This window comes from Suncus etruscus, chromosome 10 (assembly GCF_024139225.1).
Source record: "Suncus etruscus isolate mSunEtr1 chromosome 10, mSunEtr1.pri.cur, whole genome shotgun sequence".
Taxonomy (NCBI): Eukaryota; Metazoa; Chordata; class Mammalia; order Eulipotyphla; family Soricidae; genus Suncus; species Suncus etruscus.
In genome coordinates this window covers 99249207-99371102 of record NC_064857.1, presented here as the reverse complement: position 1 = coordinate 99371102, position 121896 = coordinate 99249207, and the positions used below count along the sequence as shown (strand labels likewise).

Here is a 121896-nt window from a genome sequence, read left to right as displayed (position 1 = left end):
GCATTCAGAAATCGCTTGGGGACCAGATGGGGGGGATCAAAATGTGGTCCGTCCTAGGCTAGCTCGGGCAAGGTGTGGTGTGTGTGTGGACAATCAAACATGGTTTGGATCAGGTGTGGACAATCAAGCATCCTCCCACCTACTACTGCTCTGGACCCTGGAAAAACAAGCCTTACCCCTTGTGATACTGCTCTGGCCCCACACCAAGAAATTTTAAAATAAAATAAAATTCAACGTTATCTTCACTAGCCTTCTAAGAGATCATAACCAATACTTATGGGTCCAGCTAGGAGTCTGCAGGAAGGACCTCAAGACAAGCAAGAATGAGATGTTCTTTGTGTGACAGAAACAGAAAAGGTATAATGATCAGTCAAATTTAGGATTTTTTCAGTTTGTCTTCTTATATTTCCTCCTCCTTTTTTGGGGGGTGTCATACCCGGCAATGCTCAGGGGTTACTCCTGGCTCTACGCTCAGAAATTGCTCCTGGAAGGCTCGGGGGACCATATGGGATGCTGGGATTTGAACCACTGTCCTTCTGCATGCAAGGCAAATGTCTTACCTCCATGCTATCTCTCTGGCCCCCCCTTCCTAATCTTCCTTGATGAGTTAGAGCAGTGGTCGGCAACCTTTTCTTTCCAACTGAGCCAAATCTCACCAAAACCACGATTGAAATTTATTTTGAGAGCCACACAGAGGCTAGGAGCAGAGTCCTGACTCCTGGAGCTGCCGCCCCGGCACACAGAAGAGCCAAATTAAAAGTGAAAAGAGCCACATGTGGCTCGCAAGCCACAGGCTGCCAACCACTGGGTTAAAATAACAAAACTTTAAAGGCTGGAAAAAAACGTTTTGTTTATTTATCTAATGTTTTGGGGTGGGGTCACACCCAGAGGTGCTCAGGCTCTGTACTTAGGAATCATTCTTGTCAGGCTCAGGACCATATGTGATTCTGGATAAGGTGTGGACAATCAAACATCCTCCCACTACACTACTGCTCTGGACCCTGGAAAAACAATGTTTTAAAAAAAAGGTCTAGATTGGAGGGGTCAGAGAGATAGCAGTGTAGGGAGTTTGCTTGCTTTCCATGTGGCAGACCCAGGACTGATCTGGGTTCGATTCCTGACATCCCATACAATCCCCTGAGCCTGCCAGAATTGATTTCTGAGTGCAGGAGTAACCCCCTGAGCACAGGGTGTGGCCCCAAAACAAAACAAAAACAAACAAAAGTCTTGTTTGGGTCAGAGGGATAGTATTGGTAGAGTGCTTGCCTTGCACATAGCCTAACCTGGTTAAATCTGTGGGAATTATGCTCCTAAGTCTACCAAGAATGATTCTTGGATGCAGAGCCAAATGTAATTCCTGAGCACAGACAAGTGTGGCCCAGAAACTAAAATAAGGTCTTGGTTACTACTGGCCATCCCCCTTAACTATGGACTGGAGTCCACAGTTCCGCCTACACAAATATTCTGTGCAGTGTCAGGTCTTGTCAAAATTTCCAAGAGCCAAAGTTCTGGCTTATAATTATAAGAAAGGATATAACTTTCTTTTCAATTACAAAAAGAAAAGTACAAGGAGAGGGGAAAAATACTGAGGATGACAATAATGAAATCTCAGAGGTTTTAAAAGTAGCTTATTGATAATAAACTACTCCAGGCCTAAGTGTCCTCTTCTAACTGGTATCAAATTCAGGGATCTTGTCAAACCAATTTGTCCAGATTCCAGGCCCTTTCTGAAAGAGAAAAACTTGAATTTTATCTGTTTAGTAACTTTTTTTTTTTTTTTTTTTTTTTTTTTTTTTTTTTTTGGTTTTTGGGCCACACCCGTTTGACGCTCAGGGGTTACTCCTGGCTATGTGCTCAGAAATCGCCCCTGGCTTGGGGGGGACCATATGGGACGCCGGGGGATCGAACCGCGGTCCTTCCTTGGCTAGCGCTTGCAAGGCAGACACCTTACCTCCAGCGCCACCTACCCGGCCCCTGTTTAGTAACTTTTTAAAATTAAGTTTTTGTTTGTAATGGCAAACAAAAACCAAGAAACTTTCATCATAACATCCAAATAAAACCTAACACTGAAGACCTTACAATAAATAAAAACAACTCAATGAATATTAGAGCAAATTTTAAGATTATTCCTATATGTTATTATGATTTTAGGATGGGAGATGTAGTTTTATAATGACAGGAAGTACAGAAGACAAAGACTAACAAATTGACCACAAAAAAATGAAAACATTAAAAACGAAAGATATCATAAATCATGTCAAAACACAAACAAAAATACTTGCATGGGCCTGGAGAGATAGCACAGCGGCGTTTGCCTTCAAGCAGCCGATCCAGGACCAAAGGTGGTTGTTTCGAATCCCAGTGTCCCATATGGTCCCCGTGCCTGCCAGGAGCTATTTCTGAGCGGACAGCCAGGAGTGACCCCTGAGCACCGCCGGGTGTGGCCCCCCGAAAAAACTTGCAAAACAAAAACCTTAAAGTATTAAATTTCAAATGTTTTGTAAATTTGGCAATGAATTGAGAAAATGCAAATCATAATAAAATGAATCCTTAATGAAAATAAGCCATGAACATTAAAACAAGTTGTCACTGGAATGGCTATAAAAATTTTATTATTATACTGGTGCTACCAAGGCCTATTTCTGGCTCATTGCTCAGGACTGGCTTCTGGTTGGTACTGCTGCAGGTGTTGGGAATTGGGGAGTGGGGGTTGACCACAAACACCTTACCTCCTATACTTTCTCTCAGCTCCATGAACCACTACTAATGTACAGTACAAGTGAGAATATGGGGTAACAAATGGCTAAGATGGAAGAGTAAATCAATATAAGCTTGATCTCACTAGTTAACCAAGTTAAGTATTCATAACCTATATCCAAGAATTGGTTAAGACGGGGAATCTCCAGGCAAGTGCCTGATATGCCCCTATTCAAACTAATAAATGTTAACAAGTTCAACTACTAAACACAAGGCAAATATGCTAATATAACAAGCTCAATTATTAAATGACATTGTTCTAAATGTCTCAGTCATAGGCCTGATTTTTATAGAAGCCTATGATTTCTGTATTTAACAGATGAGAAAACAGGCATACAGAGGGTGAAAAACTTATTAAAAGAAACACAAAGCAGGCCTGGACAGTACAGCAGGTAGGGTGCTTGCCATCCATGTAGTAGACCCAAGTTCGTTTTCCCCATAATCCAATATGGTCCCCGAGTCTGCCAGGGATGATTCCTGAGAGGGGAGAGGAGGGAGGGAGAGAGGGAGGAGGAGGAGGAGAGGGAGAGAAGAAGGGGGAAGGGGTAGGGGAAGAAGAGACAGAGACAGAGACAAAGCTGCACTAAGTTGCAAGATATAAGGGGCTAGGAGCCAAAGAATAAAAATCAAAGAAATGGATTTTACAATTAGTTTCCTAAAGGAACCAGTCCAGAATGTTTCCAGAAAAGAACCAGTTCCAGAAAGAACCTAGTCCTTGACTGATTTTGACAGAGATACTGATTTGGAATTCCAACTGTTAATTTGTTTTAAATAGTAGCCATAGGAAACTAATGCTATAACACATGAAGGCATAATACATTAATATTGTATTAAATATTAATATATTAATATCCCTATATATACAATAAGTCAAGATATTTCTAGAAATGCCCTTTCTAAACTGAAATTTATTATTATTATTTGGGTTTTTGGGTCCCACCTGGCAGTGCTCAGGAGCTACTGCTGGCTCTGCCCTCAGAAGTCGCTCCTAGGAGGCTCGGGGGAACCATATGGGATGCCAGTATTTAAACTGGGGCTCATCCTGTGTTGGCCGCATCCAAGACAAACGTTTGCCTTACAGCTGTGCTATCACTCTGGCCCCTTATTATTTTTGTTTTGGAGCCATTCTGAGGTGCTTGGGGTACATGTTATGCTGGGATCAAACCTGATCTCTCACATGAACCGCCAGCAGTGGGAGTTTCCATTCTTTGGGCTACCTTTTAGGGCCCTAACTAAAACATAGGCTACCCACTTCTTTTTTATTCTAAGGTGTTACTAGCCAAGTGCATAGGTGTTAGTCCCAGTGGTGCTCAGGGGCTCCTATGGGTCTTGAACGAAGTCCTTCTGCTTGTAAAACACACACTCCTCCCTTTGATCCCACTTACTGATCCAGGCCATCCATTCACTTCTGATTAAAATGAGAAGTGGGGAGCAGTACTAGTTATAAAGAATTAAGTACAGTCCTGCATTGTTAAATAGGAGACATATTCCGAGAGATTTCTCAGAATCCATGTTTCATCCCCAAACATCAATGTTTTGTGAAAGTAACATTAGCTGATTTTATAATGCTTATGGGCCCTAAAGAACAAAACAAGGGCCAGAGCAGTGGTGCAAGCAGTAGGGCACTTGCCTTGAAAGCGCTAACCTAAGACAAGCCAGGAGCGATTTCTGAGTGCATAGCCAAGAGTAAACCGTGAGCGTCACCGGGTGTGGTCCAAAAAAGCAAAAAAATACTCCCCAAATTAGATCAAGTATAATAAATTTAAATGTTGCTAAGAAGGGTGGTAAGCTTGAGAATAAGAGACTGCTGCCAAAATAAAATCCTATTCTATCACTAGCAGTAACAATTTGGAGACCATTACAAGCATCAGGTGGGTCTGATGTTAGTCAAAAACATTGTTATGGGGCCGGTGAGGTGGCACTAGAGGTAAGGTGTCTGCCTTGGGAGCGCTAGCCAAAGAAGGACCTCGGTTTGATCCCCCGGCGTCCCATATGGTCCCCCCAAGCCAGGGGCAATTTCTGAGCGCTTACCCAGGAGTAACCCCTGAGCATCAAACGGGTGTGGCCCGAAAAAAAAAAAAACACATTGTTATGCCTGGTATGACAATTAGCATATTGCATATATAATTTCTTTTTCTCTATACTGATTTTTTGAATCAGTAGGAATGTGTCTATCATAGCACAATTAAGCCTGTCAAAAATATCTTGTGGGAGCTGGAGAGATAACTCAAAGGACTGGAGTAATGCTTTCCATGCAGACTTGGGTTTGGTCCTTGGCACTGCATGGTGCCCAGCGCAGAGCTGGGAATAGCCTAAGTTCTGAATATGGCCCAAGTTCTCCTCTGCCAAATGTATTGCTCTAAGACTTGCCATTCTCACTTGATAAGTACAATATATTGGGTAGGAGAAATAACTCAGAGCTAGTACTCATACTTTTGTTTTGGGACCACTCCAGGCACTATTCAAAGCTTATTCCTGTCACTGCACTCAGGGATCACTAATGGCAAGCTCTGGAGACCATATGGGGGTGGGTGGAGGACAATTGAACCCAGGAAAAGTCCTACCCATTGTACTATCACTCTGGTTCCAAGTGTGCAGTACTTTGTATGTAGTAAGCCTGGAACTTGCCTTGCATACAGCCAATCTGGATTTGATCTCTAATCCTGCATTTGATTCCAAGTTCTACCTTAAGTGACCCTGAGCAGCCAGGAAAAAAACCCTAAATACTACTGGGTGTTGTCCACCCAGTTGTCCAGAAGAAAAAATTAGAACTACAGTATAAAATGTAATTTCTTTTCTTATTTTTTTTGGGTGGGGGGTCACACTGGCAGCACTAGGGCTACTTTTGCCTCTGCGCTCCAAAATCTCTCCTGGCAGGCACGATGGACCTTATAGGATGCTGGGATTCGAACCACTGTCTGTCCTGGATCAGCTGTGTGCAAGGCAAATGCTCTACTGCTATGCTCTCTCCAGCCCTGAAATGTAAATTTCTTTTTTATTTTTGGGTCACACCCGGCCCTGCTAAGGGGTTACTCCTGGCTCTGTGCTCAGAAATCACCCCTGCTGGCTTGGGAGACCATATGGGGATGGCAAGATTTGAACCACCATCCATCCTGGATCGGCTGCTTGCAAGGCAAACGCCCTACCACTGTGCTATCTCTCTGGCCCCAAAATGTAATTTTTTTTTTTGGTTTTTGGGTCACTCCTGGCTCTATGCTCAGAAATCACTCCTGGCAGGCTCAGGGGACCATATGGGATTCGAACCACTGACCTTATGATTACAAAACAAACACCCTACACCTCCATGCTCTCTCTCCAGACCCTCCCAAAATGTAATTTTTATACATATCAAGAACCCCCCAAATTCATGCTTTCTAGTGGCCCCAAATGAACCTACAATATCTTATCTATATTATATGCTTATATAGGTAGTCTTTGCCTTTCTGTAATATGCTTTTTCATATTTCCTAAGATGTTTTTCACTGAATGGAATAAACCCAGAGGAAACTTGCCTTTGTTACAAAAGGCAAGAAGAAAAATAGTATTCAGTGTCTCAAGTGAGTCATCCCAGGGAATCACACTCAGCACCAAATCAAAGGATTTGTTTTTGGGGGGCCAGAGTGATAGTACAGCGGGTAGGGTGTTTGCCTTGCACGCAGCCGCCCTGGGTTCAGTTCCCAGCATCCCATATGGTCCCCAAAACTGCCAGGAGTAATTTCTGAGAGCAGACCAAGAGGTAACCTCTTGAGTGTGGCCCAAATTTAAAAATAATTGTTTTGTTTTTGTCTTTGGGGGCACACAAATAACGTGATGTTATTCAGGCTACCATGCAGAATGAGCAATTGGAACTCAGATGACCAACATACAAAGGTTGCACTCAACTATTTGTTCTAATGGCCAGAGGTTTAAACTGTCTGTGCCTTTCAATTCTTTCTTGGTGACTCTTTTTGGGGGAGGGGACACACTTGGCAGTGTTCAATAGTTACTTACTCCTTCTACTCACTTTTTTTTTTTTGTGGTTTTTGGGTCACACCCGGCAGTGCTCAGGGGTTATTCCTGGCTCCAGGCTCAGAAATTGCTCCTGGCAGGCACGGGGGACCATATGGGGCGCCGGGATTCGAACCGATGACCTCCTGCATGAAAGGCAAACGCCTTACCTTCATGCTATCTCTCCGGCCCCTCTACTCACTTCTGGCAAGGCTTGGGGACCCATATGGGGTGCTGGGGAAATAAACCCAGGTCAGCTACATGCAAGGTATGTGTCTTTTTCATTGCACTCTCTAGCGGACCTAGCCTCATTTCAATTTGTATACCCACTATCAAGATGCATTCTAAAGTATTAGAGGCTGAAGAGTCAAAAACTATATATATATATATATATATATATATATATATATACACACACACATATATATATATTTATTTTTGGTTGTTTTTTTGGACCACATCTGGTGGCACTTAGGGATTACTTCTGGCTGTCAAAAATCACTATCAAGATGCATTCTAAAGTATTAGAGGCTGAAGAGTCAAAAACTATATATATATATATATATATATATATATATATATATACACACACACACATATATAAATATATATATATATTTATTTTTGGTTGTTTTTTTGGACCACATCTGGTGGCACTTAGGGATTACTTCTGGCTGTCAAAAATCACTCCTGGCAGGCTCAAGGGACCATATGGGATGCTGGGGATTGAACCAGGGTCCGTCCTGGGTCGGTAGTGTGCAAAGTAAACACCCTACCGCTGTGCTATCATGCTGGCCCTGTAATTTTATTAACTTAAATTAGATGTTATTTTTATCTACCATTGACAGTGTGGAGTAGGGCATGTTTACTCAATGAAATGGGCGGGCAAGTCAAGTAAACTGGGGGTGGGGAGTGGCCCAAGGAGATGGAACAGGTTCTAGTACATGCCATGTATTAAATTTCTAGCACTACATGGTCCTCTCAGCATCCCCAGGAGTGACCCGCAAACCAAATCAAACCAACAAATCAATCATGATATTCTAAAACTTCCATGTAAACTGGTATTTTGAACTTTGACATGGAAGACCTAGGTGATGTTAGTGGCCTCTGTTCTTTGTTTTGGGGTCACACCTGGCAGTGCTCAGGGGTTACTTCTGGCTCTCTGGGATTTGAATCACCATCCTTGCATGCAAGGCAAATACGATACCTCCATGCTATCTCTCCAGCCCCTGGTTCATTATGTTGATAAGGGGACAGGAGACAGTAAAAGGCCGAAGCATATGCTTTAAAGTAGATCGGATACCTAGCACTCTATCCCCACACTAACATGAGTACTAAGTGACTCCTGAGCACTTCCAGGTGTACAACACACCACCATCATCAGTCACCCCTTTAAGGTGTTATCTTACTGTGTTAATGAAAACTGCACTGTAAGCATATGATCCTATTTTATTTTATACATGAACCTAAATGTTCCTGTCTTGAAGGGTTGTATATTTGGCATGATTTGGTCAACACATTTGGGACTTAAGATAAAACCTCTTCACTACACTATTACACCCACCCTCACCTCCTGCCCAAATTCTACCTTTTTAGGAGTTTTTATAAATATGGAGATTACTTCCAGGAATCTGTGTGGGTGTTTCAACTATATACTCAGATAAAAAACAGTCTAATCAGATAAAGGAATATAAAACTATTTATTGACCACTGTTTACCAGTATTTACAATAAAGTAAACAATATACAGTTGGTTAACATTTTGATTACTATAAAGTTATTCTTTTTCCTGGCTTTTGCTGAACCAGTAAACCAAATACTGAAAAGATTGAGCCTACATATAAGAACAAACGAGGGCAAAGAAAAAACACAGGTCAAAAGTTTAGACAAGTATGTCCATCCATTTACCAACATCGAAACCAGTAGGTTTCTAAGAATAAAGTTTTTAGAAGTGTAATAGGGTTTTCAATGTTAAAAAAAAAACAACAAACAAACAAACCTATTTGTAAAGGAATGGCTCATAAAAGAAAACAATTAACTGTCTACTAAGTCTTGCTTGCTTAATAAAACAGGGATTTATTTAGTTTGCTCATTTGGGCAGAGAGGAAATTTTCCCAAGTTTAGGCCCTTCAAAACAATGAAATCCTAGAGACATGCATTTATTCATGATTGTAATATGTTGTTGCAATGTTGTTTGGTTAATGTTCGTAAAAGAAACAAAACCATTTACATATGTATCTTATGTATACAGACCCGCACAAAAAAATGAAAAAAACTCAAATGAACAACAACAAAAATCCAGATGGCCCTTAGGCAATGTATGAGTTAAACACAAATCCACAATGAATAATGACTATGGTAATTTCCCCCAATAATTAGTAAAGCTGTTCTCTAATGCAGAGAAAATAATACACCATGGCATCAATGTTCTTTTCTGATAAAGGAAGCAACTACAGAAAGCTTTATTTGTTCAAAGTAACCAGTGCTATTAGATGCAAACAAAAAACAAAACCCCAAAATACACACACAAAAACCTCCCAACCCCCCCAAACTACTTTAAAATGAACATATCAAACTTGATTTCCATTAGAACGTAGTCATTTCTTCACACTAGTAGATCAAAACCAAAACCCAAATTTTTATATATATATGTATATATATAAATATATATAAAAAGCAATGCGTACAATTATTGAGCTTCGTCTTCAGGACAAGAATGCCAAGTTAGTCTCTCTTCGTAAAAAGCAATTACAATTTGAGGACACTTCATATTTGCCTCTTTTGCCAGCACCAAGTCTGCCTCATCTGAATCCTTCCTGTTATGAGGGAGGAAAAAAATTAAATTGAAAAACTTTTTTATCATTTTATCTTTTTATTTATTGGTTGACTGGTTGGTTTTTGGACTCAGAAATCGCCCCTGGCAGGCTGGGGGACCATATGGGATGGGATGCTGGGAATCGAACTGGGTCCCTCCCGGGTTGGCCGCTATCTCTCCGGCCCCATTATTTTATCAACTGTGAAACATTCACCATTTTTTGGGGGGAGCTGGGGGTTGGAGGTGTATGCTCCTGGCTCTATGCTCAGGAATCACTCCTGGTGGACTCAGGAACCATATGTGATGCTGGTATCGAACCCCTGTCAGTTGCATGCAAGGAAAACACTCTACCCGCTGTACTATCGCTCCACCCTGGAACATTTGAAAAGATCCTAATAAATAAAAAGAATCCTAATAGTACCAAGAGATGGTTATATGGCCAGTGGCCATATGTACCCAAGCACTGCTTGGTGTGGTTCCCTTCCCCAAACTAACAAATCGTAACAGCAGATAGGGCACTTGCCTTGTACTGCTAACCAAGCTAACCCAAGTACTACCAGGTATAATTCCTGAGTGCAGCAGAGCTAAGATTATCACTGGGTATGGCCCCTTTCCAAAAACAAAAACCTTTTTTTCTCTTTTGGGCTACACCTGATAGTGCTCAGGGGTTACTACTGGCTCTGCACTCAGAGACTGCTCCTGGATCAGGGAACACATGGGATGCTGGGGATTGAACCTGCATGTATCATGGATCAGCTGTGTGCAAGGCAAGCGCCCTACTCCTGTGTACCAGTCTGGCCCCTCCAAAAGAACCTTTTTTTTGGCCACACCCGATTGACGCTCAGGGGTTACTCCTGGCTGGGGGGACAGAGGACGGACCATATGGGATGCCAGGGGATCGAACCACATCTGTCCTAGGCTAGTGCTTGCAAGGCAGACACCTTACCTCTAGCGACACCACTCTGGCCCCGGAAATAAACACCTCGTGATGGGCTTGCCATTATCTAATCCTGCAAAAACCTTATTCCCACTCTCACCTTCCCCCAAGAAAAAAGCTAAGACTTCTTAAATCATAATTAATCGTACTAGGCTGGAGTAGGTAGGGCCAGTATGTGGCCGACCCTGGTATCCCAATGGTCCTTCCAGGAGCAACCCCTGGCCACTGCCAGGTGTGACTTCTGATAGGCTCCAGGGACCAGATGGGATGCTGGGATTCAAACCACCATCCTTCTGCATGCAAGGCAAACTCCCCATACCTCCATGCTATCTCTCTGGCCCCCTCCCAATATTAATTTTACCCATTTATGATTAGCCCCTAAACACTGCTAGGCATGCTCCTATATCAACAAGTAAAAATATAATGATCACCAGCACTTACCATTTCATGAGAAACATCAGTTCCCCACTACTGTCTGTGGCACCAATTATTCTTTCAGGATCCAGACCTCTGGCAAAGCCTCTTGGTTTGTCAGCCTGTTTAAAAGAGGTTAAATGATTACATATATAAATACTTTCACACATTTTCCCATGGCATACAGTAGTGAAAATATTAGCTAAGAATAATTTCCAATTTGTTTCATGACATATACTTTTCTTGGTCTTTCGGTGGTGCCAGCAGGGGGTGTGGCGTGCCGATGACAATGAATTCGTGTGTGCAAAGTTCGCACTCAAGTCTTTTGAGTAATCTCACTGACTACAATGAGTGGAGAAATAGTGCAGGGATCAAGTCGCTTGCCTTGCAGGCAGGTCAACTTAAGTTTGACCATCAGCACACCCTGGTTTCCTGAGCATGAGGCTGGAGTAGGTCCCAAATACTGCAGGTTGTAGTAAGCAAAGGCCCCATAATGAAAAACAAAAAAAAACAAGACAAGACCAAACATACTGTGATCTTCATTAATCTTGCCAGCAGAAAACAAAACACAAAAAGATGTTTTATGTGATAAAATATGTAATATACAATATTCTAGATCATAAAACAACTCTTGATCCAAAATAATGGCAGTAGAGCCAGGAGACAGTACAGTGGTTATAATGCATGTCTAGCACACGCACCATCTGGGTTTGATTCCTGGCACCACATGGTTCCCAGAGCACTGCCAGATGGTGGCCTAGATATCCTGGCATTACAGGAACGGAGCAGCATGGCATCCTCAGGCCCTTGTATTCTCCGGGCCTCCTGAGCACAGCTTGAGTGAAAAACAAACAAACAAACAAACAAAAACAGAACAAAACAAAACAAAAAACTGGGAACACAGAAGAAACACCAAGCTTTTCATTTTTACATTTTTTTGTTTTGGGAGCCACACCTGGCAGTGTGCAGAGATTACTCTAGCAGGCTTGGGGAACCATATGAAATGCCAGGGATAGAATTCATGTTGGCCAGGTGCAAAAAAGATAAATGCCCTACCTGCTGTGCTATCGCTTTGGTCTCAACCTTTTAAAAATTTAAATCTTATATTTTTTGGTTTTGGGGAAACATATGGTAAGACCCAGGGCTTATTTCTGGCTTTGTGTCAAGAATCACGAGTCGCAGTGCTTGAGGGACAATAGGGATTGAACCTAGGTTGGCTGCAAGCAAGGCAAACTCCCTATCCACTAAGCTATCGCTCCAGCATCTAAATCCTTTTACTTTTGAATGCTATTCACTAAAGAAAAATTCTATTTACTACTAAAATTACTTCCACAGACAACTCAAACTACAGTATCTACAGAAGAAGAAAACCAGAATTGTGAATTTGAAACAGAAATAACTGGTATTATAATCAATTTGAACTACAAACCAACAGTAGAGTAAAGGACCCTGAGATCCCTTAGTTGAGTTGAGGTCTAGATCTTGCATTTATCCACAGCCCTTTTCGGGAGAAAACTTCAGTACCCTCCCAATCCCAAAATCTACTGTGAAGGAAATAAAAATGGTTTCCTCAATGCTCATGTAGGGCAGTGCGCCTCAAATAGTGGGGTGACCCCCCCCCCACCTCAGCAAACACTGTCATAACAAGCTAAGCCCCATGTTTATGTCTCTGTTACTATGTTACTGTGCTGCTTCAAACCCCGCTTCAAAAAGCTATGCCTTGCAAAACGTGCTCATTGTAGCAATTAATCCAGACATCACCTCTGATTAAAAAAATCAGCTCAAATTATTTTATATATTTTAGTCTTGCAGGTTAAAGTTTTTTTTTTTTTAAATAAAGATGCTATTTACGGTCGCGGGAGGCGCGAAAAATATTTTTTTCTTCCTAGGGGGGCATGACAGAAAATAATTGAGAAGCACTGATGTAGAGAAACTTGCTGAGTAGATCTCTCACTGCCCCTTTTTGTGAGCAATCCATGATTTTGGATCATATGTATGTAACTACCAAACATAATAGCGGGCCCGGAGAGATAGCACAGCGGCATTTGCCTTGCAAGCAGCCGATCCAGGACCAAAGGTGGTTGGTTCGAATCCCGGTGTCCCATATGGTCCCCCGTGCCTGCCAGGAGCTATTTCTGAGCAGACAGCCAGGAGTAACCCCTGAGCACCGCCGGGTGTGGCCCAAAAACAAAACAAAACAAAAAACCAAACATAATAGCAAGTGAATGCAGGAATAGAGCTGTTTTATGCTAAAGCAAAAAAAAAAAAAAATCAAAATGCCACCATTCTCCATTGATTTTCACAAAAATATGTATGTAATCACCTTTTGTTTTGGCGGAGATACAACAGAGCTCAGGGGATCCTTGTGCCTGGGGCTTTGGAATCTTTCAAACACAAAGCATACACCTACAGCTCTTCTGAGCTATCTTTGCAGCCCAGTTATTATTATTATTACTTTTTTTGGTTTTTGGGCCACACCCGGCGGTGCTCAGGGGTTACTCCTGGCAGGCACGGGGGACCATATTGGATACCGGGATTCGAACCAACCACCTTTGGTCCTGGATCGGCTGCTTGCAAGGCAAACGCCGCTGTGCTATCTCTGGGCCCACCAGTTGTTATTCTTTTTTTTTTTTTTTTTTTTTGGTTTTTGGGTCACACCCGGCGATGCTCAGGGGTTACTCCTGGCTATCTGCTCAGAAATAGCTCCTGGCAGGCACGGGCGACCATATGGGACACCGGGATTCGAACCAACCACCTTTGGTCCTGGATCGGCTGCTTGCAAGGCAAACGCCGCTGTGCTATCTCTCCGGGCCCACCAGTTGTTATTCTTAAAAAGATTTTTCGACTTTTAGACTACACTCAGGACCTCACATACAAGCATGCATTTCAACTCTTAATCAGATGTTTTTGTATTTCCATTTTTATTATAATTTGCTTAATTCATATAGTCCATTTTTTATAAACACTAAGTTCCTTGGACTCCTGAAAATAATTTTCTAGTGTTAAGAGGCTTTAAACCCAGGGCCAGTGCGATAGCACAGTGGTAGGGCGTTTGCCTAGCATGCAGCTGAACCAGGATGAACAGTGGTTCGAATCCCAGCATCTCATTTGGTCCCCCGCCCCCGTATCTGCCAGGAGCAATTTCTGAGTGCTGCTGGATATGGCCCATAAATAAAACCTCCGCAAACAAACAAAAAAACAAAAAACAAAAGAAGTTTAAAACCAAAAAGTTTGTGCACGTTATCAAGTAATCCTCTCTCCGAACCACATTTCCATTTTTACACCCTGAAATCACACTCCAATTTTTTACTGTGTAGCTTTGGGTTGGGCCCACCTGAGATTCAGGTTCACAAACCATCTGTCTCAGATATCTCGAAGTTCACAAACCATCTGTCTCAGATATCTCGAAGTACATAAAATGCAAGTTTAGGACACTCAAGGATTGCGGCCATCTATCATTCAAGAGCTTTGGTTAAGTATGGTTTTCAGCTTCATGATTTTTTTGGTTGCATGCAGTGGTGCTCAGGGTTCACTCCTAAACTGCACTGAAAAACCAAACCTGGCCGGCTTTGGGAACCTTACAGGATGCCAGGAGACATAACCCAGGTCGGCTATGTGCAAGGCAAGCACCCTACCCACTGTACTCTTTCTCCTGCCCCAAATACCAAGTAGCTCAACAGTGTTACATTTTGTTTTGTCTGCTAAATACTGTAACCAAGTTTGTAATCTGTTTCTCATCTGTAAAATTAGAGGTAATTTTTCTAATAAATGCCACCAAGACTTAATTGGCTACTTATAATATGTTGACATAAAGTTCGAATGATCAAATTTCAAATTAATAAATCATATTTTAATATTTAGTTCCCAAGTGGCGTGCTAGACCAGTAGGCAAAGCTAGCGTATGTTTTCAGTTAGAGGTAGAAACCCAAAGAAACATCAGTGAAGCAAAGACTGGATCAAACAAAGTATAAGGGCCAAGGATCAAGGACATATTAATTTTGCCCCCCCCCCCCAACTCTGGGAATGGAATTGTAGTCCTTGGGACCCCTAAGCAATGCTTTGCCCCCCCCATATATAACAAATACTTAAAAATGTATGTAGAGGTACTAGTTTTGAATCAGAAATCATCCAAGGATGAAATCAAATCTATTAATCTGTCCAAAGTGAATACTAGCCCAGAAATGTAGGTTTTAAAAAGCCTAATCTTTTTGTTCTATTAAACTGGGGGTGGGTGTAGGCTTTTATAGGCTAAGATGAATAACTTAAGCCATCAACCTTTTACAAAAAGCCATTCTGTTGGGCATTATTTTATACTTACAGCATCTCTTTTCTTCTTTGATTTGCTATCATCAGATTCACTGTCAGATAAAGATTTTCTTTTTGTACCATCTTTCTCTTTACCAGCTTTTTGGGAATTAAGAAATGCTTCAATCAACTCTGGACAATCTAAATTTTCTTCAGGTTCCCAAGTATTGTCAGCACTGTGTTCAGTTAAAAAAAAGTGTATTCAGTTAAACATTGTTCATCACTGTGATCCAAATCCATTTAATATGTATCTGGGGGTAAAGAGGAAAAGGCAAGCCTTCCATATTGCAGCTACTATTTCTTCCTTACCTCCCAAGGCTCAGTTTTTGAACCGTAGAGCGTCTACAAATAGACAATATGTCACCTTTGAGGGGAGCGGGGCCCACACCTGGCAACGCTCTGGTATTACCCCTTGCTTTGCTTCAGAAATCATTCCTGGCAGGCTCAGGAGACCATATCGGATGCCAGGGATTGAACCCGGGTCCGTCCCGGACTGGCTGCGAGCAAGGCAAATGCCTTACCAGTATGTTATCACTCCAGCCCCAATTTGTCATATTTACCTTCAAATTTAACTGAACCAGATTTGAACAGAATTATCATTCCCCCCCCCCCAGCTTAACAAAAAAAGTACACTTCCCATCTCAAATTACATCATTCCCATGGATGGAGATTCCTATGCAGGTTTCTGTTTTGTGCCATACTATACTGGCAATGCTCAGGAGTTACTGTGGGCAGTGTTCAGCAGGACCATATGAGATGCCAGAGATTGAACCTGGCTTGGCCACATGCAAAGCAAGTGCTCTACCTATTTGTTGTCCTACAGCTCTGGCCCTCCCTCCCATAGGCTTTAAAATACAATTGTGAAGGAGCTACTCAAATTTGAAAGATGATGCAGAGGGCTGTGTGTGTGTGTGTGTGGGGGGGGAGGGCACACCCTTGGATGATGCTCAGGGGTTATTCTTGTCTATATACTCAGAAATTGCTCCTGGCTTGAGGGACCTTATGGGACGCTGGGGGATCCAACCATGGTCTGTCCTGGGTCAGCCACATGCTAGTAGCCTCCATCTACTGTTATTTCCTTACACCCATCAATACTACTCATATGTACCAGTGACCTTAAAACATGAAAAAAGTTCCTTTAATGGAAGTAGAGGATAGGGCCCGGAGAGATAGCACAGCGGCGTTTGCCTTGCAAGCAGCCGATCCAGGACCAAAGGTGGTTGGTTCCAATCCCGGTGTCCCATATGGTCCCACGTGCCTGCCAGGAGCTATTTCTGAGCAGACAGCCAGGTGTAACTCCTGAGCATCACCAGGTGTGGCCCCAAAACAAAACAAAACAACAACAACAAAAAAGTAGTAGAGGATAGTTTTAATTTATCATAGAATTTCAGAAGAAAAAATTATCTACCACATCAAGCTAATTTTTACTTTTTACCAAATGGCCAAACATATTTTTAACAGCTCAGATGGACTGGAACAATAGTGGAGAGTACGCTTGCCTTGCTTGTGGTTGGTTGGAGTTCAATTCTGGCACTCCATTTAGTCTCCCCAAAAGCTCCACTCGGAGTAAGTCCGAGTGCTGAGCCAGGAGTCCGGAATGTTGCCAGTTGTGCCCCCCCAACAAACAAAAACAAAGACTATCACCAACCCTTATATTTTTGGATATCGTAGGAAACTTCCTAGTGTGAAACTAGCAAATTATGAGTACCTAAGCTCAACTAAGGGTCCTAAAATATACGAAACAGGGAAGTAATCTTTCCCTTCAGCTTCTAACTCAACTACAGAGACAATTTAATTGTGAATGACTACGGAAGTTGTAATCACTGTCCGTTTTAATCTGCTAATGGCTTTCTATATCGTCCTGCTTTGATTTTTGGGCCACTTCAGCTGATCATACCTGGGGTTTCTTGCTGCCAGAGCTGGATCCCAGGCTAGCTTCCTGCAAGGCAAGTACTCCATTTTTTCTCTAGCCCCACCCTATTTTTAATAATTAACAAAACATGCCTGTTTTGCAGTGTTAAACATAAAAAATACAGATAACACCAGCACTCATTTCTGCATGTCATTTACAAAAGTAAAATTCCCCGTGAACTACCAGGTGTGATTTCAAAGCAAAAATAAAAATTAAAATGTCGGGCCCGGAGAGATAGCACAGTGGTGTTTGCCTTGCAAGCAGCCGATCCAGGACCAAAGGTGGTTGGTTCGAATCCCGGTGTCCCATATGGTCCCTCGTGCCTGCCAGGAGCTATTTCTGAGCAGACAGCCAGGAGTAACCCCTGAGCACCGCCAGGTGTGGCCCAAAAACCAAAAAAAAAAAAAAAAAAAATTAAAATGTCAATGGGACCGGAGAGATAGTGCAATAGATAAGGTGCTGGCCTTGCATGCAGCCAATCTCGGTTTGATCCCTGGCAACTCATATGGTCCCCAGCATCACAAGCAGTAACCCCGACATTGCTGGGTTTGGACCCCCAAAATATAAAATGCCCCAGCCTCCACTTAGAGGAAACCAAACAGAGGACCCAATTATGTGCACTCTAAAACCTATACTCTATAGTTTCAATGTTTTAACTGTAGTACCGACTGTTTAGTATAAAAATATTACAGATCAGAGAAATTCTTATTTAGCACATCATTTTCATCACATGGTAATCTGCGCTTTGCATTTTATAAATTTGACTCTCCGAGATAACCGACTAGTCTTAAATCTTTTGGTTATAACCATCTAGTCCAAAGACTTGGCCCTTTAAAAAAAACAAAAAAACCTCAAACAAGATACCCTGAATTAAAGGTGTCTGAATTTAAAGAGACCCGGGAGGAAACTGCCAAAAGGCCTCAATCTATAAACAAATCGTATTGATCGATCACTTAAGCACTGAGGTTTCTTACTCGGTAAATCCTTTCCACTTCAGGAAATATTCCACCTTCCCATTTACTACACGACGATCCAATACTTTTTCCACCACAAATTCTTCAGGCTCTGCCTCTTCAATTTTTTTACTCTTTCCATTCTGTTTCTTTCCCATTTTTTGCTAAAACGAAACAAGAGAGAGACTTAAGAAACACTTGTTGATTCTGAGTACATGTTAAAGGCTAGATGTATTATTGCTTTATTATTGTACCATCCAACATCTGATTTTTTACTAATATAAACAAGGGCAAACATTTCTAAAAAGATAAAAGTCAACAGATAAAAATTTAAGAATATTTAATTCTGTTGATTTACTCTTACTGTCCACTACCCTTTCCTACATACAAATAAAAACACTGTCCTTTTCCCAGTCTGATTTCTATAAAATCTTCACCTACAACAGTGTTTCTCAATCTTTTCCCAACCATAATCCTCTTCTCTTTTTTCACGTGGCCTCCTGTTCTATCTGCTAGCCCCTAGTCTTATGTCATTACCCTCCTTTTTCTCCCGTGGAATATTTTGGGGGTCCAAATGACCCTGTGATTGAGAAATGCTGGTTTGTAAGATTAAACTCATAAAACTCTCCATTTAATTTAATAGCTACTAGAAACTGAGACCCTATATCCCTTTTCCATGTAAAAAGCTGAACTCTGGAGAGACAGCACAGTGGTAGGGTGTTTGCATTGCACAGCAGACCCAGGTTCCGGGCATCCCAGGTGATCCCGAGCCTGCCAGGAGTAACCCCCGAGTGCCACCAGGTGTGGGCCCACCCAGGGGCAAAAAAAAAAAAAAAAAAAAAAAAAAAGCTGTAACTTAAGTTTTAAGTTAACTGAAGGGTTGTAGAGATACAGTAGGCAGAGAGCTTGCCTTGTATGATGTTAATGAAGGCTCAATCCCCCCACCCACCCTATATGGTCCCATCAGGGAGCGATCCTTGAGTGCAGTCAGGAGTTAGCTCCCAGCCTTGCCAAGTGTGTGCCCCAAATAACGACAAAGAAAATGACTGCAGAATGAAAATTTGGTTCAGAACTGTAAAACTAATAGCAGGGCCAACGATGGAGACCATAAATAAGCTATCTCCTCCAACCCAAATTAGGTTTGGAGATAGCTCAAAAAGGCTGCACACACATGCTTTGTATATGGGAAGTCCAGGCTTAGCTGGCACATGGTCCTGGGTCAGTAGTAGCTCAGAAGAAACTGAGCATATCTGAGTTTGTCAAGATAACTTTTCTATCATCTATGAGTATTACTAATTACTAGGAGGAACCTAAAATACTGTCAACTTAAGGTCAGAATGCTGGTTTACTGTTCTTTCCTGGTTTCACAAGCCTGTTAGCCAACAAAATCCTCATTATGCAAGTGTAAAAATTTACGACTTTTAGAGCCACAACTAGTGGTGCTCAGGGCTTACTCCTGGCATCGGCAGTCACCAGTCACGATCATCACTCTCAGTGGGGTTCAGGGAATTACAAAGGGTTTTGGGGATGGGAGACCTGATTAGCTGCTATACTATCATTCTGGTCCCAGTTTTTCTGGCATAGCACTCAGGTCTCCTTGCGGTGCCAGGGATCAAACTTGGTTCTGTCACATGTAATGCAAGCAGCCCTTAAACCTGTTATTACCTCTCCAAGCAGGCCCTAGAAAAAGATTATTAGTCAACAAAATTCATGTTTAACCAAGTATTACGTTTAGGGCTTAACAAAAAAGGTAAAGATTCTAGAGAAACAGGAGGCCAAACTCAACTCACCATTTTGAAAAAACTTAATGTCCTAAGTTTTTTAAATTTAAGAGTTAAGAAGCGTAAATATCAAATGCTATGGTTCATTTCAAAATCACTCGATTTGGGGCTGGAAAGAAGTAAAAAGACTGAAATGCATGCTATGCATGCAGCCTAGGGATCATTCTGAACAGAACTTGAGCCCCTATCACTACTGGAATCCTGAGTGGTCCCTGAGCACCACCACTGGGTGATGGCTCAAATGACCTCCTTCATAATTGAATCTTAAAACACGCTATTGTTTTTTCATTGCTCAGTTACTAAAGCCATCTTTTTCAAGATGGCATGCATGCAGAAAAATACCAGTCTCAAGACTGCTAAAAACACTTAGAAGTATACATAAAATAAGGTATAAAGATCTGCCGGGATTAGTAAAAATGCAACAAACACCTCCAAGGCAGAGACTGTACAACTTAACAGTCAATGAGCATAAAAGCTCAAATAGTTTCTTGATTCTGCCCATGACGAGAATGTCAGTGGGAGAAGCAAGAAAAATCTAAGCAGACAAAAACTTACAATGAAGAACAAAAAGGGCTACTACAGGAATTGGGGACATCGGTGGCAGGAAATATGTACCAATGAAGAGATGGGTGTTGGGCATTGAAAATCATTCACAAACAAAATTTTAAATATCTCAAAGCAATTCAAAATTTATTAATAAAAAATAAGCACCAAAAAAAAATAAGCCAGATAAAAGGAAAAACAGGAAGATGAAAAATATGGCTAGATGCCATATTTTACTATGACACTGACAGGTTATGTTTATTTCTTTGAAAACAAAATTTTGTACCTGGCCTAAGCCTGTAGTCTGCCCCTCCTCCACCAGAGGGGGGGAATTTATGTCAAAGGCCCACTTCCTAGTATTAAAAAGAGCTCCCTAGTTTCCTCTTTAAGCCATAAGGTACAATACATCTTATGGTACATGAGGTACAATGTACAATTGTAATTAGGTTTTAAAACATCAATTTCCCATCACTTAAAAAGGAACACCTTTAATCCAAATTATAGGCACTAACATACCATGTATAAAACCTGTAGTATAATCTACAGGTTGATTTTCTCTATCAATTTTCTTTCTCAAAAGAATCATGCACAGCTTATTTCTTTTCCACCCAATACTTGAATACAGGTGATAGATAATAAAGTCAAATCAATTACTGGCACTTTTATTTTTAAAAATCATGAAAACTGAAGGCTGATGGGTAACAATCTTGTGCTTTTCCCAGATGGGCTCAGATGCAAGCACTGATGATGATCATCATCCAAAGACTCACCAGTGAGTTAAAAATCAGTAGCACGGTAGAGACTGAAAACAAAGTTTTGCTTTACTGATGTTAATTCACACTTTTATAGGCTTTTGAATGTCACTGCAATGTATTGTGGGAACTGTAACTTTGAACTTCATGGTCTATGTGAATATGCTAGTGTTGAAATAAATTCGTAATTGACATGGTTGACACACTTGTCAATTTCTTTTTTTTATTTGTCAATTTCTTAACGTAACCCCAAAACAGTAACTTTGGGTTCAAGAAACTGGAGGAAAATTTTAATTGCTCAGAAGGTCCAGATCGTCTCGTTTTCTGTACTTCAGGGCATGTGTACCTTTTTATGAAAGAAGTTCAACACTATTGGGGAGGGGATGGAGCTCAGTGGCAGAGCACTTGCCTTGCATGTGAGGCCTTGGGTTGATCCCCGGCACAAAACAAACAAAAAGCCCCAACCCCCAAGATACTTAAGGCCTTTCCGCATTTCGAACTAATTTGGTCTATGACAAAAGCAAACAAAGTGATTCAACTCCGTGATTTCTGCTCCAATATTAGTAGAGTACTTGTTTTATTTTTTTGACTCGACATCTCCAAAATTCAAGGACAGCGATCAACACTGTGATGCCCAACCAGGCTTTGACTTTTGTACTTGCCTGTGACTGCAAGGCTTATTGGACACAAGTGCAATTCCCCATCAAAAAGGAACCCCGAGAGAAAGGGACCTGAATCACCGTGTCAGGGGCCAAGAAACCCTGCTACGAGCTAAGCGCCTTGAAAGCAAGCTTCCATGTCTGTTCTCGGACTTACCAGCGTCGTTTTGTTGGAGGCCATGTTGGAGCCGCAGCCTTGAAGGGTCTGACTGCAAAATGCACCGAGACAAGGGACAGTTACAAGGCGGTGAAGAGCGAGGCAGGGAAGGGGATCGGCGCCCCCCGCCCGCCCCACTCGGCCCGGCTCTGCAAGAGCAAACCTCGGCTGCCACGCCGGGGCAGGCGGGGGCTTCCCGGCCTAGGGCGCGCACAGGCCCCGGCCCCCCGCAGCACGCCTCGCCTCTCGCGCGCGCGCCTCCGGCCCAGGCCCGGCGTCCCCGCGGCGCGGCTGTGCCTGGGGCCCGGACGGAAACGGCGGGCGAGGGGCGGGCGCGCTTGCCGATCGCGGGAACCGGCGCCCCGGCCCGGGCCGCGTGGTCGGCGGCGGGGGGAGCGAGCCAGACAAAGGCCGCGCGCGGGGGCTCAGGGCGCGGCGCGGCGCCGCGGGCCGCTAACGGGCCGCCCCGGCTGCGCGCCGCCCAGCCGCCCGCCCGGGCCCGCGAGCCGCCGCGTGGGGGAGGGCCGCGCTTTGTCTGGCCGAAGGCGGCGGCCCGAGCCCGGCGATTTCCTTCCTTCCTTCCTCCGTTCTCCGCCCGCCCGCCCGCCCGCGTCCCGGCCCCTCGCCCCTTCCTCCCTCCCTTCCCGCCGCCCACGCCTCGGGGTCGGCGGGCAGCCGGGCACCTCGCAGGGCAGCCGAGGACGAGAGCGAGGCCGGCCGCGCCGAGCCAGCCGACCGAGCGCGAGGGAGCCGCCGAGGGAGCCTCCGAGCCGAGCCGAGCCGAGCCGCGCCGCGCCGCTCAGTCCGCGCCCGCGTCCCGCGCCCGCCGCTGCAACGTCTCTCCCGCCCCGCGCGCCGCGCACCAGCTCGAGCCCGGCCGAGACGGAGGGCGGCGCCAGGAGGGGAGGGGACGGGAGGGGAGGCCGGGAGCGGGGCCGGCGGAAGCTCCGCCCACCCGCGCAGGCCGCGCCGCCATGATGTGGGAGAGCTCCGGCGGCTGAGCGCGCGCGCGCCCGGCGCGGAGCGGAGCGGGACCGCGCGCCGCCCGCCGCTGCGCAGCGCCTGGGGCGGGTGGGGGTGGGGCGGCGGGAAGGCGGGCTGGCTTTCGCGCCGCGGGGCGGGGCCTCCCGAGAGGCCCGGATGTGGAGGAGGGAGGGAGGGAGGGAGGGAGGGAGGGAGGCCGGCCGGCCTGCTGCGGCGGAAACGCGGAACTGCGGACGCGACGACGCTCCGGGCGGGGCGGGGCGGGGCGGGGCTCGGCGTCTCCCGAAAGACGCGAGGCGGGGGCTTCGCGCGCTTCGTGGACTCCCGAGTCGCTTCGGGTGTTTCCGGAAGGGGCCGAGCCCAGCCCAGCCTCGGAGCTCGAGCCGCGGGGTGGGGATCAGAATCCACGGCGGCCGCAAGGGGTGTTCCGAACGGGCGGGGAAGCCGCCGTGCGCGACGCCCGGCTGCCCGGGCGGACGAGTGTTCCACGAAACCCCCTTCGAACCGCGCGACCGTTGGTTTCCTCCCGGCACCACTGCGCAGGCGCGTTCGCTACGCCGGACGCGCGCTCTGCGCCATTCCGGAACGCGCTCTACGCCGTTGCCGCCGTCCACCCAGCGCCGCGCTACGCCTCCGGCGTAGGGAGGGGAGGGAGGGGCGCGGCGCGCTGCGTTCCCGCCAGGGGCGGCGGTTAGGGCGTTACCGCAACGGCCTGACGTCGGCGGCGCGTTGGTCGGGAAGGGAGGAAGGAAGGAAGGAAGGTTCCAGAAAAGCGGCGGCCCGGCTGCGCGGCGCAAGGTCCCCGTCCTCGCGGTCGCTCGCTCGCTCCGTGGCTCGCTCAGCCGCTCCTTTAGAGCCGCCTCGCCGCGCCTCGCCCCTCGTCCCCCGCGTCCTCGGCTCGGCGTGAGTCGGTCGGTCGGTCGGTCGGTCGGGCCGGAGCGACTCTGAGGCTGCGATGGAGGTAACGGGTCCGACATGAATGAGTCGCGGGGCGCCGCGGGGCAGGGCACGGCGAGGCGAGGCGAGGCGAGGCGAGGCGAGCGGCCCCCTCGGCCGCCCCGGAGCTGGCGGAGGCCTCGCCGCGAGCCGCCCGGCCCGGCCCGAGCCCGCCGGGGACGCGGCGCCATTTCCCTCGCTTCGGGGCGGGAAGGGCCGGGCCGGGAACCGCGCTCCGCCCGGCCGCCCGCGCCCTCCGCGCCCTCGCCGGCCCTCCGACTGCAGCCGGGGCCCCGGGGCGCCCGCGCGACGGCTGCGGCGGCCCCCTCCTTCCCTCCCTCCGTCCCTCCCTCCCTCGCGGCCGCCATTTTCAGCGCCTCTTCCCTCCTCGCCCGCCGCCGCCGCCGCCGCCGCAGCCCGATCGGCCGCTGCTCGCTGCGCGGCGCCGCCCTGTGCGGCCGTGGCAGGCCCCGAGCGTGCGGGCCCGGGTCTGCGGCGCCGCGCCCCCGCGCCTCGCAGCCGCCCCCGCCCCGCGTCCGCCCGCGCCTGGCCGCGCCGAAATGGCGCCGTGCCGTTGGCCGGGGAGCGCGCGCGCGGGCGGGCGCCCGGAGGGAGCGGCGCGGCGCGGCGCGGGAAGGCCTCTTGGGGTGCGGGCACAGCGCCCCATTGTCTCCTCCCGCGAGGCGCGCAACGGCCCGCGCGGGGCCGACCCGTGGGCGGGAGGATGGGGCGCCCTTGGCGGCGGGCGTGAAGGTTCCCAAGGTCCCCCCGCTGGAAAGCCAGGCGCGCGGAGGAGAGGAGGGTCGCGGTGCCCAGAACCGCACCTTGAGGCCTCGCGGGAGACACCCAGGCCGGGCAGCGAGCTTGATCGGGGAGTGAACTTTGTTGTTCATAAAAGAGAGAAAAAGGATCCCCTGCCTGGGACGTTGTGCTCTTCGCGAGCTAGCTAGGCCGCGGTTCCATCCCGCCTCTCCCCTCCCGGGACGTCCCCTCCCCAGAGACCTAGCTAGAAAGGACGAGGAACCTCGGGATTCGATCGTGGCCCGACCTTTAGTTAAACCCACCTGTGCGCCCTCCCTCCCTCCTTCCCTCCTTTTTGCTGATTGCCCAACGGTTGGAGGGACGTGGCTGCTGGATGCGGGGTCGCCTGCCTGCCTGCGTGTGCGTGTGTGCGCGCGTGTGCTTCTCTGAACTTTGTCACTCTTCTCGTTTTATGTTTGCGGTCGTGGTTGATCATTATTGCTCTGATACACTTTGAGAGAGAGAGAGGGGAGGGTCTGTCCACCGGGTCTTTTAACCCCTAAGCACTCTTATAAAATCACTTTGTTTGTAACCGATAGTGGACGTCGGGTAAGTTTCGGAAAAACGGAGGTAAGTACATGAGTTTTTCCCTTTTGGTAGTCACATTGTAAAACTTGTAGATGTCTTTTTAGTCCTGTGATTCTTTTTTTTTTTTTTTTAGTTCAGGGCACCAAAGCTGTAGCATATATAGACATATGGAACAGATGAGTAAATATCAGGAAGTTTGATAATTGGTTCATCTTGAAGCTTGGTCATGCTTAACGATGGGGGAGGGGAATATGAACCGCTGGTATGCCAGGACTTGCTGGGAGACCATGCATGCAGGGGAAACTTCCATCGAGCTGTGGTTGGACTGGAATTCAATTTTCAATTTCAGAGAAATTTTCCTGTTCTATGGAAATTCACATTTGGTTTTTTTTCTACTTTGTTTGGAGAAATTCTGCACGTGATTTGCTGTTTTTTGAAGGTGTTTTAACTAAGTCATCTGAAAAGCAAATGAAATGACCCCAAATAAAGGGCTTATTAGTATTTCACCTGTCTATTTTTACGGCCATTAAAATACCTAAGCCCGTGGGGTTTTCTCCCCATCCACTTATAGAACAAAGGACACTTTTCAATGGAAAACCTTCCAGCTTTTGGCATATTAATGAAGTGAAAGGTTGTAATATGTTTTGACTGCTGATTTTATTTTTTTAATTTTTTTTATACAATGACTATGTCAAGTGTAGACTCATTTTTGTATTAAAATCTGAATACTAAAAACTTGGAATACACAAACAAGGAATTAAGAATTCCTAGGCATTATAAAATTCATTTTTTTGTACACAATGTTTGCAAATGAAGAACTCCTTAACCTAGTTATGTTGCCCCCCCTTTTTTTTTTTTGGTTTTTGGTTTTTCGTTTAAGACATATATCACCACTAGGGGGGGCAGTAAGGGAAAAACTTCTCACTACAGATAATGGGTTTTAAGTAAGGAATCAGCCGCATTTTGTGACTTAAATGTTTGAACAGTGATGTTTTCCTATGTGGGGATTGAATGCAGATTTGGTAGTCATTTTTAATCTACAGTATCTGAAATAAATGTTTCTTTGTAAGGTTTTTCGTTGATTGTTTAATGTCAAGTAAATTTAGATCAAGCATTAATGATTTGAGGCAATTTTTGGTGTAACGCAATATGCAGCTTAACATATGGTTTAAATTTGATGTAAGTTTTTTTTTTCCCCCCCAGAAAACTTTAGAAACTGTTCCTTTGGAGAGGAAAAAGGTACTCTGCCAGCAGGTCACCTCATATTTCAGAATTTAATTTCCTGTATACGAAGAGATAATGTAAATAAAAATTGAAATGGTATTTTCCTTTGCAGAGAGAAAAGGAACAGTTCCGTAAACTCTTTATTGGTGGCTTGAGCTTCGAAACAACCGAAGAAAGTTTGAGGAATTACTATGAGGAATGGGGGAAACTTACCGATTGTGTGGTACGTTTTATAATGGAGGCACTTCGGAGATACTTGGTCCTTCAACTGTTGACCTTTGTACTTTAAAAACTAGTGAAACTGGCTTAATTGATTTAAGTCCCTTTTGTTTCACGATCCTATTCTGTAACAAATAGGATCAAATGCTCAAGAAGATTAATTTCTTGGTTTAAGGTTATGCGAGATCCAGCAAGCAAAAGATCAAGAGGATTTGGTTTTGTCACCTTTTCGTCCATGGCCGAGGTTGATGCTGCCATGGCCGCAAGACCTCATTCGATTGATGGAAGAGTGGTAGAGCCAAAACGAGCGGTTGCAAGAGAGGTAAGAAGTGTGACTTCAGGGGCCAGACAGATAGTAGTACAGCTTGTGAATAGCAGAGAGGGTGCCAAAGTAACTCTTCAAAAAGAGGCTATTTGTTTGTAACAAGGTTGGGTTTGCCTGGCATTTTATGTAGATAGGTGGTAGCTAGCTATAGTACTTAGTGTCTTGAACCGTGTGCTTTTTGGCGAGGGGCTTGGGCCACACCTGGTGATGCTAAGGGGGTTACTCGTGGCTATGCACTCAGAAATCGCTCCTGGCTTGGGGGACCATATGGGACACTGAGATCGAACCCAGATCCATCATCCTGGGTCAGCCACTTTCAGGGCAAACAGACGCCCTACCACTGCATTGCTCTGGCCCAGAATCATGCTTTCTTGTACAATTTTTTTTATTTATGTAGGAATCTGGAAAACCAGGGGCTCATGTAACTGTAAAGAAGCTTTTTGTTGGTGGAATAAAAGAAGATACTGAGGAACATCATCTTAGAGATTACTTTGAGGAATATGGAAAAATTGACACTATCGAGATAATTACAGATAGGCAGTCTGGAAAGAAAAGAGGCTTTGGATTTGTTACTTTTGATGACCATGATCCTGTGGATAAGATCGTATGTAAGTGTCTAGATACTGTGAAGCTGTCTGTATATTACGGAGCATAAAAACTTGATGTTTAAAGAAAAGGTAAATTGTTTTTATTTTTGTAATCAATTTTAACTTTTTCATTTCAGTACAGAAGTACCATACCATTAATGGACATAATGCAGAAGTAAGAAAGGCTTTGTCAAGGCAAGAAATGCAGGAAGTCCAAAGTTCTAGGAGTGGAAGAGGAGGTAGTAATTTCATATGTCATTTCCCTCCCTCCCCCAATTCACTTTTATTCTGTAGAGTGAACATGTAACGAACTAGCAATTATTGCAGGCAACTTTGGCTTTGGAGATTCTCGTGGTGGAGGAGGAAATTTTGGACCAGGACCTGGTAGTAATTTCAGAGGAGGATCTGGTAAGTTTGGGTTACTTAGTAAAAGGAATTCTTTGGCTTATTTGAAAGCCAGGATACAGTTTTCGTTCCTTTGTAAAATTTATGTTATGTTTGAGAATTTGAGCCTCATTATTTCATGGTGGGAGTCTGGCGACTGAAAAGAGATATAAGATATAAGGCAGCCTAATTAATTGTAGGGATCTTTTGTGATAATGTGGGTAGGTGGGTACTCTTAAATTTCAAAGACCTTGCAGTGCTGTGGATTGAGCCACATGATTAGCCCTTTGAGCAGATTCTCTGGCTTATTTTAACCACAGCTGTCATAACACACTGTAGACTGTTTTGCCATCCTATTTGATTCCATTCAAATATTACTCCTTTTTATAAATACTTGGATTGCAAGATTGGGTGTTGCTGAATTTAGGTCAAAATAGGCTATAAATTTATATTGATAAAAGGTACTTGTGTTTATAGGGGAGGGTGGTGGAGGGTGGCAGCCGCAGTATTTGGGTTGGGGCTTCATTACTGACTGCACAAGGATCAATCACTCTTAGTGATGCGTAGGGACCACATGTTGCACTGGGGATTAAACTGGTCCAGCTGTTTATAGACAAGTACCTTAAGATAACCCTGTGCCAGATCTCTGGTACATGTTTTTCAGAATAATCTTTGAGCAGAGCGGTTCAGTTCTAGTCTCAGACAGTAATGTATCTAGAGATAGGGGTACTAGTGGGAATGGAAAACTATAAAAATTAGTGGGGTTAAAGTATATGGCCATCATCACCTGGTGCAGCACTGGAGATCCCTGAGCACCATTTGAGAATGGACTCTCCCAGCTGCCTACCCTCAAAGTTGAATATGGAGTGAATAGGGTACATTTATTTTTCTTAACAGATGGATATGGAAGTGGTCGTGGATTTGGAGATGGCTATAATGGATATGGAGGAGGACCCGGAGGTCAGTTTCTTAATGTTTTAGGGGTAGGGAGGGGTTCGTGTGACTTAAGGTGTAGTTATTACTGAATATGTCAAATAGCTGGGCATATTTGTGAAGTATTTACTAATTTTCCTTCTATCCTTTTTATAAAGGACTAGGTGGAGCTGGTTCAATTACTTTTTCCTGCTTTAATTTGCATCTTTATAGTTTAATTTAGAAGTGATTCTACTTTGCAAAATTGTCCAATAAAAATTATATAGGTTATGTTTTTTCCTATGCAATAAAAAGGCACTCGATGAGTTACTTCTTGAAAAGCAGACCTCTGAGTGTAAATGAAATTGATACCTTAAGGGGCATTTACGAACAGGGCATGTATTTTAGAATAGTTTTATATACCCAAGGATAACTTTCCAGAAATAACTACAAGATATTTTTCATGACTAGATTAGCATCTTCAATGCAGATGAGTGATCCACTGTATAGCAAGTGTTGCATAATATCAAGCCAATTTTAGTTGGAATAGGTGAAAGTTTGAAAGTTGATGACAAGTGTTTTAAGAAAGATGTCTAGGCTCAGCAGTAAAGCAGTTACTTGGGGTATATATAAAGCTGAGATATAGTAATAGAACCAATTTCTGGTTTTGCCACTAACATTGTATCTCATCTCACTCACTGTCCTTGAAATCCAAGTACTAGATTTTATGAGAATGATAAGCTTTGCTCAATTTGCTACAATTAGCTTAATTTTAAAGTAATAAAATTATATGAAAATTTGCTAATGTCTGGTCCTCCCCCCCATTTCTACTCAGGAGGGTGCTGGTCATATTCAAGCAGTAAGTCAGAGAACATGATATTTTCTGGACCAGTAGGACTATGGCTGTTAGACAATTTCCCATTAGCCTACCTCTTATTGACTGACTCCACTTTCCTAGGGCAACAGCACTTTCATTAAAAACTAATAGTTTTAGTAGTGAGAGCTATGACTTAACTAGGTTATTTGGCTCTGTTATGGTTACCTGTTTGTGGGTGGGTAAATCCTTGCTAAAGTTAAGCTGTTCTGCCCTTGTGGCTCTTCTAGATTTCATAGACTAGATATTCAATAAAAAATATTTGGGAAAGCAGGAAATGGGTGTTTTAAGAATTCAAATGGAATTGAAAATATTAATTACTTAAAAAGGCTTATTTTATAATAGGTGGCAATTTTGGAGGTAGCCCTGGTTATGGAGGAGGAAGAGGAGGATATGGTGGTGGAGGACCTGGATATGGCAACCAGGGTGGGGGCTACGGAGGTGGTTATGACAACTATGGAGGAGGTAATAAACTCACCGTAATCTTTATATGGGAATTTGGAATTAATGGCTTACCATATGAACTTCTTTTCTTTGCAATGTTAAGTTACCTAGTTATCTATTAATATGATAGCACTGTAGATAGGTGTTTTGGCATGTTCTGAACTTGTGTGGTTTGGTTTTGATTTTGGGCTTTTTGTCCTAGATATAGTCTGCAATGATCTGTTTGTATTAGTCAGTCTATGATCCATCATGTGAAAACAGTATTCTGACATTTTTCTAGGAAACTATGGAAGTGGAAATTACAATGATTTTGGGAATTATAATCAGCAACCTTCCAACTATGGTCCAATGAAGAGTGGAAACTTTGGTGGTAGCAGGAATATGGGGGGACCATATGGTGGAGGTAAGATAAGTGTTGATTTGATTGTAACTTCACTAATGGCTTGGGAACACTTGATTAGACCATGAAATTGGGGAAAATAAAATACCGAGGGAATGGAATGGTGCAGCTCCCGTTGAAAGAAAAATACTTTAGTATTCACAGGATAGGTATTTTTCAGGTTGCATGGTACATGTAATTTCCTTGTTAGATTACAAGAAAACAGATTGCTAAACTCCACATGGCAAATAGGTATCATTTTATATGATTCAAATCTTCTGTCTGAGCCATAGGTTAAAGTTACTCTTAAGGGACCAAATATAAATTTTACTGCGGTTACTCTTTAAAGAATGCGCATCAGTAAAATGCCTTTTCAGGGTAATTGAATCTGAGAAATTTCATGTATGCCCTGCTTGCTTCAATTAGTGATGACTGTTTAAAAAGTCAGGTACCTGACTATAGGAGACCTGATGTTTTGCTTTTCTTGACTCAATTCTAGGAAACTATGGTCCTGGAGGCAGTGGAGGAAGTGGGGGTTATGGAGGAAGAAGCAGATATTGAGCTTCTTCCCATTGCCATGGGTAAGTAGCTTTTGAGTTTTCTAATTATGTTATCTTGGGGAGACCTAGCTGCCAGGAATAAAAGCTTTTAAGGAACATGTTATCTTTCCTTAAAATCTGGATAGATGGATAATATCATAACCTATTTTTTTTTTACTCTTTACTTCTGTTGAAACAGGCTTCACTGTATAAATAGGAGAGGATGAGAGCCCAGAGGTAACAGAACAGCTTCAGGTTATCGAAATAACAATGTTAAGGAAACTCTTATCTCAGTCATGCATAAATATGCAGTGATATGGCAGAAGACACCAGAGCAGATGCAGAGAGCCATTTTGTGAATGGATTGGATTATTTAATAACATTACCTTACTGTGGAGGAAGGATTGTAAACAAATGCCTTTGAGACAGTTTCTTAGCTTTTTAATTGTTGTTTCTTTCTAGTGGTCTTTGTAAGAGTGTAGAAGCATTCCTTCTTTGATAATGTTAAATTTGTAAGTTTCAGGTGACATGTGAAACCTTTTTTAAGATTTTTCTCAAAGTTTTGAAAAGCTATTAGCCAGGATCATGGTGTAATAAGACATAACGTTTTACCTTTAAAATTTTAAGTGCGTGTGTAGAGTTAAGAAGCTGTTGTACATTTATGATTTAATAAAATAATTCTAAAGGAAATTGTGTAATTATAGACTTTTTATTTTAAATAAGTTAAGGAGTGGGTAGTATGATTAAGGTCCATTGCAAAGTTGTTGTTATTTGTGTAAGATAAATGCCGGTCAGATATTGTGTTGCCTGCAATTCATCAGGATTAAATTACCTAGATAACTGAAGGGATATCTCTGCAAGGAGAAACACCTTTTTAGATCTTTTAGATGCTGCTTCTTCAATGCAAGGAAAGGAAATAACCCCAGCGAGGTACTCTTCAGGGATACAGGTCTAGTACAAGAGAACTCTTGACGGCTACTAAGGACAGCCAGTCTTAAAAAACTGTGCTGTTTCTACAAAGCTTTAACTACAGTAGTTTATAAGGATGCCAACGAAAGCTGAGGGTGTAGAGCAAAATAGTTCTAAGCTTCAGTTAAACTTCTTTAGGTAAGATCTCATTTACTTTTCCTTTCTTAATTTTCCCCCCAAAGATAAACTAATACACTTCAATGGTCTTTCAGTTTAGTGGTTCTTACGTAGTTTAACATAGCTATAAATTGAGTTTAACCATATATAAACTCAAGAGAGTAATTTATAAACCCTGTTTTCTAGTCTGTCATTTATTTTGGTTGTTTTTCCCTTTTTTTCCTTCTTTCCCATTCCCCCTCCCCCTGTGAAGATTTAGGTGCTTAACATATCATTTTTTTCCCCTGCTGGAATTTAGCATTGCCCAGAACCATGGACAAGCATATTCTGCTGCCACAAAGACTGTAACAAGTGCTTCATTTCAACAGCTGAGGCAAGCCCAGTGAATCATTAATAAAGCTTTTCTTGGTTCCTTCAGTGATGTTGGTAGTCAAATGGTAGGTAAAAGTTAGGCTGCAAGTTCAATATATCATGAAATTTCCCATCATTAGACTTCAGTTTTCACATTTCTTGGATCAAACGTTTGGAGCAAAATTAGGCATTTACTAAAAATTCTTTTTCCCCGTTTGCTTGATAATGGTTTTAGCTTTATGTGCCTGTCAGGATGAGACTAAGGAGAAGGTAAATTTAAAGTGTAAGGCCTTTTTCTGACAAACTTCTACTTAAGACTACATCCTATATGTGCACCCAGTGTCCTCAGCACTGAATACTTGAGTTGAACTTTCAGTCCCCTCTTTCCCATACCATAGGAGAGATGTAGGCTGGCATCTTTAAGAAACATTTGATCCCTAGCTTTTCAGTAATGTGACAGTTAGTGCATACAGGACTAGTCTTTGATACTAAGACCACAACCAAAAGTTTGTTTAGTTATTCAGACAAACATGATCAACTTCTTCAGATACTCTTTTTTTCCTTTGGCAGGAAGGTGTCTTGCTGCAGGTAACTAATGAAGAAGTGGTCAACCACAGAATCTTCAAGAAATAAGAAATTCTGTACCATCTGAAAGTAGTTCTTGTTGGTGCCTTCATTTTAAAAGCACTTTTTTTTTAAAGATTAAAGGGAAATGTTTTCTGATAAAATACAAACTTTTTAGTACAGGTTCTTAAGATCGAATAAGTACAGATTTGAGTATTGTTTGTAAGACGAGCTAGAGCTTAATGTGTCATGTTTTAAATTAGGTTTTGTGAGTAGACTTAATTCTATTTTAAATATAAAATTTATAAAATAAATACTTTTGTATTCAAATACTTGGTGTAATATCTACACATAAAATGTGAATTCTGTTCTATATACTATATACATTTACTTTGTGAAGGATTGCCATACCCTAGGTTTTGAAAGATTTCAGAAAACTTCATAATGCCACTTTTACTTCATAGGCAAATGCGAAGAAGCATTATTGGCTGTCCGTAATAAAATGCCATTCTTTGTACATTGTATATTCAGCGTTTACTGCTATACTTTCTGGCTTCTGTGGTACATAGTGCTTAGTGGTGGTTAAAATAATCAACTGCAGACTGGGTCCAAGTCAGTTCAAGTCTGAATACATCAGTCCAGCTCCATTTCACCAAGGATAGCAGCAGTCGTATTGAACACTGGGCAAACCAATTTTATTAGACATTTATGCTATGAGGTTGTCTTGAGGCTTCTCGGGTAACAACTGTGAAGAATTTGGGTCTTGGAAAAAGATGATTCAGTATATAGCACAAACTTTAAATTGCCTGTTTAACACATACTTTCCCCAGATTGACTTAAAACAGTAGGCCTTAATTATATGTTCATAGAAATAAAATGGGAGTTACTGGCTGTTTGGGACAGGTATTTTCCTTTCCCTGAGTTGTACTTTGAGCTGAGATTTGAGCTAATTTTGGCATAATCCTGGACGAAGGAACGAGATTTTCCCCCTGAAACTAAAGCTTTCTGTGTAACAAAGTTCTCAAAAATGAAAGTACTAGCAACTATTGGCAATGTTGACAAATTGCTTGGTGTATACCTGTTGAGAGTAAGAATAGGAGCTAAAGTCTCAAGGTGACCTATGTTTTCCAGTTGTTAGCTTCCAGATGTGTAAAATGGGTCTAGCTTCCTACATGTCCGCTGCTATATGAATCATGGGGAAATGGGATTCTTTTGTCAATGAGCATGTGCATGTGCCTTTCTTACAGCATTTTCCTTTACATAATTGATGGTTAAGGTTTAGAGATAATGTGGCAAACTCTGGTACTGAGCTGAAGGGAAACCAGTATCAAATCAACTTGGTTACCAGTAGTAAAAAGATGGCTTACAGCCCGGTGTGACCACACTATTTGAATTTAATAATTTTTGTAAGGAACTACTATTACTGAGCCATTTCAAAATTGAATGTTTGGAATCAGCCTATGTAAAACACAGTAGGAAAGAAAAATGCACTGTTAAGTGTTAAATACAGTACCTGTGAATACATCTGGAGCATTATGGGCAGACCAACTCCGCCCCACTTTAATGAACTCATTCTGTTTGATCAGATTGTATGGGATTGACTTGGTACACAAAATGAAACTGGCCGGTTGGTAAGATGTCAAGCTGCAGTGGGCTAAATCATACTACCTTGAGATTAGTTATTAGTTAATATTGAAAGCTAATGTCAGGTATCTACTTTGCTGACCAGCTAACATCCAATGTGGTCGTGCTCCCATCCCCCCAGCCTGTTAGGTGGTCTCCCAAAAACTTGTAAAATTTGCTGAGGTAAGTGAATTCCATCACATCCAGATCGCATTTTTGTAGTCAGGATGAGATATCCTGGAACTTGTATACAGTTAGGCCTTGTTAATTGCTTATCCTTATTTGACAATTTACATTTAGTAGGGTTTTAGAGTATTGAGTATGGTTATTTAAGGCTGGGAGCTGAATTCATGGCTTGTAGCACATAGCCAATCGACTCAATCTCTTGGCTTTCTGTGTGCCCTCCCCCACATAACACTGGTAGAATGGGTGCTATGCTCCCTCGGGCCATATCCAGCCTTGAACTCAACAATTAAATTGTACTCTGGACTTTGTGGACCTGTGCCAAAAATTGGCATTGCTTCAAAAAATGGCCAGACACTGTCCAGCATTTAAGCTAGGACATTTGCCTTGTATGTGGCCAACTAGGGTTTGATCCCCTAACACTCCCACATTCCCCTAGAGCAGTGCTTCTCAATTACTTTATCACACACCCCACTGTTTGAGAAGCACTGCCCTAGAGTGAATCACATCGTGAGTGCAGAGTCAACAGTAAGCACAGCTGTGTAATTGCCTCAAATTGGCTAGCATCTTTTGTAAGGCAAGGAATCCCTAGTGACTGCAAAAGCCTAATACCTGAGACAGGCAGCTTGGGTGCTAGGGAAGGTATTATAAAAGGTCCTTTAAGAGTAAATGGATAAAACCTTGAGGGGAATAACCGTGCCAAACAAAGTTGGGAACATTTATTAAACTGTCAAGAGAACGCCAAGTATGGTTAATATGGTATTTTTCTTTGGGGACCACACCATTACTGAGAAGACTTGGTTATTCATGATTTTCCAGTAGCATCTGACAAGCTTTGTTTCTAAAAATCTGGCGAATAATTTACTAGTCCAGTAAATGTTTTTTTCAGATACAGTTCTTTTTAATCAATTTTTAACCTCAGTTAAAAATCGCTGGTATTCCCAGGTACCTTGGTTGTGCTTAAGTTAAATATTAAGTTTTCTTATTAAGAGGCCAGTGTTAAAGTCAGTCTCAATTTTTTACAACAATAGATAAGACTATAGAGACCCATTTAAATATATAGCACCACAGTATACAGTGCATACTTACCTAACATGTATGAAGCCCTGGTTTCATTCACCAGCACCAGGAAACAGTTTTGGCACGTTGCTTTAATTGACCATTTAAGATGTAATATACTATATAACATTGAGTAAATCCAGGGAATTCTTCAGTTTAGCACTTAGTTGGCTTCAAGTTGACTATGATTTTGGAAATATTAACAGTTGCTTTATCTACTAAGAACTTGTATTCCTGAATAGTTGTAAAATATCTGAGGTGAGTTTGCTTAAGAAATAAGGGGAAAGTAACTTTTTACAAATTTAAATAACGCAAAGTTAACGTTAATATGTAAAAATCACTTTTGAAAATCTCAAGTGGCCGGAGAGGTGGCTCAGAGGTAAGGTGTCTGCCTTGTAACCCGAGTGTCAATGGGTGTGGCCCAAAAAACAAACAAAAAGAGGTAAAAAAAAAAACCCTGAAGATTTCAGTGCTTAGAACCTTTAAGTGACTACTTTGCATTTCAAGAATTTGCTTTTGAAGTAAACTTGTTCCAAAAAATGGCTACCAAACTGGATAACCTTTACATAATTTTTGAATCTTGCCTGTAATGCATTAGGAGGACTCCTCGAAAAGTGTGGCTTCTCCCAAATTTCACATCTGGTCTTGAACTCCTAAACTAATCCCGATAAGCTTCAAAATGAGCTTTACAGAGCAATTCAAGTACTAGTCCTTTTATATAATACTTTTTTTTTTTTTTTTTTTAGTTAACCTTGAAACCCTACCAGTGGTTTCTAACTGGTCTCTTATAAATTAGTTTCTGAAAGTCACTTAGGCATTTTAGTGGGATCCATCTTAAGTTGTCATTTTTTTCGTTTTCCCTTTTGGTTTTCCTTTTTGTGGCCTGAAGTCATCAGTTCCTTGGGTACAATCAAAACACTTCCATCATGGTTACACTGAAGAGCATACTGATTTGGGTTGACTGGCTGGCCTTCATCATCTCGTAGCCAACTAAAGACATCCTGATAAAGGCAATGCAGTTTTTGTTTCATCATGTTAATAGCTCTATTATACTGGGCTTTCTCTCTCTCGAGGTCTTCCTTCTTTGCTTCTAAACTGCATACATCATTTTCCAGATTCAATATTATGTCCAGTTTACGCTTCCGACAGTTCTGGGCAGCAACTTTGTTTTTCCCCCTCCTCCTTATGTCACGGATGAGGGACACCTGCAAATCTGTCAGGTAGCTCCTGCTCAGCATACTATTGAAAGAATCAACAGGCATACGGACAATTTCTTCTACAGAGAAAGGGATGTGCAGAGCTTTAACACGCCGTTCATCGCGGCTTAAATTCCCGTCTGTGTCATTGAAGTATTTACTTCTTAATTTCTGGGATTTCCCAGGCCATGAAAAGGATTCAGAAGTGGATTCCAGTGAATTTGATTGTAAGTGGTAAGTGTGGTTGTGAAACACATGTTGAAATGCAAGGTCTCCATTAAGACCAGAGTCAAAGTCACTCCTGTGATTCATGTGACAAAGCTTACTTGGCTCTGGGGAGTAACCACCGACAGCGCCTTCTACTTCTGAGTCTTGGTAGGAAGCAGATTCGAGGTCGCTGCTATAGCCTAGAGCTCCTTCAAATGTAGAGTGTAAGGAACCAGCTTTAGTGATGGAGCTGCTATTGTGACTGGAATTTAAGGAAAGTCCAGAATCAGAATCTGGTTCTTCAAAAAGCTTAGATGCTTCCATTATATCGAAACCTCCTTCTGGGGCCAAGGACATTAAGTTTATCTCCCCAAATATGTTTATATCCAGATCACACTGAAGGTCTTGACTTGGTACATTCACCTGATTTTCATAGGGAAAAAGGCCTGTCCAGTTAGTTCCAGAAAAGGTCTGTTCAGGATTGGTAGTTGGAGAATTAAGCTGTAGAAATGGTTCTTGCGGCTGCAAAGCTCTTGCTGCTGGATCTCTTCTAAATGTACTGTCTGTTGGACATCGCAGCATGGCTTCATGGAGGCTCACGTCTTGACTTATAGCCTGGCTAAAGTTGATATTATGTACTGAAAAATTCATGCCATCATTAAGACTTCCAAAAAGAGGAGTTTCTCCCGGTGAGATAGCCTAAAAAGGGAAGGGGGGAAAAGCATTTGAGATACATTTGAGCCTACTTCAGCAGCAATGCTTAGTCTTTCCTAATATGCCAATTACTCTGAATACTATTGGCAATTAAAAAAATTTTTTTTTGGTTTTTGGGCCACACCCGGCGGTGCTCAGGGGTTACTCCTGGCTATCTGCTCAGAAATAGCTCCTGGCAGGCACAGGGGACATTATGGGACACTGGCAAGGCAAACGCCTCTGTGCTATCTCTCTGGCCCCAATGAAAATTTTTAAGCACTGTGGGGCCAAGGGAGATCGCACAGCAGTAAGGCATTTGCCTTGCACGCAGCTGATCCAGGACAGACAGTGGTTCAAATTCCAGCATCCCACATGGTCCCCTGAGCCTGCCAGGAGTAATCCCAAAGTGCCACCACTAGATGACCCGAAAATAAAACAAAATTTTTTTAAGCACTGTGGTTCCAAGGTTGTATGCGAGTTTCCTTTCTTCCACAGGTTAAGTTGTTTGTGATTGAGTTAGTCATACAACATACAATAACCTTCACCAGTGCGCGTTTCCTGCCACCGATATATGAACTTCTTTAATTAAAAATAACAAAATATCTGGGGCCGGAGCAATAGCACAGCGGTAGGGTGTTTGCCTTGCATGTGGCTGACCCAGGATGAACCTCGGTACGATCCCCTGCTGTTCCGTATGGTCCCCCAAGCCAGTAGCGATTTCTGATCGCATACCAGGAGTAACCCCTGAACATCACAAGTGTGGCTCAAAACCACAAAATATCAAATACAACAGGAGAGTGCAGTGAGTGGCTGCAGTGCATGTTTTGCATGCAGATGATGCCTGGTTCCCCACCCCCCACTCTTCCCCAGTATCAGGTATAGTCCAAGAAACCAAAACAAGGGGCCAGAGAGAGAGCGCAGTGGTAGGGCTTTTGCCTTGCATGCAGCCTACCCAGGATAGATAATCGTTTTAATCCCAGCATCCGATATGGTTCCCCGTGCCTGTCAGGAGTAACCCCTGAGCATGATGTGACCCAAAAAAACAAAAAAAAATCACAGGTAATAAAACTGATATGAAGTTAAAGTAGAACAAATTATTAATGAAAACTTAACTTTATAATACGCAAAAATAGAGCTTGATAAGGTATTAAAAATGATGAATATTTTAGTATGACTTGTAAGTTAACTCTATTGGCAAGAAGTCCGAGGTAGACTTTAAAAATGGTGGGGGGGAGGGGCTGGAGCAATAGCACAGCGGTAGGGCATTTGCCTTGCACGTGGCCAACCCAGGACACGACTCAGGACAGACAGACTCAGGTTCAATCCCGGCATCCCATATGGTCTCTGAGCCTGCCAGGAGGGATTTCTGAGTACAGAGCCAGGAGAAACCCCTGAGCACCTCAGTTGTGTGGCCCAGAAAAAAAATATCAGGAGAACAAGATCTATTACCAAGATACTAGTAGAAGAATAAAACTATGCTTAAGTTTTTCAAATGTCCATTATTTTTATAGGGACCACAGCAGGCGATGCTCAGGGATTACTCCTGGCAGTGCTCAAGGGACCATGTGGGGTGCTTGGGAGTGAATCCAAGTGGCTGCATGCAAGGCAATCACCCTACTTGCTGCACTATTTCTGTGGCCCTAGATGTTTGTCATCTTGATACCTGGGAGGAACAGCAAATGTGTTTTATTCTAAATTGAAGACTCTATGAAAGATAACCTCAAGTCTGTGTTTAAATACCACTTTTTAATTGGTATGTCATCTACGTAAAGAGATTACAGTCACAAACATGTCAGGCAGCCATTTTCCCTACAAGAATAAGAGATCCCCAGTTACCTCCAGTGAGTTTTCAGGTTGTGATGAAAGCAACTGAAATAAGTCTTCCAGAGAGAGAAATGTTTCTGTCTCATTTGGATGTCTCTAGAAAAGCCAAAGGAAGCATCAGTCATTTAAATGAATGACTATGTAGGAGTTTAAACTTAATCCTAAAAGGATTACCAACTCTGATTTCTCCAGGCTCAAGTTTTATCCCCATTTTGAAAATTTCACATTCTGTTCCTTTTTTAGAACCCAGTGTTTTAATGCCCGTCCTTAAAAAAGATCCTTTTCTGGGGCCAGAGAGATAGCACAGTGGTAGGGCATTTGCCTCGCAAGCGGCCAACCCAGGACCAAGGTTGGTTCAAATCCTGGCATCCCATGTGGTCCCCCTGTCCTGCCAGGAGTGATTTCTGAGCAGAGAGCCAGGGGTAACCACTGAGCGCCGCCAGGTGTGGCCTAAAAGAACCAAAAAAAGAAAAAAGATACTTTAACTCCAAATGCTTCCCCATTCCTATCACAACCATCTATATATATTAAAGGACTTACATTGACATCAAATTTATACAAAATTGTATAATTTTTCAGTTAATACATTATTTCGCCATGCTGGGGATCAAACTTAGATCTCATGAATGCAAGGAATCCAATATACTGGTGAGCCACAATCCTGGCCCAACATGCGTTTGATTCTTTTATTTATTGTAATTATTTAATTTGTCATTATTTTAAATTTATTAAATATATAATATATTTATATAACATACAACAATATACTAAATTAATATATTGATTATATTAAATTAATTATATATTAAACTAATACATTAATATTGATATGTTATATATGATAATATATAATAATGTAAATTATTAAAGTTATCCTTAATTCATTTTTAATTATTTAATCTTCACAACTTCCAGTTTTTTGGGTTTAGATATTCTTGTCAAAATAACTCCTTTGACTATTCTTTTTACAGAGGCTATACTAGCTTAGTTTTGCCTTGGCACAAGTGATACTTAAATAAGTCGACGATTTTTAATTTTCTTTTGGTACATGTGGATGCTTGCCTTTAGCGGCAAAACTGATTTTCTCTTCCTCCAGTGCATACTTGCATCCTTGTGTGTGTGGTTTTCTCCATAGTGTGTATATGTGTGTCTCAATGAACTATGTGGAGTTTTATGATCTGTAAACATTGTATGTAATGTCTCCAAAGCATGTACTTTACTACTTTCTCGGCTTGGTACTGAGAGTCAATAGTAGTGTGAATTCAGATTTTATATTTGCGTTTGGTTCCATCCATTTAAGGTTCTGATTTTGAAAGGAGGGATGGGATTCTTTGAGCCTTCCTTTCCTGAAGAGCCTTTAAGCTTTCAGAGCAGTGTCCACCAGGGCATGAGTTTGAGACCTCATTTCCCTTCTATTCCACCCAATTGTGCTCTCATCCCCCACTCCATAGCGGTGTTCAGAGATCAAGTAACACCTGACACCAAGAGGCCCCCCAGCAGCACACATGTGCCCCACCTACTTTGAGCCCCTCTTTTTCTTACTTCCCTCTCCCCCACTTTCTTCATCCAGTTCCATCAGACATGGAAATATACCCGATTTACACAGGAGTTCTGGTTTGGGTGTATTATGGAAGTTATACATGTTAGGTTCATAGTACTGACTCATGCTAGGAATTACTCCCATCCTCATTTTCTACTTTAGGGTTTCTAGAAATCGACGTCAGGTTCTCAAACATGTGAAGGCTACACCTCCAGGTATGAAAATACTTGATTTCCTTTTTGCATGTTTCTAGGCTTGTGATATATAAGGCTTATGCGTCTATTTCGGTAGGACTATAAAAGTTAAAATTTTTTCACTTCATATAACAGAGTATTTGTTGTTTAATACTGGGTTCTTTTTTTTTGGGGGGGGGGGAATCACACCCAGCAGTGCTCAGGGGTTATTCTTGGCTCCAGGCTCAGAAATTGCTCCTGGCAGGCACAGGGGACCATATGAGATGCCAGGATTTGAACCAATGACCTTCTGCATGAAAGGCAAACACCTTACCTCCATACTATCTCTATAGCCCCCCTAATACTGCGTTCTTAATAGAGGATGTCTTTACCAATTGGAATGCTATTGAATGTAATTTCAAGGGTTAGAGACATAATATAGCTGGTAAGACACTTGGTTTACACACTGCCAACCCAGCTGTGATCCCAGGCACCACACAGAGCCCAAACCAAATAAATGAAATTATTTCTAATTCATTTATTTTGGGGAAGTTTTGGCTCAAGGGTTACTCCTGGTTCTGTACTCAGGAATTATCTTTCATTTTCTTCCTTTTGTTTTTGGGCCACATCCAGTGACGTCCAGGGGATACTCGTGGCTATGCACTCAGAAATTGCTTCTGGCTTGGGGGACAATATGGGACACCAGAGGATCAATTGTCCTAGGTTAGCCTCATGCAAGGCAAATGCCCTACCACTTGCACCACCACTCCGGCATTCAGGAATTATTTCTGCTAGCTCGTAGCTAGGATCCATGTACAAAGCAAACACCCTACCTGCTGTACTATCATTCCAGCCTCCATGACTCCAGTTTCAAAGTGTTATGTTCCACTGTCTATCCAATGGCTAAAATTTGCTTATGATCACAAGTATGTGGGAAAATGGGTAATTCCTTAAAACAATCCTACCAAAGTGGACAAATTATATTCTTTGCAGGAAAGAGAAAGACTCAATATAACATAAAAAGTCTGGGGTCATACTTAGAGTACTCAAAGATGTATATCAATACATTTTTTTTTTTTTGCTTGTTTGCTTCAGTACCCCTTGTACAGCTGGGTACACAGAGATCAGATGAAATGGAAAAATGGTTGCTGAGTCTTACTAATTCAATTTGGATTTCACTGAACTCCAATTTTTCTGCAGGTTCCCTTCTGGCCTGATGTTGGTGGTGAATTCATGTCATTTTTATTTTTCTCAGGGTCTCCCCTTAACTTTAAATCTGCCTTCATGGGCCGGGCGGTGGCGCTAAAGGTAAGGTGCCTGCCTTGCCTGCGCTAGCCTTGGACGGACCGCGGTTCGATCCCCCGGTGTCCCATATGGTCCCCCAAGCCAGGAGCAACTTCTGAGCACATAGCCAGGAGTAACCCCTGAGCGTTACCGGGTGTGGCCCAAAAACCAAAAAAAAAAAAAAAAAAAAAAATCTGCCTTCATATCTGCCCTCCCCCATCTTCTTCTAATTAATAGGCACATGCCTTCTTTTTTTAGGGTTTGAGGGCCTTTTAATATTGAGCAGTGTTCAGTCTGAGGTCACATACAACTGAGTTTTGCCTACTATATTTTGGAGGGAGGTCCACACCCAGCAATGTTCAGGGGTTACTCCTGGCTCTGAGGTCAGAAATCACTCCTGGCAAGCTCAGGGAACCATATCGGATATGAGGGATCCAACCCAGATCAGCCAGAGACAAGGCAAATGGCCTACCCACTGTGTTATCACTCTGGCCCCATTGTCTACCACTAATTTTTGTCTTTAGGCCATACTCAGCAAAGCTCAGGGGTTACTCCTGGCTCTGTGCTCAGGGATAATTCCTGGCAGTATTCAGGGGGACAATATGGGATGCCAGGGACTGAAGCCAGGTTGGCCTGTGCGAGGCAAATAGCCTACCCGCTGTGCTATCACTCTGGCCCCATGTCTACCACTTTCATAAGAAATCATACAGGGGTTGAGAATGTAAACCAAAGGTGTAGAACACATGCCCTGCATTTGCTCCCTGGTACCACATGCCTCCAGCATATATATGTATGTATGTATGTATGTATGTATGTATGTATGTATGTATATATATATATATGTATATATATATATATATATATATATATAAATACACACGCACGCTCCAAATATAGCACAGGTAGCAGCTCCTAATCATCTTGCAGCTGCTCAAAGTAGCACCAGGAGTAGCCTTGGACTCTGAATGCTGCTAGGTATGGAATGAACCCTTCAAAAGAATCATACTTTTCCATTTGATTTCCTAGACATGCATTTTTTTTTTTTGTTTGTTTTTTGGGTCACACCTGGCAGCACTCAGGGGTTACTCCTGGCTTCACGCTCAGAAATCGCTCCTGGCAGGTAGACATCCATTTTTAAGTTTAATTTTTTTTTTTTTTTTAGCTAAGGTACACAGATCTTTCATAGAAAGGGAAAACTGAGCCATTCATTCACTCCAGGGCTGGAGTGCATGCTTTGTAGATGGGAGCCCAGGTGAGATTTCTGGCACTGTGTGATCAGTCCCCTGAACATCACTGGTGAGTGGCCCACTCCCTAGAAGAAAACATTCCACACTTTAGATTTTTAGTGTGCCAGAAAATGGTCTTTAACTCCCAGTTTTTTGGGTACTCCTATGTGGGTATCCCCTCCCCCAACTTCTTGAATTCTTCTCCCCACCTGAATGATCAGAACTGCCCACACCTGGAAGGGCGGATAGATTTGCTGACTTCGGGGAGAAGGGGATAAGGAGAGTTAAAGAAGTGATGCAGAAGCGAGGGGCAGAAGCGAGAATCAACAGAGATTCAACTTCAGATTGAGCATCAGCAAATGAGCATCATCAAAGAAGCAGCAGCAGTAGCTTCGGCAAAGGGAGGTACTCGCCTACAAGCCAGTTAGGAAGCCTGGAAAAAGCAGCTGAAAGGGAGAGAGGCCGAGAGAGCCAGAGTAGTGGAAAAGTAGCTACTAGGAAAAGGCTTAGTCTAGAGGCCATGTGAGAAGGTGTGCATGGTGGTGGTAGGGACTGTGAAATAAAGCTGGCTGACTCCTGAAACTTCATCTGACTGCTTTGTGAATCTCTTCGCCCTCATCCTGCAACCTTCACACCTGCCAGGCTGTCTGGGCTGCAAGAGCCTGGCCGAGCCAAGAAAGGCCTCACCATCCCCACACCAACTCTAGGACTCTTTAATTAATATAGTAAAACAACACCCCTAGTTCTATTTTTTTTTTTTTTTTTTGGTTTTTTGGGCCACACCCAGCTGGTGCTCAGGGGTTACTCCTGGCTGTCTGCCCAGAGATAGCTCCTGGCAGGCATGGGGGACCATACGGGACACCGGGATTCGAACCAACCACCTTTGGTCCTGGATCGGCTGCTTGCAAGGCAAACGCCGCTGTGCTATCTCTCCGGGCCCCCTAGTTCTATTCTTGAGGTCTATTCTCAAAGGCTGGGGATTGAACCTGGGCAATGGTGTGCATAGCATAAATACAAGTGTTGGGCAGTATCATAGCCAGAAAATAATCAGCTTTCTTAGTTCTTCTTAAAGTCAGACTTCTGTACTTTATAAATTTTCACCAAAAAAAAAAAAATCATACTTTTGGCTGGAGAGATGGTACAGCTGGTAGAATGCTTTCCTTGCACATAGCTGACCCAGGTTCAATCCTCAGCATCCCATATAGTACCCCAACCCCTGCTGGAGTGATTCCTGAGCTCAGAGACAGGAATAACCCCTGGCATCACCAGGTGTGGCCCCAAAACAAATGAAACAAAGACAATCATACTCAATCTATTTTGTCAAGAATTTTTTACAGTATGAACATATCACAGGATAGCCAAAGGGTACTGTAGACATGTAGATTCCCAACACACTCTAAACATGAAATGGACTGAAGAGATAGTACTGTTTTTTTGTTTTGTTTTGTTTTTTTTGTTCTTATTGTGTTTTGCTCCAGCACAGAAAATAGAATCCAGGGCTTCATACATACAAGACAAGCATTCTATCACAGCAGTCCCTAGCCAAAAACTACTTTCACTTTGATTGTCTGACTCACCTTTAGTAAGTGTGTAGAGACAGTGTGTGTGTGTGTGTAGTGAGAAAGTATAGGCCAAATGAAATGTTAGACTGGAGCACTCAGTGAAAGTGAGCAGGAATATTTTCTTCAACATAAATAGAATCCTGGGGTTTGGGATATGGTTCAGCACGTGCTTGGTATGGGGGAAGCTGCATAAAGTGGCACTGCATAAACAAAACTAAAGGGTGGTGTTCTTTACATGACTGAAACCCAAACACAATTATGTATGTAATAAATTTGTTTAAATAAAAAAAAAAAGGTTTCTTTCAGAAGGAGAGAGCGAGTAAGGCACTTGCCTTGCATGTGACTGACTGTTTCCAATCTGAGCACCATCTAAAGGTCCTCTGACACCTGGAGGAGTGATCCTTAAGCACTAGTGTGCCCCGCCCCTCAAAAATCTCCAAGAAAACAAAAATATCAACAACAAAATTCTATAATAATGCCACATCAACAGTGCTTGAGTTGTGAGGATCTCTTGCCCCTGCACAAGATGCCAAGGGGTTCAGTGGAGCACTGTAGTGGGCCCTGCTCAACTGCAGACCCTCATGGAGGTGGGGTGGGTTGCCTGAGAGATTGAGGAGGGGAACTGTGGGTTTCCAGGACCAGCCGCTATCGGCACTACAGAAACTTTTCTCAGGAATCTGATAAAGTAGGAATCTGGAGAATCTGAGACTGGAATGCTGGGAGCCAGGAGAGTAACACTTCTACCTCCCAGGCTGACCCCTGCCCCCGCCAAGAGACCTTCAAACAGGGGGAGATTAGCACGGAAAAGAGAAGCTGGATTTGGGGCTTTGCGAAACTGGACTAGATGACCTTTACCAATTGCTGCTCTGACACCAGATTCTTACTATCTGGGCAGCATGGGTACTACCAGCCTGAGATTTCACCCAAGGTGCAAGAAAAAACTAGTTTGCCCAGAACAGGTTAGAACAGGCCGAAGGGGGAGTGGATAGGTGGGCAAAAGACAAAGTAGAGTTCTGATTCACTCGGTCCACCTTGCAGTCTTCCATGTGGTGGACTGCCAAGGTCAAAAGATAATGCACTGGCAGAGAAGAGACCAATCATGGTGCTCACCAACTCCCAAAGCACTCAGAAACCATCCCAAACTCTCCAAGCTAGAGACTAGAGTAACACTTACTAGACTTACTAAGTAAGACTCACACAAACTACATGGGCAAGACCGGTGTCAGGAGAATGCACCTTTTTCCAGCCCATGGAATCTTCAAGACTATCTTGGATTGCCCGTTGGCAAGACACCTGGGCAGCAAGGCTTTCCACAAGACTGAACAGAAACCAGGATGGAGGGGCCCGAGAGACAGCATGGAGGTAAGGCGTTTGCTTTCATGCAGAAGGATGGTGGTTCAAATCCTGGCATCCCATATGGTCCCCTGCGCCTGCCAGGGGGCAATTTCTGAGCATAAAGCCAGGAGTAACCCCTGAGTGGTGCCGGATGTGACCCAAAGAACAAAGAGAACAAAAAGAAAAAGAAACCAGGATGGAGACGTGTGTTTGTGTGTGACTGTCCATAGGACTAATGTGTGCAGTGTGTGTGACCACAGCCTTAACATGTGCAGCGAGTGAAAGAGAGTGAGAGAGAGAGAGACCAAAGACATCTATGCAGAGCTGAGAGAGAGAGGGTGAGAGAGAGAGAGACAGAGAGAGAGAAACAGAGAAAGAGAGAGAGAAAGAGAGAGAGAGAGACAGAGACCACAGGTCTAGTATGTGCGCAGAGCCCGAGTTCAATCCCCGGCACCACAGCTATCAGCACCAGCCCCCAAATGCCAAATGACTAGTAGAACTTCCCGCCCCCTCAGCTTGGCTCCTGGGCTTCATTTCCTGCATCTCTTTTAATCACCAAAGAAGTGTGGTCAGACACCAAGGAGCCAACAAGGCTCCTGGGGTGGCCTTGGCTAGGGCTCCTGGAGCCCATCCCATAAGGCAAGGAGGAGATAGGGAGGAGTCCCAGCTGGCACTGGGGCAGTGTGCCTGCAGGGTGCTCTGACTTGCTCTTTCCACCTGACCACCAGCATTGCCTTTGCAGTTGGTTCGTGAAGGTTTCTGGGTGCAGGGATGCCCTTGCCATGGCAAAATCAACTCAAAAACCTACTAAGTTTCTGGAATGGAGTGAGTGTACATATTTTGTTTATCTTTGTTTTGTGGCCACATTTGGCAGTGTGCAGGATTACTCCTGACTCAGGAATCACTACTGGCAGCTTGGTGGACCATATGGGGTCCCAGGGATCAAACCCAGGCCAGCCATATGCAAGGCAAGTGGCAGTACCTGCTGTTCTATCACTCTGGCCCTACTGGTATATTTATATATAGATCCAGGAGATTCTATGGACTTCCTTTGTTCATAAGCTTCTCCCACAACTTAAAAAACATTTTCTAAGGTGAGCTTTGCTTTCTGAGAACACACTTATATGCAAAATTTGTTTTCAAAACTGTCAAAACCATAAAATTTGCAATGAAGTCCAATGTAGACTGGGATATAACCTGCTTACCTCATCTTGAGACTCAGTGGGCCGTTCTGTGTCCCAGTCAGGTTTATCTGTTACTTTACTTTCATCTTCCTTCTTCTGCAGTAGTGATTTCTCCTTCTCAGCTAAGACCCTTTGCTCATTTTCCTCCTGCCGGCAACTGTGATCCACTGTTTCATGTCTCTCTCCCAGCACCCCATCCTCCTATAAAACATACCCAAAGTGTGTACAGCAAAAGTTCATATTTCAAATGAAATATCAATCCTTTTTGGATTTGTTTTGGCTTCTGGATTACAGTGTCAGTGTTTGAGGAACTAGGCAGTACTGGAAATTCAACTTGGTCCTTACATTCTGGCCTCTTGTAAGCAAAGCTATTCACTCAGCTTGTAGGGCTGGCTGCCCCTTGAATACACTTTTTTTGGTGGGGGAGGTAGAGTATAGGGAGGGGTTTGGGGCCATTCCTAGTGATGCTGAGGGACCCTATGGGGTATCAGGGAAGGAATTCGGTTGGCCACATGCAAGGCAAATGCCCTACCTGTCATGCTATTGCTGACTTGAGATGGCCATGGTGGGAATAGTTACAGAGGACATCACTTGGCAATAAATACAATCTAAATATGGATAGATTAGATCAGTGCTTCTAAGAGGGCTCAGGCCAGGACGTTTTAAGGGGACCAGAGCCAAAGAGCAGGAGGCCCACAGGAAGGCACTAAAGTCAGAAGGGGGTCATAAATTGGGGGCCAGCAAGATAGTGCAAAGGTTAAGGTGCTTGCTTGACTGGCATGCCATTGAACCTGGTTCCATCCCCAAGAATGATTCCTGAGCAGAGCCAGTAATAAGTCCTGAACACAGAAGTACTTAAATGGGTTAAAATAAAATATACATAATAAAATCTTGGTAAAGATTACTATTTATGGACTTTATTTTTTGTTTGTTTGGGGCTGCTCACTCCTGGCTCTGCACTCAGGGAGGTGCTGGGAATCAAACCCAGGTCATCCACATGCAAGAAAATTGTCCTACCCATTGTACATCATTCTGGCCTAATAAGTGTTCTTTAAAATACATGTTTTAACACAGATTTCCCCGAAAATACATAACTAATAACAATGTTTAACAATGACTTTTACCTCTTCTTTTACATTTATATTTTCCTTTTTTTTTTGGTTTTTGGTTTTTTTGGATTTTGGGTCACACCTGGCAGTGCTCAAGGGTTACTCCTGGCTCCATGCTCAGAAATTGCTCCTGGCAGGCACGGGCACCATATGGGATGCTGGGATTTGATCCAATGACCTTTTGCATACCTCCATGCTATCTCTCCAGCCCATATTTTCCATTTTTTACTTTTATTTTTATTTTTGGGGGGCCACACCCAGCTGTGCTCAGGGGTCACTCCTGGCTCTGTGCTCAGAAATCACTTCTGGCTCCTGGGATGCTGGGGGTCAAACCCAGGTTGGTTCTGGGTCAGCCGTGTGCAAGGCAAATGCCCTACCACTGTGCTATTGCTCCAGCCCCACCTTTTCCACTTTTTAAAATGGTTTGGGGCTACACTAGCTTAGTTTCTTGGAGGTCACTCCCAATGGTGCCCAGAGACCATGTGTTACTGGGGCTCAAACCCAGGCCTCCTTTAGGCAAAGCATGTGCTCGCCTGTTGAGCTATTTCTCAGCCTTAGATTCCACTTATCTTGTCCTCCTCTGATTATACTGGTAGAATGTTCTGTGGTTGTAGTGATGCTTGATGCCAGGGAACCCGACATTCTGATGTGCCTCCTCTATTCTCAAAGCTCCACCACAACAGGACTTCGAAGACAGGCCAGTTCCCTAACACGCCACACTGTTCTCTGACCCCTGCAGGTGTCTCTAACTCCTCGTCTGACAGTCTCTCCTCAGAGCCAGCCTGTGGGTCTGGGCTCAGCAGTCCCAGGCTCCTCTCATAACCCTGCCCATGCCTCCACTTCAGAGGCAAGAGTATATTTTTTGCTTCTGACCAACCATCTGGCTATCAACCAAACTCCTCTTGACACTCAACTTGCTATAGAACCTCATAAAATTCAGGGGCTAAAATTTACTTAATAGAATACTGGTTTGGTTTGGTTTGACTTTTTTTGTGGGGCTTGGGGTCATACCTACATAGTCGTACTTGGGGGCTAGTACTCCTGCTTATTTTCTGGGGGCTGTTCCCAGTAATGTTCAGGAGACATTGTAGTGAGGGGACCAAATCCAAGGCTTCCAGCATGCAAAGCGTGCCTCAGTCACTGAGTTCTCTCCCCAATCCTATTGGTCTATTATTTATTTTTTGGCGAGGGGATGATATCCAGCAGTGCTCAAGGTTACTTCTGGTTCTGTGCTCAGACCATGCCTGGGGATATCATGCCAGATATAGAACTTAGGTCAAATGCATGCAAGACAGTATCTTACCTCCCTACTGTACTCTCTGGGCCCCTACTAGTTAATTTGATCATTTAAAAATGTTTTTTACACTGCACCTGGTAATAATCAGGAGTTATTCCTGGTCTGAATTCAGGGATCATTCCTGGCAGATGCCAGGGATCAGACCTGGGTTAGTTGTGTGCAAGGCAAGTGCCTTACCATACTGAACTCTCTCCGGCCCCTTCAAGTTCACTTTAAAAGGATAAAAGAAAGAAGCACTTAGCTGTGCAAAGTATGTGGGAAGGTGGGTGCTTCCTGTCCACACCAGGCATGCCTCTCTTCTTATACCTCTCACAAGTTCCCCAATCTGTTAGTACTCCACTCCCATCCTTGTGGTTTATTTTGGGGGACAAACCCCACAGTACTTTCAGTTTTTTATTTTTTTTTATGGGAGTTTCATTACAAATGCATGGCTGGAGCTTCAAAGTCTATCTTCATTCTCTCACCTCCCAGGTCCTGACTCCTACGTGAGCTGACACCTTGGCTCACTCCTTTCATTAGTTCCCCTGGTGACCAGTCCTCATCTCATTAACACAGATCATGTGTGTCCGAAAGTTTTGTGGTACTGTTGTTGTTTTTCAGTTTTTGGGTCACACCCAGCGGTGCTCTGGAGTTGGTTACACATGGTTCTGTGCTCAGAAATTACTTCTGGCAGACTTGGAGGACCATGAGATGTGGCGATAAAACCTGGGACAGAACCCAAGTCAGCCTCGTGCAAGGCAAACATTCTACCTGCTGTGCTATCACTCTGCCCCACTGTTGTTGCTGTTTTAAAATGAATAGCAAGACATTTGAAACAGGGAGTAGCCGCAGAGGTCTGGAGCATAGATTTTGCATGTGGGAGCCCCTGGTTCCATTCTCAACACTACATAATTTCCCCATGCACAAACAACAAAAATATTTATTTCTTTCCTAGGGATATACCCTAGGAACACAACAATACAACACAAAAATCCCTTCTTCACACCTATATTCATTGCAGTACTATTTACAATAGCCAGACTCTGGAAACAGCCAAGATGCCCTTCAATAGATGAATGGCTAAAGAAACTGTGGTGCATATACACAATGGAATATTATGCAGCCGTCAGGAGAGATGAAGTCATGAAATTTTCCTATACATGAATGTACATGGAATCTATTATGCTGAGTGAAATAAGTCAGAGGGAGAGAGATAGACACAGTATAGTCTCCTTCATCTATGGGTTTTAAGAAAAATAAAAGAAATTTTTACAAGACTAATTCCCAGAAAAGAGAGGAGGGCTGGAAGGTCCAGCTCACAACACGAAGCTCACCAAAAAGAGTGATGAGTACAGTTAGAGAAATTACAATGAGAACTATCATAACAATGTGAATAAATGAGGGAAGTAGAAAGCCTATCCCGAGTGCAGGTGGGGGTGGGGTGGCGAGAAAGGATATTTGGGACATTGGTGGTGGGAATGTTGCACCAGTGAAGGGGGGGTGTTCTTTACATGACTGAAACCCAATTACAATAATATTTGTAGTCACGGTGTTTAAATAAAGATATTAAAATAATAAAGGAAAAGAAAAGAATATCAAATACTTCTCACATACAGTATATGTGTATGTAAAATGTGTTACATTAGATAGAGACTTTTAACTTTTCTAACATCATGATTGCTTTTAGGGTAACTCATGTTAAACTTTATAGGTGCTGGAAAAAATATGGAAGAAATGCAGCATTCTTGTTAATATTAGTAATAGTTCATAAAACTTAGCTGGGCTTCCTAATTTTTCAGTATCCATTAAACAAAAGATTGAGTTTTCCTACAGAAAAAAATTATTTCATGGTTATGGAGCTGAAATAACCAGGAACATGCTGGACTATTATCACAAAAGATGTTCTACTGCCTCCAACCACAGGGAAGGCCATAAGTGTTAGGACCTGGGCAAAGAGAACTGAAGGGTAAACAGAGAGCAAAATCATAGTATACCTGACAGCCTGCTTTTGCTCTTGAGTTGAATGGTAACATGGTTTTTTTAAGGGGGGGTTGGGGGTAAGCCCAATAGTGCTGGGGATCCATGTGGTGCTGGAACTAAACCAAGGTCCAATTATGAAGCTCTGATCCTTTGAGGACTCCTACCCCCAACTTAATGGGACACTTGTCAGATGTCACCAGTAATGACAGGTAGACATCCGTTCGAAACTTTAAAAAAACTCCCAACCATTTTTCCAGTGATTTGCTTCAATCAGGACTGTTATAAAAAGTTGAGGGGCCAGTGAGATGGTTCGAAGGGCCAATAGTGTATGTGTTTTTCATGGGTCAGTCCTTGGCACCTTTATGGTTCCCCAAGCACTTCTGGGTGCAACCATTGAACAGTGAGCCAGGAATTGGCCCTGAGGATGGCTTGGCGTAGCTAAAAAACAAACAAACAAACAAAAAACAGTGAATGAATTTGCAGCATGCAGAATCAAGTAGAAATATCCAATAAAATACAGAGAATGTGGGGCCGGAGAGATAGCATGGAGGTAAGGCGTTTGCCTTTCATGCAGGAGGTCATCGGTTCGAATCCCGGCATCCCATATGGTCCCCTGTGCCTGCCAGGGGCAGTTTCTGAGCCTGGAGCCAGGAATAACCCCTGAGCACTGCTGGGTGTGACCCAAAAACCAAAAAAAAAAAAAAAAAAAAAAAAAAAATACAGAGAATGTGAAGAACAGAGGTGGCCAAGATTAGAAGGGCAGCAGTGAGATACAGCCAGAAGTCAGAGCCAGCAATGTTTCAGATTCCAGAAGTATTCTGAGAAGAAAGGAGGCTGGCTATGCTAAGTGCTTACAGGTTGGTCACACAAGATGTAGGCAGCAGGGCACCCACTGGGTGTGGCAATAAAAAGCCATAGGCAGACTGAAACAAAAGAAAACCATATTCAGACTCTGAGCGCAGAACTCAAGTTCTCAAAGGGATTAGGAGAGCCATGGGCTGTGGGGTGGAAAATCATAATAGTGGTGGGTATGAGTATGGCAACTCCATCCTTCCCTCCAAAACCAGCATTATTGAAAGATTGAAAATACATATTTATGGTATAATGGGGGTGGAAGAAAGGGAGGGAGAAAGGGAGGCAGGAATAAAGGGAAGGGAAGGAGAAAGGAAGGAAGGGTTGGAGGCCTTTGAGAAAAATCTATAAAGAGAAGAAAAGAGGGAGAAAAGAAAGAAAAAGGAAGGAGGAAGAAAGGAATGAACAAAGGAAGAAAGAAAGGAAGGGAGGGAGAGAGGGAGGGAGGGAAGGAAGGAAGAAAGGAAGGGAAGGAGGAAGGGAGAAGGGAGGGAGAAAGGGAGGGAGGGAAGGAAGGAGGGAAGGAAAGAAGGGAGGGAGGGAGGGAGGCACATACACTTTTCCTCATGTCCCACCTACTCTGGGTTATGTTTTTATACTTTACTAATTAAAAGGCTGAAAATTCAGCTTCTATATGGTTATAACCTTGGTAATACCAATATTTAAAACATTCAAAAAGGTGGCAAAGCAGCTCAATGGTCTGAGCACAGGCTTTGCTGTGAGAGGTCCGTGCCCTACAGTTCCATAAGCATCAGCAGGTATGGACCCTAAACAGAACTGAGTGTAACCTCCAAAACAAATGAAGAAAAGTAAGTATGTGTATGAAACCAATGATAACAACAAAAACAGGAAGGCAGGAGACAGACATTCAGGAATTACTCCTGGCTATGCGCTCAGAAATCGCTCCTGGCTTGGGGGACCATATGGGGCACTGAGGGATCGAACTGCAGTCTGTTCAAGGTTAACCACGTGCAAGGCAAACGCCTTACCACTGTGCCACCACTCCAGCCCCAGGAGACAGATTCTTAATGCAGGGATCCATAGTTCAGGAAGACTGGTCAAGGTCATAGTAGGAATTTAAGCTCTACTACCTGTAGTTATTGCTTCTTCTATCAGTGGAGAGAGGTGGGCACTCCACTTCGCAAGCAGGCCTGCTGCAGCCCTGAGGTTCTAGTCTAGTCCAAGGTCTATAAACTGGGGATGCTAAAGTCAGTCACCTATATCAGACCATTTCTGAGAAGTCAGAGCACCATATCCAAAGAAGCTGAGAGGTCTGGAGATTTAGCTAAATGGGTGGAGCAAACACATGCTTTGCAGGCAGGAAGCCTCAGTTCAATCTACATAACTACATGGTTTCGTCCCCAAGCACCTACAGGACAAGCTATCCGTGTATAATAATATAATGTGTATAATGTATAATGATAGTACAGAGGGCAAGGCACTTGCCTTGCATCGGCCAACTCGAGTTCAATCTCTGGCATCCCAGCCAGTCCTCTGAACCAGCCAGGAGTGATTTCTGAGTGCAAAGCCAGGAGGAAACCCTGAGCGCTGCCAGGCTCAGGCCCAAAAATCAACATCAAAACCAAAAAAAAAAAAAAAAAAACAATAAAAACTGGGAGAAGCCCCTTGAGCACCACAAGTATGATCCCACCCCCAAATATAAAATAACAAGACAACCTATAACTCTGGGGCTAGAGAGCTAGCATAGAGGTTAAGGCATTTGTCTTGTAATACTGCCAACCATGGTCTGAAACCCCAGCACCACGTTAGGTCCCCCACCAAGAGTGATCTCAAATCTGCTTCCCTAAAAAACAAAAAAAAACAAGTGGGCATCAAGCACAAACATTATAATACTGACTGGTCCCTGACCCATGAGAAGCCCAGCAGAATGAGACTACCTTTGAGGGGTCACTCCCTCTGTGCTCAGGGATCATTCCTTAGTGGATCCTGATGGCAGGCAGAGAAGTGCCCATGACACAACCTAGATATTCAATAAATCTCCTCAGCTAGTCCTCTTTGTGTACTCATTTTCCCCCAGGACTGGGCAATAGGTGTTCTATAAAGTGGGAAAAGTAGCATCTGCCTTGTGCAGTGAACACAGAACTGCTCAACCTAGAGCCACAAGACAGATACACCCAGCTGTGCCTTTATGAAAGCCACAGTGCTGACTACCAGCCACCTCTTCAGGGCCTATCCCAGTACAATGCACAGTACAATCCCAGTACAATCCAAGTACAATAGCCTCTCCCCAAAGCATTCACTACTTTCTTTTATTTAATGGCTCCTAATTTGATGTCTGCTTCCTTGTCTTTCCTTCCTTGGTGGTAGAGAGCTCCAGAGGATTCCCCTCCCCTCTTGCCTGGAGTCCACTTCCCAAAAAACTGGGCTGGAAACAGCAATTTTACCTGGGACTGAGAGAGGAGCCATCAGAATCTCTTGACAGGGCGAAGCAAGAGCTGATGGGATCCTGATAGAATCCGCACTTGTTGAATTAATGTAAATGAAAATCAAGAGTTCGCTCAGGGTTTGTTGGAGGGTGACAGATGGGATTGACCAGACCTGGTTTGCTCCAACTCTAAGCCCAGATCTTCATTGATGGGTCATTCCCAGCAGTGCTGGGTATGAAGCCCAGGCCTCACAGCTGATTGAGTTCTATCTCCAGTGACAAGATCTATGGCCCTTGTAATGTTTTTGAGTCACACCCGGCATCGGTCAGGGGTTCCTCCTGGCTCTATGCTCAGAAATCGCTCCTGGCAGACTCGGGGGACCATATGGGATGCCAGGATTCGAACCGCCAACTTTCTGCATGTAAGGTGAATGCCTTATCTCCAGGCTATCTCTTCGGCCCCAGCCCTTGTAATGTAACTTGCATGGAAGGACCCACTCAGTCCTGCAGCTAAGGGGGCTCAGATCCCAAACTGGCTGAGTGGAAAATCCTAGTAGCTGTGTGATCTTGAACCACATTCTCATCCATCTTGAACTGATCTTGAACTGCAGTTTCACCAATGAGGAAACAAAGGTGCTATTTTTGCACTCACATTTTTAGGAGCTTCTATTGAGAAAAAAACATCTCGTACGTATTCAAATGCTCTAGAGCTATTAATTACTACTCTTTCTACTGCTTTGGGGATTGAGGAGTGGTAATTAACGTTTAAAAGCTGACAGTCTGATCTGAATGTCCAGGGAAAGCCATACCAGCCTGGTAAAGCAATAATTACCATCTCGCTTGCTAATCCAGTGTTCCACAATGCCACAGAGAGCTGAGACAGGACATATTTTACAAACACTGCTGCATAGGAAGAAGACTTATGGATCATATTCTTTGTTTTATTCTGTTATCGTTGTGGAGCGGGGCATGCTTGAAGTACTCAGGGCTTACTCTTGACTCTGTGCTCAAAGATCACTCATGGTAGCACTCAGGCAACCATACATGGCTCCAGAGATGGAATCTAGGTCTGCTGAATACCAGTGAAGTGCTTTAGCCTTGTGCTATTTCCCTGGCCTGAGGACTGTAATCTTAAAGAATAGGTAAGTGGACCCCATCATTAAGTTATTTTTTTCTTTGTGCGCATGTGATTTTTTAAATCTTGTAGGCTGGGACTCGGGGAAAGGAGAGCAGGCAGGCCCATCTTGCCCTAAGAGGCTGCTGTAAACTTGTGAGCTGAGGCCCGTCGTCACACTAAATCCCTGGTGGCCTACTAGAATTGACACCTGCTAGAGGCCTTCTAGAGGCCTTCCCCACAACAGGCCCCATCCTGGCGGTCTCTACCTCTGCACATATCCACAACCTTCTCAGTTGGATTCCTCCTTTCACAATTCTCCCAGCCCCAAAGCCTTTCCTAGTCTAATACAATGTCCTCTAGCTGTGAGTCTGCTATGCCACCAAGGTTCCAAAGCCTCTGAGAGTGAGGATGGGGCAGGGCAGGGCCAGAGCAATGCCAGCTTTTCTCTGTAAGCAGCCCTCCAGCTCCTGGTACTAGGCAACGCTTCCATGACCTGCGCTTCTCATACTGTCTGGGGCCCGCAGAGTGAGATAGCAGTTGACCCTTGGAAGCACCCCAGACAATCCCAGTTGGCCTTCCATAGCATCATGTTGTGGAGGAAGAACCAAACCCGGTGCTGACCTGCAGGGCTGGATGAACCTTCAAAGACAAAGAACAGTGCTGAGGTGGAGAGAATGACATCAGGCGGGAAAAGGGGTAAGGCTTGAGAATTCTGGGGCCTGTCTCCACGCTGGAGCCATTGGGACTGGAGAGAAATGAGGAGCCAGATAAAGAGAGACTGTGTCTGGTTTGCTCCGGGTGGTGTATAATAGCAGTTTGAGTAATTATGGCTCGCCTTTTATGGAGCACTCGCTGGGGGCCAAGTACCACTTACATGAGCTCACTAGATTGCACTACATTGCTATAAAAGTAGGCAAGTTTATGATCTTCTTTGACAGAGAAGGCACAGAGAGGTTGAGCAACTTGCTTTAGGTCACTCAGTCAGTAAAAGACAGAAAAAGGAAAAGCCTACAGGCATTTTTGCTTCAAAAGACTTGGAGGCACAGCGCTGGATCTCTGCAGATACAAGCTCATATCCCAGGAGCTATTCTGATGGTTTCTAAGTGGTTCTATTGTGGGCCAGAAGGGAGGCCTGGACTTGATTCCCCGTCACCTCCATCTCTCACCTGAGCCATCTACATGGGTTCTGCCTCGGGAGATGCAGGGTGTCCCCCCACCACAATAGCAGCTCCCCACTTCCTCTCTTCCAAGCTCTCCGACACAAGGACAGTCTTAGCAAGGAGCCGTCACCACAAGAACAAATCAGGCTCCCGCCAGTGGGAAATCACTTTCCCAGCAGCACAGCACAAACAAGAAACCTCCCAGGGACAGCCAGACTTTGGGGACAAGCACAGTCTAAATGGAGTCCCAGCAAGTGGCTCCAGTAAGCACCACATGCATCCTTTCCACTCCCTGAGTATGGCTGGTGTGACCCCAAAGGTCAATGCTGTGATGGGTGTGACCAGGGCAAAGTCAGGGGGCCTCTGAAGACAGCCTGTGCTCAGCCCTCTGAGTCATCTCCCTGCCTTTCCATCATGAGGAGAGAGGGTATAGATCATACCAGAAGCTTAGGGATCTATGTGGTGCCAGGAACAAAGCTAGGATTAGCAACATGGAAAACATGTGCCTTGATGTCAGTATTTGCGAGAAACATTCTTTTTGGAGGGAGGGATGAAGGAGGTATTAAACTACACCCAGTGATGCTCAGGGCTTATTACTCCTGGCTCTGTGCTTTGGGTTCACTCATGGTGGATCATATGTGGTGCTGGTGAATTGTAATGAGAAGTTCTTTGGGTATTGGGTTGAGGTTCGGTTATCCCACAGTTCCCAGATAAATAACAGTGAATGAACTAGGGTCGGCCACATATAGGACAACTATCTTAACCCCCGCCTATCTTTCAGGTCCTACTATTATTTTTGTTTTATTTTGTTTGTACCACACCAGGTGGTGCTCAGGGCTTATTCTAGGTTCTGTGCTCAGAGATCACTCCTAGGAGAAATTGTGGTACTGTAGCTGGTACCAAGGATCAAACCCTGGTTGGCAGCATGCAAGTGTGCAAAGTAAACACCCTACCTTCTCTCTCCAATCCAATCGTTTTTTTTTTTTTTTTTTGGTTTTTGGGCCACACCCGTTTGACGCTCAGGGGTTACTCCTGGCTATGAGCTCAGAAATCGCCCCTGGCTTGGGGAGACCATATGGGACACCGGGGATCGAACCGAGGTCCATCCAACGCTAGCACTTGTAAGGCAGACACCTTACCTCTAGCGCCACCTTCCCGGCCCCTCAATCGTTTTTATATCATGGATACTCCACCAAATTATGCTTTCTGCAATTTTAGGCAGGATTTATACATGTAGAAACAGTTGAATCTTGTAGGATTGTGACAAAGGTTCTACTTGACAAACCACCACCACAGAACACTTCTCTAGAACATTTCTTTTTTCTGGTTTGTTTTGCACTTCCCATTCCTTCTTTTATTTTTTCCAATATATTTTTTTCTTTATTTAAACATCTTGATTACAAATATGATTGTGATTAGGTTTCAGTCATGTAAAGAACACCCCCCTTCACCAGTGCAACATTCCCACCACCAATGTCCCAAATCTCCCTCCATCCCACTCCACCCCCACCTGTACTTTAGACAAGCTTTCCAGTTCCCTCATTCATTCACATGATTATGGTAGTTCTCAGTGTAGTTATTTCTATAACTGCACTCACCACTCTGTGGTGAGCTTCATGAAGTGAGCTGGAAGTTTCAGCCCTCCTCTCATTGTCTCTAAGGATTGTTGCAAAAATGACTTTTATTTTTCTTAAAACCCATAGACGAGTGAGACTATTCTGCATCTTTCTCTCTCTCCCTCTGACTTATTTCACTCAGCATGATAGACTCCATGTACATCCATGTATAGGAAAAATTCATGACTTCATCTCTCCTGACGGCTGCATAATAATCCTTTGTGTATATGTACCACAGTTTCTTTAGCCATTCGTCTGTTGAAGGGCATCTTGGTTGTTTCCAGAGCCTGGCTATTGTGAATAGTGCTGCAATAAATGTAGATGTGAGGAAGGGGTTTTTGTATTGTATTCTTGTGTTTCTAGGGTATATCCCTAGGAGTGGAATAGCTGGGTCGAATGGGAGCTCAATTTCCAGTTTTTGGAGAAATCTCCATATCGCTTTCCAAAGAAGTTAAACTAGATGGCATTCCCACCAGCACTGGATAAGAGTTCCTTTCTCTCCACATGCCTGCCAGCACTGATTGTTCTCATTCTTTGTGATGTGTGCCAATCTCTGTGGTGTGAGATGGTATCTCATTGTTTTGATTTGCATCTCCCTGATGATCAGTGATGAGGAGCATTTTTTCATGTGCCTTTGGGCCATTTGTATTACTTTTTTTTTTTTATCAAAGTGTCTGTTCATTTCTTCTCCCCATTTTTTGATGGGATTAGATGTTTTTTTCTTGTAAAGTTCTGTCAGTGCCCTGTATATTTTGGATATTAGCCCCTTATCTGATGGGTATTGGGTGAATAGTTTCTCCCACATGGTGGGTGGCTCTTGTATCCTGGGCACTGTTTCTTTTGAGGTGCAGAAGCCTCTCAGCTTAATGTATTCCCATCTGTTTATCTCTGCTTCCACTTGTTTGGAGAGTGCAGAGTCCTCCTTGAAGATGCCTTTAGTCTCAATGTCATGGAGTGTTTTACCGACGTGTTGTTCTATATACCTTATGGTATCAGGTCTGATATCTAGGTCTTTAATCCATTTGGATTTTACCTTCGTACATGATGTTAACTGGGGGTCTATGTTCAATTTTTTGCAAATAGCTAACCAGTCCTGCCAGCATTAATTGTTGAAGAGGTATTCCCTACTCCACTTAGGATTTCTTGCTCCTTTGTCAAAAATTAGGTGATTGTATGTCTGGGGAACATTGTCTGAGAACTCAAACCTATTCCACTATCTGAGGGTCTGTCTTTATTCCAACACCATGATGTTTTTGATAACTATTGCTTTGTAGTACAGTTTAAAGTTGGGGAAAGTAATGACTCCCATTTTCCTTTTCCCTAGGAATGCTTTAGCTATTCAAGGGTGTTTATTGTTCCAGATGAACTTCATAAGTGTTTGATCCACTTCTTTGAAGAATGTCATAGGTATCTTTAGAGGGATCACATTAAATTTGTATAATGCTTTGGGGTGTATTGCCATTTTAATGATGTTAATCCTGCCAATCCATGAGCAGGGTATGTGTTTCCATTTCTATGTGTCCTCTCTTATTTCTTGGAGTAGGGCTTTATAGTTTTCTTTTTATAGGTCCTTCACATCTTTGGTCAAGTTGACTCCAAGATATTTGAGTTTGTGTGGCACTAATGTGAATGGGATTGCCTTCTTGACGTCCATCTCTTCCCTATCATTATTGGTGTATAAAAAGGCCATTGATTTCTTTGTGTAATTTTGTAGCCTGCCACCTTGCTATATGAGTCTATTGTTTCTAGAAGCTTTTTGGTAGAGTCCTTAGGGTTTTCTAAGTAGAGTATCATGTCCTCTGCAAACAATGAGAGCTTGACTTCTTCCTTTCCTATCTGGATTCCCTTGATATCTTATTCTTGCCTGATCGCTATAGCAAGCTCTACCAGTACTATGTTGAAGAGGAGTGGTGAGAGTGGACAGCTTTGTCTTGTACCAGAATTTAGAGGAAAGGCTTTTAGTTTTTCTCCATTGAGGATAATATTTGCCATTGGCTTGTGGTAGATGGCTTTAACTAGATTGAGAAAGGTTCCTTTCATTCTCATCTTGCTGAGAGTTTTGATCAAGAATTGGTGTTGGACCTTATCAAATGCTTTCTCTGTGTCTATTGATATGATTATGTGATTTTTATTTTTCTTGTTGTTGATGTTGTGTATGATGTTGATAGATTTACGGATGTTAAACCATTCTTGCATTCCTGGGATGAAACCTACTTGGCTGTAGTGTATGATCTTCTTGATGATAGATTGGATCCTATTTGCCAGGATTTTGTTGAAGATCTTTGCATCTGCATTCATCAGGGATATTGGTCTGTAATTTTCTTTTTTTTTTTTTTTTTTGGCAGCATCTCTGGTTTTGGTAACAAGGCGATGTTGGCTTCATGAAAGCTGTTTGGGAGTGTTCCCATTTTTTCAATTTCATGAAAGAGCCTGGCTAGGATTGGTAGTAGCTCCTCTTGAAAGGTTTGAAAGAATTCATTAGTAAATTTATCTGGGTCTGAGGTTTTCTATTTGGGCAGATATTTGATTACAGTTTCAATTTCTTCAATAGTGATGGGGGTGTTTAGATATGCTACATCCTCCTTACTTAACTGTGGAAGATTATAAGTGTCCAAGAATTTATCCATTTCTTCTAGGTTCTCATGTTTAGTAGCATAAAGTTTCTCAAAGTAGTCTCTGATTACCCATTGGATCTCTGCAATATCTGTCGTGATCTCCCCCTTTTCATTTCTAATACGGGTTATCAGGTTTCTCTCTTTCTTTCTTTCTTTGTGAGTGTTGCCAATGGTCTATCAATCTTGTTTATTTTTTCAAAGAACCAACTTCTGCTTTCGTTGATCTTTCGGATTATTTTTTGGGTTTCCACTTTGTTGATTTCTGCTCTCAGCTTTGTTATTTCCTTCTGTCTCTATTTTTGGGTCCTTTTGTTGAGCACTTTCTAATTCTATGAGCTGTGTCATTAAGCTATTCAGGTAGGCCCCTTCTTCCTTTCTGATGTGTGCTTGCAAACCTATAAATTTTCCTTTCAGGACTGCTTTTGCTGTGTCTCATAGATTCTGGCAGTTTGTGTCTTCATTATCATTTGTTTCTAGGAAAGTTTTGATTTCCTCTTTGATTTCATCTCCGACCTACTGGTTGTTCAGTAGCAGGCTGTTTAATTTCCAATTATTAAAGTTTTTCTTCTGTGTGGCTTTGTAGTTCACATCTAATTTCAGAGCCTTGTGGTCAACAAAGGTAGCCTGCAAGATTTCTATCCTCTTGATTTTATGAAGGTATATTTTATGTGTCAGCATGTAGTCTATCCTGGAGAATGATCCATGTACATTGGAGAAGAATGTGTATCCAGGTTTTTTGGGGTGGAGTGTCCTATATATATATCTAATAGTCCTCTTTCTTCCATTACTCTTTTCAGGGCTAGTATGTTTTTGTTGGGTTTCAGTCTGGTTGACCTATCAAGTGTTACAGGGCCGTGTTGAGGTCTCCCACAATTATTGTGTTATTATTGATGTCTTCTTTCAGATTTGTCAGTAATTGTATTAGATAATTTGCTGGTCTCTCATTGGGTGCATATATATTTAATAGTCTGATTTCTTCTGTTGCACATATCCCTTGATTAGTACATAGTGTCCATCTTTGTCCTTACAACTTTTCTGATTATAAAGTTGGTGTCATCAGATATTAATATGGCCACCCCAGCTTTTTTAAGGTTGTTGTTTGATTGGATGATTTTCCTCCAGCCTTTGATTTTGAGTCTAAGTTTGTTCTGACTATTCAGGTGTGTTTCTTGTAGGCAGCAGAAGGTTGGATTCATCTTTTTGACCCATTTAGCCACTCTGTGTCTTTTAATTGGTGAATTTAGTCCATTGACACTGAGGGAGATGATTGCCATAGGATTTAATGTCATCTTTGTAGATAAGTTTGCTGTGTTTGTTGGTCTCTCTTGTCTTAAAGTAGACCTTTTAGTTTTTCCTTTAAGGCTGGTTTTTCATCTGTGAAGTTTCTGAGCTGTTGTTTATCCATGAAACTATGTATCTTTCCTTCAAACCTGAACGTTAGGCTGGGTGCAGTATTCTTGGTGAGGCACCCATTTCATTCAGTCTTGTCACAATATCCCACCACTGTCTTCTGGCCTTGAGAGTTTCTTGTGACATGTCTGCTGTAAGTCTTAGGGATGCTCCTTTGAATGTAATTTCCTTTTTTGATCTTGATGCTTTCAGTATTCTATCTCTACCTGTGGGATTTGTCATCGTAACAAGGATATGTCTTGGGGTGTTTTTCTTTGGGTCTCTTTTAGCTGGTACTCTTCGGGCATGCAGGATTTGATTGCATGTAGTCTTTAACTCTGGGAGTATCTCTTTGATGATGTCTTTGACAGTTGATTCTTTCTGGAGATCTCCTACCTGGGCCTCTGGGACTCTAATGATTCTTATGTTGTTTCTGTTGAGTTTATCAAAGACTTCTATTTTCATCTGTTCACATTCCTTGAGTACTTTTTCCATTGCTTGATCGTTTGTCTTAAGGTTCTTTTTCAATTTCTTCTGCTGTGTTGAGTTTTTCTGCATCTTATCTTCCAGCACGTCGATTCTGTCCTCAGCTGCTGTTACCCTGCTGGTGAGGCCATCCACTGAGGTTTTCAGTTGAGCAACCATGTTTTTCAGATCTGTTATTTCAGTTTAGGGTTTTCTGATTTTTGTCTTTGTGTTCTGTTCAGATCGATCTATGCTTTCTTTGAGTTCTACAAACATCTTCCTTATTTCTATTCTAAACTCCTTATCTGAGAGGTTAATCAGACGGTTGGAATTTTTTAGTTCATTCACACTATTGTCTTCATTCTCTGTGCATGGTGTTTGGCTGCGAGGTTTCCCCATTGTCACGCTTGTAGTGTGATTTTTTCTGTGTGTTGTGGTGGGGTTCATTGGTTAGAAAGAGTACAGACCGCAAGTTTGAGACCCCTGCTGTAACTGCTCTTCAAAGAATGGATGCCGGGTAAGGCATTTGCCTTGTATGCAGCTCACCTGGGAAGGATCTGGTTCAATTCCTGGCATCCATATGGTCCCAGAGTTGCCAGGAGCGATTTCTGAGCACAGAGCCAGGAGTAATCTCTGAGTATTGCAATCAATCAATAAACTGCTTAAAAACACTATAATAATAATAATAATAATAATAATAATAATAATAATTTAAAAAAGAACGGAAGCTGACGGTCATATTCCCAAAATTTCCTGATCATCTCCCCCGTATCCCCCACCCAGACTGTTCATCTATTTGCAGCAGATTCCCCCATATCTCCACCCCACCTGCAGAAAGCTCCTGCTACACCAAGGCTGGTCCCAGCCAGACCTGGCCGTCCTCTGTCATCCTCTACACTGGACTTTCTCTGCTCCCCATGGTTTCCAGGATATTCCAATGGGGCCAGAAGTGAAGAATCACAAAAAAGGGAGAGCCACAACATGAGACTAAGGGAACAGTAGCTAGGATAGGGAGGGTCACAGGAGGAAAACAATGTTGCGGCGGGGGGGGGGGGGGGGTGGGGAGTTGGAAAAAGGTTCCGAAACACAAAAAAGGAACCAAGTTCCTGGTGAGTGAAGCCTAGCTGAGGGCCAAAGAAGCTGGAGAAGCCCCCAGCAGAGACTGACCATCATGCCAGCAGCTGGACTAATGCTTGGTTTACCAAGCTGTGCCTAGAGGAGTTTTGGGGATAGAGATGCTACTCCCAAGCAGGGCATGGCACCAAGTAGTATACTTGAGAAGGAATCTGGGCTCATGCATGCTAAGTGTGAGAAGCACTAATTTGGAGGTGGGGGTGAGGAACCCTTGAAGTTGCTCCTAGCAATGCTTGGGGAATCATGGGATGCCATTTGGAACTGAACCCACGCATCCTGCAAGCAAAGCATAACCTCAGCTCAAAAGAGCCATCTCTCTGGCACTGAAATACTGCTAATGCTTTCACATACAGCTTAATGCCATTCTCACACTCTCCCAGGAGAGAGGGAAAAAAAATTCCCCTTTTCTGATTCAGAATCCAAGGCTCACAGACGCTGCCCAGGAAGAAAAGGAAGTGGAATGATGGGAAGGTTCCGTGCTAGGTGAATTTACCCAGTTGCTTAACTAAATACTAATTTAGGGGCTGCTATGAAAGTACTCTGCAGATGGGGTTAGCAGCTACAGTCAACCAAGAGATGAAGATTTTCTTCCATCACCTGGGAGGGACTGGTCAAATTAGTTAAAGAGCTTTATGACCAAAGTGCTGTATCCTGAAGAACACGACTTTCAGCCTCTAGAAGCAGCTCCTGCTCAGAGTCCACTCTGCCTCAGGAGCTGACTCTGGACAACTTCCATCCATAATCATGTCAAATAGTGCCTTGAAATTAATCTCTAAGGAAGAAGGCTCAAGGGGCTAAAGCACATGACGTACATGTGGCAAACCAGGGCTCAATCCCTTTTACCACACGAATCCCCCAGGACATCACTTACTCCCTGACTACCCTGAGGAGTACCCCAAATAGTGCAGACTCCCAAAATCTCTTTTAAGAAACCCTAACAGAGATCTGTATGATATTAACAGCAGGTTGGGCACTTGCATTGCAGGTGGTTAACATGGGTTGAGTCCCCAGCATCTCTTATGGTTCAGGGATTATTATTATTATTATTATTATTATTATTATTATTATTATTATTACCAGGAGTAATTCCTGAGTGCACAGCCAGTAGTAAGTCTTGAGTATGGCTATGTGTGGCCAGAAACAAACAAACAAAAAACCCAAACCCAAATAAATGGGGCTAGAGAGACAGTATAGTTAGTGGCTAAGGCATTTGCCTTAAATTGACTTAATCTTGACTCAGATTTTTCCCCCCAGCATCTGGTCCCCCAAATCACATCAGGAATGATTTTTGAGTACAGACCCAGGAGTAAGTCCTGAGCACCACCAGGTATATCCCAGAAGCCCCCACCCCCAATTTAAAAAACCCCAACAAATACATATGTATATATAATAGGTATAAAATTCTGCTCGCTCACTCTCCTCCAAAGAACCCCAGCTAATAACAGAGGGAGCCCAACTTTGTCTTGGGGAGTGGATAGGTCTCTAAGACCAGCCTCTCTACTCACAGCTGCAAGTAAGGCTGGAGCTTGGGCTGGCCTGAAGCATCCTCACCGCAAGACTCTAACACAGAGATTCACAACTGGCTTTGAAGATTCAGTCAGAGCAGGAAGGTTGCAATATGCAGGGACAATTGTTTCCCACAGCAGTGTAGCGGGCAGGGGCCATGGTCTACTCAATGCTGGCAAATAGTGTCTATTCCATCCTAGACAAGGTTGCTAACTGGCTCTATCACTTGAAGTGACTCTACACTCCACCACCTGCTTAATTACAAAGTCAACCCAAGAGTTTACTTTCTGCAGCACCCATTCACTCAAACTGACATTAAGTGGTTGGGTGGCCCTTGGGATCCCAGACATGACCTACTTTCCATCTGGACTTCCGGCCTAGTGGGAGCCAGACACAGCCAAGCCCCCAGGGTTGGGCTTTGAAAGTTGCTGCAGTGAGGAAAGACAAGGGGTGCTGGCTGGGGTAACTGGCTTCTTGCTCCTGGGTGCTGCCTGCCAGAAGAGCAAAGGGCCTGTTTCCATACTCAGGACAGCACAGGCAAAGTAGAGGCTGCAGCAGAGTGGGGAAGGGAAAGCAGTAGAGGGTGGCAGGGCTCAGGGAGAAAGAATACAAAATCTTTGTAAATGTGGTGATGGTTGAGATGAGTCTGGGGTTTTAATGACAGGACCACCAGGGTGGTGGTGGTGGTGGTGACCCTGGGCAGCAGTGCAGCCTCCAGCTCTCACTCGGACCTGACTGGACATGCACTGCTGGGAAGAACCCTGCGCCAAGTGGGAGATGAAGTGTGGAACTGCCTTGATAAAGAGGGAACGTTTTGCTGAAAAGCAGTCAAGAGCTAGAGGATCAGAAGCCAAAGAGTCAGCTTAGGAGCTCAGACATGCCTTGCATGTGGGAAGCCCAGGTTTGATCCCTGCCCAGGATGGTCCCCTGAGCAACCCTTCAGGTATGGCACAAAAAAATGCAATAGCAGCCCCTGCCCACTGCCACCATCTTCCTGGCAAAAAAACAGCAGAGTTCCTCCAACAAGTTCCAAAAATAATATCAGCAGCCCATACTGCCTAGGTAGTTCCAGGCTGAAACCTTTGTGGTAGTCTCAGAAAGGCGACAGGGGGTGCAGATTCCCCTTTCTGCATGAATTGCAGCAGCCCAACTCCCTCCAACAGAAATGGCCCGGATCTACAACTTAACCTTATCGAACTTTCAAGCCACTAAATCTATTTCAGATGTATAAATCCTGGACAACACAGCCACGCAGTGTGTCAGCCCAGTAATATCACAGGAAATCTGATGGGAAATTTCCATAGTCATCTACTAAGCTCAGCCAGCCTAAAGAGTAACACAGAAAACTCAATTAGCACCAACCACAGTCCAATAAATCCTTAGACACCGACTTTGGTAACACCATGGAGAGTGAGGACAAATTATTTCAAAATGGCCAGTGTTGATCCAAGTCGATCAGCGTAGTAAAAAGTAATATGAAGTAATTTGTTTGTGCCTGCATGGAGGTAGGCTAGGGTGGTGAGTGGGAGACTGGGGACATTGGTGAAGGGAAGGTCACACTGGTGATGGATTGGTGTTTGAACACTTAATGCCTGAGATGACTGTATCAGAAACAACTTGGTAACAAAAACGAGGAACAAAACAAAATGAAACTAGAGGACCGTTGTGCAATGAGCTCAAGTTAGAGCAGCTTGGACTCATGTCCAAAGCAAACTTAAATGAACCAACCATCAAACTAGAGGGACTGGAGACCTATAAAGGCAGGAGTAAGAAACTGGCCATACATATGGCTGAGCATTGCTCAATTCTAGGCACCTTGCATAGCTCTGGGCACCAAAGATGGATCCCAAAGCACTACCAGAAGTTACCCCTGAGCACAGAATGATGAGTAAACCCTGAGCATCAATCACTGGGTGGATGTGCCCCCTCAGTCTCCATCTCCCCAGTCAAAATGGTAGTGAAGAATAGGTTAGTGGAGAATCTCTAAGTCATGCTGACATAAACTGGAGCATACCTGAAACCTGCACCTGTTGGGGTAAGCCAGGGGGACCCCATTATAAAGCCTTGGCGATGAAAAGCGACAGCTCACATTACTGAGATCCTAAGCAAGCATCCACTCTGCTGAACCTCAACATTCTCATTCATCTCAACATCCCCTATTTCACAGAGAAGAGGGCCAGGCCCAAAGTCAAGACATTGATGTCCCAAATCACACCAGACTATTTACAAATGCCTTGCCTAGCAGGGTGCCTGCACCTGTACACAGATGCCACAGCCTAGCTCCTGTTTCTGTACTGGGAACCTGGGGCCTGCATGCACATAAGAGAAAGTTTGTGTTCCCATCAGAAACACAGCTGAGACAGTCCTGCAAGCTGCTAGCAGAGGAGTAGGACTGAGGAGCGAAAGGGCACTCCAAGGAGGTTTCCCATCACATAGAACTACAAAAATCTACTTTCCTGTGAGCCCTATAAGCCCACCACAACTGACTGCTCAGAGATTATATCCCATCCTGCCAGAAATGACTGACTTGGATTTCAAGGCTTGTTAGCTAAGAAGCCATACATGCCAGCAGTTGCCAGCAGGTAGAAGATGACAAAGGGGCTCAGTTATGTCCCCCAGGAATTCATCTGTTGAAGTCATAATCCTGGAACCTCCAACCTTATTTAGAGAGCTGCTCTTACAAGTATAATCAGGATGGACCTCAATTCTGTATGGCTGGTGACTCTCAAACACGGGGAATCGTGATGCCAGCATGTGAGGTGACAATAAAACAGGTGGTGAAAGCAGAGCACAGGTGATGAAGCAGGAATCAACCAAGGGTCTATAGATATTGTCAGCCAGATACTGTCAACCAACAGTCAGGCTTAGACCAGATTCTTACTCACAGCATTTAAATAGAACCAGCCCTGTAACATCCAGCTATTTACCTCCAGAACTAATGTGTATAGTTACAAGTCAGCTGTCTGTGGCACTCTCTTCTGCTGGTCCTATGAAACTAGGATGTAACTTATACCATTCTTGCCATACAAAGACCCTGTAACTGTAAGACTGTTTTTGTGGAGCCATAGAGTAACTACAGCAGGTAGAATGCTTGCATTGAATAAGATTCATTGGGTTCAATAACTGACCCTGAGCACAGAGCTAGAAGTAAGTCTTGGTTATGGCCAGGTATGGCCCCAAAAGACAGAGAAAAAGACTTCGTTCTGTTTTTAGAGCATGTGTGTGTGCATATGTGTGTGTGTTTGTGTGTGTGTGTGTGTGCAAAATCTGGAAGTGTTCAGGGGTTACCCCTCATTCTGCATATAGGGATTACTATGGACAGTGCTCAGGGAACCATATGGGGTGTCAATGAAGGAACCCAGGTCAACTGTGTGCAAGTCAAGTGCCCTACTATCTCTCCACCTCCAGAAAAAGACTATTTCTATATCCCAATTGTGAGCTAAACATAGGCAAGGTCTGAGATGACATCTCTCTCCAGCTGTGATTTCACTTAATTTTAAAACAAAACCCAATTATCATTATTTATTTTTGTTTTGTTTTGTTTTGGGGACATACCCAACAGTATGCAAGGTTTGCTCTTGGCTCTGCATTCAGAGGTCACTCCTGGCAGATTTGGGGCACTCTATGTGATTCTGGAGATCAAATCCAGGTCGGCCACCTGCAGGCAAGCACCTTCCCTACCTGCTGTACTATTGCTCCAGCACCAAAATAAAAGCCTTGGGGGGGGGGGTAGGCTACACCTAATATTGCTCTTCATTCAGGAATTACTCCTAGCGAGTGCCTGGGATTTGACCTAGTTGACTGTATGCATGGAAAGCATCCTACCTATTGTACTACAGCTCTGGCCCTCACAAAATGCCATTTTTATATGAATGATCAAGGATCTTCTCTTTACACTGCGTCATGTATCACTTGGATCAGGTGCTTCCTGCGACCTGAAGAAACCCAGTGCAACAGGCAGAGTCATCAGGTCCCAAGGGGAGGCCAGAAAGACTCAATTTCAAAGTGGCAACAACTCTCTAAGATACTGCTGCTGGCTGTCAACAGCCTCCACAGCTTCAAATCAGCTCAGGATTTACAGCCAGCATTTTCTGCTGCTTTAACCCTTGGCATACTTTTAAAAAACACACTCATTCAACTGTGACTGGCCCTGGATCTGCAGAAAATCGTGTCTGATCAAGCTCTGTTTTCAGAGAATGCTGAGTCTCAGTAAAAAGTGAAACCAATGATACTTGGAGAAACACCTCACTGGAAAATATTTTGCTATGTTAAAGAAAAATAATAGAAAACTATACTATGATATCAGAATTTCCAACAAGTTGAATGTAAGCCACAAGAATTTCTCTATTTAAAAACCAGCAGGAGCTAGAGGGATAGTACAGCAAGTAGGGTGCTTGCCTTGCATGTGGCTGACCCAGATAATCTGAGTTTGATCCCCAGGATTTCATATGGTCCTATGAAGACTGCCAAAACTGAGTCCTGAGTATAGAGCTAGGAATAGGCTTTAAGCACTTCTGGATATGGCTCCTAAACAAACAAACAAACAAAATTTAAAAATAAAAGGAGCCAGAGAGTTAATACATTGGGTAGGGTGCTTTCTTTGATGCAGCTAACCTGGGTTCATCCCTAGCATCACATATGGTCCCCAGAACACCACCAGGAGTGATCTCTGGGCACAGAGCTAGGAATTGTTCCTGAGCATCGATGGGTGTGGCCCCAAACCAAAACAGGCCAAGCAAATAGCTCATAGAAATGGAGGTGCAGAAGCCTTAAGTGTAATCCTGTCTCCACTCCAGCACTTCAGTGCCTTTGGGTACCATTGGAAGTGATCTTCCACCCCTCACCCTTCCCAACCAAGTCAGGAGTAGGTCCCAACAGCCAGATGTGGCCCCCAAACCAAAGCAACAGAGCAACAAAATAACAGCAATAACCTCCCTTTCTATGGTCTATGGTGTTCCCTTAGGACAAGGTACTCCCCATCTTTGAGGTAAACAGTAACAAGATGTATTAAGCACTAAGTAAGAGGCCTCAGTAAGCTCCTTCCTGCAATGACTGTTTTGTGATCTCAGAGAGACATTATGATTCCCTTTGTGTGGATCGGAAGGATGAAGCATGGGAAGGCTAAGAATCTCCAAGTCTTAGAGAGCTATAAAAGTGGAGCCAGGAAAAAAAGAAAAAAGAAAAAAAGAAAAGTGGAGCCAGGGCTCAGCCAGGCAGCCCTTCGGTCCCTTTCACTGCACACACTCATGGCTGCCATACAAACCAACCAAAGGGACCAAGAGGAATGGGGACAGACTGTGAGGAGGGATCAAGGATGGAGGTGGAGAGACTATATCTTCAGCCTGATGCTAAGTTGGCACTTCATACACCCTTTTTCTGGGGAATCCACACAGAGGGAAGCAAGACTCTCTCAGGAAACAGAGGTGCCTTAACTTGTCCAAGGGCACCTCCATGATGCCTCCACAATGGCTGACTTTTGCAAAGAACTATATGATGTGTCCTACCCATTGTCTCCTGGAGTCATGGATTTAAATAGTAACCATGGCATTAGGGGTAATGTCATGTGCTTTTCAAAGTCAACCCATGGCTGGAGAGACCGGCTATGAACTAGTGCACATGATTTGTGTGCAGGTGCCCAGGTTCTGTGCCTGACATAGAGTATTTTCACCTCCTTCCCTCCACAGCACTAAGCAGGAGGAGCCCCTGAGAAAAGCTAGCCAAGGCCTAAACCTTCCCAAGGCATAAAAAAAAATGGGTTTAGAGGGGCACCCCCATTTTACCAGCATGCTGGTCAGGAGAACTGAGAACTGAGTACAGTCCAGGTGCCAGTCTGGAGTCAGTACTTCTAGTTTTACTTCTTGCATTAATAAACTGTGTGACTTTGGCCACATTTTCTAGCTTTACAGGACCTTCAATTTCGTGATTTGTTTGAAAACAAAATGCCAGGGGCCAAAGCAATAATATACCGGGTAAGGCCTTTCACATGACCTACATTAGTTCCATCCCCAGGATCACAGATGGTTTCCTTAATCCCTTCAGGAGTAATCTCTGAGTATAGTGCAGGGAGTAAGCCCTAAGCACTGCTGAATGTGGCCCCGAAACAAAAAAAAAATTATTAAACTCCCAAGCAATGGATTCAAAATGGAGTCATTCTTGCTAAGTCCTTGTCTTCAAAGCCAATAGTTGCTTTGATATATAGCTTCACTGCAATATCCACTTCTCCAGGAACTATAATCCAGACCAGTGCATGTCAACAGTAAGATGAGATGCCTGATATACCCCATTCTCCCGCACCCTCTATAGGAGAGCCGCATCTACTTTGAGACTTGCTAAGACTTTACAGAGGGACCAGGATGTGACACAAAAAGAGAAAGAAAGAAAAAAAGATGATGTAGACTACTTGTGTAATCATCATGTACATTGATGTTATGATTTTTAGTTTTGTTTTGGAGATTAGAGGATTGTGCAACACCCACAGGTGCTTAGGGGCTATTCCTGGCTCTGCTCAGGAGTGACTCAGTGATCCTTAGGGACCATGTGCTGTGCCAGGATCAAAGAGTCAAATGCATGCAAGGCTCGAGCGTAACCCCTACCCCCGTCATATTTCTCTGGCTCTAAATTTTATTTTATTTAATTTTGGTTTTTGGGCCACACCTGGTGACGCTTCGGGATTACTCCTGGCTAGCTCAGAAATTGCCCCTAGCTTGGGGGACCATATGGGATGCTAGGGATCGAACTGCGGTCCGTCCTAGGCTACCGCACAAGGCAGATGCCTTACATCCTGCGCCACCGCTCCGACCCCCTAAATTTCATCCTTTTTTTTGGTTTGTTTTTTTTGGGTCACACCCAGCAGTGCTCAGGGGTTACTCCTGGCTCTACACTCAGAAATCGCTCCTCCTGGCAGGCACTGGGGACCATATGGGATGCCGGGATTCGAACCACCGTCCTTCTGCATGCAAGGCAAACGACCTACCTCCATGCTTCCTCTCTGGCCCCTAAATTTTATCTCTTAATAGTACAGATTGCATATCAAGACACCCAACCTATATGTTACAATGCCAGCTGTGGAAATCATTATTATTTTGGGTTTGGGGGCCACACCCAGTGGTGCTCAGGGCTTCCTCCCAGCTCTGTGCTTAGGAATCACTCCTGGCAGTGGTTAAGAGACGTATATGGGATTCCGGGTATTGAACCTGATTAAGCCGCATTTAAGGCAAATGGCCTACCCACTCCTGTGCTATCAATTTGGCCACAGCAGTGGAAATTCTTCAACTGATTATGCAGAAAGAATAAAAGTGGGCCATCTCTACAACTCCCACAGGTCAGGTAAGGATGGCAGCAAGCACCAGGAGAATAGCTCCAAGTGAACTTTATCTGCTCCACCAGGAAACCTGGGCTGGGCCTTGGCAGATCAGCCTGTTTAAATAGGTTATCCACCAGGCAGGGAGGCCTGTCCTGGCCTGGAACCAGCCTCTAGTCCCTGCAGGCCCCAGCACACTTTGCAGGTGGCTGTCTGTCTGTCTGCTGTGATGGGAGGGGCAGAGTGCCATCTGGTTGGATATCTAGCACTGGGTTTCATGACGGTTACAAAATCATCCTCTGACAGCTAAGAATGCCCAACCAGGGGAGAGGAGGCAGAGGACTAAGGCGAGAATCAGCCCCTCAGAATCCAGGGAGTTCCATGTGGGCATGGATGGAGCCGACCTCACCTTCTCACTAGCTGTCCCTTTTTCGTCGAGGCCCCAGTGGGATCCCGTGGGCCTCGCAGTGAATCATCCGCACTTCGGCACAATAACCCTCCAGGAGTGGGTGGCTAAGCTCGTCTGGCAACTGCCTACACAAACGGCAGTTCTGAGACCAGCCAACAAACCTGTCCGGCCCCAATCCCCATTGGACTTTTGCATAAGATTGACTGGCAAAACCACCTCCAAGGAACATTGGTTGATCGATACCAACTGTTCCCACTCGAGTCTGGGTCAGGAGAGAACGGAAGCTGGTTCGAGAAATGAGCAGATTGGGTGGTTTTGTAGAATTGAGTGTCAAGTGTCCTAAAACTTAGTTGGGCACAGAACAGATCCCAGCGAACTGTTTCCACAGCAAGTTAAGGCAGGGGAACTTGTTAGTCTTCTTGATTTTTATTATAAATATGTTGGTCTGATTATGGGGCCACACCTGGCCACTCCTGGCTCTGAATTCGGGAATGATAGGGGTTGGGAGGGATCCAACCCGGGGTGGGTCGCATCCAAGGGCGCCATTATTTCCCCCCATGTCCCCTTTTTACTTTCAGTACCGTAGAGACCAAATCCCAGACCAAAGTGGTGCCCCGAATTTAACACCCCACCCAACTATTTCAAAAATTCTCCTCTTTGTGTTTGTTTTGTCTGTCCTGTTTGTGACCTGTTCGATAAGAAATTCTGATGGAAGTGTCCCTCCATTTAAAGCAAGGGTCTCAAACTCAAAACTTGATTAAAGTTTACGTTAGAACCAAGTCAAGGGGATTGCTGGCATAGGCACCGATCACGCCATGTGGCATTGTTCTTCCTTTGCACAGGCACATTAAAAATGGGAAAATACTAGACATACAAACACTGTTAGATAAGAATCTATTAGATAAGAACGTGTTTGTATGCGCGACAGCTCTGGCCCATCTTCTGACCTGTCTTGAACGAAGGGGGCGCCTAAACTGGGGGTGGCCAGGATCTAAAGAGCTGGCCCTGCTGATCGTTTCCCTCCTTACCCCCAGGACACTCCAGGCAAGAACCCATTAGAGGACAACCCGCAGGCCTTCCAGACAACATCCTAGCCATGTCTCACCAGTGCACTTGGTGCTCCTAGCTAAGGACAACTTGGCCAACGTTCTTTAAAACCAGCTGGGCAACAACAGGATGTTCGATGGGCCCGGCTGCCACCTGGCCTTGGAGTGAGTGGACACGGACACGAGCCGAGGCTCCTGCGGCCAAGACGGCAGCAACACCAGACGCAGAGGGTGGGGATCGGGGCGAGGAGCGGGAGCGGGGGCCTTCTTGGGGGGACCGGGGACCCTCGAGTCAGGGGCTACAGGTGTCCGGAGCCCGGCGAGGCACCGAAGGACCGAGCGGTGCCTCCCAGGGGCCCCCCAGACGGCCGGCCCGCTCCCCTCCCGGCTCTTCCCCTACCTCTCTGGCGCGCGCTCCGACGTCCCGGCCCGGAGCCGCGGGTCCCGCTGGCGCCGGTTCCGTCTCCTGCTGCCCCGCGGCCGCTCGGGGGTCGCCGCCGTCCGCGCCTCCCGCCAGCCCGGGGGCCCCGTCGGCAGCGCCCGCCGCCACGCCGTGCACCAGCCAGGCGTCCACGCGCGTGCGGCGGACGAACGGGGCGCCCAGCGCGCGCACCTCGCGGAGCAGCCGGCCCGCCGCCGCCGCCGCCGCCGTCGCGGGGTCCGGCTCCGCGCCCTTCGGAAGGCCGCCCCAGGCCGGGCAGGGGCCCGCTCCGAGCCGCGGCTCGCCCCGCAGCAGCAGCAGCGGCAGGTCCGGCTCCAGGTCCGCGCGGAGCCCCGCCAGGCTCAGCAGCAGCGCCAGGTGCAGGAGGCCGCCGCCGCCGTCCGACCGCCAGGGCTTCGGGGGCTTCATCGCCCGGCCCTGCCCGGACGCCGCGGAGGGAGGGAGGGAGAAGCGAACGCGACGCGCAGGGGCGCACGGGGACCGTCGCGGGCTCCCGCAGCCGGGCACAAAGGCGGTGCGGCCTCCGCACCCTCCGCCCGGGCACCCACCGCGCCTGGCACTCGGGAGAGCCAAGGAAGAGCCGCCTGCGCGCCCGATGCGCCGCCCGCGCCGCGGACGGGCCACGCCCCACCCACCGGGCCACGCCCACACCACGCCCACTCCACCAGGCCACGCCCCCGCGCCGTGCCGTGCCCACGTTCACACCCACTCCGGACAGGACTGCCGGCAGCCTCGCTCCGAAATGCCCCGCCCCTCAGCCAGGTTCCGCCCCAAAGCTCCCGCCCCTCTGCGAGGCCCCGCCCCCTCCGGGCCACGCCCACACTCACGCCCGCTCCGGACTGCTCCGCTCGCTCCTCCGCCGGACCTCGCCCACACTCACACTCACGCCCGCTCCGGAATGCTCCGCCCCTCCGCCAGGCCACGCCCACACTCACCCTCTCCGGACTGCCCCGCCCCTCTTACAGGCTCCGCCCAGAAGCTCCCGCCCCTCCGTCGGGCCTCGCTCCGGAACGCCCCGCCCCTCCGCCAGGCCCCGCCCAAGCCCCGCCCCTTTGTAGGACCCCGCCCACACAGGCCCCGCCCACACAGGCCCCGCCCCGGCCGTCGTCCCGCGGCGATCTTGGGAAGCTCGAAGGCTCAAAGGCAGATCGTCTCTAGGGCCCACGTGGAGGTGGGAGTCGCAAGGCTTAATCCAAGTTGAACTTGGGCAGGGTTGGCTGGGTCGCTGGTGGTGGGCTCTGGAGCTGGGGAGGGAAGGAGGGAAGGAGGGGCAGGCTGTCTAGACTACTGGGAAAGTCTGGGTAGGGGGCTGTTTGCAAAAGGGGCGAGTGGGGGGTCGGTTACATAGCGTGGAGGTAGGGTTTGCCTTGCATGCAGAAGGACGGTGGTTCGAACCCCGAGCGTGCCAGGAGCGATTTCTGAGTGTAGAGCCAGGAGGAACCCCTGAGCGCTGCCCCCACAAAAAAGGGAAAATGGGCTGGCTTCTGACCCATGCGTTCGGTTCTTATCCTCCTACCCCAGCCCTTCTCTATAAAATCTACAGGTTTGCGTGGTAAAATGGACTTCAGGGTCTTGCCTGGCATTCGCCACAGAAGAGCCCCGTTTGATTGTGGCCATCATACAGTCCCTGGAGTGACCCAAAATAACAACAACAATAATAATAGTAATATTATTATTAGTTAACCCCGCTTAACTGCCATGTGCCTCAGAGGAGATGCCTATAAACCCTACCAAATAGTGCAAGGCACCTTCTGTTACCCTTTATTTGCACTACTCGCCCTCCCTCACATTCATGTGCTCTAGTCTCTCCATTTGGAACAAATGTCTTCCCCTCGCATGACTCCATGAATGCCAGCATTGCAACATTTGGCAAGGTTCACTCTGAATTGTGCTTAGGATTGCTGGAGTTTGCCCATTGTACGCTGTTGAGGGGGAAAAACCTATTAACTCACCTTGGTGCCCACACAATTCCCCAGTGCTGGGTTTTGCAAATGTGGCTTTTAGAAGCTCTCTTCGTCTTCCTTGGAGTATGCAAATGCCCAACTTAGATGAAGCAGTTGGGTAGGACGTGGAGCAGGACCTGTTTATCAAGACCCTGGTTTTCTCCTCTCTGCCTCTGTGATGAGAACTATGCACTGGGTTTCATTTTGCGCAGGGTGTCTAAAGGAGTTTCTGCTTTCAGCCTCAAAGACAGAGTCAAGGGTGATGAAATGGGTGGAAGACAGACACTAGCCAGATCAACACAACCCCGTTCCAGGGCAGCCTGTCTGGAGGCTGGACTTGGTAAACTTGGACCCAGTCTGACCCTGCAGGTGGCCCTTCCCTGAGAAGAACCATGAAGGACTGACTCTGAACTTAAAAGTCTCATTAGGGAAGCAAAAAAAATACCTCTGTTTTCCCTGTAGATCACACAAATCTTCACCTGTTACTAAAGATTTCCCTGAAGGGAAGCCAAAATATAGTCCAATGCCAAAAGATTAAGGAGCTGAAAGTGGCTGTAAAGATGCTACTAAGAATCAGCTAGTGAGAACAGAAATGGCGCTTTTTTTAAGGTAAATCTTCTCGGGCCTCAGAGCTGGAGGTAAGGGGCTTGCCTTGCTTATACATCTTGTTGTGGGATTACTATGTTGCTCACCCTAATCTGTGCCCTACCCTAGGGTGTGACCTGGCATTCTGCCCCCACCCTAGGGTAGGACCTGATTCTGCTTCCACCATTGGTTGGTATCTGATCCCACCATTGGGTGGGACCTGACTCTGGAGTATAAGAGCAAGGGTCTGTGGAAGGCGAGGAGCTTTTTGCTGGCTGGAACTGAATCTGAGTCTTTGGACTTCAGTTTTGTCCATCTGAATAAAGCAAATATTTCCACGAGCCTGATTGTCTGCGAGCTGTTTACCCGCCGTTTCACCTCAGAACCGTGGGCTAGACAGGGTGGCAGACGCGTGCTCCGAGCTGGAAGAAAAGGGCCTCATTCTCCATCCCACCATCAGTCAACCTCTTCAGGGGCTGACCTGCTACACATCTGATCTGGGTTCAATCCCTGGCATCCTCTGAGCCTTCCAGGAATGACTCCTGAGCACCACTAGGTATGGCTCCCAAACGAACCCAAAACAAGAACCTTAGAGTCTTGTGTATAGTGGGTGCTGCCCTGTCCCTTTTATTCCACTTAAATCCGAGACTTTTAGAGATCTGCACAGTCTCAAATCAGAAAGGATGTTCAAATTTCCTTCCTATGTGGGATGGGGGACAAAGCAACAGTTCAGAGGGCAGGGTGTTTGCCTTGTACACTGCTGACTCAGGTTGGATTCCTGATTCCGTATGCCCCCTGAGCCTGTCCGGAGTAATTTCTGAGCACAGAGACAGGAGGAACCCCTGAATGCTGCCGGGTGAGGCACAAAAGCAAACAAACAAAAAAAATCCTTCCTTATATCCAGGAGGAACTAATGCCTCACTTTTTAAAATGTGGCCTTTTTCTGGGCCGGAGAGGTGGTACTAGAGGTAAGGTGTTTGCCTTGCAAGCGCTAGCCAAGGAAGAACCGCAGTTCGATCCCCCTGGAGTCCCATATGGTCCCCCCAAGCCAGGGGAGATTTCTGAGCGGTTAGCCAGGAGTAACCCCTGAGCATCAAACGGGTGTGACCCAAAACACCAAAACAAAACAAAACAAAACAATCCCTTAAAATGTGGCCTTTTTCAAACTGGGATAGGGGAGGACAAATTTGGTGATGGGTATTCCCCTGATTCAATGTTAATATGTACCTAAAATACTACTGTGAAAGAGATATGTAAGCCATTATGATCACAATAAAAATTAAAAATAAAATAAAATAAAAATAAATCTATTAGATTTGATCCCCCCCCCCAAAAAAAAAGCAGTCTCACCAGGGTTGAGACTTTAAATATAAGGTATTCAGATTTCAGATCGGCGATTTTCGAGAAGTGTAGTAGAAGCAATCCTGTGATATAGTAACAAAGTTTGATTAACATGCAGAATTTTCTTTGCCAGAATTCTGCATTTACTCAAGAGTGTTAAAGAAATACTTAACAGAGAAGAATATAAGATACATATTAGAGAAGGCCATAATTCATTATGAGTTGAACAAAAGAGGAGATATGTTTACCACATTGGATTGATAGAAAGATCAATGTGTTTATCAATAAAAGTGCTTTCCCTGAATATTATTTTCATTTTATTAGCTGATATTTTTACATAGTTGCTTCTTATCACATTAAAGCTGATAAGTCTTTCCTAAATTGCTAAATTTGCATTCTAAGAGAATATATATTCTGTTCAAGACTTTCCTGTGTAAGTCTTTCATTATCGAGTGAAATCATAATTGTTCTGTCAGTCACTAATTATGTGGACAAATGTTTCTAAAAAAGAATTCCTATTTTCAAAATATACATAAATAAAAATAATTACAATCTTAAAAAAAATATGGCCTTTTTCATGTGACTGACCAAGTTCAATCCCCAGCACCATATATGGTTTCCTAAACACAGCAGGGATTGAGCCCTGGAGCTCAGAGCTAAGCATAGCTCCTCAGCGATTCCATGTCTGACCCCTAAAACAAAACAACTATGACCTAGAACTGGGGAGATGACTCAAAGGGCTGGAGCACAGGCTTTGCGTGCTGAAGAGCCCCCTACCCACATGGAGGTCAATCCTGAATTGCAACCCGGAACACCTACAGGAGAGATGGGAGTAGTCCCCAAATACAACAAAGGCAAGTGTGTCTACTGAGACACAGCTCTAACTTACAGAAAGCAGGCCACAAGAATGACCTTACAGTAAATTATTAAACAGAAGAGTCATAAGCAATCCCACACAGCCTTGATCTTGATCACAACAAAAGGTTCCATTTATAGGAATGCAGAGAGAGAGAGAGAGAGAGAGAGAGAGAGAGAGAGAGAGAGAGAGAGAGAGAGAGAGAGAGATGAAATTAGACCAAAAGAGTTGTTTGATTTTTGTTTTTGTTTTTGTTTTTGCCTGGGGTAGTTTTCTTTCTTATTCTTTCTTTCTTTCTTTCTTTCTTTCTTTCTTTCTTTCTTTCTTTCTTTCTTTCTTTCTTTCTTTCTTTCTTTCTTTCTTTCTTTCTTTCTTTCTTTCTTTCTTCCTTCCTTCCTTCCTTCCTTCCTTCCTTCCTTCCTTCCTTCCTTCCTTCCTTCCTTCCTTCCTTCCTTCCTTCCTTCCTTCCTTCCTTCCTTCCTTCCTTCCTTCCTTCCTTCCTTCCTTCCTTCTTTCCTTCCTTCCTTCCTTCCTTCCTTCCTTCTTTCCTTCCTTCCTTTCTTTCTTTCTTTCTTTTAATAAAATATTTAAGCACCATGATTACAAGCATGATTGTAGTTGGGTTTCAGTCATAGACAGAATCGTTTTGTTTTGTTTTTATGGGTTTTTGTTTGTTTGATTTGTTTTGTTTGGGGGCCACATTCCGTGAGGCACAGGGGTTACTCCTGGCTATGCGCTCAGAAATCGCTCCTGGCTTGGGGAACCATATGGGACGCAGGGATCAAACTGAGGTCCATTCCGGATCAGCCTTGTGAAAAGCAAATGCCCTACCACTGCGCTATCGCTCAGGCCCAAAATTGTTTTGTTTTTGTTTCATTTTTGGGCCACAGTCAGAGGTGCCCAAAACTTACTTGCCTCTCTGGGCTTCCTCCTAGCTCTGCTCTAAAGTCACTTCTGGTAGCCAGGAAAAGACCAAAGATCGAAGCTGAATCAGCTGTTTGCAAGGCCTTTTCCATTGTACTTTTATTACTCCAACCCCGGGTTTTTAGTTTTAAAAATAGCCAACGCAGAGGCAGCGGCACTGAAAGGAATAAGCATGCTTACGCTTTGCGTGCAAGAGTCCTGAATCGGGGTGCTATGAGGCCCCAAGCATCGCTGGCAGCAATTCCCAGCATTGTAATCCCCAAGCACCACTGGTTGTGACTACAAACAGCCCCTCCCTGCAAACCCCCCTCCCCCCCAAAAAGGATAGTCCAATGCAATCTGATGTAGGCAAAAAGGAAGGGGTGCCTAGGCAATGAAATGCATCAAACGGAACCAGCTGGAGTCCCTCAAAGACTCATCAGGGGCTCATTCACCACTGAATGAATGATAATAACCCAGCCCAGTACCCCAAGTTAGGTAACTTGAAAAACCCAGTAAGACCAGCTGTGAAGAGGAACAGGCACTCTGTCTAGTCTGAGTCTGTCTTTAGCTTTACCGGGCACCCTCCACTGCTGAGAGTACCTACCTCCCAACTTGGGGTATGTAAGCCCTTCAATTTGCAACATTTTCTCTCTCTCTCTCTCTCTCTCTCTCTCTCTCTCTCTCTCTCTCTCTCTCTCTCTCTCTCTCTCTCTCTCTCTCTCTCTCTCTCTCCTCTCTGTCTCTCTCTCTCTTTGTCTCTCTCTCCCTCTCCCTCCCTCTCCCCTTCCCCACCTCTCTCTCCTCTCCCCCCTCCCCTACCTCACTTCTCTCTCTGCTTTAGCTCTTTACTTCAATTTTCAACGTTCTCTCATTCTCTCCTCTTTCTCTCTCTTTACTTCAATGTGCAATTCTCCTCTCTCCTCTCTCTCCCCCTCCCCTTCCCTACCTTTCCCCCTTCTCTCTTCCCTTCCTCACATCTCTCTCCTCTCCCCTTCTTCACCTCTCTTCTTTCCCCCTCTCACTCTCTCACTCTAGATCTTTACTTCAATTTTCAACATTCTCTCTTCTCTTTCTCTTTACTTCAATTTGCAACATGCATTCTCTCTCCTCTCTTTCTCTTTCTTTATTTCTATTTGCAACATTATCCTCTCTCTGTCTCTGTCTCTTTCTTCACTCTAGACCCTGTTTCCTCTTCTCTCTTTGGGTTTCCAGCACCATTCCATAGCACCACCCACAGTGTTGTTGTCTACAGGCAGAAATATTGGAGCTGCCATAGACAGAGAGTGCTGGCCCCTTCAGTCTCCCGGGGAAGCCTTGGGGTGTGGTGGGTGGGGTTGGGGAATGCGTTTAAGACTACTAGTTTGCTTCAACTTGTCCACTGCACAGGCATTCGGGTCCTACCAGTCCCACAAGACAGCGTCAAGATGCATCTGAGGGGCCGAAGAGATAGCATGGAGGTAGGGCATTTGCCTTGCATGCAGAAGGACAGTGATTCAAATCCCGCCATCCAGTATGGTCCCCTGAGCCTGCTGGGGGCGATTTCTGAGCATAGAGCCAGGAGTAACTCCTGAGCACTGCCGGGTGTGTACCCCACCCCCCCAAAACAAAAGATGCATCTGAGACCCACTTGATTTCCAAGGCAGAGTGGTGGGAATTATGACAAGGAACAAGAAATAGGCATGCGATTAAAGGATCAATAAATTAAAGTTTATTTAGCTTCAGTTCTGGCTCAACAGTCATCTGTAAGGCTGAGCGCCTGGCCCAGGGTTCGGGTGACACATATAGCATTCATCCCTGAGTTACAGATTACATGTTCATCTGTACACATGAATGCCAGGGTGCTTTAGATATGGTCATCTTTCCTATTCTTTTCAAAGCCTAGGCTTTGTACTTTGGGGCTGGTGACTGAGCAACTATGGTTTAGTGGTACCTTACTTCATTGCCAAGGGCCCCTCCCTGACTGCCCTTCTTTCTCAGTGCACACCTTCACCTTTTTCAGACTCTTTCTCTTTTCCCTACTTGCAGAGCACTGAGTGTGAGCAGCCCTAGGATTCACATGCTCTGGGCAGTGCACTCTAGGCAATGTGCCAACAGCCAGTGAGAACTGAGGCTGGTTTTGGAATAGACAAAGAAGCAGGTTCTCGGGCCGGAGAGATAGGACAGTGGTAAGGCATTTGCCTTGCACACGGCCAACACAGGACAGACCCCAATTCAAATCCCGGCATCCTATATGGTTCTCTGAGCCTGCCAGGAGCAATGTCTGAGCGCAGAGCCAGGAGGGCTCAGAGCTGGGTGTGCCCCCCCCCCACCAAAAAAAAAAAAAAGTAGATACTCCAGGGGTTGAGATCTAACATGAGGTCTAGCCATCTCCTTGGCTAGAAAATTCCCTCTCATTTTTCAAAACTAGAGGATACATTTAGGTGATACATGGGTCCCAAAGCCAAAATGATTTGAAGGTAAATGTTCCTAACTACTAAGTTTGGAATTATTTGTTACCTAACCTATATTACTAATATATGCAAGTTACATTTGTGGACTCTCAGCAATTGAAGAAAAAAATTAAAAAATGCAACTGTGGTTGTGCTCTAAGGTTGTGATACAGTCAATGAATTCATTCATTGTGAAGTAATGACTTCTCCTTGCCGCTGCCAATTAGTAGGTGTATAGTGTGAGGTTAGCACACCTGCCTTTTTCCAAAGTGATTGCTTTCTTTTTTCTCCTTCCTTCCTTCCTTCCTTCCTTCCTTCCTTCCTTCCTTCCTTCCTTCCTTCCTTCCTTCCTTCCTTCCTTCCTTCCTTCCTTCCTTCCTTCCTTCCTTCCTTCCTTCCTTCCTTCCTTCTTTTTTAAAGAGTCTTTATAGAGGCTGGAAAAATAATACAGTGAGGTTAGCACACCTGCCTTTTCCCAAAGTGATTGCTTTTCCTTTCTTTTCCTTTCCTTTCCTTTCCTTTCCTTTCCTTTCCTTTCCTTTCCTTTCCTTTCCTTTCCTTTCCTTTCCTTTCCTTTCCTTTCCTTTCCTTTCCTTTCCTTCTTTCCTTTTCCTTCCTTCCTTCCTTCCTTCCTTCCTTCCTTCCTTCCTTCCTTCCTTCCTTCCTTTCTTTTTCTTTCTTTCCTTCCTTCTTTTTTAAAGAGTCTTTATAGAGGCTGGAAAAATAATACAGTGAGGTTAGCACACCTGCCTTTTTCCAAAGTGATTGCTTTTCCTTTCCTTTCCTTTCCTTTCCTTTCCTTTCCTTTCCTTTCCTTTCCTTTCCTTTCCTTTCCTTTCCTTTCCTTTCCTTTCCTTTCCTTTCCTTTCCTTTCCTTTCCTTTCCTTTCCTTTCCTTTCCTTTCCTTTCCTTTCCTTTCCTTTCCTTTCCTTCTTTCTTTCTTTCTTTCTTTCTTTCTTTCTTTCTTTCTTTCTTTCTTTCTTTCTTTCTTTCTTTCTTTCTTTCTTTCTTTCTTTCTTTCTTTCTTTCTTTCTTTCTTTCTTTCTTTCTTTCTTTCTTTCTTTCTTTCTTTCCCTCCCTCCCTCCCTCCCTCCCTCCCTCCCTCCCTCCCTCCCTCCCTCCCTCCCTCCCTCCCTCCCTTTCTTCCTTCCTTCCTTCCTTCCTTCCTTCCTTCCTTCCTTCCTTCCTTCCTTCCTTCCTTCCTTCCTTCCTTCCTTCCTTCCTTCCTTCCTTCCTTCCTTCCTTCCTTCCTTCCTTCCTTCTTTTTTAAAGAGTCTTTATAGAGGCTGGAAAGATAATACAGTGGGTAGGTTGCTGGCCTTTCACCTGGGTTCAATCCCCAGCACTCTATATGGTTCTCCAAATCTCAACAGGGGTAACTCTGAGCACAGAGCTTGAAGTAAGTCCTGAGCACAAAAGGGTTTGGTCCTCAGATAAAAACAAAATCAATAAAAAAATAACAACTTTGTATTGTTGTGTTTGCTCACATGGGTTGCCCCAGTGATGCAGCACAGTTGTACAAAACTCATGACCTGGGGCCGGAGAGATAGCATGGAAGTAGGGTGTTTGCCTTGCATGCTTTATAGTGCAAGGCCCTGAATTCTATCCCTGGCACCATGAGCACATTCAAGTGTAGACCCTACAAAAATGCAATATATGTGGGACCAGAGCCATAGTACAGCAGGTAGGACATTTGCCTTGCATGCAGTCAACCCAGGTTCAATCCCTGATATCCCATATGGTTGCTGAGTCAACCCAAATTCAATCCCTGATATCCCATATGGTTGCTTGAGTCCACAAGGAGTGATACCTGAGTGCAGATCCAGGAGTAACTTCTGAGCACTTCCAGGTGTCCCCAAAACCAATCAAACAAACAAAAATTTGAAAAAAAAAATAGGAGGCTTGAGTGATAGTACAACACTTTTCTTGCATATAACTGACCTGGGTTCCATCCCCAACACATATATAATTTTGATAAAATAATTGGAACAGTATATTTTTCTTTATATATTATATATATATTTGGTTTGGTGCCACATTTGGTATTGCTGAGGGACTACTCCTTGGTATGCTGGGGCGACTATGTGGTACTGGGATTGAACTCAGTACACCCACCCATTGAAATTAAGTATGCAGCTTGCTGAGCTGTCTCTTTGCCTCCCCGACATTTTCTTTAAATAGTGTATCCTAATTTAGAATCATAGTAAACATTCCTTATGTTGCTGTGAAAACCCATGAAATTGTGCTGTTTCTGACATCTAGATGAGAAAATATCTTTCAAAAGTAAAAGCTTTGTACAGTAATTTGCATGGTGGGGAGCCTTTTCCTTCAACTCCCATTTTAGCCTCTCTCATTTCTGTTTAAAAGTGTGTTGTATGCCCGTTAGTTACTTTCCCAAGCCATGAACATTATTCCCCCTGATATGTGTCTTTTTTTTCATTTTGTGGTCTGCTTTGCTATGTGAAATTTGGACAGATAGTAATGGCACATGCATTTTTCCTAATTCTATTGAACTCTGTTTCCTCAAACCTTCAGGATTTCCAAGACAAGTTAGGAAGGAAAAGACTTTGGATCTGTTTCCTACAAAAGTGCCAGTATTTGCTAAAACATAGAGCTGGGAGAACCCCAATGGAACGCCATCTGTCCTTGGCTTTGACAGCCTGCAGAGTCTTTTCATAGCCAAGAGTTTGGCTATTTAGCACAGAAATTCAACAACATGATTTACATATCAGAAACTTGATGATGTAAAGAGCTGCTTTGCTATGTGGAATTTGGAGGCATAGTAATGGCTTTTATTAAAAAAAATTTACTTTGGGGTCCCATACCGATAGTACTCAGGGCTTAAGTTGGCTCTCAGCCCAGAGAACACTCCCAGCAAAACACAGGGGACCATCATATGTGGTACCAGAGTTCAAGCCCAGTTCTGCTATGTGAAAGGTGAGTGTCCTAAACTGCTATCCATCATTCTATTTTGATATGTACTAAGACTTTCCCCATAGGAATCTTTGAATCAGCAGGAACACCCAGTTGAGTCAAGCCTTGCAGCCATCAATGTTATTCTGTTGTCCCACTTTTCAGGAAGTGAGCAGCTGTTAAAATAAGGCACTTGGGCCAGAGAGATAGCATGGAGATAAAGCATTTGCCTAGCATGCAGAAGGACGGTGGTTCGAATCCTGGCATCCCATATGGTCCCCCGAGCCTGCCAGGAGTAATTTCTGAGCATAGAGCCAGGACTAACACCTGAGCACTGCCGGTGCGACCCAAAAACAAAACCAAAATAAAATAAAATAAAATAAAATAAAATAAAATAAAATAAGGCACCATTCCCCTTGCTAGTTGCACTCTGAATCATGCTTTTGCCTTAAACAGACACTAATAGCACTGCTTTCTGCTGTGAGAAACTCACACATTTTGTGCAAAAGAAACTTACAAGTGTATTCAAGTGTAACCCAGAATGCTACTTCATCAGCAAGAGCAGCAACTTTCCCTTCAGACAGCAAATGTGTCCAACATGCCTCTGAAATAGGATCAGTTGCCTGCCCTGAATTCCAAAGGAGCTATTTGGATTTCTTTGGATTCAACTCCATATTCCTATGAATGGAAGGAACCTGAGTGTAATGCAATAGGGTTGCCCAAGGTAAGTGCGAAATTCTCCTGAATGCACATGTGAATTTCATGGTCCATTTCTGCTCCAGAATCCTACTCAGCAGGATGTTGGCCACTCATATTTCTAACCATCTGTGTGTTGTCCTGATAACATTCATTTGGGAACTTCAGGCCATTTGGATCTGTCCCTAAACTATTCTGTTGACCTGGAAACTCTTTATTCTGCTGTTATTTATTCTAAATCTATTTCCCAAGAATGCACTACCTTTCAGCTAGGTCGTTATCTAGTCCGGTCTAGTCTAGTCTGCTCAGCAGGTAGAGAGCCCCCTCTTCTCACCCCAAAGTTTCTGGGAAGGAATAAAATCAAGATGTAATTTAAAGGGGCCAGAGCGATAATACAGTGTGTAGTGCTCTGACTTTGCATATGGCTGACCCAGCAACTTATATGGTTCTTTGAGCACTACTAGGAGTAATTTTACCCCATGAACACCAGCTGCTGTGGCCAAAAACCGAAGGGGATAAAAACAAAAGATATAATCTACGAAAAAGAGGTAATTTGTTTACCAGCCCCAAAGTGGGAGACAAGACTTCCTTTAGAAATGCAGGAAGATGCCTCTGCATCTTTAGAGATCCTTTAGAAATGCATCTGAACAACAGCCTGAAAAGGTTGGACACCTCAGGACAGAAAAACAGTAGCTGGACCAAAGGCTATTCTAGGAGTATGACAGAATCACCAGAGCTCACACTCCCATCCTCCTTGACAATACCCTGGCAATTCTTTTATTTATTTATTTATTTATTTATTTATTTATTTATTTATTTATTTATTTATTTATTTATTTATTTTATTTTTTAACCACCACCAGACATACTCAGGGGTTAGTTACTTCTGGTTCTGCATTCAGGAATGCAGACTCATGGAACCATATAAGATGTGGGGATGGAACCTGCATTGATTCCCAGATTGACTATGTGCAAGGCCAAGGCCCTACCTGCTGTGCTATCTCTCCGACCCACCCTGGAAACTCTTATCTACACACAAGACCTAAATCAGGGCAGTCTGGAGTGGAAGCAGGGTCATAAAACCAACTTAGCAGAGTCTGTGTTCCATTTTGGACTCACTTTCCAGCCTGGGTTATACTGTTCTTTTGTTTTTAGTCTTTATTTTCTGGGGCCACATCTAGCAGCACTCAGGAGTTACTCTTGTCTCTGTGCTCAGAAATTACTCCTGGGGCCCCAAAGCAATAGCACAGTGGTCGGGCATTTGCCTTGCACATGGCCAACACAGGACAAATCCCGGTTCGATTCCTGGCATTCCATATGGTCTTCTGAGCCTGCCAGAAGCAATTTCTGAGAGCCACCCAGGAGTAAACCCTGAGCGCCGGGTGCAATCCAAAAACAAAAACAAAAAACAAAAAAATAAAAAAGAAAAGAAAAAGAAATTACTCCTGGTAGGTTCAGCGGACATATGGGATGCCGGAGATTTAATTGAGATAGGCGGGGCCGGGCGGTGGCGCTAAAGGTAAGGTGCCTGCCTTGCCTGCGCTAGCCTTGGACGGACCGCGGTTCGATCCCCCGGTGTCCCATATGGTCCCCCAAGCCAGGAGCAACTTCTGAGCACATAGCCAGGAGTAACCCCTGAGCGTTACCGGGTGTGGCCCAAAAACCAAAAAAAAAAAAAAAAAAAATTGAGATAGGCCATGTGCAAATACCATTGCTGCTGTGCTATGGATCTGCTCTGCCCCACCCCATTTATTTTACTTAATGGGGTACACTTTCTTCTTCTCTGATATTTCCTAAATAAACTGTGCTTTCTTAACTATTTAACTACACTATTTGTCTCCTGAAATTCTTTTCTGCAAGTATAGTTGACAGATTTGGGAAACTTGAGTGAAGGTCAGAACTGATTTTCTTTCTGTGAAGAACAAATCCTAGTTCTTCCCCCACACAGACAGCCATCTCTCCCAGCTCTTCCTCCTCCTGGTTGAATGGACTCTAGGCATCCAAATCTTTTTTTTTTTTTTTTTTTTCGGGCCACACCCGTTTGGTGCTCCTGGCTAAGCGCTCAGAAATTGCCCCTGGGTTGGGGGGACCATATGGGACGATCATCGAACCTTGGCTAGCGCTTGCAAGTCAGGCACCTTACCTCTAGCGCCACCTCGCCGGCCCCTAGGCATCCAAATCTTACACTGCAAAACGTTCTGCTGCTCTGCAGACACCTTGGCCTGGGATACTTACTTCCATTAATTCGGAGGATTTGAGCTGTTCGGCTTCAAAGATACATGAGAGCATGTACCTAAATTGTCTTTTTGTTTTTGGGCTAAATTCATTTCCTTGTTCCACAAATATACGATAAGCACTTGCTAGCTGTTGGGCAGTCTCCACCCCACCCCAAGAAAATAAAGTCTTGGATGCTGCTCAAGGCCTGAAAACAAAATGAAACAAAACATAAAGCTGCAGGTCTAGTAGGTTTAGTGGAGTTGGGGGGAGACAATGAAGAAATAAGTTGTTGGGACTTGATAAGGCTCAAAGAATCATTAAAGCAAGGGAAAAGGGATAGAGGACTAGAGTGAGGGAATGTGTGGGGGGAAAGAAATGTGTAGAAAATGCTTGGGGCAAGAGGCAAGGAGGTGAAACCTGAGACTAGCATGTGTGGAGAGAAGAGTGAGTCCAGGGCTGGCCCCAGGCAGGCAGATGCCAGTTGTGGGCACAAAGAGGCAGGAGGTTAGGCAGTGGGAAAGGAGAATGTGGTCAGGGACCGAGCCACGCTGGGTGTCACAGAGAGCTGCGAGAGTGTTTTACTCTTAGTAGGCTGGAAAGCAAAACCGAGGACTGTAAATAAGAAATGAAAACATGCTGGGCCCTGAAACAGGGCACACAGGAAACATTACAAAAGCAATTCTAGCTTTTAGTTTCACTTTCCATTACTCCTTGGTAAGCCAACTCAGCTTTACAGAAATAATGTTTCTTCATTAGAATATGTCAGGAAGGATAGAAAGCAAATATAAAAATTCTAATCTTAAATCCTTAGGTCCAATTATTATTGAGTGTTTGGCATCTACAAGAGGTTCATTTGCAAATCACACCAGTTCTAGTCATAAGGGGTCATACTTTTGGTTTGAATTTTGGGCCACACTCAGCAGTGCTGGGGAATTAGCTTTGGAGATCCATTTTAGCATTGTGGGGTGGAGGATTTGGGGGGTGCTGTGTAGTGCAGGGATCAAATCTAGGTCACATGTGTAAGAGGTCTGCCCTTGGAGCTATCTCTCTGACTCATTCCCTTTTGTTTTGATGTTCAAACTCTAGTTTGTTGTTTGTTTGTTTGGGGGGATACCTGGCAATGTTTGGCAGGATGCTTCTCTCAACTCGAGAACATATGATGCAAAAGATCAACATACAAAACATGTAATTACTTGTGACTACTCTGGCAGTACTGGGAAATCATGTGTGGTGCTGGGTTTGAGCTAAGACTAACTCATGTCGAGCAAGTGCTTTAGCTCTTCTACTTTCTCTCTGACCCCTCAACTATGTATTTTTTTTTAAACTTTATTGTGGCTATTTCCAAATTTATACAAATTTAAAACACCATCAAACAACACAGCAAAAGTCTAGTCTTATTTCTTCATACTGCTATTCATTTTCTTCTTCCTTAAGCTGAGTTACTTGATAGCAACTCAGACATGTCATGCATGAATGCTTCAGTGTGCATCTCTCAAAAGGAACTCTTTCATTTTTTCCTTGCTACAACATCATATCACACCAAAACAAACAGCTATAACTTTTCTTTTCTTTTTTTTTTTTTGGTTTTTGGGCCACACCCGGTAACGCTCAGGGGTTACTCCTGGCTATGTGCTCAGAAGTTGCTCCTGGCTTGGGGGACCATATGGGACACCGGGGGATCAAACCGCGGTCCGTCCAAGGCTAGCGCAGGCAAGTCAGGCACCTTACCTTTAGCGCCACCACCCGGCCCCATAACTTTTCTTTAATTAAAAATTATTTTTGGTTTTTGGGTCACACCCGGCAGCGCTCAGGTGTTACTCCTGACTCTGTGCTCAGAAATCACTCTTGGCAGGCACGAGGGACCATATAGGATGCCGGAATTCGAACCACCATCCGTCCTGGATTGGCTGCTTGCAAGGCAAATGCCCTACTGCTGTGCTATCTCTCTGGCCCCAATTAAAAGAATTTTAATAATATATTTAAGCACCATGATTACAAACATTTTATAGTTGGGTTTCAGTTATAAAAAAGAACACCCCCTTTACCATTGCAGCCTTCCCACCACCAATGCCCCTTATTCCTCTCCTCTCTCACCCCCAACCTGTATTCGAGGCAGGCATACTATTTCTCTCATTCACTCACTACCATTGTCATAGTTGCTAGTATAGTTATTTCTCTTATTTGTTTGTTTATTTAGTTTTGGTTTTGGGCCACATCCAGTGGTGCTCTGGGCTAGGTTGCAGCCTCCATTGTTCTTAAAGCTGGGACTGCCTCCTCTCTCTTTCTTATCCTTTTGGGGCTCTGCCTTCAGCAATGGGCTTATCTACAAGCACCTAGGAAGCTGTGCCCTGAATCCTTCCTGATCTTCTCAGTCCATCTATATCCTCTGCCTTCTCTTAGCACCTTTCCCTCTCTAGATTTGTAGTCCCAGCCCTTAGCTCATATGATTCTGGCATGTGGGGCCTGAGAAGTGTCTATGTCAAAGATGAACTACTCTGGGGACCAGTAAGCCTTGTGGTCTCTTTGTTCCCTAAATCAGAGCCACCCCCAATTTCTCCACACAAATTTTCACTTACCTTTTCTTGTTGCTACAATAACTGGGGGCTGCTCATCTTAGTCCTGGTGTTCACACAGGTTTTGGCTACAGGGCTCACCCCAAACACTGGGTCGTGATGCCCTCAAGACTGAAACTATTGTGTTGTGGGAGATGCCAAAGCTTAGTACCACTGGGATTGTGGCCTTGGTGGAGATGGGGCTCTAACTCATGGCTTCATAGGCACAAGACAGGCACTTTGCCACTGAGCCATCCCCAGGATTCTCAATGACCACTTTAGAAAGTCAGTATTTCCTTGGTGCCACCTACATAGAAAGAATTGGATGATGGAGTTATTGTCCACTGCTTAGTTTTTGGGAGTGCACCAGCTCCTTTTCCTCATTTTTTTCTTCTCCTCATTCTGCTTTTTGTTTGTTTGTTTGTTTGTTTAGGCCACACTCCACAGTACTCCGGGTTTCTCCAGGCTCTACACTCAGTAATTACACCTGGTAGTGCTCGAGGGACCATATGGTTTTGACCAGGTCAGTCTCATGCAAGGCAAGCACCTTACCTGCTGTGCTCTTTCTCTGGCTCCTGCACCAGCTTCTTAATTATTCACCTCACCTCTGTGGGATTGGGTGTTGCTTCTCAGCATTTACTCTGAGTCAGGCAAAAGATGGGGGAGGCAATGCTAAACTCAGAGCTATGCCCTTTGAGACTGGCTCAGTGCCAAGTCCAAATAGCAGGTCAAAACGTATGTTCTGAGAGGAGCCAGGATTCCACAACAGAAAGAAGTTGTCTCACAGAATGAAAGGCTCACTTTAAAAGTGCTGTCAATCACTCATCAAATGACAGCCATTAAACAACCAGCTCAGGCCTTGAGAGGCAGCCAGAGGACCTGGAGAAGATGAAAGGAGGAAGCATAGTTGGGCCAACTTGCTTGAGCTGAAATATTCAAATGAGGATCAAGTGGTTCTGAATCAGCGCACACTGCAGGGCTGGATCCGAATTTGGCAGGATGTGAGGCTGGCAGCAATTGAGTTTTTCCACTAAGATGCTATCCAAATGGTGCCCAGAAAGGGCCAGTGAGTCCAGGAGCATGGCCATCAGCTAGAGAGCCTCTGAAGTTTGCAGAGAATGATCTGACTTCCTGGAACAACTTGTAAGATATCTTTGCTTTGATCTGACATGGATGAGTCAGATGAATCTATAAACTACATTCTGTTTGTTAGCTTGTTTCAGATGTGGACCTGCCATATTCAGCAACTCCTCCTGACTTAATGCTATGGATGTTTGAGAGATCTTATACCATGTTGGGGATGATCCTCCATGCAAAGTTCCTTTGGAGCATCTTCTCAGTACCAATGATGGGATTTTCTGTTTGTTTGTTTGTTTGTTTGTTTGTTTTTGGTGATAGTGGAGAGTGATTAGGCTACATTTTGCAATGCTCATGGGCTATTCCTAGGTCTATACTTAGGCAATATGTAGAGAGAGGGATTTGAAACCAAGATTTGCTGCATGCAAGGTCTAAGATTTTAAGGTGTATAACTGAAGTTTTTGTTTCATGATCGCTAGGAAATCTTAGCTACTCCCATTAATGACAATGATGTTTACTGGTTTCATACAGTTCATACAGTTCATACTGTTCATACAGGAGATAGGCAGATGCAGACATCAGCATCTCACTTCACTTCTTGTGAAGTTCAGGTTGGTGTCAGTATTGACCAAGACCTCTCAGCAATCCTAACCTGCATCTAAAAATGACCCATGTAAGTAATGGAATCATTTTGTTCCCTTCTTGGGTATGGATATTAGGCAATATCAAACAGATCTTCCCAAATAGGGTCAGGAGGGAGAAGGGGATGGAGATGACTACTAGTGGTAGAGAATCCTGGGGACTCTGCTGGTGATGAAAGTGCAGTAACTGTGGATATCAAAACCACAGAAGTTAACACTATCATAGCCATGCTACCTAAACTACAAAAATTTGATTCAATACACACACACAAACACACACACCACACCAAAACAAACAAAAAAGATATGTTTACAGCTGCTCATACACCTTGGGAGAAGTACTTCCCAAAGAGTACTGGGAGGCCTTAAGGCCAGGTAATACTTGGCCATTGAGCCTGATAGTTCAATACTATTCCTGATGTTGTGATGCTGTCAGAAGTCTACCTGGAGCTGCTCAGGAAACCATATGGTGCTGAGATCAAATTTGGGCCTCACACATGCATAGCATGTATCTTGAGTTCTGTACCCATTTTCTTTCTTTCTTTTCGGCCACACCCGTTTGATGCTCAGGGGTTACTCCTGGCTAAGTGCTCAGATATTGACCCTGGCTTGGGGGATCTATATGGGACGCCGGGGAATCGAACCGCAGTCCTTCCTTGGCTAGTGCTTGCAAGGCAGACACCTTACCTCTAGCACCACCTCACCGGCCCCGATTTTCTACACGTTTTTTCTATGTGTTGCGATGGATCAAATCCAAGGCTCACATATGCCTGATGAATGTTATGCCACTGAACACACATTTAAATCATTTTTAAATATATTAGTTTCTGGTGTTAAATGCACATTCATACTGTTATGAAACCTTCACCATCATCTTCCCTCTTCAGAATATTTTCCTCTTACCCTACTGAAACTCTGTCCTGTTAAACACTGAGAGACCTCTTCTCTCTCCACTGGATAACTTCATTCATCTGTCCATGTACTGTGTACTTAATATTACTGAGCCAGAAAATATTTATTCTTTTGTGTAATTGGCTTATTTTACTGAGCATAATGTCTTGCAACATGTGTCAGAATATTGTTGTTTTTGTTGATTCACCCATGGAGGGATACTTGAATGACTTCCAACCCTGTTTCTTGTGAATAATATGCCAATGAACCTGCCTCTACAACCTCTGCTTTTAGTTCTTTGGGACACACACTCAGAAGTAAAATGAATCAATGGCTTATAATGTAATTCTGTCTCAGGAAATCCTATTCTACCAATTCTTGCTGCCCCCACATACTATTCCTTAGTATAACTATAATGTAATTTATTATTTATTGATAACTTTTCTCTGACATGGTTTGCTAGCATACATATCTACCAGTAGTGCATACATATCTACCGTATCATAGCATTTATATATACCAGTATTAAGAGTTCCTTGTTGATTACACAACTTATCCAATAATGGATATTATCAGATTTCACAATTTTTGCCAATTTGTAAATAAATAAAACAATTATTATAATCTTTTTTGTGGGTTCCACATCTGGCAGTGCTCAGGGATTACTCCTGGCTCTGCGCTCAGAAATCACTCCTGGCAGGCTTGAGAGACCATATGGGATACCATGAACCAAACCTGGGTTTGTCTTGGGTTTGCCACTTGCAAGGCAAATGCCCTGCCACTGTGCTCTGGCCCCAATTATTATAATCTTATTTTTTTTATGTTCCAGATAATCACTTCAGTTACTCAATTTTTTTTTGTTTGTTTTTAGACCATACCCAGCTGTGCTCAGGGGTTTATCCTGGCTCTGCATTCAGGAATCACTCCTGGCTGGCTTGGGGGACCATATGTCAGAGATTATACATAGGTTGGCCAATGTACAAGGCAAATGCCCTACCTCCTGTGCTATTTCTCCAACCCCCTTCTTACTTGTTTTAGTGGCTGTTTTTTTTTAAAGTATATAATCTATCAGGCATGAATTTTTCTGTGTCTGATATAGAAGAGTTGGTATAATTTTATCCTTTTTTTTAGATAGTGAGAAATGGGCCACACCTGACTATGTTTAGGATTTACTTTTGGTTCTGGCCTTAGAGATTACTCCTGGTAGAGCTCAGACTTCAATCTGTTGTTCTGGGGATCAAATCCAGGCCAGCTGCATATAAGGCAAATGCCTTACCACCGTCCTATCACTCTAGCCCTATCCTCTTAACATGGACAACTATTTAACTAGCTGCAAGCTTCCATGGCTGGTGGGCTGGTCTTTGTGATCTGGAGTGCTTACTTGATTAATTTGTCTACCTACATTCATGACATGTGTCTTCTTTTTTTTTTTTTTTTTTTTTTTTTGGTTTTTGGGCCACACCCAGTAACACTCAGGGGTTACTCCTGGCTATGTGCTCAGAAGTTGCTCCTGGCTTGGGGGACCATATGGGACACCGGGGGATCGAACCGCGGTCCGTCCAAGGTTAGCGCAGGCAAGGCAGGCACCTTACCTTTAGCGCCACCGCCCGGCCCCGACATGTGTCTTCTTTACTGTAAGGTGACAATGATGTATTGAGAGGGACTGATGCAAGCAGAACTGTGCATTCATTGTCTAGTTGTTATTGCACCTGGCAGAGGACAAGAGTTCACTTGCTGGTTAGAGAAAGTGTGACTCCACTTTTTATAGGGCTCACAGCCACATATTTCAATTCTGATAATGTAAAGAGAAGTGTGAGCACAGAGAATAGATGAAACATTGTGAGAAAACATGATGAAGGAGATGAGGAATCCAGGTCTGAATATGTCTAAGAAGGCAGTAGTCAGGGATGTTGGCTGCTTCACATAGGATCTGTGTGGTATGAAGGCCAGTTAAGCAAATTTATGTCCCCAAGCCCTTATTTAGTAGCTTGTGACCCTCATAATTTATTCCTTTTCTTTTATTTCTTTTTTTTTTTTTTTGATTTTTGGGTCACACCCAGCAGTGCTCAGGGGTTACTCCTGGCTCTATGCTCAGAAGTCGCTCCTGGCAGGCTCAGGGGACCATATGGGATGCCTGGATTCGAACCACCGACCTTCTGCATGCAAGACAAACACTTTACCTCCATGCTATCTCCCTGGCCCCTCCTTTTCTTCTTTATTGTTTTTTTGGGTTACACCTGGAGATGATTATGGCATATCCTTGGCTCTGTGCTCAGGAATCCCTCCTAATAAGGCTCTGAGGATCACATGTGGTTCTAGGGATAAAGCCCAGGTCAGCTGCATGCAAAGCAAGTACCTGTTCTGCTGTACTATTGCTCCAATCCCTGAGAAATTCTTTTCTGTTTGCTTATTTGGGTCACACCGAGCGGTAATCAGGGGTTATTCTTGATTCTGCACTTGGAAATTATTCCTGGTAGTGCTTAGGGGACCATATGTAATACTAGGGATTGCACATGGGTTGACCATGTGCAACTACCCTACCTACTGTATTATTGCATTGACCTCTCTTATAAATTCTTGAGACTTCACTGAGTTGCTATTTCCTGATCCATTTGTAGGCATAACAATAATAACAGAGAAAGAAATGGAAATAGAAAGAAACAGAAATAACAGAGAAAGAAAGCTCAGTGAGCTGGAGCACAGGCTTTGCATGTAGAAGGTTCAGACTCATTCCCCAGTACCACATAGTTCTATGAACACTGTTAGGAGTAAGCACACCTAATAGCTCCAGAGAACCACTGACCACAAAACTACTGTGGCCCCCAGTAAACTACTATAGCCCCAGGTTGGTCCAGGAAAAAGATAGCCCTCTGAATATTACTTCAGCTCCTGCAAGTATTCAACAAGTGTAAACCTCTTCATTCATTCTACCATTATTGAGTACTTACTATTTGCCAAACATGGGAAATGGATGTAAAAATAAGAAAGAGCTAAGAAAGTAAAATGTAAATACAATCCAAATAAAAACCAATGGATCTATTAAATAAAAAGATTTTGCACATCAAAAGAATTTCAAGCTTAAATGAAAAGACGTGCTACTGAATAGAAAATATTTGCACACAGTATATCAGATAATGGGTTGATCCATGATCCAAGATCCAGGGACTGGAGCAATCGCACAGTGGGGCATTTGCTTGCAATACAGCTGACCCAGATTCAATTCCTAGTATTCCATATGGTCCTCCATGGCTGACAGGAGTGATTTCTTTTTTTAATATATATTTTATTTAAACACCTTGATTACATACATGATTGTGTTTGGGTTTCAGTCATGTAAAGAACACCACCCATCATCCAGAGGCTGGCATTTTTGGGGGATGAAGATAAAATGTTTGAGTACAGAGCAGGTCGTGTGTGTGGGGGGGTGGAGGAGAAAGGCAGGTAACTTGTGTAGGCACAGCCCATAGGAGAGAAAGATAGCCCAACTTCTCTCTTGTACTCAGCCTCTTTCTACTCCCCAAGAAACTCCCTTAGTCTCTACTCCTGCAGACATGAAATCACATTATCTTCAGGACTCAGCTCAAGTTCCACTTCTACATAGCTTCTTACCAGAACAATCACTTCTGCTTCCGAAGATGTTTTCTTCTCTAAGTTGTTGTGCACCAGTCCCCGACTATATCACTTTGTTTTGCTCTCTGAGAAGGTAGTTGAATTTTCACATGTTTGTGATCTGTCATTACATTTATAAACAAACTCTTGTCAGGGCAAATCTTTTATTTTTGGTAATTACTAGAAAATGGTGTACCTGTGAAAGGTTGTGTTGGGCCTGCCTTCACCATCTTGAAGTTATTTTTCTTGCTTAAGTAGGTGCCAAGATTCTGAATTTTTAACAAATTCTCACATAGAAAGGCTCATGTAATTCTCAAAGATTCATGTGCTTTTTGTATCCAATTTAATAATCATATTTCTGTGTCTTTAAAAATTCACTAACAACCTATGTTTTCCCTTTTTCTTTTTGGTTTTTGGTTTTTTGGGCCATACCCGTTTGATGCTCCAGGGGTTACTCCTGGCTATGAGCTCAGAAATCGCCCCTGGCTTGGGGGATCATATGGGACACCGGGGGATCGAACCACGGTCCGTCCAAGGCTAGTGCTTGCAAGGCAGACACCTTACTTCTAGCACCACCTCTCCGACCCCAGTTTTCCTTCCTTCCTTCCTTCCTTCCTTCCTTCCTTCCTTCCTTCCTTCCTTCCTTCCTTCCTTCCTTCCTTCCTTCCTTCCTTCCTTCCTTCCTTCCTTCCTTCCTTCCTTCCTTCCTTCCTTTTTTTTTCTTTTTGGCTTTTGGGTCACACCCAGCAGCGCTCAGGGGTTACTCCTGGCTGTCTGCTCAGAGATTGCTCCTGGTAGGCAGGAATGTTGTCTGCTATGGAAAACAGTATGGAGACGCTCTAACACTCAGAATACTTCCTGGCATCTACCTCAAAGCACAAAAATATTAATTTGAAAAGATATATGTATACCTCTGTTCATTGCAGTATTTGGTACAATAGCTAGAATATGGAAACAATCCAAAGTTAACAGGCTCTGCACTCAGGAATCACTCCTGGTGGTGCTCAGGGGATCTTATGAGATGTCAGAGATTGAACCCAGGTCAGTGAAGAAGACCATTACCCATTGTACTATGTCTCCAATCTAGCATATACAGAATGGAACACAATGTAGCTATAAGAAAAAAATGAAACTGTGCAGTTTGCTGCAATGTAGATAGAACTAGAGGGTATTATGTTAAGTGAAATAATTCTGAGGGAGAAGGAAAATAACAGACGATGTCACTTATCTGTGGTACAGAGTCACAAAACAATGAATGGACAGTATCAAATGATGACAATCCCTTGGCCTTGTATTATAAAATTCAGACTACCAAGCAGCAAGAGAGTAAAGAGGTAGATGAGAAGTAATATGAAGTGTGGACTGTCCCAACATAACAGTCTTGGTAATTAACAGAATGCAACTGCAGATTTGCCAATGTATTTAATGTAATGGAGAGAAAAAGAACAAAATTTGTACTGAGATGAGTCCTCCTTTAGTTTGCCAGACTCTTCAGGTTTTCTAGAGTAGCTTGGTTTTATTCTTTACAAAATACTTTACTCATTTACAGCAGTGGGGAAAAAACCCATGACAGACTTTCTCCTTCATCAATATGTACTTTTCAAGGGTTGTTTTATTGTTGCTTTAGATTCTTGTCTTTAATTAATCCCCTACACAACTAATTACTTATCATTTCTTGAAACAATAAGCCAGATAACTTGTACTATGTTGTACAAAATGCATACAATTGAAAGAAAGGACTTCGCTGGCAAGAAAACAGGTCTATTTGGAATGCATGTATAATCTGTAGATGTGCTATGTTAAAAAAAAGAGAAAATGGAGTGGGGAGGACACACTCACATCCACACATAAATAGACATGGGAGAGACAGAGAGAAAGAGAGAAGCAGACAGTTCAGTGGGCTGAGCACAGCTTTGCGTGCAACAGGTCCAGGTGATCCTGCAACTCTGGGACACAAACCACAGACCCGAGAGTAGCCCCTAAATTCTGCTGGGTGTGGTCTAAAGACAAAATAGGAACTGGTCTCTGGTTTTATGTTAGGGTGATGTAACAGTCTAGACATATTTAGGAAAATTTTTTGGTAAAAATCATGCAGTTATAAAAGAAAATGTAGGCATGCCCAGTTTTAGAACATACGGTCATACATTGATATGTCATTAGATAGAAACAGGTCCCAAAGAAAATAACTGTTAAATTCCAAGATAAACAACAAAAAGATCTTCTGAGCAAGGTCTGCTGAGAATGTTCAGAATGTTTCCTTTGAGGCTGGAGAAATAGTACAGTGGGGAGGGCATTTACCTTGCATGTGGCTGATCTGATTTCAATCCCCGGCAGTCCTATTTGGTCCCTCAAAGCCAGGAGTATACTCTGAGCACAGCTTGTGTGGCTCAAAAATGAATAAAACACGCCAAAAAGGAAAATAAAAGAATGTTTTTCTTATTTTTGTATGTGAAATAGCTTTATTTGGAAAACTTAATTTAAAGGAATTTGAGGAGAGAGACAGTGAGAGAGCGAGCAAAAGAGAGAGTTATTCAAGAGAGAAATGGGAACTGTAACTATTTCCCACAAACATAATCACCGTGTTCAACTGGGCCATCTTGAATGAGATGTAAACAGAACTTTGGTATACTGTCCCATGCACCAGACCTGGCCATCTCAGGAGGAAAGGGTAGGCTATGCCCCCATCCTGCTAAAGCCATGCCTACTGCTGCCATCACCCACGGTCACCATTTTCCTGATGGCCCTGTCTCATCATTGGTCCCTACAATTCCCTTTGGGGACACCAATCTAACAAAACTTTAGATACACTAGTTCTGAAAATTATATCACTAGGACTTTTTGGGGCAAGTGAAGGCATCCTCCCCTTGTGTAAAATCACTCTATGCTGAAGAATTAATAAACCAAGCCAGTCAGGAGAGAATCATAAAGTCAGTGGCTTCTCACCTTATGGTCTCTGACCTTTCTTTATTAAACCAGTACAAATTCACCAGAAGGGGGAAGGTTGAGTGAGATTCAGGTGGATCCAGATGGGTGAAAAGGAAAGAGGAAGTTGGAGGAATGTCTTTTTAAAGGTAGGGTGTGACCTAACACCCCTGAGTTTCCTTCTTCCAACAAGCCTGACAGCTGAATACACGCCCCTAAAAATCATAATATCGGGGCCGGGAAGGTGGCGCTAGAGGTAAGGTGTCTGCCTTACAAGCGCTAGCGTAGGACGGACCTCGGTTCGATCCCCAGGCGTCCCATATGGTCCCCCCAAGCCAGGGGCGATTTCTGAGCTCATAGCCAGGAGTAACCCCTGAGCGTCAAACGGGTGTGGCCCAGAAACCCCAAAAAAAAAAATCATAATATCAGTAACAGTGCTGTGAATCTCTGGATACATTTGTTTGATGCTGTCATCCCTGTAAGAACACACCAATTTAACAGAACGGACACCTCGTTAGCTCTTATTGTTATGAGTTACTAAACATTCTGCCCATTCTATTAATGGCTTAATTGGAGATACAATAATTTTCACAAATGTGCTTTCTACTGTACCTTTTCTTTATTCTTTATTTTATTTTTTAAATTATTTAAAAATTTTTAATATATATTTTTAAATTTATTGTGACCAATGTGACTTTCTAAGTCTTCCACAGTTATATTTAGTGTACAAAGTGACAGTGAATTAGGGCCATTCCCACCACCAGTGTTGTCCTCCCTCCACCCTGTTCCCAGCATGCATCCCATACCTCCCCCCTTTGCTCCCTAGACTGCTAGTGTAGCCACTCCCTTTTGTATATATCTTGATGTAGATTGTTTTTTCTTTTTGTTTTTTTTTTTTTGGGGGGGGGTTTGGGTTTTGGGTCACACCCGGCAGCGATCAGGGGTTACTCCTGGCTCTACGCTCAGAAATCGCTTCTGGCAGGCTCAGGGAACCATATGGAATGCCGGGATTCAAACCACCGTCCTTCTGCATGCAAGGCAAATGCCCTACCTTCATGCTATCTCTCCGGCCTAGGTTGGGTATCTTGATTCTGTTGTTGATGTCTTTGGATTTGCTCCTGTTACTATCCACTTTTTTTCTTTCCCCTCCATTTATGAGGCAAAACAAGATGATTCAAGCCCTGTGTTTCTGTTGGAAAGAAGGATAAAAGAAAACAGAAAAAGAAAAAGAAAAGACCCTGGAAGGGGTCCATCTAGGAGCTATCATGTCAATTTTTTTCTTTTTGTTTTTTGGGTCACACCCGCAGTGCTCAAGGGTTACTCCTGGCTCTACGCTCAGAAATCGCTCCTGGCAGGCTCAGGGACATATGGGGTGTGGGGATTTGAACCACAGTCCTTCTATATGCAAGGCAAATGCCTTACCTCCATGCTATCTCTCTGGCCCCTATCTTTTCAATTTAAAAGGAGAAAAGGAAAAAAGTAAGAGAAAAAGAAAAAAATAAATAAAAAATAAAAGAGAGTGAAAAGAAAAATTAAAGAAAGAAAACAATCAGGCACCGACAAGAAATATGACGGCAAAAATAAACATCAGCTAAAATGGCTACAATGCAATAAAGGGGGAAAAAAAGAGAGAAAATAAAAGGTGGGGGGAGGAAGGAGGGTGTGGTAAGGTTTTGTATCTTTTTATTTATTATTATTATTTATTTTATTTTTTGCATAAGCACAGTAAGTATTGAGGAAATTAGAAAGGGATTTCCTTGGCCTAAGACAGGGTCAGCAACCTGGGGCTCCAGAGCCTGTTTTGAATCTTCCATGCCTCAGACAGCAGGGTTGATAGCTGGAGGGTGGGGAGCGGTATCACTTAAATATTTTAATTGGCCATTAATTTGCACAAATATATGTTTTACATTGTTAAGTGAAAAAGTTTTTTTTTTCTTCAGATAGCCAGCTAACGGCACGATCCTGTATATAGCATTAAGATAAGAAACAATGTATGCAGTGCTATATTTGTTTTAAATGTCGGGATGGTTTTGCAGCTTCCAGATTTTTATTTCCCCTCAGAAACGAGTCCAAGTGGCTCTTTATGACTTAAAGGTTGCAGACCTCTGCCCTAAGGGAAAATGCCCATCAGTTCTGTCTGTTTGCTTGTTTTGCTTTTGGACCACTACTAGCAATGTCCATGGGTTATTCCTGGCTCTCAGCTCAGGGATTAGTTCTGGCAAGCTTGGGGATCATATGGGTTGCAGGAGATCAAACCTTGGCCAACTACTTGCAAGGCAAACATCCTCCCCACGATACTATGGCTCTGGCCCCTGCCCATCAGTTTAACTAAGCCTTGGAGGTTTCCAATTCAATTAAAAAAAAAATCTGACATTGCCAAATAGGAACAAAGCCCTTACTCATTTCTCAAGTTGAATAAAGTAAAATTTATAGTCTATAAAATATTTATCAGATCTAGACTGGAGTTTGAATTATAATATCTCTTTGAGACTTTAAATGTCTTGTGTTTGCTTATTTCATTATTGATTAGGCAGACAAAATTTTTACTTAATGCAGTGACTATAATGTGTTTACTAGGATTAATTTATTCACTCTTGAGTTTTAATTTAATTATTTTATGATAGTAATTTTTCTTGGGACATTTCCCCCACACACAACAAAGTGGCCATGTTTGAATTTATTAGTCTGTTATATGGTTCACAATAATTTGACTCTAACTGAATAATTTATGACTGATTGCCGGCCTGGCTGCCCATCACAATATCTGGGGAATGCCTTCAAAATAGAGATTCCAGGGATGACCCCCGCCCTGGTTTAATCTCCTGCATTACTTGGTCCCCTCCCTATCCTAGATCCAGGGTAGTTTCTGAGCACCACCAACTGCAGTTCCCCAAAGAACACAGCTTTTGGAGTTGAAGTACAGGTGTTCAGGCATCTGCCTTGCACATGACCATCCCTGATTTGAATCCCTTGTGTGGTCCCCTGAGCACAATCAGGAGTGATCCCTAAGCACAGTCAGTAAAAGTCCCAAGCACAGCTAGAAGTGACCCTAAAGCAAAACAAAACAAACCAAAAGCAAAACAAGGAAGTAAAAACAAACAAACAAACAAACAAAAAACAAAAAAACCAAAATTCTTAGTCTTGCCCAGACCCAGAGGAACAGAATTATAGCTGGTGAGTATTATTCTACTTAAAGAAGATCCCAGAAAGTCAGACACAGCCTCCCACTGCCTCTGTAAACTAGGGTGTGGGAGCTAATCAAGAGCTTCATTTCAGCATAAAATGTTATTGTCATTAAGTATAGAATGTTAGGGTCCAGAGTCTTTAGCACTGTGGGTAGGGCACTTGCTTTGTAGGTGGACAACCTGAATTCAATGCCTGGTCTTCCAAGTCCTGCTACTAGTAATTACCTAAGTGCAGAGCCATGAGTAAGTCATGAGCACTGGTTGTGTATGGCCCCCAAATCAATCAATATATAAGGTGATGTCAGTCTAAACGTCTGCCTCCCTCCCTCCCTTCCCTCTCTCCATTCCCTCCCTCTCTCCATTCCCTCCCTCTCTCCATTCCCTCCCTCTCTCCATTCCCTCCCTCCCTCCCTCCCTTCCTCCCTTCCTTCCTTCCTTCCTTCCTTCCTTCCTTCCTTCCTTCCTTCCTTCCTTCCTTCCTTCCTTCCTTCCTTCCTTCCTTCCTTCCTTCCTTCCTTCCTTCCTTCCTTCCTTCCTTCCTCCCTCCCTCTCTCTCCCCTCCCTCTCTCTCCCCTCCCTCCCTCCCTCCCTCCCTCCCTCCCTCCCTCCCTCCCTCCCTCCCTCCCTCCCTCCCTCCCTCCCTTCCTTCCTTCCTTCCTTCCTTCCTTCCTTCCTTCCTTCCTTCCTTCCTTCCTTCCTTCCTTCCTTCCTTCCTTCCTTCCTTCCTCCCTCCCTCTCGACTACTCCTCCGTCTCAGTTTCAGTCTCAGGCAAGCAGTCTCAAAGTACAGCCAGTGGGCCACTACTGTTCAGTCATTTTTTAACTATAGTCTGACCAGCAATGGTCTCAGGGACAGTGAACTGGCCTCAGGATAGATGCATATGCCAGAGTTCCTCAGACTTTTTCAACATGCCCACTCTGGGCTGCACCCCGGGAATTTCGATGTAGCCTTAAGCCAGCAGAGAAGAATTGCATGTTTAGTGGAACCTCGCTGAAAGCCTGCGATCTGGGGGCCCTTCTGAGTGTGCGTGGCACATCTGAGGAACGAGGATGCTGACCTCGGGAGGCCGAAGGCATTGAAAGGCTGCCTGGACACCTCTCCTTGTTCAATTAGGTCAAGATTGGCCCGTTGTCAGTGCCCCACGGAGGACCATAACCACCTTTGAAGTTCCACGAGCCCTTTTGGAGCGGTGGCTGCAAGGGCTTGCTTGTATTCCTCGACAGATGATGCGCCTCTTCCTGAACGCGCTTCCCTTGGGCTCCCTTTCAGTTCTCTGATTTCCTAATTCCTAACTCCTGTGCAAAAAGGTCATCTCATTAGCTTGTGGTAGCAGCGGTTGTAAGAGCAGAGACTCTCAGGGCTCTCAGCAGAACGGATCTCAGGGATCTTGCATTCTCTGGCCTCCTTGGCTAGAGGAATTAAGCAGCTGGCAGAATGGAATTCACATCTGCAGTACTGGCCTGGGAAACACTCGAGTGCAGTGAAACACATCTGGATAGGCTGACAGGGCAAAGGTTAAACAAACAAATGCACATCTGTACTGTGGAACAGGAGTGTGACAGCGAAGGGAAGAGAAGGAAGGTGGGAGTCGGATCCTAATGGGACTCCTAGCAGGGCAGCTGGCAAGAGAATGTGGGGCTCATTTATCCAGCAGAAGGCAGGGGTGGTGCTCTTGGGAGACAAGTATTTTTGGTCAGACTGCAGATCAGTCGGGACTCCGGTTCCATTCTTCCAGAACATGGGGCCAATAACAGTTCGTTTGTGGGAAATCTGGGCACCAGGATACTCAGGGCTGGTGAGCCAGGGGTCTTAGTGTCTGCAGACTAGAACCTCCCTCATAAGAAAAAGGGGGTTCTGGGATGTGGGGACTGAGATGTGAGGGACAAGGGGGCTTGTGAAGCTCAGTCAGTTACCAGAGGCTCCTTCTTAGGGCAAGTATTTCTCTGCCTGTGAGCAGAAGCTACAAAAAAAACTAACTTTTTTTTCTTTTTCTTTCTTTCTTTTTTTTTTTTTGGGCCACACCCGGCGGTACTCAGGGGTTACTCCTGGCTGTCTGCTCAGAAATAGCTCCTGGCAGGCATGGGGGGCCATATGGGACACCGGGATTCGAACCAATCACCTTTGGTCCTGGATCGGCTGTTTGCAAGGCAAACGCCGCTGTGCTATCTCTCTGGGCCCTAACTTTTCTTTCATTTGAATTCCAGACATGCACCCTTATTGAAGTCAGAAAATAAATTCCTGTTAACTAAACATTGGATTGAAAGGTGTGTGTGGGCAGGAGCAGTGGTGCAAGCGGTAGGGCATTTGCTTTGTATGCGCTAACCTAGGACGAACTATGGTTCGATCCCCCAGCATCCCATATGACTCTCCAAAAGAACAATTTCTGAGCGCATAGCCAGGAGTAACCCTGAGCATCACCAGGTGTGGCTAAAAACAAACAAACAAAATTAAAAGGTGTGTGTGTTTAGTTTGTTTTGGGCCGATACCTGGTGTGCTCAAAAGTTCATGTAATATTAGAGATCAAACCTGGGTCTTTTGCATGTAAAAGATGTGCTCCAGCCTGCTAAACTAGCTTTCCAGTCCAGACTCAAATGTATATATATATACACACACACAAAGCTACATAAACTTTTGCCTACAGTATTTACTTAATCATATATATATATATAATCAGTACAATGTTGCAGTAAGAACTCAGGTTCTGGAACTTGATTGCGTGGGTTAAGATCCTGGAGTCACCAGAGTTGGTGTGTAGCCTTAATTAATCTCTCTGTGCCTCAGTTTACTAACCAATAAAGCATAGTGCAGATTGTTGTGAGAATTAAGATTCAAAGCCTGGCGCTTAGTGTAGTGCCTGGCATGGAGTACACTCTCAGTAAGGAATGGCTTGTTTTCTTGCCATAAAAAAATACTAAGTATGGGCCCGGAGAGATAGCACAGCGGTGTTTGCCTTGCAAGCAGCCGATCCAGAACCTAAGGTGGTTGGTTCGAATCCCGGTGTCCCATATGGTCCCCTGTGCCTGCCAGGAGTTATTTCTGAGCAGACAGCCAGGAATAACCCCTGAGCAATGCCGGGTGTGGCCCAAAAACCCCCCCAAAATAAAAAAAATACTAAGTCATTGGATGCACGAGACACAAATATATCTGTAAACCCAATATTGTTCCAATAGGCCAGTGGTCCTCAAACTATGGCCCGTGGGCCACATATTGTATTTGTATCTGTTTTGTTTCTTCATTGCAAAATAAGATATATGCAGTGTGCATAAGAATTCGTTCATAAGTTTTGTTTTTACTATAGTCAGACCCTCCAATGGTCTGAGGGACAGTGAACTGGCCCCCTGTTTAAAAAGTTTGAGGACCCCTGAAATAGGCAATGTGAGTTTGACATGACATGTTGTGCCCTGAAATGGTTTTCACAGTAGAAGGATGTGGTCTCAGGTCCTGTTCTGTGTTTTACTGTGTTTGACCTTTGAGCTCACTGGGAATGCAGAGTGCCAGTTTAAACTAACCAGACCTCACAGCTGGTGAAAACTTGGCTTTTAAACACTCCTGAAGTGCTTGATTTCCTTACGATTTTAATCTTTATTATAGTATATTATAGTATTATATTCTAGTATAGTTAACAATAGCTAACAATAAGGCTTATGATTTTGATGTACAAGTTACTGCACCTTCATCACCAAAGTGCCAAGACTCTCCATGACTGTATTACTTCTGGTTCTCCCTTTCTCCTCAGCCCCATTCCCCAACTGTTGGTAATCTGAGTTTTGTAATCCAAGGGTTTGTCATCATTAGATACCATCTATTCCCTTGTTTTCTCTCTCTACCACAGAGGAGTGAGATCACTGGGCCATTTGTTCTTCTCTCTCTCACTTATGAACTGCCCATTTTAATAAACTGCCACCTGCCAGCTCATGAATCTGTTTTGTTCATTCAAAGGAAAGGCTCGCAAGGCCACACCCAGGGAACCTGCAGAGAGGGAGCATCTCATTACAGTACTGCTGAACAAGACACTGAGACACTGAAAGACGCTCTTTATTGTCCATATTGTGCTATTCAATGGTCCTCAAACTATGGCCCGCGGGCCACATGTTGTATTTATTCCCATTTTGTTTCTTCACTTCTAAATAAGATATCTGCAGTGTGCATAGAAATTTGTTCATAATTTTTGTTTTTACTATAATCTGGCCCTCCAACAGTCTGAAGGACAGAGAACTGGCCCCCTGTTTAAAAAGTTTGAGGACCCCTGAGTGGTGAACTTTCACCAGCTGTTGCTTATAAGACAGAGTCTATGGCTGGAATGAGAATGTGGTTCTGACTCCTCAAAGGTTCTTTGGAGTTTGATTCCCAAACATTTGGCATTCTACTATGAAGATTAGATTCAAATTCTTTAGTGAGGCCACACCTGGTGACGCTTATGTCCTCCTCCTGGTTACTTCGGCTTAGTGGTGCTCAGGAATGAAACCTCAGCCTCCCCCGTACAAAGCCTGTACTCCATCCGGCTGTTGAGCTCGCTCTCTGGCCTGTTCTAGTTACATTCTTATTTTGTTTTTGTTTTGGGGCCATAACCAGTGGTATTCAGGGCTTACTTCTGGCTCGCTCTCAGGAATCACTCTTGAAGTGATCGGCAGTAATAATAAGATGCAGGGGACTGAAGCTAGGTCAATCTCATACAAGGCAAGCAAGCTGCCCATTGTACTACTGTTCTGGCCCCTATTTAAATTATTTTGGGTGCTTCCTGGTTTATCATAGCAGACTATCCATTGGCCTTTACTTAGAAGGAATGTATTTACAAATAGAAATTCTAAGTGTCCTGGCAGAATAACTACTGAAAACAGATCATCATCAAAATGAAAACAGTAAATTAAACAAAAACAAAATTAACTCCTTCAGAGAATGGAAGACCCCTGGGAATGCTAAGATTCATTCTGATAGGATACTCAGTAAGTCTTTGTGATGAACAGTGTTGGTGGGTTGTAATGAAAAAGGAACCTTCATTCCATGCTAAAACCCTGTTACCTAAAGTATAACAGCAACCACAATAAGTTTTAAAAATAAATTTTCATCGTGACTAAATGTGGAAACGATGCTGGCAGCCAGCCATTCCTGATGTCTGGGTGGGCAAGGTAAGTTTGTATAGAAGTTTGTATAGAAGGGAAGTTTGTATAGAAGCCTCACCTCTGAGTCTCCTCAGAGAATGAGAAGGAGGAGAGGGTGGTTAGAGCCAGAAGGGAAATTCTGGAGGCGATGACCTGATTCTAAGCCACTGTGGGTGGAGGGTGGAGCCTAGTCTGGGGAAACCAGTTCATGAACCAGGTGGGAAACAAGCTCTCTCCCCAAAGCGAGTTTGTGTCATGAAGCAGTGGTGCCCATCACAGCAGACACAGCTTCATGAAGTGGTGGTTCAACCATAGAAAAATCCCCCTTACCTGGAAGTTCAAACACCTACCCACTGTGCTATTGCTATGACCCTTCCAGAATTTATCTTAGAGGTGTTTTGTGACCTCAAAATTCTTCTGGTTGGGGGCCAGAGAGATAGCATGGAGGTAAGGCATTTGCCTTGCATGCAGAAGGTTGGTGGTTCAAATCCTGGCATTCTATATGATCCCCTGAGTCTTCCAGGAGCGATTTCTGAGTGTAGAGCCAGGAGTAACTCCTGAGCACTGCCGGGTGTGGCTCAAAATCCAAAAAAAAAAAAAAAAAAAAAAATCTTCTGGTTGTTTAAAGGTATCTACCCAGGAAGGTGGTTAATATGTGATTGCAATAATTATGTCTGCAAAAAAGTATTAGAGGCAAGAAAGATGAAAAGTTGCGTGTGTGTGTGTGTGTGTGTGTGTGTGTGTGAGAGAGAGAGAGAGAGAGAAAGAGAGAGAGAGAGAACTCAATGGTGAGTGTATGCTTTTACCCATGGGAGGCCCAAATTTTTTTAAATTTTTTATTTTTAATTATGAGAGCAAAGATGCAAAGAAAGAGGACAAGGTAAAGTTACAGTGGAAGGACAATCACCCATAAACAGAATTCTCAGAAGTCCCCTTGCTGATATCTTAACTTTGAACTTTCAGCCAAAGAACATTAAGAAAAATAAAACAGAACCCATGTACAATTACTTTGTTCCTCAGTCCCCAGATTGTAATACAGAATATTTCTTAGCAGCACAGAAAACAATCTAAAGCCATAAAACTTATGTAACTCCTTAAACATTGAAGGCAAAGTACTTTTTTACATTTTTATGCACATGCATATTAGTTTAAGTTAACCTCAAAAGTTTAAGTGGGTTGTTTTTCTTAAGGATTAGCGTCAAAGGAGCACAGTAAAAAACAGTGTTAGAGTGGCAATTATTGTTTGCATAGGCCCACCAAAATATGAGGGACATGGAAAGGAAAAGCCTTGGCCTAAATACAAGGAGACCCTACCCCTGAAGTTTCCTGGCATAAGACCAACTCTAAGCTCCAGGCAAACTAGTTTGTCCAATCCAAGTCATTGTCTGTAGTGCCAATACACTTTTATTTTTCACAGTCTCTGTTGTTGGTATCATGTTTCTGTATTAAAGATCCTGGAATCTGCATATCCTACATTGCAGTCAGGATGGTGTGGAGAGTCCTCTCGTTTCACTTCACAATTAAAGGGCAATGCAGAGAGCCCTGTCCTGTAAGCAGGTCATTGTTGTTGTCAAGTCTTCTTAGTATTAAGGGAAGTCTCTTTTGAGCAGGTTGATGTCAGAGCAGTGGTAGGGTCTTCCCTGGTAGAGGATTGCTTCCAGGTGTTGTTATAAAAAACCTTGGCTGTTTCACAGATAGCTTCCCTGGTTCAGGGGTGAATGGAGGTAGGCCCAAATTCATTCCCCAATAACATGGTCCCCTGAGCAACACTGAAGTGACCTTGAAGCCCTGAGCTGGAGGTAGACTCTGAGCACCACAAACGAAAAACCAACCCCCATAAAAAAGTTAAAAGTGGGCCCGGAGAGATAGCACAGCGGCGTTTGCCTTGCAAGCAGCCGATCCAGGACCAAAGGTGGTTGGTTCGAATCCCGGTGTCCCATATGGTCCCCTGTGCCTACCAGGAGCTATTTCTGAGCAGACAGCCAGGAATAACCCCTGAGCACCGCCGGATGTGACCCAAAAACCAAAAAAAAAAAAAAAGTTAAAAGTGATTGACTTTGGGGCTGGAGTGATAGCACAGAGGTAGGGTGTTTGCCTTGCACATGGCAGACCTAGGACAGACCCTGGTTCCCAAGCCAGGAGCAATTTCTGAGCACATAGCCTGGAGTAACCCCTGACCGTCACCAGGTGTGCCCCCCCCAAATAGCAAAAAAAAAAAAAAGTGATTGACTCTAACAGTAATAACTTTATGATGGCTAATTTGGAATAAGGTTTTTGCATTACCTATGTCTCTTTAATTTCTGGTTTTCTCCTTTATTCTCTTGATTCAGCCATTGTAGAGGATGAGGAGAATCCACTAATGCTTAAAACAACTTGTTAAAATCTCACTCTCCTACTCCTCATACTGACTTGGTGCCTTTATCTTGAAATCATATATTTTCTCTTAAAGTCCATATAGATATGTGGACACTTACTTAACTGTTGCAGCTACCAAATTTAGGACTACTGATACACCAGTGAGTATTTGAAAAGTATTATCTTAACTGAGGACATTGTGTTTTATAATGGTTTCAACGGAACCTCTGCTTGCTGCTCCACCCTTCCAGATTAAATTAATCCCCTGCTGACATGACTGGCTCTACTGGAATGGAAGGAAGATTTCCTTCTTTCTGACCAGGTTCCAGCAGCCTCCACACACCTTTGTCATATTAACAGGCAATAACACTTCCTCTGAAGAGTGTGGATGCCAATGCAGCTCTATGCAGATAGACTCAATAAATCTCACAGTGCTCACAGTTATACTTTTTGTTCCCGGGTTAAAACCAGACTGTAAGGAAAGAGCAGCTCCAGCTTAGTTCCTCAGTGTTTCCAGGTCTCACTGTGAAGACTCATACTCAGCATAGGAGAAAATGACTCCATAGTGAGGATGTGTAATGAACTCAAAGAAACAATGGCACAGGTGGCCCACTAAACACAAGAAAGTATGAGGAGCCCAAATGAGAAAAATTCAAATACAAATGGTAGCAATGAAGTGTATGGTAGGTGATATAAAAACTCATTAGAAGTGCTGAGCAGGGCCAGAGTGATAATACAGCAGTAGGGCGTTTGCCTTGCATGCAGCTGACCCAGGACGGATCTGGGTTCAATCCCCAGTTCCCATATGGTCCCCTGAGCCAGGAGTAATTTCTGAGCACATAGTCAGAAATTTCTGAGCACAGAGCCTGAAATTTCTGAGCGTCACGGATGTGGCCCCCAAACCAAAAATAAATAAATAAATAAAAATAAAAATAAAAAAGAAGTGCTGAACAACAGAATAATAGGAGCTGAGGAAAAGATTGAGAAGCTCCAAAAATGAGATGGAAAAAACCTCCAGAACACAATAGAAAATGGAAAAAATTTGAAAAGAAATGAACAAGGCAGCAGGGAACTTGGGATGAGTTCAAAAGGAACAATAAAAGAATCACTGAGTCATTGAGGACCAGAAAGGCATATTTGATGAAGAACCAATAATTAAAGAAATCATAGTTAAGAATTTCCCAGTTAGGGGCCAGAGAAATAACACAGTGGGTAGGGTGTTTACCTTGCATGTGGGTGACCTGGGTTTCGATCCCTAGCATCCTATATAGTCCCCTAAACCTTCCAGGAGTAATTTCTGAGTTCAGAGCCAGGAGTAAGCCCTGAGCACCACTGAGTGTGGCCCAAACACACACACACACACACACACACACACACACACACACACACACACACACACACACACACACAGCATTTTCAAGAGTTAAAGAATACTAAAGATGGGGCTGGAGAGATAGCATGGAGGGAAGGCTTTTGCCTTTCATGCAGAAGGTCGGTGGTTCAAATCCCGGCATCCCATATGGTCCTGAGTCTGCCAGGAGCGATTTCTGAGCATAGAGCCAGGAGAAACTCCTGAGCACGGCTGGGTGTGACCCAAAAACAAAAACAAAAAAATACTAAAGACAATGAAATACAAGAGGCCCAAAGTGTCCCCTCCCCAAAATAGACTCACCTAGGAAGACTCCAAGACACATTGTGCTCAGAATGACAAAAATGAAAGATAGCAGCAGTAAGGATCTTGTCCACAATAAAAAGCTTGTAAGATTCACAGCAGATCTATCAAGTGAAACCCAGAAATCAGGAGAGAATAGAGGAATATGATACAAAAACTCAATGAAATTAAGATATCCCCAAAAATACTCACTATCCAGCTAGACTATCACTCAAATTTGAAGGAACAATACAGAGCTTGAAGGAAGGGCAGCAGTTTAGGTAATTCGTAGCCTTGAAACTGGTTTTGCAAGAAGCTAAAAGAAGTTTCTCTAAAGGGCAGGACTTTTAAAACATCTCAGCATGTGGCATTGAGTATTGCCCTCACTCATAGTGCTAATAGTTATTCTCTCTTAGAATAGAAAAAGTATTTTTACTCCTAAGTGATTTTTATACATTTTCATTTCATACATATAAAATGTAAGCATTTTATACATTTTCAGTAATGAACAAATAAAATAACATCTTATTTATATGGAATGTTCTAAATCTAATTAGTTTTTTTTACATCTATAGAGAAGGTATTACAACCTTCTTCTTATTAGTGCAGTCACTTAAACAGTTTATATGATATTTTTAATATAAAGATAATATTCTCTAGAATAAAAAACATTGTACTTCTATAGATCTATTCAGGTTTTAACCATTAAATTTACTTATTTCTCTTCACTCTTACTAAGGTTTACTTTTACAAGATTTTACCTATTTTATGTAAACTTTAAGATACATTTGCACAGAATTATCCATAATATTCTTTAAATTTAAATATCTATCTCTGGGGTAGGAGCAGTGGAGCAGCGATAGGTGTATGCCTTGCACGTGGCTGACCTAGGATGGACCGCCATTCATTCCCTCAGTGTCCCATATGGTCCCTGGAGCCAGGAGCGATTTCTAAGTGCAGAGCCAGGAGTAACCCCTGAGAATCACCAGGTGTAACCCCCCAAAAAATCTTTCTCTAAAAATGATTTAGCTTTTGAAAAATTTATCATATCAACTGAAAATATATTTATTTATTTTTGGGTGGGGTGTTACATCCAGCTGTGATTGGACCTTACTCTGGTATCTCTGCATAGGGATTACTCCTGGTGAGGCCCAGGGAAGTGATGCTGGAAATAGAATCTGTGATGGCTACATTATATATTGATATCTATATCTATATAATTACTACATATAGTATATTAACTCCTATACTATATTTCTGGCCTTCAATATAGTACTTTGTAGACACATTTTGAGAGTATTTATTCACATCATACATCTGTGGCCCGACCTGGAGAGGGCAAATGTGAACAGGGCTCATTTGTTGTATGGACTGCTCTCTCTCCTCCCTGACTGCCCTGACCTCCGACATCACATGGTGGTGTGCTTTTATGCTGCTCTGTTCCCTTTGGGGAGGGGATAGATTTTTCCCATTCAACCTTTGATGGTTTCTGGAACTGCTTCTTAGGTTTGATTTTGGGGACCAGTTTTTCAGCTATAGAAGTAAATGAATTCTCATCACCTCCTAATACCATTTCCCTTTACACTTATTCCCTACAATTCTCACGCATCTATGCCTAAGGCCTCTTAACTGTCAGAAAGAATCAAATTTGCCCTTCAAATAGAAAGGTTTACCACTAGAACAGCTATGAAGAAGAACAGGCCTCCAGGCTCTGTATCAGTAAGTTCTGAAGGAGGAACTGTAATTGTTTTGAGCGCTGATCAGTTAGTCTTCTCCTCAGCTGTGTGTGGGTTTTCATATATTAAATTGCGATTATATTTTAAAAAGTGACATATTAAAAGTGTATCACATCACTTTAGAGTTTGTTTCTTTCTAGACTCAAGGATTGAGTATTTGTTGATTGCCTTCACCCTGAGGTAATGCTTGTTTCCTTTGGAATTTTTTTTTTCTTTACACTTTTTATTAAGAAACTGTGACTTAGGATACTGTCAATTATATTTTTCATGCAGACATTATTTCAACACACACTCCTGCTTCCCTTTATCATTGTCCCAAAGACCCCACTCTTCTCAAAAAAAAAAAAAAATGCCGGGACCGGAAAGATAGCACTGTGGTAGGCCAACCCAGGACCAACGGTGGTTCAAATCCCAGCATCCCATATGGTCCTCAGTGCCTGCAAGGAGCAATTTCTGAGCAGAGGGCCAGGAGAAACACCTGAGCACTGGCAGGTGTGATTCCCCCCGAAACAACAACAACAAACAAACAAACAAACAAAAAGCCAAACAGGTGAACTCTAGACAAAATCTCCAGTTCTAATGCCTTTAGCAGATTGTTGTTCTTGTACTATGTTTTCTTTTACATCTCGCATTTGAGAGAGCTATTTTCATTGTGTAGATTGTGCAGTAAAATACACAAAGATAGAATGAATAAATTCTGGTAAATTTATATTTAATTTTATAGGAATTTATACAGAAATTTCTATACATTTATATTTATAAATTATTAAGTTCCTATAAGTTAATAGATTCCTATACATTTATTAGACTCCTGAAATTCCACAAAACTGTAAATCAATGACAAGGTGACTAAACATTTTTTTAATTGAAAAAGGTATATTACAGAGGCTGAGTGACAGTATAGTGTAGGGCATTTGCTTTGAAATGATTGACCTGGTTTAATCACCAACATCATATGGCCACCCCACCACATCCCCAGTCTACCAAGAGTGATCTCTTGAATATAGAGCCAAGAGTAGACTCTGAGCACCGCCAGGTATGGCCCCCAAACAAACAAAAAAAGTGTATTTTGTTTAGATTTGTTTTATACCTGGCGATGCTCAGGGGTTATTCCTAGCTCTGCGCTCAGAAATTGCTCCAAGCAGGCTCAGGGGACCATATGAGATGCCAAGAATAGAACCACCTTCAGTCCTGGGTCATCCGTGTGCAAGGCAAACACCCTACTGCTGTGCTATTTCTCTAGCCCACTAAGTTCTTCTTATTTTTTATTTATTTATTGGTTTCTTTTGGGTCACACCTGGCAGTGCTCATGGGTTATTCCTGGCACTAATCAGAAATTGCTCCTGGCAGGCTCAGGGGACCAAAATGGGATGCCAGGATTCAAACCACTATCCTTCTGCATGCAAGGCAAATACCCTACCTCCATGCTATCTCTCCGGCTCCCACTGAATTATTCTTAAGTGTGAATCATTTCTGTAACAGTGACTAAGTTCTCATCTTTATTGTGATTTGAAATTGTTATGCCAGCATAGTTCCTGTGTCCTGTTTTATGGACATGAAGTCAGAATTGAGCAAAGAAGGCAATTTACTGGGTCATGCATTACTGTGGGCTCTGTGGAAGGAACAATGATTCCTTCCACATCAACACTCAATGGTTCTGACAAGTTGGATTTCCCTTTATGTGAGAGAACTTTCTTTAACCCTAGACCTAGAGAAAATTCAAGGACTGTAAACATGATTCACATGAGAACAACAACAAAATCCCGACATGTCTTCTATAAAGTGAAACCTTGCTTCTCCCAGCAGTCAGAGGAATTCTCAAATGACAAGGAGTAAGTACATCTTTATGCCCCTTGGGCTCCTCTCATCAAAGCTTTAACTAGCCTTGGACAAGCTTTCCCCAGCTCTGGCACCTTTCATCTAAGATGCTGAGGAACTCTATAAACAGCAATTATGTCTTGAACACTCTTGGGAACACTCTCCACTCCACTGGATAGAGAGGAAAAGTGGGGTAGATTGAGATTCCATTGCCCCCAGAGGAGCCTGGGAGAAGTTCTGCATTAACCTCCTACCCCTGGCAGAGTCTGGCTCAAATAAAAAATACCAGGGTTGGGCTCTACCCAGTGCCACAGCTTCAAAAATCAAACTTCTGCTTGGTAGGGCCATAGAAGGGAATAGAAGAAATCCAGACCATGCTTTTAGAACCTAAAATGGGGGGTGGGGGTAGTTAAGAGAGATTTGGAATTGAGGCAGTAGTTGAAAAATACTGAGCAGATTGCAACCTTAGGTCCAGGTCCTTTCATAGGGCTGGGATGGTAGTTCAGTGGTGGAACATTTGTCTTGCATGTTTGAGTCCCTGGGTTTAATCCCCAGCCTAGAAAACAAACACAAGAACAAACTAAGACTTCTTATTATTTTGGATTTTTGGACCACACCAGCAGTATCTGGGAGATATTCTCAACTTTGTGCTCAAGGTTTGCTCTTGATGCTTCAGAGACCATATAATGCTGGAGTTTGAGCCAGGGTTAACCAAGAGCAAGGCAAGCACATCAAGTCCTGTACTATCTATCCCTCTGGCTCCTTTTCTAAAACATATTTAATACCAGGATTGCAAATCCATTCACACCAATACACTCATATATGTAAGAATATGTTAGCATCGGTATTCCTTTAATTCTGATTGGATAGTTTCCCCTCCCCACATTTGTTCTTTTTTTAACCTTTCCCCTAATTTGAAACTTTATTTAAATGCTAATTTACGAAGTTGTTCATATACAGTAATTTTAGGTATTCAATATTCAAACACCAGTCTTACCACCACTGTGACCTTCCCTCCACCAATGTCCCAAGTTACCCACTCACCCACCCCCAGCCTGCCACTTTAGCAGGCACGAATTAATTTGCTTTCTATTGCTAGTTACTGCATATTGGTGTTCCTGAAGTTATTGTCTGAGAATTTGCTGAGCTGTTAAGTTCTAGTTGAGCATTCTGTGCTATTGTTTTTTTGCTAATTGAGCTTAATAGGCTTCTACACAACTTTCCAATCCAATTTTCTGTGCTTCTACTGGGCTGTTAGTGCCATGAACATTGGACATATCCCATAGTTCTATTACATGGTGCCTCAGGCCTACCAGGTTCAGTGAGGTGGTGATTTCTCCTGTGATTGTGCCTTCTTTATCTCCATTCTACCAGAAAGAAGACAACTATTTTTATATTGGAGTTCAAACTTAATCAAAAGTGGAATAATCTTTTTTTTTTCTTTTGGGCCACACCCCAAATACTCAGGGGTAACTCCTGGCTATGCGCTCAGAAATTGTTCCTGGCTTGGGAGACCATATGGGATGCAGGGGGATAGAACCGAAGTCCGTCCTAGGTTAGCGCATGCAAGGCAAACGCCCTACCGCTTGTGCCACTGCTCTGGCCACAAAAGTGGAGCAATCTTTATATGTGTATATATGTGTGTGTGTGTGTGTATACATATATATGTATATATTTGTCACACATGGCAGTACTCAAGGATTGCTCCCTGCAGTTTCAGGGATACTGGAGATCAAACTTGGATCAGCCACATGCAAGGCAAATGCTGTGCTATTGCTCTGACACTCTTTTTAAATTTTTAAATAGATATCAGCATCCAATGGATAAATGGCCAGACTTGCTGAGTCTACTTCACCTAACAACTATCCAAAATGTGTGTGAGTGCCTTCCCTCAGTCTCCTTCTGGGTTCCAGTGCTATCACTGTCATCTACCCTTTGGGGCCAGCCAGGTTTGTGTAGAGGAGGGAATAGGGAACCTCATGCTTTAATAATCCCTTCCACCAAATGCAAACAAGGCTGTATTTTTGGGTCTTTTCCCAGCCAACTTCCAGATCCCATTGTCATAAACAAATCTTTGTTCCTTGGGGACAGTCAGGCCTGGGTAGGGGCGGGAATAGGGAGGTTCCCGTCCTAATCCCCTCAACCAACCTTGAATGGGGCCCCTTTTCCAGCCTTCCTTCAGCCTTCTTTTGGGTTCCAGTGCCATCACTGTTCATCTGCCCTTTGGGGCCAGCCAAGTTTGTGTCAGGGAGGGAATAGGCAACCTCACCCTTTAATTCCCTCCACCAAACGCAAATGAGGCTGTCCTTTTGGGTTCTTTCCCAGCCAACTTTGGAGTCATTACTGAAACCCCTTCCTTCCTTCCTTTACCCAAACCACTCAGTCGCTAGGGTGTCTGCATGAAGTCATTTCAATTTATATCATAGGCTTCCTGGCAGATTGGATTTAGCACTTTTTCTCAGAAAATATATAGCTGAGGGGCTCGAATGATAGCACAGCAATGAGGCGTTTGCCTTGCACACGGCCAACACAGGATGGACCTGGCATCTTATGTGGTCCCCTGAGCTTGTCAGAAGCGATTTCTGAGCACAGAGCCAGGAGTAATCCCTGAGTGTCACCAGGCATGACCCCAAAACCAAATATATATACAGCTCAAAGACCAACTGAACAAATCAATGAACTAGTATGCAATATTTTTGCCATACTTAGACAACCTTTTTAGCTTAGAAAAATAACCTCTAAGAAGATATACCCAGGGTCACATTTCATACAAACAATTCAATAGATCAATTATTATTTTTGGTTTTTGGGTCACACCTGGCAGCGCTCAGGGGTTACTCCTGGCTCTATGCTCAGAAATCGCTCCTGGCAGACTCAGGGGATCATATGGAATGCTGGGATTCAAACCACCGTCCTTCTGCATGCAAGACAAATGCCTTACCTCCATGCTATCTCTCCGGCCCCTAGATCACTTTTTTTTTTTTTGGTTTTTGGGCCACACCCGGCGATGCTCAGGAGTCACTCCTGGCTGTTTGCTCAGAAATAGCTCCTGGCAGGCACGGGGGAGTATATGGAACACCGGGATTCGAACCAACCACCTTTGGTCCTGGATCGGCTGCTTGCAAGGCAAATGCCGCTGTGCTATCTCTCTGGGCCCTAAATCACTTTCTTAAACACACTGATACTCCAGTACTCTAAAACACTAAATGCAAAGATCAATGGGGGAAGCTTAAGAAGATATCAACAGTGGGGGACATGGAGAAAAATCCTGGCAAATCTCTAAGTCCACCCAAACGCCTGACCCTTAAGATGAGGACTTAAAACCAACACTGAATGGTTTAGCAATTGAAATCAAGGAGTCACTAGCATGCAAACTAAGACTTCTATAGATAAACAATTCAACCAACTCAAAGAAAAACTCTTTTAGAAGATGAGCGAATCCATACAAATGGAATACAAAGAACTAAAAAACATGTCAACAAGCCATAATAGTAGAATTACACAGATGGAGAATCGCATAGACAAACTTGAAGACAAATTATAAGCCAGCAGTGATAAAGAAGTCAAAAAAGAAAGGAGAGAAAAAACCCTGGAAGAAAATGTAACATACTTAATGAACAAAGACAAGAGAAATAATCTACAAATTATAGTAATTCCAGAAGTAATCCCAAATGGGAATGGAAAAGAACAGGTAATAAGGTAGATAATAACAGAGAACTTCCCCACCCTTGGGAAAGAGGTTTCTCTACAAATCCAAGAGGAAAAATGAGTGCCAGACAGACAATTACAATCATGATTTTAATCATGGTGATTAAATAAAGATAAATATGTATATATATATATAGAAGGATACATACATTGGTTTGGGGGCCATACCTGGTGATGCTCAGGGGTTACTTCTGGCTATACACTCAGAAGTTGTTCCTGGCTTAGGGAACCATATGGGACGTTGGGGATTGAACCCAGGTCCAGCTGCATGCAAAGCAAATGCCCTACTGCTATACTATTGCTGTGGCCCCTAAAGATATTATATTTTTTAAGAGTGCCAAACAAAATAGACCATAACATAACAATACCAAGACATTTAGTAATCCAAATGACAAAAAACCAAAGAGAAAGATTGATTCTTTAAAGCAGTAAGGGAGAAAAAAACCCCTCAAGTATAAAGAAAACAACATAAGTATCAAGCCAGATCTTCCATTTGAAATAATCCAGGAAAGGAAAGAGTGGAATGACATATTCAAACGACTAAATGAAAGACACTTTCAACCTAGAGTTCACTACCCTCATTGAAACTTTCATTTACATGGGAGGGAGTGTTAAAAACTTTCTCAGACAAAAAAGAATTCACAATATTTGCACTAACAAAACCGACCCTAAATGAGCTACTAAGAGCAATTACACAAACCAAACCCCCAACTGTAACAACAACACCCTTCACAATATAATGGCACAACAGCCCTTTCTGTCAATA

The 121896-nt window shown here is 43.9% G+C and overlaps 3 protein-coding genes across 5 annotated transcripts; 1 reads left to right on the top strand and 2 right to left on the bottom strand.

Annotated features, from left to right (window-relative positions):
* Positions 1-9051: 9051 nt before the first annotated feature.
* Positions 9052-91996, bottom strand: CBX3 (chromobox 3). The gene is made up of 6 exons (XM_049782010.1): positions 91987-91996; positions 21972-22019; positions 18101-18243; positions 15228-15390; positions 10937-11031; positions 9052-9559 (listed from the first exon to the last, which is right to left on the bottom strand). The coding sequence occupies exons 2-6, from the start codon at positions 21993-21995 to the stop codon at positions 9433-9435; spliced, it is 552 nt and encodes a 183-aa protein (XP_049637967.1). The 5' UTR covers positions 21996-22019; positions 91987-91996; the 3' UTR covers positions 9052-9432.
* On the top strand, positions 23908-33632 carry HNRNPA2B1 (heterogeneous nuclear ribonucleoprotein A2/B1). Of its 3 annotated transcripts, none has more exons than XM_049781999.1 (12): positions 23908-23916; positions 26424-26459; positions 26557-26667; positions 26839-26985; positions 27386-27596; positions 27713-27814; positions 27903-27983; positions 28857-28919; positions 30091-30210; positions 30470-30592; positions 31068-31149; positions 31307-31797. In XM_049781999.1, the coding sequence occupies exons 1-11, from the start codon at positions 23911-23913 to the stop codon at positions 31127-31129; spliced, it is 1062 nt and encodes a 353-aa protein (XP_049637956.1). In that variant the 5' UTR covers positions 23908-23910; the 3' UTR covers positions 31130-31149; positions 31307-31797. The 3 variants fall into 3 exon arrangements, 2 of the variants coding, with proteins under 2 accessions (XP_049637956.1, XP_049637955.1); XR_007499605.1 differs by lacking the exons at positions 23908-23916; positions 31307-31797 and adding exons at positions 32492-32630; positions 33115-33632 and having other exon boundaries at positions 26159-26459; XM_049781998.1 differs by lacking the exon at positions 23908-23916 and having other exon boundaries at positions 26160-26459.
* NFE2L3 (NFE2 like bZIP transcription factor 3) lies at positions 36775-76407 on the bottom strand. Its single transcript, XM_049781720.1, has 5 exons — positions 75894-76407; positions 75658-75752; positions 48219-48398; positions 39906-39989; positions 36775-38075 (listed from the first exon to the last, which is right to left on the bottom strand). Exons 1-5 carry the CDS (start codon positions 76405-76407, stop codon positions 36816-36818), a joined length of 2133 nt encoding a protein of 710 aa, XP_049637677.1. The 3' UTR covers positions 36775-36815.
* Positions 91997-121896: the final 29900 nt, after the last annotated feature.

Bases quoted from the DNA above. Each gene is read 5' to 3' on its own strand.
- CBX3 (XM_049782010.1), bottom strand. From the start codon at position 21,995: ATGGCCTCCAACAAAACGACGCTG. The intron at 18,244-21,971 runs GTAAGTCCGAGA...GTTTCGTTTTAG, and splicing joins CCTCCAACAAAACGACGCTG to CAAAAAATGGGAAAGAAACA. The intron at 15,391-18,100 runs GTAAGAAACCTC...AACTGAACACAG, and splicing joins AAGTGGAAAGGATTTACCGA to TGCTGACAATACTTGGGAAC.
- HNRNPA2B1 (XM_049781998.1), top strand. From the start codon at position 26,370: ATGCAGCTTAACATATGGTTTAAATTTGATGTAAGTTTTTTTTTTCCC. The intron at 26,460-26,556 runs GTACTCTGCCAG...TTTCCTTTGCAG, and splicing joins TTCCTTTGGAGAGGAAAAAG to AGAGAAAAGGAACAGTTCCG. The intron at 27,984-28,856 runs GTAAGTTTGGGT...TTTTCTTAACAG, and splicing joins TAATTTCAGAGGAGGATCTG to ATGGATATGGAAGTGGTCGT.
- NFE2L3 (XM_049781720.1), bottom strand. From the start codon at position 76,407: ATGAAGCCCCCGAAGCCCTGGCGGTCGGACGGCGGCGGCGGCCTCCTG. The intron at 48,399-75,657 runs GTTGGCCAAGTT...TATGTTTTATAG, and splicing joins CCCAGCTGGTTTTAAAGAAC to GAGGATGGGGTGCTGGGAGA. The intron at 38,076-39,905 runs GTAACTGGGGAT...TTCCCTTTTTAG, and splicing joins AACCTGAAAACTCACTGGAG to GCTATCTCACCGGGAGAAAC.